The following is a 127,242-nucleotide window of genomic DNA, read 5'->3' as shown; positions in this document are numbered from 1 at the left end:
TAAAAATCCTCAATTTTGATGGAGCCAAAACGATAGATGCTACTGTGCAGGTGTGGCTGCATGCACAATTTTTATGAAAATATTTTTTTTTCTTCTACCCACAATATTATATAACTAAATAATAACTGAATATAGCCATATTATCCATTGCAACATGCTACAGCGCAGGCGCCTGTATGATGAATGTTATTTTTTTTTCCACACAATATTATATCTAGTATATAAAGTATATAAAATAGAGGGGAGGTCACTGAGGGATCAGTGACCTGTCATAAGCCATAAGGATGAATATGTGAGCAGAGCACCACATAAAGTCCCACCCACAGGCTGCCCCAAAATACGAGAATCTCATTAACTGAAAACTACAAATACAGATTAAACAACAACAAGACAAATTTAATCAACCAATGTACCATTTTAATCAGTATAATGCTGCCAACCTGACAGTGTATGTAGTGTATTGAGCACAATCCTGCTGACAGGTTAACTTTAAGTTAAAATAGCGTGGATTGTACTGATCCATAAAGCACAAGTCACTGACCCATGTGCAATTGGAGTTAACTACCAGCCGTAAGTGCATGAACACCTTCACATGAACACTTGCTGTAGACTGCAAATCTCGTTACCTGAGTATGTCTTCGACTCAGAAAGAGGGTAGGAAAGGTCCAATGGCTGGATGTTCTAAAGGACAGAAATGTCCAAGGAAGATGGGAGATTTTGCTAAATGAAATTCTCACCTCACGCTCGGTAACAATCCCGAAAAGAAGGAAGAATTGGAAGCATTTAAAGAGACCAGGGTGGATGAATACAGAACTTAGTCACTTGTTAAAAAGGGAAAGGAAATGTATTTCAAATGGAATGAGGGGGCATATCTAAAGAATATAATGTTGTTTGCAGGGAATGCAGGGCAAGTATTAGAAGAGCTAAAGCCAGTAATGAAGTAAAGCTTGGAAGGGAGACAAAAAGTAGCAAAAAAAAGGATGTTGGGGATATGTCAAAGCCAAAAGAAAAGTCAAAGATGCTATTGGATTTTTACAGGATGAAAAGGGTGAAGTTATCAAAAATGATGTTGAGAAGGCTGAACTTTTAAATTACTATTTTGCATCTGTGTTCTCTAAGAAAGCAAATGTAACATCAACTGATCTTCACGGTACTATCGAAGGAATAAAAGAATCCACACTATTTATAAACATAGAGATGGAGAGGGAACACTGAGCTAATTTAAATGAATTAAAATCTCCTGATCCAGATTAATTGCATCCCAGGGTACTGAAAGAGATAGCATAAGAAATTGCAGAATCACTAGTCAGAATCCTTGAAAATTCCTGTAGAACAGGAGAAGTCCCAGAAGATTGGAAAAGGGAAAGCATAGTCCCTATCTTCCAAAAAGGAAAGAAAATGGAGCCAGGAAATTACAGGCCAGTGAGCCTTACTTCTGTACTAGAAAAGATCTTTGAACAAATTATTAAACAGCATGTATGTAAGTACTTGGACATATCAGGATCAGGTCTCAGGCATCTAAAGGAGCTCCTAGTACCTGCGTGCTCCTGAGGGAATCGCTACAGGTGCTGAGCTGGGGCCTGGGCTGATGTATATACAGGGGCTGGCTGGGCTGATGTATATACAGGTCACGTGCTGGGGGCTGGGCTGTGTATGTATATACAGGGGCTGGCTTGGCAGATGTATATACAGGGGCTGGGGGCTGGCTGGGGCTGGGCTGGTGTGTATATATAGGGGCTGGGGACTGGCTGATCTGATGTATATACAGGTGCTGGGGGCTTGGGCTAATTTATACACAGGGGCTGGCTGTAGCTGGGCTGATGTATATACAGGGGCTGGCTGGTCTGATGTATATGCAGGTGCTGGAGGCTTGGGCTGATGTATACACAGGGGCTGGCTGTGGCTGGGCTGATGTATACACATGGGCTGGGGGTGGCTGTGGCTTGACTGATGTATTTACAGTCGCTGGCTGGGCTGATGTATATACTGGGGCTGGCTGTGGCTGGGCTGATGTACATACAGGTGGTGTTGGGCTCAGTGGGCTGGTGATGATATATGCAGGTGGTGCTGGGTTCAGTGGGCTGGGGCTGGTGATGAAGTATATACAGGTGCTGGGCTCAGTGGGCTGGGGCTGGTGATGTATATACAGGTATGGGCTCATTATACTATATGGAGTGTTATATGGGGCAAATTATACTGCATGGAGCAATATATGGGAATCATTATTCTGTATGGAGCAATATAAGGAGCAATATAACATCCCACTAGTCCTCAACCCTATCCTTCTCACACTAAGAGAAACTACCACAATCCCTCACACTTAAAGTCTGTGCCACTGACCCCCACCTCCTGCTTCCTCTTTCTGCCCTATCCTTCAAACCACACGTCCATACTCTTGCCACCTCCTCTCGCCTCCAACTCAAAAATATTGCCAGAATCCGTCCCTTCCTCAGCCCACCATCTACCAAAACTCTTGCGCATGCCCTCATCATCTCCTGCCTCGATTACTGCAACACCCTCCTCTGCTGCCTCCTCACTAACTCTAAGTAGGTAATAGCGATTGGATACCATAAAACTTGACTTTTAATAAATCATGTTAAAAATTCAAAAAGAAATTTGACAATGCCACCAAACAAGATATATACATGGGGGAAGGGAACCCTAGTGAGGAAAGTGCCCTATACCCTACACAGAAGGGAAGACTGGCACAAATACATATATAAGAAATACATATATAAAAAATGACAGTACTGATTGTTCCCTATACTGGTAATATACCAGCAAAAGAGATGATGCAAATCTTCACTTAATATGCAATCGGAAAAGCGTAATTTCTCTTATGCCCCCTGGAAAAATACAAGTTTCAGTCGAAAAATATTGTATTTCAAATAAATCTTCCATAAAGGACAAAATGATATGGACTGATGTCTTCCTATTGTCATCAATGCAAACTGGTACCAAACCTTTCAATGCACTTATACAACATTATCAGAACCAATCATGGAGAATTCTTGGTTGATATCAAATTTCAGCCTACAGTGTTATATCAGGAGTAGTGTTGAGCGATACCGTCCGATACTTGAAAGTATCGGTATCGGATAGTATCGGCCGATACCCGAAAAATATCGGATATCGCCGATACCGATATCCGATACCAATACAAGTCAATGGGACATCAAGTATCGGAAGGTATTCTCATGGTTCCCAGGGTCTGCAGGAGAGGAAACTCTCCTTCAGGCCCTGGGATCCATAGGGAGGTGTAAAATAAAGAATAAAAATAAAAAATATTGATATATTTACCTCTCCGGCGGCCCCTGGTGAGTCCGTGGGTAACCGGCAGGCTTCGTTGTTCAAAATCAGCGCTTTTAGGACCTGAGAAACACGTCCCGGCTTCTGATTGGTCGCGGGCCGCCCATGTGACCGCCATGCGACCAATCACAAGCCGCGACGTCACCGCAAGCTATTAGCGCGCTCATTTTTAAAAATGAGCGCGTTAATGGCTTTCAAAGACGTAGCGGGTTGTGATTGGTCGCGGCCGCGACCAATCACAAGCCGCGACGTCACCGCAAGCTATTGACGCGCTCATTTTTAAAAGTGAGCGCGTTAATGGCTTTGAAAGACATAGCGGCTTGTGATTGGTCGCGTGGCCGCGACCAATCACAAGCCGCGACGTCACCGCAAGCTATTGACGCGCTCATTTTTAAAAATGAGCGCGTTAATGGCTTTGAAAGACATAGCGGGTTGTGATTGGTCGCGTGGCCGCGACCAATCACAAGCCGCGACGTCACCGCAAGCTATTGACGCGCTCATTTTTAAAAATGAGCGCGTTAATGGCTTTGAAAGACATAGCGGCTTGTGATTGGTCGCGTGGCCGCGACCAATCTCAAGCCGCGACGTCACCGCAAGCTATTAGCGCGCTCATTTTTGAAAAATGAGCGCGTTAATGACTTTCAAAGACGTAGCGGTTTGTGATTGGTCGCGGCCACGCGACCAATCACAAGCCGCTATGTCTTTCAAAGCCATTAACGCGCTCATTTTTAAAAATGAGCGCGTCAATAGCTTGCGGTGACGTCGCGGCTTGTGATTGGTGCCCACAATACTGTGCTTTGCGGTGCCCACAATACTGTATGGAGGACTATGTGGTGCCCATAATACCGTAAGGTGCAATATATGGGGCTCATTACACTGTATGGAGCAATATATGGGGCTAATCATTATGTATGGAGCACTATGTGGTGCCCAGAATACTGTATGGAGGACTATACTGTCTGATTTATGACCTATTTTAGAATGTACAATAGTTATCACTCATGTAATGTATGAGGGGACTGTATTTGATATGGGAGCCCTATGGGTGGCTGTATATGTGTTTGTGGGGGGCGCCGTTTTGAAGTTCGCCTCAGGCAGCAGTGTGGCTAGGTTCACTCCTGGATGCGTTTAACAACTAGAAAAAACCCCCCATAAAAAGATATATACTTTATTAAATAACCAAAAAATAAGTATAAAAACCTACAAAAAGCCCCTTTCAAATATATATAGTCCTAAAAAGCGAGGACACAGATCCCCTACAGATAACCTTCATACACACTAGTAGAAAACAGATAAACTAATAAATGTGTAATGCAATCTGTGATATATTTAAAGAATCTACCAGGGTGACTGATATAGGTGAAAAATATCCCTACAAGCTACACAGGATATAATAAATACCTACACGCTGATCCTGCCTAGATGCGGAGGTTGGCACCCTAAGAAACAACGAGAATGGCGCCCCCGCTCGTACGATGACTCACCCTGAACTCCTATCTACTCCCTATAAGAGATAGGAATAGAAACAGAAGGCCAGATGGCTGTAGTTAACTTGTATAGATATGTGATCAAAAAAATACAGACCCTCCCCTCAAATGTGATGTGAGGTCAAGGGATAGAGCTATATATATATATCAAACGCACATACTATATACAAGAAACCAAATAAATCTACCAGTGGTTATGATACATAATACATAGCAAATGCTACAATATCAGATATACATTGAATATTCAGGACTGATAGAAACAATACATATAAACCATATAGATACATAAAACCGCGCTACCACATACATCCAGATATATAGCACCCAGATATTTCCAACAGTGTGAACAATGTGGCTGATGCACAACACAGCGATGAAAAAAATGATATACTCATCTGCTGCACTAAATAGTCCACAACTGAAGATCAGTCCAGATGTAGTGGCCAGCCAAATGATAACCGCGCAGATAACATCTCCAAAACACCTCTCGACGCGTTTCCCCCAAACAGAACTGGGTTCATCAGGAGAGACCAGATATGTACATGGCAGTGATGAATTGAAAAGATAGGGCTGCAATAAATTACCTGTGGGTCCCGCTTTTAAACAACCACTCACGCATGATGGTTTCCTGTTTCATGGTTTACCAAGATAGTAATACCACAAACAGTCAAGAAGGCCCCAAGCGCATGAGAACCTACATAGTGCCTCCATAAAAAAGGAGGACAGGGAGGTCCCCATATACCAGAGGACTAACTCACACGCTCTAGCCGCCGAATAAAGCGGAAGCTACGACAGGAGAACCGCCAGAAGCGGCGCATGCGCCGTGGGCTGAATAGTCAATGGGGCGGCAAGATACGCAAGCGTACGAGGTGAGGTAGAACACACCCCCATCTGACTCTGCGCACGCACCGAAAGCCAATGGCTATAGAGGCCGATAAGGAGCTAGTGCGCAGGTGCATACCATATAATAATGCTGACAAGCGGAGAACTAGTACGTACGCGCCGGCAAACATCAAGAGAGCAATGTGCGCAGGCGCAAAAACCTCAATGAACGCTATAGCGCCACAATATAGCCCAGATACAGCCGCTACAATAAACAAGCGCACAAGCTAATATGCCATATATAGATAGCAAAGCTCAAATAATGTCGCTCACATACGACAGCATATAACTAATAAAGCCCAAATAGAGACCCACCCAGGTACCACAGAAAAAATATATAAAAAACAGATTAATAAAGATAATGATAAATAGTGAATAAACATATTCACAAACAAAGACTGGCTAGTGATAATGGATCACTACATCATAGAAAGCAACAATAATTCTGCTGCTCATTTAGACCATCCGGTACAAGAGTACGCAGTTTGAATATCCATTGACACTCCTTTTGAAGGAGCAATTTATCAATATTACCACCACGAGGGTTACGACGCACAACCTCCAGGACACAGAACGAAATTGCCCTACTATCATTCGAATGGGCTAATCTGACATGTTTAGCTATTGGTGTATCCCGTCCATGCTTGATGTCACCAAGGTGCTCACCAATGCGTCTGCGCAGCTCTCTCCTGGTTTTCCCGATGTAATTAAGTGGACACAAGCAAGTGGCCATATATACCACTCCCTCAGATTTACAATTTGCAAAATCCCTCATATAATAAATTCTGGCTGATGTAGTGCTTTTAAAGACTTTATCCTTCCTGACCCATGGGCAGAATTTACAATCCCCACACTTAAATGTGCCGCAAGGCTTGCGATCCAACCAAGTGCCAGTTGGTTTGGGTCGATCATAAAAACTATGAACTAAACGATCCTTGATGGATCTGCCCTTCTTAAACGTAATTTGAGGGAAAGGTGGAACAAAGTCTTTCAGTTCAGGATCCGCTCTTAGGATCCCCCAATGTTTCCTTAGAATGTTCTGTACCACACTAGATTTATTATCAAACATGCCAATAATTCTCGGGATTTCGGGTGTGTCCACTTTGGGTGATGGATACAGTAGGTCATGACGAGCACAGCCCGCTGCATGCCTCCAAGCTCCGTCGAGCACATTCCCAGGGTACCCCCGCTGACCAAATCTACACCTCAGATCAAAAGCCTGTGTAGTAAAGTCATAGTTGTCAGAACAATTTCTCCTGATACGCAAGAATTGGCCCTTGGGGATACCTTTACGTAAAGCTCCAGGATGAAAACTATCCCACCTGAGGAGACTATTAGTGGATGTAGGTTTCCGAAACGTCCTGGTGGAAAGCCCACCTCTATGGTTCTTTACTATGCTGAGGTCAAGAAAATTGATAGACTCAACCTGTATTTCCGATGTGAACCTCATATTGATTGTATTGTTATTAATGCACAACATAAACTGGTTGAACTCATCAATTGTGCCAGTCCACAACACAAACACATCGTCGATAAATCTCGACCAAAACAAAATCTTGGGAAACCACCAGGCCTCTTCCAAAAAAATATAAGTCTCCTCCCACCAGCCCAGGAAGAGGTTTGCATACGATGGGGCACAGGGACTCCCCATCGCCGTCCCCCTGAGCTGGTGGTAGGTACCCCCAAAGAAAAGAAAGCAATTGTGGTTAAGAATGAATGACATAAGTTCCACCACAAAATTATTGTGTGGAACACATTGTGTAGACCGGGTATTAAGAAAAAATTCCATCCCCCTGATGCCTGCCTCATGCGGGATGTTACTGTATAATGCTTCAACATCAATAGATGCTAGGTAAGTATTGCTCCCAATATCAATATCCTCAAGTTTCGTAAGAAGATCCATAGTATCCCTCAAATACGAGGGTAATGCGATGACAAAAGGACGAAGAATCTTATCTACGTATATCCCCACATTCTGACACAGAGAATCAACACCAGACACTATGGGGCGACCTTTGAGGGGAGTTAATCCCTTGTGTATCTTAGGGAGACAATAAAAGGCAGGCACCAGAGGAAAGGAAGGGCAAAGAAAATCAAATTCATCCTTAGTAATCAATCTAAGGTCCAGACCTCTGACTAAGATATCCATCAAGGTGTTACTGTACTGAGGGGTAGGGTCCTTCTTTAATATTTCATACGTCTCTTTGTCATCAAGTAAAAGTTGGCACATAGACATGTATTGATTATGGCTCATTATAACCATATTGCCCCCCTTATCGGAGGGCTTGATAACAATTTCTTTATTACTTTCCAGTCCAGTAAGAGCCAACATTTCAGATCTAGAAAGGTTAGAATGAACATCATTCCCCTTATCATTAGGATTTATTCTCACCAACTCTTCCTCAACAACCTTCAAAAAGATATCCACGGAATCCAGTCCCCCCACCGGGGGTGCTCTAGTACTCTTCCGTTTAAGAGACGTAAAGGGACCCAAACCATCAGTACGTTCGTTATCCACCAATAAATTTGTCAGGATATCAACGGCTTCGAGGTCATCCGCTGTTATACCCAGACTCTCACATCTTTCTCTATCCTTGCCAAGGTAAAATTTGTGCCACTTAAGTTTACGCGCAAACAAATTAATATCTTTAACCCAGCCAAATGCATCGAACCTAGTTGTGGGGACAAAATTAAGACCTTTAAGTAACACATTATATTCATCATAGGATAGTCTGTAATCACTCAGGTTGACAATTTGATTCGACCCCACAAGGCCTATACCATCCTGTTTCTCAATGGGTAACCAAGTGGGGCCCTCTGTTCCAAAAAAAGACGAGGAAGGCACAGACAATGAGGGCAATGGGGCCACCCGGGGTTGCTCGTTGTTTATTTGAGGACCTCCCTGTATTTGCATATCCATAGTAGGTCCTCCATGGGCATTCATGAAAGTATTGTGGCCCTGCCATCTGCGTCTCTGTCCTCTACCCCGTGTTCTACCTCTCTGTCTCCACCTGTTTCTGGAGTTCGATCTATCCCTATCAGAGTTATCTGTTTCTGATGATGTAATGTGGTTGCGATTGTCACGCTGAGGATCCAAAAAATTGTACGCTCTATTCTCCTTAAATTCAGTATAATCTCTGGTAAATTGGAAATGTTTCCTGTCTTTAATACCAGCTTGGAACTTCTCCACAGAAGTCTGTAGCAAAGACTCCCTCCTTGTGAACTCAGGATCAGATTTAAACACCAGAGCTTTATCAATAAGTTCAGCTAATATTTTCCTCGTGCGTTCAAAATTAATTTTCTCCTCTTCAATCAAAATTCTCATAAACCTGCAGGAGGACTCTATTGATTCTCTTTGCCACACCTGCATAAACTGAGGATTAATCAATCTCGGTGATGGTAAGAGATTGATCCTCAACCCACTAGGGACGATGTTGTTTTTGAGATAATTCTCCAGAGCCTTAATTTCCCAAAACGATTTTATATTATTCTTATAACCCACAAAAAGCTGGTTAAACAAGTTCCTAATGGACATCGAACTGCTAACTCCTGACGGACCATTGTCAGTGGAGAAAGCTAAATTTGCATCCTCCACCCATTGCTCAGTATTGATAGGTCCAGATAAAAAGCCAGCCATAGAAACAAATAAACGGTTTACTAAATTAACAAATACTCCAAGGGAAAATAGCAACGTTTAACAACTAGAAAAAAAACCCCATAAAAAGATATATACTTTATTAAATAACCAAAAAATAAGTATAAAAACCTACAAAAAGCCCCTTTCAAATATATATAGTCCTAAAAAGCGAGGACACAGATCCCCTACAGATAACCTTCATACACACTAGTAGAAAACAGATAAACTAATAAATGTGTAATGCAATCTGTGATATATTTAAAGAATCTACCAGGGTGACTGATATAGGTGAAAAATATCCCTACAAGCTACACAGGATATAATAAATACCTACACGCTGATCCTGCCTAGATGCGGAGGTTGGCACCCTAAGAAACAACGAGAATGGCGCCCCCGCTCGTACGATGACTCACCCTGAACTCCTATCTACTCCCTATAAGAGATAGGAATAGAAACAGAAGGCCAGATGGCTGTAGTTAACTTGTATAGATATGTGATCAAAAAAATACAGACCCTCCCCTCAAATGTGATGTGAGGTCAAGGGATAGAGCTATATATATATATCAAACGCACATACTATATACAAGAAACCAAATAAATCTACCAGTGGTTATGATACATAATACATAGCAAATGCTACAATATCAGATATACATTGAATATTCAGGACTGATAGAAACAATACATATAAACCATATAGATACATAAAACCGCGCTACCACATACATCCAGATATATAGCACCCAGATATTTCCAACAGTGTGAACAATGTGGCTGATGCACAACACAGCGATGAAAAAAATGATATACTCATCTGCTGCACTAAATAGTCTACAACTGAAGATCAGTCCAGATGTAGTGGCCAGCCAAATGATAACCGCGCAGATAACATCTCCAAAACACCTCTCGACGCGTTTCCCCCAAACAGAACTGGGTTCATCAGGAGAGACCAGATATGTACATGGCAGTGATGAATTGAAAAGATAGGGCTGCAATAAATTACCTGTGGGTCCCGCTTTTAAACAACCACTCACGCATGATGGTTTCCTGTTTCATGGTTTACCAAGATAGTAATACCACAAACAGTCAAGAAGGCCCCAAGCGCATGAGAACCTACATAGTGCCTCCATAAAAAAGGAGGACAGGGAGGTCCCCATATACCAGAGGACTAACTCACACGCTCTAGCCGCCGAATAAAGCGGAAGCTACGACAGGAGAACCGCCAGAAGCGGCGCATGCGCCGTGGGCTGAATAGTCAATGGGGCGGCAAGATACGCAAGCGTACGAGGTGAGGTAGAACACACCCCCATCTGACTCTGCGCACGCACCGAAAGCCAATGGCTATAGAGGCCGATAAGGAGCTAGTGCGCAGGTGCATACCATATAATAATGCTGACAAGCGGAGAACTAGTACGTACGCGCCGGCAAACATCAAGAGAGCAATGTGCGCAGGCGCAAAAACCTCAATGAACGCTATAGCGCCACAATATAGCCCAGATACAGCCGCTACAATAAACAAGCGCACAAGCTAATATGCCATATATAGATAGCAAAGCTCAAATAATGTCGCTCACATACGACAGCATATAACTAATAAAGCCCAAATAGAGACCCACCCAGGTACCACAGAAAAAATATATAAAAAACAGATTAATAAAGATAATGATAAATAGTGAATAAACATATTCACAAACAAAGACTGGCTAGTGATAATGGATCACTACATCATAGAAAGCAACAATAATTCTGCTGCTCATTTAGACCATCCGGTACAAGAGTACGCAGTTTGAATATCCATTGACACTCCTTTTGAAGGAGCAATTTATCAATATTACCACCACGAGGGTTACGACGCACAACCTCCAGGACACAGAACGAAATTGCCCTACTATCATTCGAATGGGCTAATCTGACATGTTTAGCTATTGGTGTATCCCGTCCATGCTTGATGTCACCAAGGTGCTCACCAATGCGTCTGCGCAGCTCTCTCCTGGTTTTCCCGATGTAATTAAGTGGACACAAGCAAGTGGCCATATATACCACTCCCTCAGATTTACAATTTGCAAAATCCCTCATATAATAAATTCTGGCTGATGTAGTGCTTTTAAAGACTTTATCCTTCCTGACCCATGGGCAGAATTTACAATCCCCACACTTAAATGTGCCGCAAGGCTTGCGATCCAACCAAGTGCCAGTTGGTTTGGGTCGATCATAAAAACTATGAACTAAACGATCCTTGATGGATCTGCCCTTCTTAAACGGGATGCACACTATAAGTAAACGCTGCGTGTTGGACACTGTGTACTTGTGCAGCAGCCAGATGTTACAGCATAGAATGAAGATGTCACATGACTGCAAATTGTATACCTGCAGTCACATGACCGCAAGTTGTATACCTGCAGTCACATGACCGCCTGGTCACATCACCGATACTGGGGCCATTATTACTGTACTTGGGGGGACATTACTGTACATGGGGGACACGGGTACATTATTACTGTACATGGGGGGACGCAGGGGACATTATTATTGTACATGAGAGGACTCGTAGGACATTATTAAATGTTAATATAAGTAGAACTCAGCACTCAAAAGAGGTATGCAACAAGAATTACATTATATTCACAATCAAATTAGTTCAATGTGAATAAAATTTCATGGGGCCCTCATATAGTGTGGGGACGATTATACAGCGTGGGAGCTAATGAAGGGGCCATTATACAGTGTGAGGCCTACTGTTACATAGTAACATAGTTATTAAGGTTGAAGGAAGACTTTAAGTCCATCTAGTTTAACCCATAGCCTAACCTAACATGCCCTAACATGTTGATCCAGAGGAAGGCAAAGAGTAAGCTCCACACTGGGGAAAAAAATTCCTTCCCGACTCCACATCCGGCAATCAGACTAGTTCCCTGGATCAACGCCCTATCAAGGAATCTAATATATATACCCTGTAACATTGTACTTTTCAAGAAAGGCATCCAGTCCCCTCTTAAATTTAAGTAATGAATCACTCATTACAACATCATACGGCAGAGAGTTCCATAGTCTCACTGCTCTTACAGTAAAGAACCCGCATCTGTTATTATGCTTAAACCTTCTTTCCTCCAGACGTAGAGGATGCCCCTTTGTCCCTGTCTCAGGTCTATGATTAAAAAGATCATCAGAAAGGTCTTTGTACTGTCCCCTCATATATTTATACATTAAAATAAGATCACCCCTTAGCCTTCGTTTTTCCAAACTAAATAGCCCCAAGTATAATAACCTATCTTGGTATTGCAGACCCCCCAGTCCTCTAATAACCTTGGTCGCTCTTCTCTGCACCCGCTCTAGTTCAGCTATGTCTTTCTTATTCTAAGTGTGGTCGAACTAGTGACTTGTATAGAGATACAATTATGTTGTATCTGTAAATCTGACAGGGAGAAGGGCTTGGGGATCCTAGTTAATGATAAACTTACCTGGAGCAGCCAGTGCCAGGCAGCAGCTGCCAAGGCAAACAGGATCATGGGGTGCATTAAAAGAGGTCTGGATACACATGATGAGAGCATTATACTGCCTCTGTACAAATCCCTAGTTAGACCGCACATGGAGTACTGTGTCCAGTTTTGGGCACCGGTGCTCAGGAAGGATATAATGGAACTAGAGAGAGTACAAAGGAGGGCAACAAAATTAATAAAGGGGATGGGAGGTCTACAATACCCAGATAGATTAGCGAAATTAGGATTATTTAGTCTAGAAAAAAGTTGACTGAGGGGCGATCTAATAACCATGTATAAGTATATAAGGGGACAATACAAATATCTCGCTAAGGATCTGTTTATACCAAGGAAGGTGACGGGCACAAGGGGGCATTCTTTGCGTCTGTAGGAGAGAAGGTTCTTCCACCAACATAGTAGAGGATTCTTTACTGTTAGGGCAGTGAGAATCTGGAATTGCTTGCCTGAGGAGGTGGTGATGGCGAACTCAGTCGAGGGGTTCAAGAGAGGCCTGGATGTCTTCCTGGAGCAGAACAATATTGTATCATACAATTATTAGGTTCTGTAGAAGGACGTAGATCTGGGGATTTATTATGATGGAATATAGGCTGAACTGGATGAACAAATGTCTTTTTTCGGCCTTACTAACTATGTTACTATGTTACTATGTTCTCTTCATGAGCATCTATGCCTCTTTTAATGCATCCCATTATTTTATTTGCCTTTGTAGCAGCTGCCTGTCACTGGCCACTAAATGTGAGTTTGTCATCCACCCATAAATCCAGGTCTTTTTCATTGACGGTTTTGCCCAGAGTTTTAGAATTAAGCACATAGTTATACATCTTATTACTTCTCCCCAAGTGCATGACCTTACATTTATCCCCATTAAAGCTAATTTGCCATTTATCAGCCCAAGCTTCTAGTTTACATAAATCATCCTGTAATATAAAATTGTCCTCTGTATTGATTACCCTGCAGAGTTTAGTGTCATCTGCAAATATTGAAATTCTTCTCTGTATGCCCCCTCCAAGGTCATTAATAAATATGTTAATAAATATGTTAAATAGAAGAGAGCCCAATACTGACCCCTGTGGTACCCCACTGCTAACCGCGACCCAGTCTGAGTGTGCTCCATTAGTAACCACCCTTTGTTTCCTATCCCTGAGCCAGCTCTCAACCCACTTACACATATTTTCCCCTATCCCCATTATTCTCATTTTATGTATCAACCTTTTGTGTGGCACTGTATCAAAAGCTTTTGAAAAGTACATATACACTACGCCCACTGCGTTCCTTTGTTCCAGTCCGAAACTTACCTCTTCATAGAAATTGATCAGATTAGTCTGACAGGAACGGTCCCTAGTAAACCCGTGCTGATACTGGGTCATGAGGTTATTCCTCTTCAGATACTCCAGTATAGCATCCCTTAGAATGCCCTCCAGGATTTTACCCACAGTAGGGGTTAAGCTTACTGGCCTATAATTTCCGAGTTCAGTTTTTGTCCCCTTTTTGAATATTGGCACCACATTTGCTATACGCCAGTCCTGTGGCACAGACCCTGTTATTATGGAGTCTTTAAAGATGAAAAATAATGGTCTATCAATGACTGTACTTAATTCCTGCAGTACTCGGGGGTGTATCCCATCCGGGCCCGGAGAATTGTCAATTTTAGTGATTTTTAGAAGCCGCCGTACTTCCTGCTGGGTTAAGCAGGTGACATTTTATAGGGAATTTTTGTTATCACTGATCATATTGTTTGCTATGGAATTTTCTTGTGTAAATACTGACGGAAAAAAAAGTCATTTAGCATATTGGCTTTTTCCTCATCCTCATCCACCATTTCACCCAGACTATTTTTAAGGGGGTTAAACAAAACAAAAGTGTGGATAGAGATACGGTCACCAACATTATAGAATAAACCAACTAAGGGTATGTCTATATATATAATAGAATGGGACCAAAATAAGGACCATAATGGACAAACTGCACAAATATAGCTAAAAACAACAAGGAGAAAGAAGCAGCAAATAGTCCGGAATAATGAAAAGTATAAAGAGAACTTTATTAATAGTAATACCAGATAAAAACCATAACAGAGGGATATAACAAACTATGCAAGGATAGCCCAATGTAACTCAGTACACAGAGAACCATAAGGTACAAGGTATTATAGCACCCATACCCCTTGAGAAAGGCAGAAGCCGAAACGCACGTCGGGGGGGACAGGTGTGTGGTGCCTACTTATACGTGTGATCCTTGTATTCTACCCGGTATGTATATACTATGCTATGCATGGGTGCTATAAAACCTTGTACCTTATGGTTCTCTGTGTACTGAGTTACATTGGGCTATCCTTGCATAGTCTTTACTCCATATGAGCTGTGCTCTTAGGGTAGTAATGTTTATATCTTTTTATTGTGGACACCTATCACCTGCCCATTTTTGTACATGCATTGTGTAGTGCAGGGATTGTTATATCCCTCTGTTATGGTTTTTATCTGGTATTACTATTAATAAAGTTCTCTTTAAAGTAATAAATAATAAATTAAAGTAATAAATAAAGTACTTTTCATTATTCCGGACTATTTGCTGCTTCTTTCTCCTTGTTGTTTTTGGCTATTTTTAAGGGGGCCAACACTATCATTTGTTAGTTTCTTACTATTTACATAGTTAAAGATTTTTTCGGGGATTATTTTTACTCTCTCTGGCAATGAGTCTCTCTGTCTCAATTTTTGCTGCCTTGAGTTGCTTTTTACAGAATTTATTTAATTTTCTGTATTTATTTAATGCCTCATCACTACCTACTTTCTTTAATTATCTAAATGCTTTCTTTTTGTCCCTTATTGCGCCCCTTACAGCTCTATTTAGCCATATTGGTTTACTCCTATTTCTAGTATGTTTATTCCCATTTTTCATATATATTTAGTCTGGCTGGGATAGCATGCGCGCGGGGTCGCGTATGCAACAGATATTAAGTGCAACAGTATCAAGTGCTTGGCAGTTAGACAATGGAATTGAAACTGATGTTCCTCTCTTCTCTTCTTCACACAGGTATTTCATCCACCATCCTTTTGTGTGCTCTGTCTGACAAGTGTGAACGGAACCATATCTAGCAAGCTATTTTCATGGTACATCATCCATCACTCCAGTGGTGCTTTTGGTTTTTTTTTCTTTTCTCTCTTTTTGGTTTCTGCTTTAAAGTGTTCAAAGCTATTTTTTTTCTCTTTCCCCACTGTTTAATGGCCTTGTTCAGCATTGGTTGTTTACCCTGCATAGTAATGCCTGCTCTGGCCTTATGCTTATGCTAATTGCTGATTGTGGCCATTTGTTGCCTGATGCTAGCAGTCTTTTCATTTCATATATATTTAGTCTGGCTGGGATAGCACGTGCACGGGGTCGCGTGTGCACCAGATATTAAGTGTTTGGCAGTTAGACAATGGCAGTTGGACAGGGCAGGAGACAGGTAAGGTGCATAAGTTTTTCAAACACTCATGCTTCTTGGTCAGTCGGACTACATTATGCATTGATCATATCAATCTGCTTCTTTTTTGTTTTTACGTCTGCTTCCTCACAACTCGCCCGCCCTTTAGCACATTCTGTGCACTTTCTCCATATCCAGCTCTCCCTTCTCCCATGTATAACTCTGAGGCTCTACTGACATTTCTTACCCACTCCAAACCATCGAATACCTCCATGCAACACTCAAAACGCTCATACAAATCATCCCACCACGTGCTCTTTCAGTTTTTTCTCCTTTTACTAGTTGCAGGCGACATCTCCCCCAACCCTGGGCCTCCCTCCATCAGCTGACATTACTCTCCTCCAGCTGCATATAGAAACCTTGCTAATCTTATTAACATTCAGTGCATGCCTTCTCCTATCGCTTTCCACTGTGCTCTCTGGAATGCACGGTCTGTGTGTAACAAACTAACTTACATTCACGATTTCTTCCTCTCTAATTCCCTTAGCCTTCTGGCTATTACAGAAACCTGGATCCAGCATTCAGACACCACCGCCGCTCTCTCGTTTGGTGGGCTGAAATTTTCACATACTGCCAGAGCTGAGAACAGACAAGGGTGGAGGTGTTTGCTGGCTCCTTTCGTCACAATGTTCATTCCAGGTCATCCCTCCCGATTCCCTCACTTACATTTCCTTCCTTGAAGTCCACGCCGTCAGACTGTTTAAGCCCTTCTCCTTGTGAGTGGCAGTTGTTTATCGCCCTCCAGGCTCCTCCCGCCAGTTTCTAGACCACTTTGCCACCTTACTCACTTCCTATCCTGTGACATACCCGCCCTCATCATGGGAGACTTTAACATCCCCATCAATGATCCCTGTTATGAACAGGTGATTCAGAACCACAATGGACCTAGTGGTTAAGAGCACACAAAGTGACCTGATAGTTACTAACATAGGACGAGCTCTGAGACGTGGAAACTCTGCTGACCGCAATCCCTAATCCTATCATACCACACTAGAGGTAGCCGTGGATTGCGCCTAACGCTCCCTATGCAACTCGGCACAGCCTGAGAAACTAACTAGCCCTGAAGATAGAAAAATAAGCCTACCTTGCCTCAGAGAAATTCCCCAAAGGAAAAGGCAGCCCCCCACATATAATGACTGTGAGTTAAGATGAAAATACAAACACAGAGATGAAATAGATTTAGCAAAGTGAGGCCTGACTTACTGAATAGACCGAGGACAGGAAAGACAGCTCCGCGGTCAACACAAAAACCCACAAACAACCACGCAGAGGGGCAAAAAGACCCTCCGCACCGACTAACGGCACGGAGGTACTCCCTCTGCGTCCCAGAGCTTCCAGCAAGCAAGAAAAACCAATATAGCAAGCCGGACAGAAAACATAGCAAACAAAAGCAACACAAGCAGAACTTAGCCCATGCAGGGCAGACAGGCCACAAGAACGATTCAGGAGAGAGCCAGACCAATACTGGAACATTGACTGGAGGCCAGGAACAAAGAACTAGGTGGAGTTAAATAGAGCAGCACCTAACGACTTAACCTCGTCACCTGAGGAAGGAAACTCAGAAGCCGCAGCCCCACTCACATCCACCAGCGGAAGCTCATAGACAGAACCAGCCGAAGTACCACTCATGACCACAGGAGGGAGATTGACCACAGAATTCACAACAGATCCCCTCTCCCAATCTGCCTCTCATCTTCTTTCTCTAACTTCTTCATTCGGCCTCACAGTTTACTAATTCTCCTACGCATGAGGACGGGAATACTCTAGACCTGGTTTTCTCCCTTCCCGGCTCGCTGCACGACTTTACTAACTCCCCTCTCCCGCTCTCGGACCACAACCTTCTTTCCTTCTGTCAAGAATTGTCTGCTCACCTGGAACACCCCCACCTACCACACTTACAGTATCGGAATACACGTACCATTAATACCCAACAGCTTATGGACAATCTCCACACATCTTTAGCCCCCATCTCCTCCCTCTCCTGTCCAGACTTAGCATTGTCACACTTCAATAATACACTGACGAATGCCCTAGATGAAGCAGCACCTTCTACACGCAGAAAGACCCGACACAGACAACGGCAGCCCTGGCACACTATACGGCAGTGGAGAAAATCGCTCTTAGCAGAAGACTTCATCCACATCAGGATATCTCAGCCCAGTCTCCTCAGTGCCTTGAGCCCCTGCCCTGCCGCACCTCAAGCTCACTAGACATCTTTGAGCCTGCTTCAGAAGAAGAAGTTTCCAAGCTTCTAGCTTCTGCTCAGCCTATCACCTACAACAGTGACCCCATTCCTTCACATCTCCTGCAGTCTCTCTCACCAGTGGTCAGCACTCACCTGACTAAAATATTTAACCTCTCTCTTTCTTCAGGTATCTTTCCCTCCTCAGTTAAACATGCCATCATAACCCCTTTACTTAAAAAGCCATCCCTGGACCAGAACTGCACTACTAACTACAGACCTGTCTCTAACCTTTCCTTCATCTCTAAACTCCTGGAACGCTTGGTGTACTCCCATCTAATCCGCTATCTCTCGGATAACTCTCTTCTCGACCACTTACAATCTGGTTTCCGCTCTTTAGACCCCACTGAAACTGCCCTCACTAAAGTCTCTAATGATGTAATAACAGCTAAATCCAAAGTTAATTGTTCTCTGCTGATTCTCCTGGATCTCTCCGCAGCATTCAACACTGTGGATCATCAGCTCCTCCTCTCTATGCTTCGCTCTATAGGCCTCAAGGACACAGCCCTTTCCTGGTTCTCCTCCTACCTCTCTGACCGCCCCTTCACTGTATCTTTTGCCGGCTCCTCTTCCTCTCCTCGTCCCCTTACTATCGCGTTTACGCAGGGCTCAGTCCTAGGCCCCCTCCTCTTCTCTCTATACACTGCCCCTATTGGACAATCAGCAGATTTGGTTTCCAGTTCCATCTCTATGCTGGCAACACCCAATTATACACTTCGTCCCCTGACATCTCTCCCACCCTAATTCAAAATACCAAGGATTGTCTGTCTGCTGTCTCTAACATCATGTCCTCCCTCTATCTGAAACGAAATCTCTCCAAAACGGAACTTCTTGTGTTTCTCCCTTCTACTAACCTCACTCTACCCCACATCGAAATTACCCTGGAGGGATCAACCATAACTCCCAAGCAGCATGCCCCCTGTCTTGGGGTCACATTCGACACCGAACTTTCTTTTACTCCCTATATCCAATCACTTTCTCGCTCTTGTCACCTGCATCTTAAAAACATCTCCAGAATCTGACCTTTTCTCACCTTTGAAACTGCTAAGACTCTTACAGTCGCTCTTATTCATTCCCGTCTGGACTACTGCAACTCTCTTCTGATTGGTCTCCTTCTTACCAAACTTTCTCCTCTCCAATCCATCTTGAATGCGGCAGCCAGGGTCAAATTTCTGTCCAGCTGCTTTACCGATGCCTCCATCTTGTGCCAGTCATTGCACTGGCTACCTATTCGCTACAGGGTCCAGTATAAACTCATCTCTCTCACCCACAAAGCTCTCCACAGTTCTGCACCACCTTATATCTCCTCTCTCATCTGTCTATCGCCCTACACGTGCCCTCTGTTCTACAAATTACCTAAGACTAGCATCCCCCGTAATCCGAACCTTGCACCTCCATCTCCAAGACTTCTCTCGTGCTGTGCCAGCTCTCTGGAATGCACTTCCCCAGACGATCAGGCTGATACCTAGCCCCGACCTATTCAAGCGCGCTTTAAAAACCTATCTCTTCAAACAAGCCTTCCACATCAACTACTCAGTAAACTAACTTTCCCTGTTCCCTCCTTCCAAATATTATTCTGAATCTGCACCCTACTATTAATATGTCTCGACACCCTCCATGCACACGATAACTGCACTTGATACTTGACTATTGCACTTAAACACACGGGCTGATGACCGGATCATGCAGCTTTATATGAAAATCCCTATTTATTATAATTGCCAGACCTTAAAGCACTTTTCACCTATTGTGTCCCCCCATTGCCTTGTAGATTGTAAGCTTGCGAGCAGGGACCTTACTCCTAATGTCACTGTTTAAATTGTCTTAACTTGTATTGAATTTATTGTCTGTACATGTCCCCGCTTAATTGTAAAGTGCTGCGGAATATGTTGGCGCTATATAAATAAAAATTATTATTATTCCAATACGGTATATACTGTGCACATGTCCTATCCAGGATGCTAATAAACGTCTCACATTTTCTTTGTGTATTTTTATGTCTCAGGATATCGTCCCAGTTAATTGCACCAAGATCATCTCTCACCCATTGGAAATTTGCCCTCCTGAAGTTTAGTGTCCTTGTAACCCCTCTACTAGATATCTTATTAAAGGATACATGAAAACTTATTATTTTGTGATCACTATTCCCCAAGTGACCCCCAACCCTTATATTTGATATACGGTCTGGCCTGTTGGATAATATTAGGTCTAGCAGTACCCCCCTTCTTGTTGGGTCCTGGACCAGTTGTGAAAGGTAATTGTCTCTCATAGTTGTCAAAAACCGATTACCTTTGCTGGAACTGCGGATTTCTGTTCCCCAATCTATTTCAGGGTAGTTGAAGTCCCAAATAATAATGACTTCTCTTTGAGTCGCAGCTTCAACTATTTGCTTTAAGAGGATATTCTCCGTTGCTTCCATTATTTTTGGAGACTTATAACTAACCCCGATCAGTAATTTATTATTTTTCCCCCTCCCCTTATCTCCACCCACAGGGACTCTACATTTTCATTAGATTCACCTATATTATCACGCAGGATGGGTTTTCAGGATGATTTTACATATAGACACACCCTTCCCCCTCGCTTATCCGTTCGGTCATTTCTGAACAGACTATAGCCCTGCAAGTTAACAGCCCAGTCATGGCTCTCATCCAGCTATGTTTCAGATATACCCACCATGTCATAATTATCCAGTATCCATTGTTTCAGATGCTGCACATCTCGTATCTTCACAGCCCAGACAATTGCCTTCAGATGACCTCAAAGATAAAAGTCTAACTGGGTCAGATCAGGAGACCTTGGTGGCCATTCAACTGGCGCACGACGACCAATCCACTTTCCAGGAAACTGTTCATGTAGGAATGTTCGGACCTGACACCCATAATGTGGTGGTTTTTAATTCATCACAATCATTGAATCAATTACAAAACACTATTATTTCCATTTTGAAAAGTTTGAACAGCGTTTTAAATCTTTTAGATTCACAATAGTTCTCAAGGTAATCGCTCTTTTTTTTCCATAAAAAGAGAGAACTGTAGAATCCTCTCTCTTTTTCTGATTCCGGAACCTGAGTAAGTACCCCCTTCTGCACCAAGGTCAAGACTTCATGTTCTAAGGCCTGTTGCCTTATTTGAGGACTGGATTTCTGTGACTAAGAAGCTCTCTGGCGTCTGAGAAAATTCTAGCTTCAATCCCTGACCTATGCAATAAAAAATCCATTTCCTTCTTGAAATTTCTAACCAGTCGGAAGAAACCTTTTTAGCCTTAATCCTACAAGGTGGAGCCTGATGTCATTGTCCTGAGTCCCTTTGGGGTATCAGCAGGAAAGGAGTCATAATTAAATCTTTTCCCCTTAGTTCTTGGGGCCTTCCGTCTTAGATCTCTTGTCCTTGTGAACACAAACTGTCTCCTTACAGAAGTACGAAAGGATTTCACCAGAAAGGAATTAGCGGGAAAACCTTTGTTGGGATCTGCTGCTTTATTAAGGATCTCATCCAGGACCCGTCCATAAAAGAACTTTTCCTGACATAGAATACTGCAGAATACTGCATAGATTACATTTAGACTGAAGGTCTCTTGACCAATTCTTAAACCAAAGAGACGGAATTAGATATAGTGCACAAGCAGGCCGTGAGTCTTACTGCATCTATGGAGGCATCCGCTAAAAAAATCAGCTACTTTTTGAATGGCTGAAAAATTGGCTATGACCTGGTCCCATGGACATTTACACGGACAAGCAAAAAGGTAACAATGTTTTGAACTTTGACTTTCAGGATCCATTTCTCATCATCCACCACTGCTTCAAATGTGAGACTACCGTTATTTTATAGGCTAGCATCTTGGCTATTTTATATAGAAATTTGACTTGCAACTATTTAGCATTTAATTAGTTATGCAGATTCTTGTCATGTCACTGTTTTGCTAATGAAAAATTAAATTTAAATTTTTATTATTTTTATAGTGTACACTTTTGGCTTTTAAACATTGCCTGAATCCAAGCATGCTCTTGATCAGATTCAACCATGCCTCAACTGAAATCTAATACCAGGTCTCATCTATATGTTCCCAAAGTTGGTGCACACTGGTCCACTCACTTGGGTATGCATGCAGCTTTTTCTTCAACTCTACCCACAAATGTTTGATTGGTTTGAGGTCGGGGACTATGAGGGCCAATCCAGCATCTCTACTTGTCACTGAACCATTTTTTACCAATTGTGAAGTATGTCTTGAGTCGTTGCCCTGCTAGAACATTATGTCATCCTTTTCATACCCATAGTACTGGAGTGTATGAAGTAACTCGTCTTGTAGGATATTCATGTATGGCTCAGTATTTACACCATCAATCCTGGTCAAATATCCAACGCTTTTGGCTGTGAAAAAAACCCCATACCATCAGGCTTCCTCCACCGAATTTGACAGTTTGTTCAATTTCTCGATCCGTTAGCCCCTTTTCCCCTTGTTTCTTCCAGACCCAATTGCACCCATTAGAACCTATTAAATTGACTGTTGTCTCATTGCTCCAAATCACCCACTTCCGATCTTCTGCTGTCCACTTTTCTTAATTTTTTGCAAACTTGAGTCGACGCTTCTTATAACTATATTGAAGTCGAGGCTTTTTCACCTTTTTTCAGTCCATTAGTTCAGACTTGTGTAACGTGCCTCGCACGGTGCTGGCATGGACATCTGTGATCACACTATTACAAAGCATACAAACCACCTCCACTGCTGTGTGTCATGCCGTCAACCGTGGCCCCAGTCTCATGGACAGGGAGACCAGCGCTCCTCAAGCGGAGCTATGCACCTCTCTCACCCTGTCCATGGCTCCAGATGATCGGTGGCTCCGTTCCCGGCTAGGAACCTGCATCCCCTTGGCAGTTCTTCTGGAAATGCTCTTAGAAAGCATGCCCCGCTTCCTGCACATACTTAAAGCAGCAGGGCACCTGTACTCTGTTAGGGCTGTCTGTGCTGTGATGGTCTGTGCATACTTAAGGTCCTCACTGTCTTTCCGAGGTGCCTGGGCAACTTTGTGTTTAGTTCTTAGTTGCCATTCTCAGATCCCAGATCAACGCTTGCTTATTCTGTCTTGCCTGAACTAATATCCAGTGTTTTTTACCTAGTTCCATTGTCCCGAATACCTACAATCTACCTTCGGACACAGACGGTATCCTTAGACCCTGTTGGTTCTCATTCTCTGGTTTCCTGGACCTCTCAGTCCTCCTCTCCCAGTAAAACTGTCCCGTTTGGGTCTGATCCTCTGGTATCTGGAGCTGTTGCATGTAAGCTTCCTTGGCCGTGTCGGGTCTATCCCTGTATAAGGGTTTGCTCGCCAGAGCTCCCTCTTGAGTATTCTGTGTTTCATCCCAGGGGTTTCTCCCTTGTGGGTTCACCTCTTTTATTACCTGAATAAAGCTTTGCTGATTCATCTGACATCCTTGTCCAGCTGGTTCTTAGGGTTCAGCTTCCACAGAGTCCTCTGTGCTCTAGTGGGCTCACTAACCTTGCTCCGCCTGCCTTGGCATCACACTGTGTTTGACACCAGAACTGATTAGTCTCATGTTCGAAGCCGTAGTGTGAATGGTGAGATATTTGGCTTGTAAATCAAAAGTTCAGAACATTCTTACCCTTTTGCTCATCAGTTTATTTTTAATCTGAGAATTCAGACGATCTAACCATACAATTAAAGCTCTTGCTATGAATATTGCAGCAATGCTTGACTTAAATGCTGCTGACCCCGACTCCCAACACTTACAAATATCTGATTCAATGCGGTATTTTCTTTTAACCCCTTTCGGAATGAAGCCTGTTTTATTAGGCTTTTTCACTCCCTCCTTATCAGGGAAGATACATTTTATGCATTTCTGCTTTCTCACCTGCAAATATCACATCCTTTGTGGTTTTGGACTCCTCAACAGTCTCAATTTGCTTCAGTCTATTGGTGGTCTCAGAAACCCATGGAATCTCTTCCTGTCCTTTGAGGAAGGCAGGGGAACAAAAATTACAAAAGATGGGGGAAGTACCAAAAGACTCATTATGTCTGTTAAGGGAAAACTCCACCAATGGTAAGACCCCCATTTAAGTTGGTAATGACAGCAGATGCATCCGAGATAAATTTCCAATGCCTGGTTTGTCCTCTCAGAGAGACCATTAGACTGAGGATGTATTCAGAGAAAAACGACAACTACATGCCAATCCGACCACAAAAGGCCTTCCATAATCAGATAATAAACTGTGTACCCTGATCAGACACAATGTTAACAAGAACAATATGCAACCTTACCACATTATAAATATATTTACCACATCATAAGAATGAAGGCAACCATGGAATAGAGATAAGATGACACTTGCTGGTGAAACGGTCAATACCCAGATAACAGACATACCCTCAAAGGGTGGGAGATCCATAACAAAATCCATTGAGATGTGTGAATAGGGTAAGTCCGGGATAGGAAGAGAAAGGAGCTTACCAGCTTGAGCAGACCGCAGAAGAAATAAGAAATGGAAAAATAAAATTGTGAGAAAAAAACAAAGTCCCACCTAGTCTGCCTGAGATTAAGCCTCTTGGCATTTTTCAGGTAAATAAAATTTTTATAGTCTGTGAGAACTACAAACAGATGTTAGGCCCCCTGTAGAAAAATGTCTCCATTCCTCGAGGGCCCATTTAGTGGAAAACTACTCCTAGTTACCTACGTCATAATTTAATTCTTTGTAAGAGAATTTCCTACAAAAAAGGCACAAGGCCGAAGATGGGTGGAAGAAGACCCCTGGGATAATACCGCCACAACTCCCACCTCAGATGCATCCACCTCAACAACAAATGGTCTATCAAGATTAGGCTTAACCAGGACTAGGGCTGGAGAAAATGCTTCCTTATGAAAGGAAAATGCCTGGCAGTCTCATCCTCTCCCACCTAGAAACATCTGTTCCCTTGCAGGTGAGAGCAGCAAGAGGTTTGACAATTTTAGAAAACCACTTAATGAACCTTCTATACTAGTTTGTAAAACCCAAGAACCTTGAAAGAGCCTAAAGGTGGGTGGGGTAAATGTGGAAATAGGCAGGCGTCAAATTCACCCCCAGAATCCCAATCTCCACCTCAAATGAACCTTTGGATAAATTAACATACAAGGAATTATCCTTGAACCTACTGAGGACAATACGAACATGATTCATATGAAACTGCTAATCTTTAGAGAAAATCAAACTGTCATCATATACCCAATGATGAACAGCCCCAAAATATCCAGAAGATGTTATTAACTAAAGCCTAAAATACAGTGTGAACATTACAAAGACCAAATGGCATGACCACATACTCATAATCCCCTTCGGGTCTATTAATGGCCGTCTTCCACTCGTCCCCAGCCTGGATACAAAGGTTGTAAGCCCCTTTAAGATCTAGTTTAGAAAAGATCTTGGCTCCAATAAGATGGTTAAATGAGTTGTGCATGAGAGGAAGGAAATACAGTGATCGTATTCAAGTCCCAATAGTCAATACATGGCCTTAAACTCCCATCCTTTTAACACCATAAGTTCTCCCTTTTTGATTCTATTATTTTGTTTTATTAGCAATTTTTTCATTACACAAATCGTTCTATTATGCAATAATTTATTTATCCTTCACACATTTTTAGCATCCATCTCATTGATTCACTCATTCCTATATATATATATATATATATATATATATATATATATATATATATACAAACGCCTTATATTTTCCTATCATAATTGTATTTAGCATTTTTATTCCTTGGTTTCCATACACACTCTCATTTTTCACAGTTATACACTTTCTATAACCAGCACTTTCATTAATTTATCGTCTTCACTTCATGTTTACATTTAAACATCATGGAACACTTAGTTATTTGTCATCCTAGATACCTATACCCTTGGGTATTTGAACCTTTTAACTCTCTAGCTATGCCCTTTTGCACTCCACTTTCAATGAGTGATATCCATGGGGATTTTTTCATTGATGCTCAGTAGATACGTGTTATTTGCTACCCTCCCTGACTTCCTGTCCTGCACAAGGGAAACACTATGCGTTTCACACTCACACATCAGCGCGGCAAACAGGAAGTCATTATGAATGCAGACGCTTCATGCCACGACAAACCTGGACAACCGATGCTCCATCCAATCAGCCTGGAGCACGGGGTATTAAGAAGCACCTTAGCATTATCTGGTTAATGCCCCTTTTTAAAAGCTGAGGCGAAACGGCGGCGACGGGGCAGTAGCTCAGGTATGCACAGGTCTCTTCTACCATAACAGTAAGTCATAACATGGAATCACTTTGATTAATTTCTTTCAAGGTCTGATTTCTGTTTATTGGATAACGTAATTGGTGACAAGGAGGGGTTGAATTCCAATTAGAGTTCTGGCAATATGTAGGCACTTGCACTTTATATTTAGAAATGCAGAACTGTATCTGGGTCTCCCCCTTTCTTACCAGGATATAAAACCGCCACAAAACAAGCTCAATTTTTGTAACATTCTCAACACATGGCACTTTAGTTATGATACTATTTACTACTTAGTTGCCATTGTAAATTTATTAAGACGTGAATAATTTTGCAATAACTTTAGCACTTTATCAAATTATAGAATCCTATGCATCCGGACTTATAATATTGAGTACTCAGTGATCCTACTTCTATAACCTGCACATCTGTTCGCTACAAATTATTATACTTTTATGCTTGCTTTTTTATCTTTGTTGATATATTGTAATAATAAAATGTGAACAATTTTAATATTTCTTGTTGTTACCTTCATGTACAGAGGCCGAACATCTCTCTTTTTCCCCATCCTTTTTAGCCACAAAAAAAAAAACATCTCCCACAGATTTTGAGGGATGGATGAAACCTTTGGAGATGTTATCCTGAACATAATCCCTCATAGCAACCCGCTCAGATTCTGGAAGATTAAAAAATCTAACCTTAGGCAGGGGGGCAACCCACAATCAACTGTATATCACAATCATAAGGTCGATGTGGTGGTAATATCAAGATTCCTGCTTCAGGGGTTACCTCTGGGAACTCTTCAATGTACTAGGGGACCTGAGTAGCGAAACATCTAGCTTGATTGATTTCCTGGAAGCATTTATCCTGATATGGATGACTTTAGAGGTCTAAGGGGTATCTCCAGTGCTGTGGCCATAGATACGTCCAATAAAATTAACTTCTGCCCCACAATCAAAGGCACTACCCTGCACCACATTACCCTGAAAAGCCAATACAATAGGAAAAACCACTTTATATAAGGGTACCTGGGTACCTAATCGAGGAGCCCCCGCTTAAACTAGGAGCGGTTGTTTCCCAAATCCTCCAAAGCTATAGCCGACCTGCAGAGCAGGCACCATCTCTGTTCCCAATGTCAGCGTCTTTGATCATCCGAGGGGGCAGCTCTCCCCAACTACATAGGTTCCTCCCCTGAAAAAATGGGCAGCTCCTGAGCAGGCAACACTCCTCTACAGGGGCTATTGTTCCATAGGTGGTCTCATCAACACCTGTCAAGGTGCATGGTAAGGGTCATGCAGGTCTCCAGACTTTGATGCAAATGTAAATAAATTTATACAATGTGATTTTCTGGATTTTATTTTTGATATTCTAGCTCTCAATGTTAATATTAACCTACCCTTAAAATTATAGACTGTTCATGTCATTGTCAGTAGGCAAACTTACAAAATCAGCAAGGGATCAAATACTTATTTCCCCCACTGTATATATTTAGTAATTGCGTACTCGAAATGACATGGAAAAACATATTGACAGGTCAGTTGTAGCATTTAGTGAACATGGTAATTAAAAAAACTCAAAAAACTATTGTGAAAATGCACTTTTTTTTACAATTTCACGGCACTTGGAATTTGTTTCCTGTTTTCCAGTACACTATATTAAATAATCAGTGGTATAATTAAAAAGTACAACTCGTCCCGCAAAAAGCAAGCCCTCAAATGCCCATATTAGGAGAAAAATTTAAAAAAAAGTTATGGCTCTGGGAAGAAGGGGAGAAAAAAAACAGAAAATCGCCTGGGGAAGGGTTAGTGCTTCTTTTGTGACTCTTTTTTCTTACTAGTCTGTAATGAATAAGAAGATTGAAACCGGTCTTAAAGGATCAAATAATAGATCTTTGCTGTGAAGTGATGATGGTACAGTGCTACTCACCATTAGTGGAACCCCTTCATTGTATTTCATAGACCATACAATATATTCAGAAATAAATAGAAATATACCAAAGTTATACCCTTAGAATTTTTTTAATTAGCTGTCGAAAGAAATACAATAACAAAACATTGTTTTTCAACTAGCATGTAGCAATTTGAATAGACAGCATGTGCAGCAATAAAGGCACCCCTAATTAATACTTGGTTGCACACCGTTTGGCATTGATGACAGCCTCCAAACGTTTCTTGTAGCCATCTATAAGCTTCTTGCACTCCTCAGCTGGTATTTTCTCCCACTCTTTCTTTGAAGTTTGTTCAAGCTCTTCAATGTTTGCAGGGTTTTTTTTCCTCAATGGCAGATTTCAGCTCACACCAAAGATTTTCAATAGGATTGAGGTCAGAACTTATTTTAAAACACTCCATTTTTTTTCGTTTTCAACCATTCCTGTGTACTTTTGGATGTGTGCTTTGGGTCATTGTCTTGCTGGAGGACCCATGATCTTCAACTCAGACCAAGTTTTCTTACAATGGATAGGACATTTCACTCTAAAATCTCTTGATAATTCTGATTTCATGATTGCTGTGATACAGTCAAGGCCTCCAGTACCAGATGCAGCAAAGCAACCCCACAGCATTATGGATCCTCCACCATGCTTAACTCTTTCTTAAAGAGCTTAACGCTTTCTCTTCAATTGTATGCTCAGTGATCCCAAGGCCATCCGATTTAAAATTTCAGACATATGTTTTGCTCTGACTTTTTTGCATTAAAAGTGCGTCTTATAGTAGAAAAAAAAATACAGTAAGTTCTAAAGTAATTTCAGTCTCATTTAATTATACGACTGTGTTATGTTTTTTGTACAATTTGTCAAAAAAAATGTAGTTTCTCTCCGTGTGAGTTATTTTTGATGATCAACATAATATGATTTTCCAGTAATTTATTTAAATTGTAATTTTTGTTGAAATACATTTTTTTCATTTTTATAGGAAAAGAAAAAATAAATACATTTGAAATTTTTCACTATCGTTTATAGGTTGTCAACCAATCTTATTTTATAGTAACACTTTAGCATTCAGGTAAACATTTTCAAGTATATAAAGAGTAAAAGCTCACGAAAAACCACAGACTCAAACAAAAGAAAAGGGGGGATATGAGATGAATTGTTTTGACCTATTAATATCTATCTCATAGAGGTCATATATTTAACATGCCCCAAAAGGAATCCCAAGAAGACCAAAAATGGTTAAATCTCTCTAAAGTACTGTCATTAAAGGCTGCCCGGTACTCAAAATTCCTGATATCCTTATTAGAGAATATAGAACCCAGTAATGAATGTTTCACATTGTAGGAAGGATAATGACTTCTCACTGTGTGGGATTTTTGAAGTTTTCAGAAGGTACCATTTTTGGTTAAAACATTTTCCTCATTCTGAACATGAAAAAGGCTTGTAACCTGTGTGGGTTCTCTGGTGTGTAATAAGATTTGATTTCTGGTTAAAATATCTCCCACATTCTGAACAGAAAAAAGGCTTCTCCCCTGTGTGAGTTCTCTGGTGAGTAATAAGATTTGATTTCTGGTTAAAATATCTCCCACATTCTGTACAGAGAAAAGGCTTCTCCCCTGTGTGAGTTCTCTGGTGACAAACAAGGGCTGAATTTGCTGCAAAACAACTTCCACATTCTGAACATGAAAAAGGCTTCTTCCCTGTGCGAGTTTTCTGCTGTGTATCAAGATTGACTTTATGCAACATTTTTTTCCCAAATTCGGAATATGAATATGGCTTTCCCCCTTTGTGAAATATTTGATGTGCAACAAGAAATGATTTACGTGTAAAACATTTTCCACATTCTGAACACGAAAAAGGCTTCTCCCCTGTGTGAGTTCTCAGGTGTCTAACAAGGTGAGATTTCTCTACAAAACATTTTCCACATTCTGAACATGAAAAAGGCTTCTCGGAAGCATGTGTTCTCTGATGTACAATAAGCGATGTTTTCTGTCCAAAACATCTTCCACATTCTGAACATGAAAACGGCTTCTCCCCAGTGTGAGTTCTCTGATGTGCAGCAAGTGATGATTTATGTCCAAAACATTTTCCACATTCTGAACAAGAAAAAGGCTTTTCTCCTTTGTGAGTTCTCTGATGCGCAACAAGCGATGATCTATGTCCAAAACATTTTCCACATTCTGAGCATGAAAATGGCTTCTCCCCCGTGTGAGTTCTCTGGTGACCCACAAGATTTGATTTCACATTAAAACATTTCCCACAGTCTGAACATGAATATGGCTTCTCCCCTGTGTGAGTTCTCTGGTGAATAACAAGATCAGTTTTGAGGTAAAAAGATTTCCCACATTCTAAACATGAAAATGGCTTTTTCCCAGTATGAATTCTCTCATGCCTAACAAGTTTTGATTTCTGGTTAAAATCTCTTCCACATTTGATACAAGAAAATCTCTTCTCCTCTGTGTCAATTTTTGGATGTTTAACAAAAGATGTTTGAAAGGGAAAAGTATTTCCATGTTCAGGCTTCTTTGATTTAAGAGCAATAGATTTTTTAATGCCTCTTTTCTGACTTTTATTTTTATTAGGTGTCTGTAATGAATTAGAAGACAGGACCTGATAAGATGATTGATCTTTGCTGTGAAGGGATGATGGTATATGGGGAGCAACAGCATGCACTTCAGTTGTATTCTGTGTGATCTCAAGGTCATCTGATTTAAAAACTGAAAATGTCAGTTGTCCCTCTGATCTTCTGTCAGCATCATCTGCCAAGAGTAAAGCCAATTATTATTTTTGGATAAAAAATCCTTTATATTTATATGTTTGAACATTTCTACTCAAATTTTTGAACAAAATGCGAAGTTATGTAGCAAAATTTAATTATTCACTAGGACAATGACAGTTCACAGTCTAATAGAAGCTGTATGAACATGAACCAGTAGAACGCTGTGTTAAACTGTTTGTTCATTTTGCCTCCCAAATATAAAGTCACCAAAAATTGTTATGTAGTCGAAAATAATACTAAAACTTTTTCTCACCCCAGTAAAAAGCAATTTTTATTTTACAATTTTTATTTTACAATATTGCTAAATAAACTTGTAAGCCTTCTATCAAAAAAAATCTAAGAGAATACTGAAAAAATAAAATGGGATGTTGGAAAAAGTAGGGTAGAAATACGGTAATAACTATTTTGTCTGGTATCACGATCTGATTAAGGCACATAGAAATGTAAAGTTTGAAATTTACAAATATTTCTAAACTATTTGGAAAATTTCAGGTATTTTCCAAAATAAAAGTAAAATATAACCTAAAATTGACTGAAATGTAAAGTACAATGTGTCACAGAAAAAAATATTTCAGAAATCACTGGAATCAGAAGAAGCATCCAGAGTTGTCACCATGTAAAGTGATATGTCAGATTTGAAAAATGGGGCCTGGTTAGGAACAAAACACTGGCTGCGGGAAGTGGTTAAATCAGAGTACAGTATTTTGAGCACTAATTACTGTAGTCAAAAGCTGTGACTACAGGCAATAATAAATCTACTGAAATGATCAAACTCTACAGTCTTCATCAGAGAAAAAATGAGTACGGTAATTAGTGGTGAAACCTCTCTGGAGTAGTTATAGTATGTGGCTCGGTGGTTTTTGGCAATCTAAACTGTCTTAGAACCAATATTTTTGTGAAGAAATATTAGACATTTAAAAATACATTTTTAGAATAGTGCAGAGCTGAGGTGTCTTAAATTTAGATATCTGACATTTGGAAGAAGCAATGGAGACCTTTTTTAAAGACTACACGGGAGTTGCAGACTCACATAATTGAGGCAGGCCAATCCCACTAAAATCAAACATAATGAATGTCTCCCAAGACCTCAATCTGTGCCCACACTGCCTCCAATGGCCATTTTCCTGAAGCCCACCATCGTGAAGTCAATGGGAAGTACAGGGACTCCGCTCATCGCCGACATTTTCTGAAATCCCAGGGCCCACAGCATTGCCCCTCTCCTGCCTCTGCCAGATTCCTGCAGCAGCAACCTTGCTTCCTGTGAACCCGCTCCATCGTCGCTGCCCCAACCGTAAGCTACTGTAAGTTCGGACTATAACATGCATCACCATTTCCTATTTTCCTTTCCAAAATATGGGTTGCATTTTATGGCCAGGTGCCTCTTATAAGCCACAAAATATGGTACACTAGAGCCATCAACGACACACAGCTTACAGATATAACCAGAGGTGTAATGTTTTTTGTGTAGTTTATTGAAATACTCTTTGAAGTTAGTCAGTTTAAAAAGAAAAAGAAAAGTCAGGAAAAGGGAAACTATTGCAATTGTACAGAAATTCACACTTGGTCCTCACTGCACATTTAATGTTGACCTGGTCTTGTAGGGACCATATGAGCACATTCAGCAGCACAGAAGGGAGACAAGGTAGATCCTACAGTCATGGCCAAAAGTATTGACACCCCTGCAATTCTGTCAGATAATACTCATTTTCTTCCTGAAAATGATTGCAAACACAAATTATTTGGTATTATTATCTTCATTTAATTTGTCTTAAATGAAAAAACACAAAAGAGAATGAAGCAAAAAGCAAAACATTGATCATTTCACACAAAACTCCAAAAATGGGCCAGACAAAAGTATTGGCACCCTCAGCCTAATACTTGGTTGCACAACCTTTAGCCAAAATAACTGCGACCAACCGCTTCCGGCAACCATCAATGAGTTTCTTACAATGCTCTGCTGGAATTTTAGACCATTCTTCTTTGGCAAACTGCTCCAGGTCCCTGATATTTGAAGGGTGCCATCTCCAAACTGCCATTTTTAGATCTCTCCACAGGTGTTCTATGAGATTCAGGTCTGGACTCATTGCTGGCCACCTTAGAAGTCTCCAGTGCTTTCTCTCAAACCATTTTCTAGTGCTTTTTGAAGTGTGTTTTGGGTTATTGTCCTGCTGGAAGACCCATAACCTCTGTGGGAGACCCAGCTTTCTCACACTGGGCCCTACATTATGCTGCAAAATTTGTTGGTAGTCTTCAGACTTCATAATGCCATGCACACGGTCAAGCAGGCCAGTGCCAGAGGCAGCAAAGCAACCCCAAAACATCAGGGAACCTCCGCCATGTTTGACTGTAGGGACCGTGTTCTTTTCTTTGAATGCCTCTTTTTTTCTTCTGTAAACTCTATGTTGATGCCTTTGCCCAAAAAGCTCTACTTTTGTCTCATCTGACCAGAGAACATTCTTCCAAAATGTTTTAGGCTTTTTCAGGTAAGTTTTGGCAAACTCCAGCCTGGCTTTTTTATGTCTCGGGGTAAGAAGTAGGGTCTTCCTGGTCTCCTACCATACAGTCCTTTTTCATTGAGACACCGACGGATAGTACGGGTTGACACTGTTGTACCCTCGGACTGCAGGGAAGCTTGAACTTGTTTGGATGTTAGTCGAGGTTCTTTATCCAACATCTGCACAATCTTGCGTTGAAATCTCTTGTCAATTTTTCTTTTCCGTCCACATCTAGGGAGGTTAGCCACAGTGCCATGGGCTTTAAACTTCTTGATGACACTGCACACGGTAGACACAGGAACATTCAGGTCTTTTTTAGATGGACTTGTAGCCTTGAGATTGCTCATGCTTCCTCACAATTTGGTTTCTCAAGTCCTCAGACAGTTCTTTGGTCTTCTTTCTTTTCTCCATGCTCAATGTGGCACACACAAGGACACAGGAGAGAGGTTGAGTCAACTTTAATCCATGTCAACTGGCTGCAAGTGTGATTTAGTTATTGCCAACACCTGTTAGGTGCCACAGGTAAGTTACAGGTGCTGTTAATTACACAAATTAGAGAAGCATCACATGATTTTTCGAACAGTGCCAATACTTTTGTCCACCCCCTTTTTTATGTTTGGTGTGGAATTATATCCAATTTGGCTTTAGGACAATTCTTTTTGTGTTTTTCATTTAAGATAAATTAAATTAAGATAATAATTCCAAACAATTTGTGTTTGCAATCATTTTCAGGAAGAAACTGAGTATTATCTGACAGAATTGCAGGGGTTATTCAACACAGTCTTGAAAAAAATTCCTTGGAAAAAAACATCAGATACAATATATATACACACTACTACTTAAATAAAGAGTAGAAAAGACGATAAAGCAACATTAAAATATTATAAATTTTATTGAATATGATTAAAATGATGTAAAAAATACCAAACAAAGCTATAAGAGCCACACAAAAGAAGAACACACAGACAAGGAGACCTATTGCCAAATGAATGTCTATAAACCAGGTATGTTTTAAAAATTTATGCCACAATTCATGAAACTTTCATGTGCAACAAGATATATAGTCAGCCTGACATAATAATACTAAAAATGATGCGCCTTATGTGCAAAAAAATGCTACAAAGGTGACGGCTAGCAAATGCTACTTAAAGTGCCTGGAGCATCCTATAAACAAAAGAAACTGAATATATATGTATGAATGGTGCTAAACAAACTGTCAGATACAGCTAAATAAATAACAACTGAATAACAAAGAGGTTACAAAAATCATGTGTGCACAAAAGATGATAATAATCAGTCTGACAAGGCAGATCTTTTTTATAAATAAATAATGAAAGCGCTAATCATTTCATGAAAGGTCATATAATAAATGCTCTCCACATAATGAATAGCAAACCATGATCAAGTAAATCACAAAATGAATGTAACCAGCTGATGATTGTTAATATAAAGTGCTTAGTGCTCAGTGCAGCCACGTATTGCACATGTGTGCCAATACAAACGGTGAAGATAACCGGTCTAGAAATCCTTACACCAATGTTACAATACTGCAGATATGGTTGCTACATGGAGAACCAGCGGAAAAAAAAACAAAACGTGATCATACCTGAATGTGAGTGAGTGTGGAAGGTCCCAAACTGCACGTGTGCTCTCACCCCGACAGCGCTGTTTCGCTAATGCTTCCTCTATGGGGGCTGTATTTAGCTGTATCTGACAGTTTGTTTAGCACCATTCATACATATATATTCAATTTCTTTCATTTGTAGGATGCATAAATTCTTGTGGCATAAATTCTTAAAACATACCTGGTTTATAGACATCCATTTGGCATTGTCCATTGGTCTCCTTGTCTGTGTGTTCTTCTTTTGTGTGGCTCTTATAGCTTTGGTATTTTTTACATCATTTTAATCATATTCAATAAAATTTATAATATTTTAATATTGTTGCTTTATCGTCTTTTCTACTCTATATTTAAGTAGTAGTGTGTATTTATATTAGAATTGCAGGGGTGTCAATACTTCTGACCATGACTGTATATGATACCATGATTGTATTAAGACAACAGCATCATCAACCTCCACTTTTTCTTAGGGGAACAGCATAATATTTTTCTTCAAGCGATTTTCTATCTTGTCAGCAGATTCTACGTACGCTGGCATTTGGCTTATTAGTCAACACATCAGGGCAGGTAAGAGCAACTTCTAATTCCAGGGGATAGGTGGATCCTCCAGGTTGTAAGCTCTATAAAAAAAAGGACTTTTGATCCTCAAAGTAATTTGAAAAGTTCCGTTTGGAGGCAAAATGGTGACCCCATGATTTTGATATGGCCACACTACACCACTGATAAAGCAGCCACAGCCAGTGACTAAAGGTACCGTCACATTTAGCGACGCTGCAGCGATCTAGACAACAATGCCGATCGCTGCAGCGTCGCTGGAGAGCTGTCACACAGACAGCTCTCCAGCGACCAACGATGACGAAGTCCCCTGGTAACCAGGGTAAACATCGGGTTACTAAGCGCAGGGCCGCGCTTAGTAACCCGATGTTTACCCTGGTTACCAGTGTAAATGTGAAGAGAAAAAAAAACACTACATACTTACATTCCGGTGTATGTTGCGTCCCCCGGCGTTCTTCTTCCCTGCACTGTGTAAGCACTGGCCGTAAAGCACAGCGGTAACGTCACCGCTGTGCTCTGCTTTACGGCCGGGGCTCAAAGTCAGTGCAGGGAAGCAGAACGCCGGGGGATGCGACAGACACCGGAATGTAAGTATGTAGTGTTTGTTTTTTTTACATTTACCCTGGTAACCAGGGTAAACATCGGGTTACTAAGCGCGACCCTGCGCTTAGTAACCCGATGTTTACCCTGGTTACCAGTGAAGACATCGCTGAATCGGCGTCACACACACCGATTCAGCGATGTCTGCGGGAGTCCAGCGACGAAATAAAGTTCTGGCCTTTCTGCTCCGACCAACGATGTCACAGCAGGATCCTGATCGCTGCTGCGTGTCAAACACAACGATATCGCTATCCAGGACGCTGCAACGTCACGGATCGCTAGCGATATCGTTGTTAAGTTTTTCAGTGTGAAGGTACCTTAAGAAGAAACTGTGACTCTGTATTTACTGACTACTACTCACTTGGGTAGTTATATGTAGGAATTTCCTCTTCACACCGCTCAGCACCCATCATACATGTCTCTGTAGTATTAATATGGGTCAGATCTTTACCCTGAAACAAATATTGTAAAAGTCACAGAAAGATGGAGAAGTCACATCTATGATCAGCTCTAATCCTGCCATCTCCTCCGTTCTCATTACACAAGTATAAAACATATAATACTGGTGGATGAAACAAGACTGAACACAAGACCTTCACAACCATCTACACATCATAGGGGAGATCTCATTAAACCTTCTCTCCATCTACCTGATGATCCTGAGGAACACTGGGATTTTCTTGTTTACAGTCCTGTGGAAGAAGAGGACTAGGACATCTCTCTGGTGTTGTCTTCTTACTGGATAGAACTGGAGGAAACACATACAGGGACTGAATTCATTCTTTACATACAGATAATTATAGGCCGTGTGTATTAAGCCCTGTCTGTTACCTGGTGATGTGAGGGGCCGGGGAACCTCCACCATGACATCCTTGTACAGATCTTTGCATCCTTCTAAATACTCCCATTCTTCCATGGACAAATAGACGGCGACATCCTGACACCTTATAGGAACCTGACAGATACAATGACTCCGTCATACCCCCGATCCCTTCATAGCATTACTGTATAACGTCCCAACATTCCCTGCAATGTCACCTCTCCAGTCAGCAGCTCAATCATCTTGTAGTTGAGTTCTAGGATCTTCTGGTCATTGATGTCCTCATGTATCAGGGGGTGAGGTGGAGACCCCGTGATTGGGGTCAGGGGTCTTCTCGATTCCTCAGACACAGGGGCCTGACAGCGCTCACTAGAGGTCTTCTTCACCACTGTGTAGTCCTGGTTATGGAGAGACACATTAATAAATCTCACTACAGACATTTCCAGAGTCCTCACATCTCCAGTTCTGTCCGTCTGTTATTCCCATAGATAAGAATGATGTAATGTGACGTCATCAGAATCTCTCACCTCCCCAGTAAGTCGGAAGAGGATCTCTAGGGTGAGGTGTAATATCCTCTCCACCATCTTGTTTTTGTCCAACTGCATCCTTGATGGGTAAATCTGAAAAATTTTCTGAATATTGAAGATCTCCACTGAGAAGATCAGATATCATAGGGACCTGAATGAGAAGATGAACCAATATAACATCATAAAGAATCCTGTTTAATAATTAAATAACTGGAGATCATAAGGGAAACATGAGATTTATTATTTTAAAGTATTCATCTTTTTTTCTTCACATCTACTAATGACTCCTATATATTTTAGGCCACACACAACAAGCAGTTTCTTCCTCGGAGTCGGCAGCTGAATCAGTTTCTCATAGACTCATCTTCCATAACGCTAATTCTCGTCTCATTTACCGACACTGGAATCGGCATTAGCAATACTGCAGGAGATATTCATTACATGTGATAGGAGAAATAACTACTTCATGATGAGGACGACATCTTCATCTTCTACTACGGCTCTAGAAACATATCTGGCCACAGTCCGTCACTGACTCCATCACCACCGGCCGCCTGTATGAATGTTTCCCGGCTTTCCTGAGCTGTAATCTTGTATTGTGTTATATCTCATATCTAATACACACAGAAGCGTGAGACATTTATAAAAGCTGTTTCTAAGAACATCGCAGACAGGAGGGATACGATCCAAAATTTACATAGTGAGTTTTACAGTTAGGTCCATATATATTTGGACAGAGACAACATTTTTCTAATTTTGATTATAGACATTACCACAATGAATTTTAAACAAAACAATTCAGATGCAGTTGAAGTTCAGACTTTCAGCTTTCATTTGAGGGTATCCACATTAAAATTGGATGAAGGGTTTAGGAGTTTCAGCTCCTTAACATGTACCACCCTGTTTTTAAAGGGACCAAAAGTAATTGGACAGATGCAATAATTTTAAATAAAATGTTCATTTTTAGTACTTGCTTGAAAACCCTTTGTTGGCAATGACTGCCTGAAGTCTTGAACTTATGGACATCACCAGACGCTGTGTTTCCTCCTTTTTGATGCTCTGCCAGGCCTTCACGGCGGTGGTTTTCAGTTGCTGTTTGTTTGTGGGCCTTTCTGTCTGAAGTTTAGTCTTTAACAAGTGAAATGCATGCTCAATTGGGTTGAGATCAGGTGACTGACTTGGTCATTCAAGAATATTCCACTTCTTTGCTTTAATAAACTCCTGGGTTACTTTGGCTTTATGTTTTGGGTCATTGTCCATCTGTAGTATGAAACTACGACCAATCACTTTGGCTACATTTGGCTGGATCTGAGCACACAGTATGTCTCTGAATACCTCAGAATTCATTCGGCTGCTTCTGTCCTGTGTCACATCATCAATAAACACTAGTGAGGCAGTGCCACTGGCAGCCATGCATGCCCAAGCCATCACACTGCCTCCGCCGTGTTTTACAGATGATGTGGTATGCTTTGGATCATGAGCTGTACCACGCCTTCGCCATACTTTTCGCTTTCCATCATTCTGGTAGAGGTTGATCTTGGTTTCATCTGTCCAAAGAATGTTCTTCCAGAACTGTGCTGGCTTTTTTAGATGTTTTTTAGCAAAGTCCAGTCTAGCCTTTTTATTCTTGATGCTTATGAGTGGCTTGCACCGTGCAGTGAACCCCCTGTATTTACTTTCATGCAGTCTTGTCTTTATGGTAGATTTGGATATTGATACGCCAACCTCCTGGAGAGTGTTGTTCACTTGGTTGGCTGTTGTGAAGGGGTTTCTCTTCACCGTGGAGATTATTCTGCGATCACCGACCACTGTTGTCTTCCGTGGGTGCCCAGGTCTTTTTGGATTGATGAGTTCACCAGTGCTTTCTTTCTTTCTCAGGATGTACCAAACTGTAGATTTTGCCACTCTTAATATTGTAGCAATTTCTCGGTTGGGTTTTTTCTGTTTTCGCAGCTTAAGGATGGCTTGTTTCACCTGCATGGAGAGCTCCTTTGACCGCATGTTTATTTCACAGCAAAACCTTCCAAATGCAAGCACCACACCTCAAATCAACTCCAGGCCTTTTATCTGCTTAATTGAGAATGACATAACGAAGGGATTGCCCACACTTGTCCATAAAATAGCCTGGGAGTCAATTGTCCAATTACTTTTGGTCCCTTTAAAAACAGGGTGGCACATGTTAAGGAGCTTAAACTCCTAAACCCTTCATCCAATTTTAATGTGGATACCCTCAAATGAAAGCTGAAAGTCTGACCTTCAACTGCATCTGAATTGTTTTGTTTAAAATTCATTGTGGTAATGTCTATAACCAAAATTAGAAAAATGTTGTCTCTGTCCAAATATATATGGACCTAACTGTATGTTTCTGTTTTTTTATGCTGGAAATCGTGTTTTTCTGGTATTGTCTCCTTAGGTTTCCCTAATTTACATGAAAAATAGGTGTTAACATCTTACAAAATAGAATTGCCACGAACTTGTAAAACACCGTAAAAGTGTGAGACACATGATGCACCTTATATGCCGAATGGTAGACATTTTTATAGAGATCACAGGAAAGCTCGGCCGAGGAGAACAGTTCTGTGTGGGGGAGTCAGGAGAGATAGACATCAGCAGAACCCTGTTCACACAGGTTATATACAGATGATCAGGTTTTTAAATACATCAGATAGGGATTGCATACATTAGTTAGGACTGCTCTGATAAGGGTATACCGTGAAGATTGGTAGAGCAGCTTAGTATACATTTTTTGCAAAAAACGTATCAACCAAATACCCTGTTTTTTACATCTTTTACTAGCACTTGCGGATTACTGCAACATTTTTTCAAACTGAGTGTTTTTGGTTTTACTATTCTCTTTTGTGTCTTCAGGTTTCTTGGTGGTGTGTGAACATGATCATACAGACTTGTTCACTGTGCAAGTAGCCCATGTGTTCCTGTTTCCATAATTGTTCTCTTGTGTCTACAAGACTGGGGAGTTCCACCACTCCTCTTGGGCTATCTGCACAAAAGCTGTTCTACCCTGTATGCACACATGGATTTTTCCTCTCTGAACCCTGTTCACACAGGTTATATACAGATGATCAGGTTTTTAAATACATCAGATAGGGATTGCATACATTAGTTAGGACTGCTCTGATAAGGGTATACCGTGAAGATTGGTAGAGCAGCTTAGTATACATTTTTTGCAAAAAACGTATCAACCAAATACCCTGTTTTTTACATCTTTTACTAGCACTTGCGGATTACTGCAACATTTTTTCAAACTGAGTGTTTTTGGTTTTACTATTCTCTTTTGTGTCTTCGGGTTTCTTGGTGGTGTGTGAACATGATCATACAGACTTGTTCACTGTGCAAGTAGCCCATGTGTTCCTGTTTCCATAATTGTTCTCTTGTGTCTACAAGACTGGGGAGTTCCACCACTCCTCTTGGGCTATCTGCACAAAAGCTGTTCTACCCTGTATGCACACATGGATTTTTCCTCTCTGAACCCTGTTCACACAGGTTATATACAGATGATCAGGTTTTTAAATACATCAGATAGGGATTGCATACATTAGTTAGGACTGCTCTGATAAGGGTATACCGTGAAGATTGGTAGAGCAGCTTAGTATACATTTTTTGCAAAAAACGTATCAACCAAATACCCTGTTTTTTACATCTTTTACTAGCACTTGCGGATTACTGCAACATTTTTTCAAACTGAGTGTTTTTGGTTTTACTATTCTCTTTTGTGTCTTCAGGTTTCTTGGTGGTGTGTGAACATGATCATACAGACTTGTTCACTGTGCAAGTAGCCCATGTGTTCCTGTTTCCATAATTGTTCTCTTGTGTCTACAAGACTGGGGAGTTCCACCACTCCTCTTGGGCTATCTGCACAAAAGCTGTTCTACCCTGTATGCACACATGGATTTTTCCTCTCTGAACCCTGTTCACACAGGTTATATACAGATGATCAGGTTTTTAAATACATCAGGTAGGGATTGCATACATTAGTTAGGACTGCTCTGATAAGGGTATACCGTGAAGATTGGTAGAGCAGCTTAGTATACATTTTTTGCAAAAAACGTATCAACCAAATACCCTGTTTTTTACATCTTTTACTAGCACTTGCGGATTACTGCAACATTTTTTCAAACTGAGTGTCTTTGGTTTTACTATTCTCTTTTGTGTCATCAGCAGAATGATTGTCCGGCCAACAGTGATCTCATGTGTATGGGGCCATTAGTATCACACTGACAGGCAGGGATAATACCGCGCACTACAGTGGTACAGGGCATCACCGGAGCAATCAGAGGCTTGTATGTTGTATGATCGCACTAATGAGGGGTGTGGAGAAAAGCTGAAAAATGTTCAAAGAAATATAATTATCACAGTTTTAGCGAGAGAGAAAGAAAGAACATTCTCCATTCTTGACGAGGACAGGGAGAAGACATCTTCTATATATCTGAGGTATCTGAGGCAGAAAGATAGAGGCAGAGAGCCTCCTCATGTACAGCTCCCCCCGCAGATAACAGCCCCTCATACATCTATAGCACCGGCCCCGGGGCCACATCTCCAGCCCTGGGGAACTGATCCAGGAGGTCGGTGTTGTGTCCTGAGGTCATCTGTATCTGCACCAGGAGTTGGGGAAGGGAGGAGTTATTTATTAGGAGGTGGGTGGTGCCATATTGTGGGGGCAACTTGTACTATCATAGTGTGTGTGGGGGGGATGGCGGTACTGGGGGAACATTATACTGTGTGTGGGGGATGGCGGTACTGGAGGAACATTATACTGTGTGTGGGGGATGGCGGAACTGTGGGAACATTATACTGTGTGTGGGGGATGGCAGTACTGGGGGGAACATTATACTGTGTGTGGGGGGGGAAGAAAGGAGCATTGTACTATGGGAGCAATATGTGTTTCATAGTTGGTCATATGTATCAGAGAAAAAAACAACAAAAACATAATGATTCCTATAAAGTGGCAGCACCAAAACAATCTCAGCACTGAAGGGGTTATTGCACCCTCGCCCAGTAATGAGGAACCTCCAGCACCTACCTCCACCTGCAGAGCCGCACACCACATATATGGCTGCTCTCTGTGCACAGGACCTGTGATGAGGTCACAGGAGGGGAGGAGTCAGGGGTCACATGATCAGGGGCCTCAGTGTATGCAGGACTCTGCTGTGCTGGTTGTCATGGTGCTGGATGAGGGGAAGTTTATGTGTGGGGTCAGGAGGGGTTTACAGGGTGGATGTAGCAGAGCCGTGTGTGTACGAGGTGTACGGAGCGGAGCCGCGTGTGTACAAGGTGTACGGAGCGGAGCCGTGTGTGTACGAGGTGTACGGAGCAGAGCCGTGTGTGTACGAGGTGTACGGAGTGGAGCTGTGTGTGTACGAGGTGTACAGAGCGGAGCTGTGTGTGTGCGAGGTCTACGGAGCGGAGCCGTGTGTGTACGAGATGTACGGAGCGGAGCGGTGTGTGTGCAAGGTGTACGGAGCGGAGCCATGTGTGTACGAGGTGTACGGAGCGGAGCCGTGTGTGTACGAGGTGTACGGAGCAGAGCCGTGTGTGTACGAGGTGTACGGAGCGGAGCCGTGTGTGTACGAGGGGTACGGAGCGGAGCCGTGTGTGTACGAGGTGTACGGCGCAGAGCTGCGTGTGTATGAGGTGTACGGAGCGGAGCCGTGTGTGTACGAGGGGTACGGAGCGGAGCCGTGTGTGTACGAGGTGTACGGAGCAGAGCTGCGTGTGTACGGAGCTGAGCCGTGTGTGCGAGGTGTCCGGAGCCTAGCCGTGTGTGTGCAAGGTGTGCAGAGCAGAGCCGTGTGTATACGAGGTGTACGGAGAGGAGCCACACGTGTATGAGGTTTTTCGGGGCACAGCCGTGTGTATATGAGGGGTACAGAGAGGAGCCGCGGGTGTACGGATTGGAGCCATGCGTGTATGAGGTGTACGGGGCAGAGCCGTGTGTGTCACACTGAGTTTTCCCCTTACGGCCTCATTTCTCTGCCTTGAGTTCAGTTCTGGGGGTCCTGCACTCTCTGTGTTACAGATTTGGGGCATCGTTGTAGAAGTTTCTCCCGGTCTCTTAGGCCGCCGTCACACTATCAGTATTTGGTCAGTATTTTACATCAGTATTTGTAAGCCAAAACCAGGAGTGGGTGATAAAAGCAGAAGTGGTGCATATGTTTCTATTATACTTTTCCTCTATTTGTTCTGCTCCTGGTTTTGGCTACAAATACTGAGGTAAAATACTGACCAAATACTGAATGTGTGAATGTGACCTACCACTGACTCATGGTCACGTTTACAGCATTATTTGCTCCTAACTAGTGATGAAAGAGTGTGCTTGCCGTGCTCGATACTGGATCAAGCGTCAAGGTGCTCTGGTACGCTCAGTACTTGATTGATGGTTCTTGAGCGCAATGCTTGGGTTCCCACATGTTTTGTGACTGTTAGTGAATAAACATGCAGGATTGCCTGTTATACACAGTAATACCGTAGTCATGTTGGATACTGGAATCACTGTGATTGGTCAGCTGCATGGCATCATTGCGTCTTATTTAAGACCCGGTGATGTGATGCTTGACACACTCTCTTCTGGAAGCAGTCCAGGGAGAGTTGAACTAGGAGGGATAGGATATATTATTATTATTATTATTATTATACATTTATATAGCACCATTTATTCCATGGCGCTTTACCTATGAAAAGGGGCAAATATAGGCAAACATAATAATAAACATGAGCAATACAAGGCACACACAAGTACAGAAGGAGTGAGGTCCCTGCCTGCGAGGGCTCACAGTCTGTAGGGGATGGGTGAGGATACACTAGGAGAGGGTAGAACTGGTTGTGCGGCGGTTCAGTAGGTTGAGGATCACAGCAGGTTGTAGGCTTGTCAGAAGAGGTGGGTCTTCAGGTTCTTTTTGAAGGTTTCTATGGTAGGCGACAGTCTGATGTGTTGAGGTAGAGAGTTCCAGAGTATGGGGGAAGCACGGGAGAAGTCTTGTATGCGGTTGTGGCAAGAAGAGATGAGATGGGAGTACAGAAGATCTTGAGAGGATCGGAGGTTGTTACACCCGGTCTGTTTACTGTACCTCCAGGGGGTCTCCGTCAGGACTCTCACTCTGTGCTGGCTTCACGCTGTCTGGACACGGCCCCCACCCCTCCTCCCTCTCCTGCTTCCTGCCGTGCGGCCAGCAGGTTCCCTGGCAGGGTTCTTAGGCCGCACGCGCCTCACATGCAGTCACGCCCCCTTCGGAGCCCCCCGGACTGTGGTCTATTGGTTCCACATCAAACTTTAATAAATACGAATGTGAACTTCTACATCTGTGCCTCCATTTCCATTTGTTAGATTGCTCCGGCCATGGAACCCGCTGGATCCCAGAAATCACCAGTCATGGAGTTACGTCAGGAGATCTCCCAGCTGAAGGAGCAACAGGATAAGATCATGCCTTTCCTGCAAAATGTATCTGCTCGCCTGGATAGTCTGGCTTTTTCGATTGCACCGACTCCTGCCACCTGTGTTCAGGTATCAAACTGTACAGCAAGTAAGGATTTTCGCTTAGCGGCTCCCACACGCTTCTGAGGCGACCCCGTTCTGTGTCGAGGGTTTATAAATCAGTGCACCCTGCACTTCGAACTATTGGGGCATAGATTCGCTTCTGATCTGGCCAAAGTTGGATTCATCATGTCCCACCTTGATGGAGAGGCGCTCGCCTGGATGAATCCGCTGTGGGAGAGGGTGGACCCGTTGGTTACTAATCTCCAGAGGCATTTCGCAAGACCTTTGATGAACCTGGTCATACTACGTCGACAGCCTATGCTGTTCTTCGACTACAACAGGAGGCTCTTACGGTGGCTCAGTATGCGGTGCAGTTCCGTACTCTTTCGTCTGAACTTTCTTGGAACAATGAGGCATTGGTGGCTACCTTCTGGCAGGGACTCTCTGGACGAGTTAAGGATGACTTGGCGGGACGTGACTTGCCTACTGTTCTGGATGACCTGATTTCTCTGGCAGTCCGGGTTGATCTACGGTTTCAGGAACGCTCCAACGAGATCAGACGTGAAAAAGAATCCAATCACCAGGTTGCTTGTGCTCCTAAATCTGCGAACTCTCCAACTTTGTCTCCCGCTCCTGTGGCTATGGAGGTGGACCGTGTAAATCTGGTCAACCGTCGCCAGGAGGCGCGTCGCCTGGAGGGGAGTTGTTTCTTCTGTGGCAGTGCCAAGCATTATATCCGCTCTTGTCCTAAGAGACCGGGAAACTCCAGTGCCTAGGGTCTGTAGAAGAGGCTACCCTAGGTAAGGATCATCCCTCTCTGGCTTTACAGATAACAGTCTCTGTGGTCTTCGGCAAAACAAGATTTTCAGAGTTCTGTCACCTGGATTCTGGTGCCGCTGGGAACCTTATTTGGCAGGCGGTAGTGGATCGTTATCAGATTCCAGTCCAGCGTTTATTGGAACCGTTGCAAGTGACATCTGTGGATTGCAGACCACTGTCGGAGTCCATATGGTTCCAGACTGTGTCTTTGGAACTCCGGGTAGGTCTAACCCATTCTGAAAGTATCCGTTTTTCTGTGTTGCCAGATTTGTCTCACCCCTTGCTTCTAGGTCTACCCTGGTTTCGGATGCATGAACCTGTTCTAAATTGGAGGACGGGAGAGATCCTGCGCTGGGGAGATTCTTGCTTTGATCGATGTATCATTCCGGTTCATCCTGCTCTTCCTCCGGTACAACCCAAAGCCTAAAGCTTTGCTGATGTCTTTGGGAAAAAAGAGGCAGAGAGATTACCTCCACACAGGTCGTATGATTGCCCCATAGATCTGCTTCTTGGAGCGTCTCCTCCACGTGGACTCTTTCTCAAGCAGAGACTCAGTCTATGTCTGAGTACATTCAGGAGAACCTGGACAGAGGATTCATCCGGAAGTCTTCCTCGCCTGCTGGAGCTAGAATCTTCTTTGTGAAGAAAAAGGATGGATCTCTATGACCCTGTATCGATTATAGGGGTCTGAACCAGATTACGGTAAATAACAGGTATCCGTTGCCATTAATTTCAGAATTGTTTGATCGTCTTAGGGGGTCTAAGATTTTCCCAAACTGGATCTCAGAGGGGCTTACAATCTAATACGCATTCGTAAAGGAGACGAATGGAAGACCGCTTTTAACACCCGGGATGGACACTACGAATACCTGGTAATGCCATTTGGGCTAAGTAATGCACCAGCAGTGTTTCAGGAATTTGTAAATGACATTTTCAGAGATCTGCTTTATTCTTGTGTTGTTTACCTGGACGACATTCTGATCTTCTCTGCTGAATTAGCTTCCCACCGGAGACAAGTACGCTGTGAGCGTCGGTCAGCCGGAAAGCAGAGCGGTGACGTCACCACTCTGCTTTCCGGCCGCTGTGCTCACAGACAGTGCAGGAGGAGTGCAGAGAAGCAGAGCGCCGGGGACAGACAGCGGTAGGTATGTAATGTTTGTTTTTTTTACTTTTACGCTGGTAACCAGGGTAAACATCGGGTTACTAAGCGCGGCCCTGCGCTTAGTAACCCGATGTTTACCCTGGTTACCCGGGGACTTCGGGATCGTTGGTCGCTGGAGAGCTGTCTGTGTGACAGCTCTCCAGCGACCAAACAGCGACGCTCCCATTTCACCCGATCTGCAGGGACAGGGGGAGTGGTAGCTTAGCCCAGGGGGGGTGGCTTCACCCCCCGTGGCTACGATCGCTCTGATTGGCTGTTGAAAGTGAAACTGCCAATCAGAGCGATTTGTAATATTTCACCTAAAAAACTGGTGAAATATTACAATCCAGCCATGGCCGATGCTGCAATATCATCGGACATGGCTGGAAACACTTATGTGCACCCACCCCACCGATCGCCCCCCCAGCCCCCCGATCTGTGGTCCGCTCCCTCCGTCCTGTGCTCTGCTCCTCCGTCCTCCTGTCCGCTCCCCCCGTGCTCCAATCACACCCCCCGTGCTCCAATCAAACCCCCCCGCACTCCGATCCCCCCCGCACAGCGATCCCCCCCGTGCTCCGATCCACCCCCCCGCACAGCGATCCCCCACCCCGTGCTCCAATCCACCCCCGTGTTACGATCCACCCCCCCATGCTCCGATCCACACCCCCCGTGCTCCGACGCCCCCCCCGTGCCCTGATCTCCCCCCCCCTTATACTTACCTAGCCTCTCGGGGTCCGTCCGTCTTCTTTCCTGGGCGCCGCCATCTTCCAAAATGGCGGGCGCATGTACAGTGCGCCCGCCGAATCTGCCGGCCGGCAGATTCGTTCCAGAGTGCATTTTGATCACTGAGATATAACCTCTCAGTGATCAAAATAAAAAAAATAGTAAATGACCCCCCCCCCCCCCTTTGTCACCTCCATAGGTAGGGACAATAAAAAAAATAAAGAATTTTTTTTTTCCACTAAGGTTGGGGTAAGAACTAGGGGTAGGGTTAGGGGTAGGGTTAGGGTTAGGGGTAGGGTTAGGGGTCGGGATGTGCACACGTATTCTGGTCCTCTGCGGATTTTTCCGCAGAGGATTTGATAAATCCGCAGTGCTAAACCGCTGTGGATTTATCGCGAATTTACCGCGGTTTTTCTGCGCATTTCACTGCGGTTTTACAACTGCGATTTTCTATTGGAGCAGTTGTAAAACCGCTGCGGAATCCGCAGAAAGAAGTGACATGCTGCGGAATGTAAACCGCTGCGTTTCCGTGCAGTTTTTCTGCAGCATGTGTACAGTGATTTTTGGTTCCCATAGGTTTACATTGAACTGTAAACTCATGGGAAACTGCTGCGTTTTCCGCAGCGTGTGCACATACCTTTAGAATTAGGCTATGTGCACACGGTGCGGATTTGGCTGCGGATCCGCAGCGGATTGGCCACTGCGGATTCGCAGCAGTGCTCCATCAGGTTTACAGTACCATGTAAACATATGGAAAACCAAATCCGCTGTGCCCATGGTGCGGAAAATACCGCGCGGGAACGCGGGAATTCTTTGTGCGGATTCTGCAGCGTTTTACGCCTGTTCCTCAATAGGAATCCGCAGGTGAAATCCGCACAAAAAACACTGGCAATCCTCGGTAAATCCGCAGGTAAAACGCAGTGCCTTTTACCCGCGGATTTTTCAAAAATGGTGCTGAAAAATCTCATACGAATCCGCAACGTTGGCACATAGCCTTAGGGTTAGGGTTGTGGTTAGGGGTGTGTTGGGGTTAGGGGTGTGTTGGGGTTAGGGTTGTGATTAGGGTTACGGCTACAGTTGGGATAAGGTTTAGGGGTGTGTTGGAGTTAGAATTGAGGGGTTTCCACTGTTTAGGCACATCAGGGGGTCTCCAAACGCAACATGGCGCCACCATTGATTCCAGCCAATCTTGTATTCAAAAAGTCAAATGGTGCTCCCTCACTTCCGAGCCCCGACGTGTGCCCAAACAGTGGTTTACCCCCACATATGGGGTACCAGCATACTCAGGACAAACTGCGCAACAATTACTGGCGTCCAATTTCTCCTGTTACCCTTGAGAAAATAAAAAATTGCTTGCTAAAACATCATTTTTGAGGAAAGAAAAATGATTTTTTATTTTCACGGCTCTGCGTTGTAAACGTCTGTGAAGCACTTGGGGGTTCAAAGTGCTCACCACATATCTAGATAAGTTCCTTTGGGGGTCTAGTTTCCAAAATGGTGTCACTTGTGGGGGGGTTTCTACTGTTTAGGCACACCAGGGGCTCTGCAAACGCAACGTGACGTCCGCAGACCATTCCATCAAAGTCTGCATTTCAAAAGTCACTACTTCCCTTCTGAGCCCCGACGTGTGCCCAAACAGTGGTTTACCCCCACACATTGGGTATCAGCGTACTCAGGAGAAACTGGACAACAACTTTTGGGGTCCAATTTCTCCTGTAACCCTTGGGAAAATAAAAAATTCTGGGCTAAAAAATAATTTTTGAGGAAAGAAAATGTATTTATTATTTTTACGGCTCTGCGTTATAAACTTCTGTAAAGCACTTGGGGGTTGAAAGTGCTCACCACATATCTAGATAAGTTCCTTTGGGGGTCTAGTTTCCAAAATGGGGTCACTTGTGGGGGGTTTCTACTGTTTAGCCACATCAGGGGCTCTGCAAACGCAACGTGACGCCCGCAGAGCATTCCATCAAAGTCTGCATTTCAAAACGTCACTACTTCACTTCCGAGCCCCAGCATGTGCCTAAACAATGGTTTACCCCCACATATGGGGTATCAGCATACTCAGGAGAAACTGGACAACAACTTTTGGGGTCAAATTTCTCCTGTTACCCTTGGGAAAATAAAAAATTGCGGGCTAAAAAATCATTTTTGAGAAAAGAAATTTTTTTTTTCATGGCTCTGCATTATAAACTTCTGTGAAGCACTTGAGGGTTCAAAGTGCTCACCACACATCTAGATTAGTTCCTTTGGGGGTCTAGTTTCCAAAATGGGGTCATTTGTGGGGGATCTCCAATGTTTAGGCACACAGGGGCTCTCCAAACGCGACATGGTGTCCGCTAATGATTGGAGCTAATTGTCCATTTAAAAAGCCATATGGCGTGCCTTCCCTTCTGAGCCCTGCCGTGCGCCTAAACAGTGGTTTACCCCCACATATGGGGTATCTGCGTACTCAGGACGAACTGGACAACAACATTTGTGGTCCAATTTCTCCTATTACCATTGGCAAAATAGGAAATTCCAGGCTAAAAAATCATTTTTGAGAAAAGAAAAATTATTTTGAATTTTCATGGCTCTGCATTATAAACTTCTGTGAAGCACCTGGGGGTTTAAAGTGCTCAGTATGCATCTAGATAAGTTCCTTGGGTGGTCTAGTTTCCAAAATGGGGTCACTTGTGGGGGAACTCCATTGCATAGGCACACAGGGGCGCTCCAAATACGACATGGTGTCCGCTAACAATTGGAGCTAATTTTCCATTCAAAAAGTCAAAAGGCGCGCCTTCCCTTCCGAGCCCTGCCTTGTGCCCAAACAGTGGTTTACCCCCACATATGAGGTATCGGCGTACTCGGGAGAAATTGCTCAACAAATTTTAGGATCCATTTTATCTTATTGCCCATGTGAAAATGAAAAAATTGAGGCGAAAAGAAATTTTTTGTGAAAAAAAAGTACTTTTTCATTTTTACGGATCAATTTGTGAAGCACCTGAGGGTTTAAAGTGCTCACTAGGCATCTAGATTAGTTCCTTGGGGGGTCCAGTTTCCAAAATGGGGTCACTTGTGGGGGAGCTCCAATGTTTAGGCACACAGGGTCTCTCCAAACGCGACATGGTGTCCGCTAACGATGGAGATAATTTTCCATTCAAAAAGTCAAATGGCGCTCCTTCCCTTCCGAGCCTTACCATGTGCCCATACAGTGGTTTACCCCCACATGTGAGGTATCGGTGTACTCAGGAGAAATTGCCAAACAAATTTTAGGATCCATTTTATCCTGTTGTCCATGTGAAAATGAAGAAAATTGAGGCCAAAATAATTTTTTTGTGAAAAAAAAGTACTTTTTCATTTTTACGGATCAATTTGTGAAGCACCTGAGGGTTTAAAGTGCTCACTAGGCATCTAGATTAGTTCCTTGGGGGGTCTAGTTTCCAAAATGGGGTCACTTGTGGGGGAGCTCCAATTTTTAGGCACACGGGGGCTCTCCAAACGTGACATGGTGTCCGCTAAAGAGTGCAGCCAATTTTTCATTCAAAAAGTCAAATGGCGCTCCTTCCCTTCCAAGCCCTGCCGTGCGCCCAAACAGTGGTTTACCCCCACATATGAGGTATCAGCGTACTCAGGACAAATTGGACAACAACATTCGTGGTTCAGTTTCTCTTTCTACCATTGGGAAAATAAAAAAATTGTTGCTGAAAGATCATTTTTGTGACTAAAAAGTTAAATGTTCATTTTTTCCTTCCATGTTGCTTTTGCTGCTGTGAAGCACCTGAAGGGTTAATAAACTTCTGGAATGTGGTTTTGTGCACCTTGAGGGGTGCAGTTTTTAGAATGGTGTCACTTTTGGGTATTTTCAGCCATATAGACCCCTCAAACTGACTTCAAATGTGAGGTGGTCCCTAAAAAAAATGGTTTTGTAAATTTCGTTGTAAAAATGAGAAATCGCTGGTCAAATTTTAACCCTTATAACTTCCTAGCAAAAAAAAAATTTGTTTCCAAAATTGTGCTGATGTAAAGTAGACGTGTGGGAAATGTTATTTATTAACTATTTTGTGTCACGTAACTCTCTGGTTTAACAGAATAAAAATTCAAAATGTGAAAATTGCGAAATTTTCAAAATTTTCGCCAAATTTCCGTTTTTATCACAAATAATCACAGAATTTATTGACCTAAATTTACCACTAACATGAAGCCCAATATGTCACGAAAAAAACAATCTCATAACCGCTAGGATCCGTTGAAGCGTTCCCGAGTTATTACCTCATAAAGGGACACTGGTCAGAATTGCAAAAAACGGCAAGGTCTTTAAGGTCAAAATAGGCTGGGTCATGAAGGGGTTAAAGATCCTGGTTCCACTCCGGATCCCGTCAGTGAGGAGGATGTTTTTGAGGTACAGAATATCTTAGCCACTAAAAAGATAAGGGGTAAGAACTATTTTTTGGTGGATTGGAGGGGCTTTGGTCCTGAGGAGAGGTCATGGGAGCCTTGGGAGAATATCCGTGCTCCTCTTCTTCTGAAAGAATTCTACGCAGGCTTAAAAAAGAGGGGGCGTAAAGAGGGGGATACTGTTACACCCGGTCTGTTTACTATACTTCCAGGGGGGTCTCCGTCAGGACTCTCGCTCTGTGCTGGCTTAATGCTGTCTGGATACGGCCCCCACCCCTCCTCCCTCTCCTGCTTCCTGGCGTGCGGCCAGCAGGTTCCCTGGCAGGGTTCTTAGGCCGCATGCGCGGTCACTCCCGGTCTCTTAAAGAGACAATGTGCATTTTCCAAATGCTGCCTCTAACCAATGGCGTGTGTTTAGCTATTATTTCTAGCCCTTCCTCCATAGGGAGGGCGCCGGAGCAACAAGTATCTACTCTTGCTAACTTCTGGTTCCTGTTATCTTGCACTTCTGTTTCTGAAGTATCTGCAAGGAACTTCGCTTATTCTGTCTGTCTCCACAGATCTTCTGCTACCAGTTACCCGGATATGCAGGACGGCATCCGCAGTATCTACACTGGACCCGTCTAGTCCTGCCAGTCCGCCAGCCTCACTTCCGGACAACGCCAGTACCCTCAGTGCCAGCTTCTACACCCGGTATTCTCCAGTCGGCTCTGCAATACCCGCTAACCTTGCTGGTCCGTCTGTTCTGCTGGGACAGCCGCCACGAGTACGGGGTCTGTTATGAATAGGTAATTCAGAACCACAATGGACCTTGAAGTTCAGAGCACACAAAGTGACCTGACAATAAGCAAAAAACATAGGACGAGCTCTGAGACGTGGGAACTCTGCTGACCGCAATCCCTAATCCTATCACACCACACTAGAGGTAGCCGTGGATTGCGCCTAACGCTCCCTATGAAACCCGGCACAGCCTGAGAAACTAGCTAGGCCTGAAGATAGAAAAATAAGCCTACCTTGCCTCAGAGAAATTCCCCAAAGGAAAAGGCAGCCCCCCACATATAATGACTGTGAGTTAAGATGAAAGTACAAACACAGAGATGAAATAGATTAAGCAAAGCGAGGCCCGACTTACTGAATAGACCGAGGATAGGAAAGATAGCTTTGCGGTCAACACAAAAACCTACAAACAACCACGCAGAGGGGCAAAAAGACCCTCCGCACCGACTAACGGTACGGAGGTGCTCCCTCTGTGTCTCAGAGCTTCCAGCAAGCAAGAAAAACAAATAAAAGCAAGCTGGACAGAAAATATAGCAACAAAAGTAACACAAGCAGAACTTAGCTTATGCTGAGCAGACAGGCCACAGGAACGATCCAGGAGGAAGCAAGACCAATACTAGAACATTGACTGGAGGCCAGGATCAAAGCACTAGGTGGAGTTAAATAGAGCAGCACCTAACGACTTAACCTCATCACCTGAGGAAGGAAACTCAGAAGCCGCAGTACCACTTGTGACCACAGGAGGGAGCTTGATCACAGAATTCACAACAGTACCCCCCCTTGAGGAGGGGTCACCGAACCCTCACCAGAGCCCCCAGGCCGACCAGGATGAGCCATATGAAAGGCACGAACAAGATCGGCAGCATGGACATCAGAGGCAAAGACCCAGGAATTATCTTCCTGACCATAACCCTTCCACTTAACCAGATACTGGAGTTTCCGTCTCGAAACACGAGAATCCAAAATCTTCTCCACTATATACTCCAGCTCCCCCTCCACCAAAACCGGGGCAGGAGGATCAACAGATGGAACCATCTCCGCAACAATGACCTATGGAATACGTTATGGATGGAAAAAGAATCTGGAAGGGTCAAACGAAAAGACACAGGATTAAGAACCTCAGAAATCCTATACGGACCAATGAAACGAGGCTTAAATTTAGGAGAGGAAACCTTCATAGGAATATAACGAGATGACAACCAAACCAAATCCCCAACACGAAGTCGGGGACCCACACAGTGTCTGCGATTAGCGAAACGTTGAGCCTTCTGGGACAAGTTCAAATTGTCCACTACATGAGTCCAAATCCGCTGCAACCTGTCCACCACAGTATCCACACCAGGACAGTCCGAAGACTCAACCTGCCCTGAAGAGAAACGAGGATGGAACCCAGAATTGCAGAAAAACGGCGAAACCAAGGTAGCCGAGCTGGCCCGATTATTAAGAGCGAACTCAGCCAACGGCAGAAAGGACACCCAATCATCCTGATCAGCAGAAACAAAACATCTCAGATATGTTTCCAAGGTCTGATTGGTTCGTTCAGTTTGGCCATTTGTCTGAGGATGGAAAGCCGAGGAAAAAGACAAATCAATGCCCATCCTAGCACAAAACCTCGAAACAAACTGGGAACCTCTGTCAGAAACGATGTTCTCTGGAATGCCATGTAAACGAACCACATGCTGGAAGAACAACGGCACCAAATCAGAGGAGGAAGGCAATTTAGACAAGGGTACCAAATGGACCATCTTAGAGAAGCGATCACAAACTACCCAAATGACCGACATTTTTTGAGAGACGGGGAGATCCGAAATAAAATCCATAGAGATGTGTGTCCAAGGCCTCTTCGGGACCGGCAAGGGCAAAAGCAACCCACTGGCACGAGAACAGCAGGGCTTAGCCCGAGCACAAATCCCACAGGACTGCACAAAAGAAACGCACATCCCGCGACAGAGACGGCCACCAAAAGGATCTAGCCACTAAATCTCTGGTACCAAAGATTCCAGGATGACCAGCCAACACCGAACAATGAACCTAAGAGATAACTTTATTCGTCCACCTATCAGGGACAAACAGTTTCTCCGCTGGGCAACGATCAGGTTTATTAGCCTGAAATTTTTGCAGCACCCGCCGCAAATCAGGGGAGATGGCAGACACAATTACTCCCTCTTTGAGAATACCCGCCGGCTCAGGCAAACCCGGAGAGTCGGGCACAAAACTCCTAGACAGGGCATCCGCCTTCACATTTTTAGAGCCCGGAAGGTACGAAACCACAAAGTCAAAACGGGAGAAAAACAGCGACCAACGAGCCTGTCTAGGATTCAACCGTTTGGCAGACTCGAGATAAGACAAGTTCTTGTGATCAGTCAAGACCACCACAGGGTCCATCTCGATAGTAGAAGGGGAAAAAATGAACCCCAAAAATGAAACCTTCTGAACACCAAAGAGACACTTTGATCCCTTCACAAACAAAGAATTAGCATGCAGGACCTGGAACACAATTCTGACCTGCTTCACATGAGACTCCCAATCATCCGAGAAGACCAAAATATCATCCAAGTATACAATCAGGAATTTATCCAGGTACTCTCGGAAGATGTCATGCATAAAGGACTGAAATACTGATGGAGCATTGGCAAGTCCGAATGGCATAACTAGGTACTCAAAATGGCCCTCGGGCGTATTAAATGCAGTTTTCCATTCATCGCCCCATTTAATACGCACAAGATTATATGCACCACAAAGATCTATCTTGGTGAACCAACTAGCCCCCTTAATCCGAGCAAACAAATCAGATAGCAGCGGCAAGGGGTACTGAAATTTGACCGTGATTTTATTTAGAAGGCGGTAATCAATACAAGGTCTCAGCGAACCATCCTTCTTGGCCACAAAAAAGAACCCTGCTCCCAATGGCGATGAGGACGGGCGAATATGACCCTTCTCTAAAGATTCTTTTACATAACTCCGCATAGCGGTGTCCTCAGGTACAGATAAATTAAACAGTCGACCCTTAGGAAACTTACTACCAGGAATCAACTCGATAGCACAATCACAATCCCTATGCGGAGGTAGGGCATTGGACTTGGGCTCATCGAATACATCCCGGTAATCAGACAAGAACTCTGGGACCTCAGAAGGGGTGGATGATGAGATAGACAGAAATGGAACCATGTACCCCCTGACAACCCCAGCTGGACACAGACATTGATTTCCAATCTAATACTGGGTTATGGACTTGTAGCCATGGCAACCCCAACACGACCACATCATGCAGATTTTGCAACACCAGAAAGCGAATATCCTCCTGGTGCGCAGGAGCCATGCACATGGTCAGCTGGGTCCAATACTGAGGCTTATTCTTGGCCAAAGGCGTAGCATCAATTCCTCTCAATGGAATAGGACACTACAAGGGCTCCAAGACAAACCCACAGCGCCTAGCAAACTCCAAGTCCATCAAATTCAGGGCAGCGCCTGAATCCACAAATGCCATGACAGAATAGGAAGACAAAGAGCAGATCAAAGTAACGGACAAAAGAAATTTCGACTGTACCGTACCAATGGTGGCAGACTTAGCGAACCGCTTAGTGCGCTTAGGACAATCGGAGATAGCATGAGTGGAATCACCACAGTAGAAACACAGCCCATTCTGACGTCTGTGTTCTTGCCTTTCAGCTCTGGTCAAAGTCCTATCGCACTGTATAGGCTCAGGTTTATGCTCAGATAATACCGCCAAATGGTGCACAGATTTACGCTCACGCAAGCGTCGACCGATCTGAATGGCCAAAGACATAGACTCATTCAGACCAGCAGGCATAGGAAATCCCAGCATGACATCCTTAAGGGCTTCAGAGAGACCCTTTCTGAAGATTGCTGCCAAAGCACATTCATTCCATTGAGTGAGCACAGACCACTTTCTAAACTTCTGACAATAAATCTCTATCTCATCCTGACCCTGACACAGAGCCAGCAAATTTTTCTCTGCCTGATCCACTGAATTAGGTTCATCGTACAGTAATCCGAGCGCCAGAAAAAACGCATCAATATTACATAATGCAGGATCTCCTGGCGCAAGGGAAAATGCCCAGTCTTGAGGGTCGCCACGTAATAAAGAAATAATGATCTTAACTTGTTGAACTGGGTCACCAGAGGAGCGAGGTTTCAACGCCAGAAACAGTTTGCAATTATTTTTGAAACTCAGAAATTTAGCTCTATCTCCAGAAAACAAATCAGGAATAGGAATTCTTGGTTCTAACATAGAATTCTGAGCCACAAAGTCTTGAATATTTTGTACTCTTGCAGTGAGAAGATCCACACATGAAGACAGACCTTTAATGTCCATCACCACACCTGTGTCCTGAACCACCCAAATGTCTAGGGGAAAAAAAGGCAAAACACAGTGCAAAGAAAAAAAAATGGTCTCAGAACTTCTTTTTTCCCTCTATTGAGAAGCATAGTACTTTGGGCCTCCAGTACTGTTATGAATAGGTAATTCAGAACCACAATGGACCTTGAAGTTCAGAGCACACAAAGTGACCTGACAATAAGCAAAAAACATAGGACGAGCTCTGAGACGTGGGAACTCTGCTGACCGCAATCCCTAATCCTATCACACCACACTAGAGGTAGCCGTGGATTGCGCCTAACGCTCCCTATGCAACTCGGCACAGCCTGAGAAACTAGCTAGGCCTGAAGATAGAAAAATAAGCCTACCTTGCCTCAGAGAAATTCCCCAAAGGAAAAGGCAGCCCCCCACATATAATGACTGTGAGTTAAGATGAAAGTACAAACACAGAGATGAAATAGATTAAGCAAAGCGAGGCCCGACTTACTGACTAGACCGAGGATAGGAAAGATAGCTTTGCGGTCAACACAAAAACCTACAAACAACCACGCAGAGGGGCAAAAAGACCCTCCGCACCGACTAACGGTACGGAGGTGCTCCCTCTGTGTCTCAGAGCTTCCAGCAAGCAAGAAAAACAAATAAAAGCAAGCTGGACAGAAAATATAGCAACAAAAGTAACACAAGCAGAACTTAGCTTATGCTGAGCAGACAGGCCACAGGAACGATCCAGGAGGAAGCAAGACCAATACTAGAACATTGACTGGAGGCCAGGATCAAAGCACTAGGTGGAGTTAAATAGAGCAGCACCTAACGACTTAACCTCATCACCTGAGGAAGGAAACTCAGAAGCCGCAGTACCACTTGTGACCACAGGAGGGAGCTTGATCACAGAATTCACAACAGGGGTCTAAGTGAAGGTAGCACCCGTGTCCTCCAGGCATTCCATTCTGTCCCTGTTCGAGGGGACTTACTACGGGTGTCTGGGGCTCATGCAGTAACGCCCCCTTCGGAGCCCCCCGGACTGTGGTCTAGTGGTTCCACATCAAACTTTAATAAATACGAATGTGAACTTCTACATCTGTGCCTCCGTTTCCATTCATTACAGAGGTTGCGTGTAGGAAGGTACCGAGAGACCATGTCGCAGATGTATGGAGGAGACAGGCTGTGGATGGCTTTGTATGTCATAGTAAGGATTTTGAACTGGAGCCTCTGGACAATAGGAAGCCAGTGAAGGGCTTGGTAAAGAAGAGAGACTGGGGAATAACGGGGAGACAGGTGGATTAGTTGGGCAGCAGCATTTAGGATGGATTGGAGTGGTGCCAGAGTTCTGGAGGGGAGGCCAGAGAGTAGGAGGTTGCAGTAATCAAGGCGGGAAATGATAAGAGTGCGCACTAGCGTTTTTGTGGTTTCATGGTCAAGGAATGCACGGGAAATATTTGTGAGTCAGCAGGAGGCAAGGGCTTGGATATGAGGCTTGAAAGAGAGGGCAGAGCCAAGGATCACCCCGAGGCACTGAGCATGCGGGACTGGGAAAAGTGAGCAGCCATTGAGATTAGAGCAGACATATAGGCAGTGGTTAATTGCTATTGCAGTACTTGTATACTGCTGTGGCACCATTAAAGCATAAGTACTTTTCAGGGCTACATACTGTCTTTTGTCTAGTAAAACCACTGTTACCTGCATTCATTGTAGGGATAGCTGGTTGAGGAGGGATAGGTTCTGGATTAGAGGCATATAGGCAGAGTTTATTGCTTTACATTCCTACTATAGGTATACCACATGACCCAAAAACTGAATCTGCTGCACCTTAAACTGACAATTTTCTAGTTTGGCAAACAAATGATTGTCCCAAAGAACCTGAAGCATCTGTCAAACATGCTCCTGATGCTCCTCAAGAGAACGTGAGTAAATCAAGATATCCAAGTATATCACCACAAACCTACCCACCAGAGAAGAAAAAATATAATTTATGAAGTTCTAAAATACTGCTGGAGCATTGGTCAAAACAAATGGCATCACCAAATTTTCTAAGTGACCCTCGGGAGTATTGAAAGCAGTCTTCCATTCATCACCTTGGCCAACACGTATAAGGTTACATGTTCCTCTCAGATCCAGTTTAGAAAACCACTTGGCCCCCTCAAATCGATTAAACAAATCCAGAATAAACCCGGGTTCACACTGCGTTAACAGCAGACCGTTCAGCACATATGCTAACGGGCTGCTGTTAACGCAAGTGCTGACGTTCCATCGCGCTAGCACAGATAGAGCATCTGCTAGCTCCATCTGCGCTAGCAGTGACGGACCTGGAAACGCTGCAGCCCGTGTTATGAACAGGTGATTCAGAACCACAATGGACCTAGTGGTTAAGAGCACACAAAGTGACCTGATAGTTACTAACATAGGACGAGCTCTGAGACGTGGAAACTCTGCTGACCGCAATCCCTAATCCTATCATACCACACTAGAGGTAGCCGTGGATTGCGCCTAACGCTCCCTATGCAACTCGGCACAGCCTGAGAAACTAGCTAGCCCTAAAGACAGAAAAATAAGCCTACCTTGCCTCAGAGAAATTCCCCAAAGGAAAAGGCAGCCCCCCACATATAATGACTGTGAGTTAAGATGAAAATACAAACACAGAGATGAAATAGATTTTAGCAAAGTGAGGCCCGACTTACTGAATAGACCGAGGATAGGAAAGATAGCTTTGCGGTCAACACAAAAACCTACAAACAACCACGCAGAGGGGGCAAAAAGACCCTCCACACCGACTAACGGTACGGAGGTGCTCCCTCTGCGTCTCAGAGCTTCCAGCAGGCAAGAAAAACCAATATAGCAAGCTGGACAGAAAATATAGGAAACAAAAGTAACACAAGCAAAACTTAGCTTATGCAGGGCAGACAGGCCACAAAAACGATCCAGGAGAAAGCAAGACCAATACTGGAACATTGACTGGAGGCCAGGAACAAAGAACTAGGTGGAGTTAAATAGAGCAGCACCTAACGACTTAACCTCGTCACCTGAGGAAGGAAACTCAGAAACCGCAGCCCCACTCACATCTACCAGAGGAAGCTCATAGACAGAACCAGCCGAAGTACCACTCATGACCACAGGAGGGAGCTTGACCACAGAATTCACAACAAGCCCGCGTCTCAGGGTCCGTCACTCAATGACGGCACATCGCTAGCACACACCCATTGTGGGCATGCGCTAGCGATGCGTCCGACATTGCATTCAATGGCGGCGTTAATGGACTACGTTACACCGCGTTATGCCACGGTGTAACGTAGTCCGTTTAACTTAGTCACTGAACGCAATGTGAACCCAGCCTTAGACGTAACGGAAAGGACTAAGTACATTTTAATATCTCTAAAGGCCAAACAAGGAAGCAAACCTCCACATTTATTCTTAACAAACAAAAATCCCATGGCGACTTTTTTGAATATATTTCTTCAAAGCATCTCTTTCAGGAAGAGAGATATTAAACAGATGAGATTTAGGCAATTTAGACCCTGGGACAAATTCAATAATACAATCATGTGACCTATGAGGTCCCAGAGATCCCATAGATGCCTGGAGTTTAGATTAACAACTGGAATAACAAAAACTCCCCCATAATTTAACTCGTGAGTCTCCCAATCAATGGTAGGATTGTGTTTTACAACCTGGGCATACGCAACACAACTTTATTTATTTTGTGTGTAAGGCTGGAGTCACACTAAATGTATGAGAAATTGGTCCAAGTCTCACTGCCGAGAGTCGCACGAGTGTTCTCAGTTTCCATTGTGTAATGTGTTTACAATGAGATGATGTGATTTTCTTTCAGCCACTTATTCATATGACATCCATATGACATGCATATGGCTTTACATTTCTCACTGATTTTCCCTATGTACCGTCCCATTAAATTAACTGGCTCAGTGCTTGTAAATGAAAACCTAATCAAGGATGCCATATATTGGCTCCACAAGAGGATCCCTCCTCCAACCTTTCAAATAGAGTCCCTGCTGATATCTTTTTATTGCTGGTTTGTGACAAACATGTGTGACAGCCTAACCTTAAACACAACTGAGCGGGTTCTTTTCCTTTGGGTCTTGTCTCAATGTTTTGGGGAGCCTTACTCAGTGATTGATGATCCGAGGTGGCAGAGACGAAGTTGGGTACATCCGCTTTTGAGGCAACGGCTCAATAATGGACATTTTCACCGACTGTATGGTTCTCTTTGCAGCCATCCTGACAAGTTTTATGACTGTCGGATAAGCATCTCTACATTTGACCTTCTTTTTGAGGCAGTGTGACCTGGCATAACCTTCAAGGACACAGAGAGGCATAAATGTATTTCGGCAGAGGAGCGTCTTTTACTTGTCTTTTACTTACTTGATAATGTGTGCAAAATGTGAAGCGCTGCGGAATATGTTAGCGCTATATAAAAATAAAAGATTATTATTATTATTACTTACACTATGGTATGTATTCATCATTTATTTGTGGTATATTATATGTAGTTATCATTTCCAAACCCGCCACAGCTATACGTTTTATTCAAAATAGTGTGTGAATGTTTACGACATCTTTACTTCAATTACTTAACCACATTTTGTCATTATCACTCCCTGATGCTCGACAAAATGAAATGTTCGTTAGCATGTAATAGTGTTGTCTTCTGTTGAATCTATATTTATTGTGCATTTTTTGGTATGTAGACTTATCATATATTTGTGAGCGCCTCCTTTCTATTGGATTGCCGGCCCCTGCCAGTTTGTATCATCATTCTGTAGACCTGTCCAGTTTTGTTTGTTTTCTTTGTTTTTATGTTTGGTACTTGTGTGTTTGGCTTTAATATTTGTACTTTAATAAAGTTATATATTTTTATACACCCCTTTTTTGCCTTACACTAGTTTTTTTTTTTTTTTTGTAGCATTTTTGGTTATGTTTTGGAATTTAAAAGCTCTGGTTTTTTCATATGTTTTCTTATACACATGCTGCAGAATTATAAATACTTTTTTAAAGTGAAGTTATTACAATTGTAATTTTGTTTTGTTTTTGTGGGACAAGGTATTTTATTAGGGAACGTAGAAGAACTGACACAGGACACACGGTAAAACTGCGGACGTTTATTGATACTTGCACATAAATTAATAACATTTAGATGGATTCAGATGAACATTCCTACAAAATGTGAATAACAAAGTCATTACTACAGGACTGTATGAGAAAGTGATTTATTCTAAAATTAACGCTACAGCCAAAAATGAGAGAATCTGGGTCCCGAGGCTGGATACTCTGGGCCTGGCCTTCAACGTGTGAGGACCAGATAGGGTCTTTGTCCCTGGAGCTTCTCCAAATATACAGAGCATATGAGAATAATAGAAACTGCCTGAAAATGAGGACCTTGTCTGATCTATATGTCCTTATGTAAAGAACTATGTGAGATAGCACTATTCTTCTGTATAAAATATATGATGCTGTTGTAGCCCTAAAATTTCTTTACAGGTGTCTCTGTATAGATAATCTCATCCCAGCATTTGGATAAGGAGATGGGAAAGGGGTATGGGGACATTTTCTTGTAATTTCCTTTTTTTAAAAAAATTCTACCGTATATACTCATGTATAAGCCGAATTTTTCAGCACTTTCTTTGTGCTGAAAACACCCCCCTCGGATTATACATGAGTCAATTGTCCCAGAAAGATGGAGGGGGAGCAGCGGGTCACAGAGGCAGGAGCCAGCGGCTGTGGCTAAGGCCTGTGCCACTGCTAAAGAGAAATGAATATTCATTTCTCTTATAGCACGCACAGCAGCACGCAGGCTTCCAGAAGACATCCTACTCACCCTCCAGCGTGCCCTCACAGCATCTCGTTGGTCCCGGTGCCCTCGCAGCATCTCGTTGGTTCCGGCTTCCAGCAGCTCTTCCCGTGCTCAGCGATCACGTGGCACCACTCATTAAGGTATTAATATGCACGTGTCTCCACTCCTATAGACGTGGACGAAATATTCATTACCTTCATGAGCGGTGCCATGTGATCGCTCAGCATAGGAAGAACTGCTGGTGCCGGAACAAGGTGCTGCGAGGGCATGCCGGAGGGTGAGTAGGATTTTTTTTTGCAATAGGAAGCATGCATACAAGAACAGGAGGGGGAGCCACGCATACCAGGACAGCTATGGGGGGAGCCACGTATACCAGGACAGCTATGGGGGAAGCCACGCATTCTAGGACAGCTACGGGGGGAGCTACGCGAACCAGGACAGGATGGGGGGAGCCATACATACCAGCACAGTGATGGGGGGAGCCATGCATATCAGGACAGGAAGGGGGGAACCACGCATAACAGGACAGGGATGAGGGGACAATGCATACCCGGCTAAGGCTAGTTTCAGACTAGCGTTTTGAGGAGCTGCGGAGGGCTGCGGACTTCCTCTGTGAAGCCCCGCCCTCGGCCACACCTCCGCCTCTAGCTCCGCCTACTTCTGCATGCGGCCTGCGTACCCATATACATTAGGTACGCAGGTCGTGCGGCTGTATGCGGATGCTTCCGCATGGGTCGTTTTGACGATGCGGCGGCCAGCGTAGGACGCAGCTGGTAGCAATTTCTTTTTTTGCCGCATCATCAAAACGATGCATGCGGTAGCATCCGCATAGAGCCGCATGACCTGCGTACCTAATGTTAAAGATAGGTACGCAGGCCGTATTCAGGCCGCATGCAGAAGTAGGCGGAGCTAGCGGTGGAGGTGCAACCGAGGGTGGGGCTTCACGGAGGAAGTCCGCAGCACTCCTCAGCTCCTCAAAATGCTAGTGTGAAACTAGCCTTATACTCAAGTCGATAAGCTTACCCAGTTTTCCGTGGCAAAATTAGGCGGCTCCACTTATACTCGGGTCGGCTTATACTCAAGAATATACGGTAATTGAAAAAAAATAGTGGTCTATTGTGTCATAATTTTGTTTGTGCTCTATAATGAATGGCAGACTGCTGAGATTAGGAGTCAGGAAGAAGAAAGAAGAGGCAGGAAAACGTTTGGGGTATTTTGTTTTTTTACAGGGTGGGGGTAAGGGTTGCTGTATTATTTGTCCACACAGTGTGTGCGTATGTATAAACACAATGTGAAATATTCAATGCACATAGAATATTACTTATTTGCTTATTACTAGTGATGAGCGAGTATACTCGTTGCTCGGGTTTTCCAGAGCACGCTCGGGTGATCTCCGAGTATTTGTTAGTGTTCGGAGATTTAGTTTTCATCGCCCCAGCTGAATGATTTAGAGCTACTAGCCAACTTGATTACATGTGGGGATTCCCTAGCAACCAGGCAACCCCCACATGTACTCAGGCTGGATAGTAGCTGTAAATCATTCAGCTGCGGCGATGAAAACTAAGTCTCCGAACACTAACAAATACTCGGAGATCACCCGAGCGTGCTCAGGAAAACCCGAGCAACGAGTACACCCGCTTATCACTACTTAATACATGAAAGATCTTAGTAACTGTAGATATTTTTTATTCTAATTATATAATTCTATATTTTTCAGACTATAAGATGCATCTTACCATAAGACGCACCCAAGGATTAGAAAACAGAAAATAGGAAAAACATTTGTCTTACTAATTAACCCTTCCCTACTGTAAAGTGAAGGGGTCAATATCACTAATTGTAATGCACTGGGGTGGAATATGGAAGTAATAAATTGTTAGTGTTTCTCTGCACCATGTGTTATATTTACATGTAGATCACAGCACAGACATTAATGAGAACTCTGCAGAGCACATATACACACAACACTGCTGGACAATGAATGCACACTCAGCTCTGTTACAGCTACACATTTACATACACACATAGCTCTGCAACATCTACATATTTATATACACAAATCAATATCCAGTAACATGTTAATCTATGAGAGTAGGCAGCAATCAAATGCCAAATAGTCACATATATGAAACCACTTCAAAAGCATAGCTTTAAATAGGTTACAATTTCCTCCTTAGGGATTTATTGTGTGACGTATCACTGGTGGATACATTTAAAATCTCTTCTTGACCAATGACTACCTTGTTTTTCTGGTGTGTGAATATCTTATAATCGGAGATAACTTTCTGATTATTATACTTGTTTGCTTGCCTTGTTTGTATATTTTTATAAAATTTTGGCTACTTTGTCCACTAATAAAAATTTGCACTTTAACCATTATACTCAGTATTTCTCCTATTTAAAACATTTACAGTTGTCCTCAAAAGTTTACATATTGGAAGTTTTTTCAGCTGCCCACTCAGGACGTGAAGGTCCCGGTAACTTCCTTCTGTAGTGAAGCGATCACATAGATCAGTGTGGGGCAGGAGGAGAGCAGTTCCCTCAGTGATCGGGAAGGACACTGTCTCAGCATCATCATCCATCACAGGAAGCTGCCGCCAGACTATAAGGAGGCTAAGCACTTATTAACAAGATTTTTTTGTGTTAAAAGTGCGTCTTATAATCCAAAAAATACAGTACCGTATTTTTCGGACTATAAGACGCACCGGACCATAAGACGCACCCCAAATTTGGGGTGAAAATTGCAGAAAAAAAGATTTTTTATAACATGGGGGTCCGTCTTATTGTCTGAATTTACAGTATCTTATGGCGGTGGCAGAGCAGGGTCACAGGAGGCAAGGTGGGGTGATGCTGGGATGAGGAGGTGCTGGGATGAGAAGGTGCTGGGATGAGAAGGTGCTGGGATGAGAAGGTGCTGGGATGAGAAGGTGCTGGGATCAGGAGGTGCTGGGATCAGGAGGTGCTGGGATCAGGAGGTGCTGGGATCAGGAGGTGCTGGGATCAGGAGGTGCTGGGATGAGAAGGTGCTGGGATCAGGAGGTGCTGGGATCAGGAGGTGCAGTGAGGTATGGCGTGAGAGGGGTCCCTGGCGTACCATGCAGGCTTACCTAGGTGGCAGAGGTGCGGTGGCAGAGGTCCGGTGGCAGAGGTGCGGTGGCGGGGGTGTGGCAGCAGAGGAGGCGCAGGAAGCGGGGTCCCTTTCCCCGGTATGGTGATGCAGCAGGCCCGGTATGCAGCAGAGCCGGGTGAATCCTCTTGTTATCGGTGGGCGCGGCCATCTTCCTGAGGCCGCGCGTGTGCAGATGAAGCGCTCTGCTCCCGGGGCTTCAGGAAAATGGCCGCGGGAGGCCGCGCGTGCGCAGATGGAGATCGCGGCGGCCATTTTCCTGAAGCCCCGGGAAGCAGAGCGCTCCATCTGCGCACGCGCGGCCTCCGGAAAATGGCCGCCACCACCGATAACAAGAGGATTCACCCGGCTCTGCTGCATACCGGGCCTGCTGCATCACCATACCGGGGAAAGAGACCCCGCTTACTGCGCCTCCTCTGCCGCCACACCCCCGCAACCGCACCTCTGCCACCGGACCTCTGCCACCGCACCTCTGCCACCTAGGTAAGCCTGCATTGCGACTATTAGACGCACCCCCCATTTTCCCCCCTTTTTTGGGGGGGAAAAAGTGCGTCTTTTAGTCCGAAAAATACGGTAAGTTCTAAAGTAATCTCTTTTTTGTTTAATGTGATTTTTGTACAATTTGTCAATAAAATATAAACATAGTTTCTCGTTGTGTGCAATATTTTTTATGTTTACCAATATGTTTTTCTAGGAATTCATTATTCAAATTCTAGGTATGATAATGGCTTCAGAGAGGAGGAAAATCTGGCACCAAAAAACATGTGAGTTTCCGTACGTATGAAATGCGAGCAAAGCAATCACACCGAAAGGAATCAGGAGCTCACTAGAAACAGTCCATGTGAAACTTGAAACGAAGAGAAGGCGACACTCCTGGGCCTTTTAACCCCTTGATGACCAAAGGTATTTTTGGTTTTGCATTTTCATCTTTTGCGCCTCTTCTTCCCAGAGCCATACATTTTTTTATTTTTCCATCAATATGGCCATGTAATGGCTTGTTTTTTTGTGGGACGAGTTGTACTTTTGAGTGACACCATTGGTTTTAACATATCGTGTCGTGGAAAATGGGGAAAAAATTTCAAAGTGCGGTGAAATTGCCAAAAAAGTTAAACCCCACACTTGTTTTTTTGTTTTGCTTTTTTCACTAAATGCTACAACTGACCTGCCATTATGATTCTCCGGGTAGTTACGAGTTCATAGACACCAAATATGTCTAGGTTCTTTTTTATCTAAGTGGTGAAAAAAAATCCAAACTTTGCTAAAAAAAATTTAAAAAAATTTGCGCAATTTTCCAATACCCATAGCATCTCCATTTTTTGTGATATGGGGTTGGGTGAGGGCTTATATTTTGCGCACCGAGCTGACGTTTTTAATGATCCAATTTTGTTGCAGATACAATCTTTTGATCGTAAAAAGACGTAATTCTGGCGTTTTGACTTTTTTTCTCTTAACGCTGTTTAGCAATCAGGTTAATCCTTTTTTTGATAGATCGGGCAATTCTGAACGCAGTGATACAAAACATGTGTATGTTTGATTTTTTTTTAAATTTTGAATGAGGCGGAGACTTGAACATTTATATCTTTTTTATTTTTTTAATATTTTTAGAAACATTTTTTTTACTTTTGCCATGCTTCAATAGTCTTCATGGGCGACTAGAAGCTGCCACAACCCGATCAGCTCTGCTATATAGAGGCGATGATCAGATCACCTGCATGTAGCAGAATACCTCACTTGATATCAGCGTCGACCACCAAGTGGAGCTCATAGCAAGCTGGCAGTGACAACCAAGAGACCTCTGGCTGTCATTCCAACTCATCAGTGACCCGCGATCACGTGACGAGAGTCAGTGATTGGTGGATTTTTCCGATGCGAAAGCCGGAAATGCATGTTAAATGCGCTGTCAGCGTTTGACAGCAGCATTTAAGGGGTTAACTGCTGCGGGAGGATCACGATTCCTATTGTGGCTGTTAACGGCACATGTCAGCTGATCAGATCAATTGTCATGTGCCGGAAAAGGTGCAAGCTCATCGCCAGAGCCCGCAATAAACAGACGGAGGCATCCAATGACGGAGAGATCAGTCATTGGTCCTTAAGGGGTTAAATCAAAAGTTTTATTCAAAACGTAACATTAAAACTTTTTCAGCAGTGAAGAGTGTGGAACATAGGACCGCCGTTTCATGCATGTCTGTGCTTCAACAGGTCATGGAATGGAGGTTGGAATGGACAACTCACTTTATTAAGAACTCACCTCCCACACAGTTGTGTCCTAATATTCATAGAACTTTAAAAAAAAAGTAATAGACTTCAACAACATACCATGTATTAAAAACAGAAAATTCATAAAATGTCAAGTTTGTCATTAAAGCAAGTTGGACCCTGTACTTGTATGCGTATAATCCATATTGACTCTCTTCTGACAAGTAATTTATGAGGGTTACCTCCCTGTTTTGGAGTTTTTATTCTCTCAGTATCTGCAAAAATACAACACATTGGGGTCTGAACAATGCACAATGGACTTGTTGGATTAATCTACGTGAACCTTCCCTGAGGTAATTGAGTTATAATGCTCTCTGAAACGTACATAAAGAAGTCTTATTTTCTTACCTTTACAGAAAAAAAGCACACACAAAAAATGTGTTTTACAAGAAATAAAATCCCGAACCTGTTGAATGATGTCTCCTATTGGGATGTGATTAAAAGTTACGTGAAGATTGCAAAAAGGGCTATCTCCCACATCTATGCTTTCCCTTCGGGTGGCAGTCTCTTAACCAATTATTAGCGTTTGAATATATTCGTTTCTGTACTAACATAAATAGCAGAACAGATAGATCTGTTCATGGGACCATACCTAAATTGAAAACAAATCTCTTATCACAAATTTTTCTATCATGCCCTTTATTGTTCCTCAGCAAATCCCTCTGTGAAAAGAGCTAGCTTTCGAGAGCCGTATTCAGTATCCCTTTGACTGAAACGATTTTTTAATTTTTTAATTTCTCCATCTGCTCAAAAACATCCCTCATTGTTGTCTATTTTTTTTTCAATCTGAGGAACTGGCTACATGGTAATGCTTCTTTTGTGAGCTGGGAATGAGCACAGTTATAGTGCAAAAGGGAGGTTGGTGGATGTGGGCTTCCTATAGGCCTCTTTTAATCTTTTATCTCTAACCTCTATCCTTACATCTAAAAATTCCAATTGTTGATCTCCAAAATTGAAAGTAAAATGCATGTTCATATTATTGGACTCATTCAAGTAAGTGACAAAAGATTGCAATTGTTCTTGTGAACCAGACCACGCGATAAAAATATCATCTACATACCTTATAAACATCCCAATACATTTAGTGCATGGATTGTTACCTGTAAAGACATGTCCAACATAGCCAAAAACATGTTTTCAAAGGAGAAAGCTGCAGACATACCCATTGCCGTGGCAGTACACTGCAGATACCACTGATCTAAGAATCTGAAATCATTGTATTTGAAAATGAATCCTAATGCTTCACAAGAAAAAAATAAGAAATTTTTCATATTTGTTAGTATTTTGTATAAGGAATCATATAGCCTCAATCCCTTTTTCTTGTGGTATGTGTGTGCACAGTCTTTCTATATCAATAGGTGCTAATGAAAAATCTCACAGAGCATTCAAAAAATTCCCTGTATCCTTGATGTATGAAGGAATCTCTTTTAATAAGGATCTGAGAAGTCAATTTACAAACTTGGACAATGGTTCATTTAGGGAGCCCACCCCGATACAATGGGGCGGCCTGGTGGTTTTAATAGACGTTTATGCAATTTAGGTATGTAATACCAATAGGGCTTTTGAGGGAAATCAGGATAAAAGTTTTTTTGCTCTTTTCTTTGGACAAAATAATCATATTATATTATTTTTTCTGACCGCCTTGAACATATCAATCTTGAAATCAACAACATTAAACTTATCAAGTATGCAAAAACCCTAAACCTTTAGAAAGAATAGAAATTGAGTCATTATCAAGTGTATGTTCTGTTAAGTTCACTATTATCCGAGATTCATTGGTCTCATTTAGTGTTATTTGAAGGCGCTTCAAACTGAGGTAGATATTTTCTCCTCCGGCCACCCCTCAGGGTAAGGTTTTTAAAGTGATAGCATCTGAACTCATGGGAGTTGTGCGTGTGTGTAGATCACGATTCCTGTTGGGGCCTCTATCATCGGAAGCAATGGAGTCGGAATCTGTTGTCCAAAAGTCTCTGTAGTTTTTTGTGTTCTTTCTATGTTTGCGGAAATTGGATCTCATAGAATTAGATTTATTCCAGGAGAAACTCTGCACAGAGTCAAAGCTTGCCTAGTTCGGTATAAAGGTATCATACTTTCTCTGTTTCAATTGGATTGAGATTCAATTTTTATCAATTTTTTTGTTGAAACCCAGCCATTGACTCTCCGTGAGGTGAGTTCATAATTCCATTTTGGCTTTATCCAAATCAGTACAGACCTCCTCATAATCCTTTCTGTTACATTTCAAGATCAAATCAAGCAACCCATATGAGCTTTGTAAATGTAACTGTTCCCATTCTGTGACAATTCTTTGTTTTCTTGATAATAGGAAATTTCTTTGAATCCTCGTAGACTTCTTGGGATCCTTTCACTGTGCACATAAGATTTCAACAAATGAATGGTACGAACACATGAACCTCTTTCTCTATGAAACTGATTAATTTAAATTCTAAGGTTTTGGTTCTTATCACCTGTAGAGTGTCTTTCTGATTGAAGTCCATGAAAAAGTGTTTACATTTTTTTCCCTGCTTGTGCGCCATTTTTGGACAGTGGCTGATCGGGATCCAAATTATTTGTATCTATGTCCATAATAGGAAACCACTAGCATTTAGTTTTGTGCCTGGCAACAAAAGACAATTGTGGCAAACAAAAAGGAAAAGCAGGCCCCAAAAACATGTGAGTTTCCATGCGTATTGCCCTTTCTGCAATTTTCACTTAACTTCTAATCAGATAACAATGGGAGACATCATTCATCAGGTCAGGATTTAATTTTTTGTAAAACATGTATTGTTGTGTATATTATTCCTATATTCCTATAGATTGTAAATTTGCGAGAAGGGCCCTCACTCCTCATGGTATCTATTTTGAACTGTGATTTTGTCTATTGTCTGTACAAATCCCCTCTATAATTTGTAAAGCGGTGCGGAATATGTTGGCGCTATATAAATAAAATTATTATTATTATTATATTATTTTTGGACTGTGCATTTCCTTCAATATAGTTAAGACAATAGGACCGCTTTATGTATATTTCAGGATGCATTTTAAACCAATGACCTCAGGTAAAGGTTCACATAGATTAATCCAACACTATTTAGACCTCAATGTATTGTACTTTGCAGATATTGAGAGTAAAAGCTCCCAAACAGGGAGGCAACCATCATAAATTACTTCTCAGAAGGGAGTCGATATGGATTATGTGCACATGAGCAAAAGGTCCAGTTGGCTTTAATGACAAATTTGACATGTCTGTGTTTTTATTAATGGGTATGTTTTTAATACATGGTATGTTGTTGAGGTCTATTACTTTTGTTTGTAAGTTCTATAGATACTTGGACACTGTTGTGTGGGAGGTGGGTTCTTTAACCCCTTCACCCCGCAGTCCATTTTTTTTTTTTCGTTTCTGTTTTTTCCATCCCCTTCTGTTGTGAATTCTGTGGTCAAGCTCCCTCCTGTGGTCATGAGTGGTACTTCGGCTGGTTCTGTCCATGAGCTTCCTCTGGTGGATGTGAGTGGGGCTGCGGCTTCTGAGTTTCCTTCCTCAGGTGACGAGGTTAAATCGTTAGGTGCTGCTCTATTTAACTCCACCTAGTTCTTTGTTACTTGCCTCCAGTCAATGTTCCAGTATTGGTCTTGCTCTCTCCTGGATCGTTCTTGTGGCCTGTCTTCACTGCATAAGCTAAGTTCTGCTGGTGTTACTTTTGTTTGCTATTTTTTCTGTCCAGCTTGCTATATTGGTTTTTCTTGCTTGCTGGAAGCTCTGGGACGCAGAGGGAGCACCTCCGTACCGTTAGTCGGTGCGGAGGGTCTTTTTGCGCCCTCTGCGTGGTTGTTTGTAGGTTTTTGTGCTGACCGCAAAGCTATCTTTCCTATCCTCGGTCTATTCAGTAAGTCGGGCCTCACTTTGCTAAATCTATTTCATCTCTGTGTTTGTATTTTCATCTTTACTCACAGTCATTATATGTGGGGGGCTGCCTTTTCCTTTGGGGAATTTCTCTGAGGCAAGGTAGGCTTATTTTTCTATCTTCAGGGCTAGTTAGTTTCTCAGGCTGTGCCCGAGGCGCCTAGGTCTGGTCAGGAGCGCTCCACGGCTACCTCTAGTGTGGTGTGATAGGATTAGGGATTGCGGTCAGCAGAGTTCCCACGTCTCAGAGCTCGTCCTATGTTATTAGTAGCTATCAGGTCACTTTGTGTGCTCTTAACCACCAGGTCCATTGTGGTTCTGAATCACCAGTTCATAACAGTACTGGAGGCCAAAAGTACTAATGCTTCTCGATAGAGGGAAAAGAGAAGTTCTGAGACCATTTTTTTTTCTCTGCACTGTGTTTTGTCTTTCTTTTCCCCTAGACATTTGGGTGGTTCAGGACACAGGTGTAGTGATGGACATTAAAGGTCTGTCTTCTTGTGTGGATAATCTCACTGCAAGAGTACAAAAAATTCAAGACATTATGGTTCAGAAATCTATGTTAGAACCTAGAATTCCTATTCCTGATTTATTTTCTGGAGATAGAGCTAAGTTTCTGAATTTCAAAAATGATTGCAAACTGTTTCTGGCTTTGAAACCCCGCTCCTCTGGTGACCCAGTTCAACAAGTTAAGATCATTATTTCTTTATTACGTGGTGACCCTCAAGACTGGGCATTTTCCCTTGCGCCAGGAGATCCTGCATTATGTAATATTGATGCGTTTTTTCTGGCGCTCGGATTGCTTTATGATGAACCTAATTCAGTGGATCAGGCAGAGAAAAATTTGCTGGCTCTGTGTCAGGGTCAGGATGAGGTAGAGATATACTGTCAGAAGTTTAGGAAGTGGTCTGTGCTCACTCAATGGAATGAATGTGCGCTGGCAGCAATTTTCAGAAAGGGTCTCTCTGAAGCCCTTAAGGATGTCATGGTGGGATTTCCTATGCCTGCTGGTCTGAATGAGTCTATGTCTTTGGCCATTCAGAGCGATCGACGCTTACGTGAGCGTAAAACTGTGCACCATTTGGCGGTATTATCTGAGTATAAACCTGAACCTATGCAATGTGATAGGACTTTGACCAGAGCTGAACGGCAAGAACACAGATGTCGGAATTGGCTGTGTTTTTACTGTGGTGATTCCACTCATGCTATTTCCGATTGTCCTAAGCGCACTAAGCGGTTCGCTAGGTTTGCCTCCATTGGTACGGTATAGTCGAAATTTCTTTTGATCTGCTCCTTGTCATCCTATTCTGTCATGCATTTGTGGATTCAGGCGCTGCCCTGAATTTGATGGACTTGGAGTTTGCTAGGCGCTGTGGTTTTTTCTTGGAGCCCTTGCAGTATCCTATTCCATTGAGAGGAATTGATGCTACGCCTTTGGCCAAGAATAAGCCTCAATACTGGACCCAACTGACCATGTGCATGGCTCCTGCGCATCAGGAGGATATTCGCTTTTTGGTGTTGCAGAATCTGCATGATGTGGTCGTGTTGGGGTTGCCATGGCTACAAGTCCATAACCCAGTATTGGATTGGAAATCTATGTCTGTGTCCAGCTGGGGTTGTCAGGGGGTACATGGTGATGTTCCATTTCTGTCTATTTCATCATCCACCCCTTCTGAGGTCCCAGAGTTCTTGTCGGATTACCGGGATGTATTTGATGAGCCCAAGTCCAGTGCCCTACCTCCGCATAGGGATTGCGATTGTGCTATCGATTTGATTCCTGGTAGTAAGTTTCCTAAAGGTCGACTGTTTAATTTGTCTGTGCCTGAGCACGCCGCTATGCGGAGTTACGTAAAGGAATCCTTGGAGAAGGGTCATATTCGCCCGTCGTCGTCGCCATTGGGAGCAGGGTTCTTTTTTGTGGCCAAGAAGGATGGTTCGTTGAGACCTTGTATTGATTACCGCCTTCTAAATAAAATCACGGTCAAATTTCAGTACCCCTTGCCGCTGCTGTCTGATTTGTTTGCTCGGATTAAGGGGGCTAGTTGGTTCACCAAGATAGATCTTCGTGGTGCGTATAATCTTGTGCGTATTAAACATGGCGATGAATGGAAAACAGCATTTAATACGCCCGAGGACCATTTTGAGTACCTGGTTATGCCATTTGGGCTTTCCAATGCTCCATCAGTATTCCAGTCGTTTATGCATGACATCTTCCGAGAATACCTGGATAAATTCCTGATTGTATACTTGGATGATATTTTGGTCTTCTCGGATGATCGGGAGTCTCACGTGAAGCAGGTTAGAATGGTGTTCCAGGTCCTGCGTGCGAATTCTTTGTTTGTGAAGGGGTCAAAGTGTCTCTTTGGTGTTCAGAAGGTTTCATTTTTGGGTTTCATTTTTTCCCCTTCTACTATCGAGATGGACCCTGTTAAAGTTCAGGCCATTTATGATTGGACTCAGCCGACATCTCTGAAGAGTCTGCAAAAGTTCCTGGGCTTTGCTAATTTTTTATCGTCGCTTCATCAATAATTTTTCTAGTATTGCCAAACCGTTGACTGATTTAACCAAGAAGGGTGCTGATGTGGTCAATTGGTCTTCTGCTGCTGTGGAAGCTTTTCAGGAGTTGAAGCGTCATTTTTCTTCTGCCCCTGTGTTGTGCCAGCCAGATGTTTCGCTCCCGTTCCAGGTCGAGGTTGATGCTTCTGAGATTGGAGCAGGGGCTGTTTTGTCGCAAAGAAGTTCTGATGGCTCGGTGATGAAACCATGTGCCTTCTTTTCCAGGAAGTTCTCGCCTGCTGAGCGTAATTATGATGTTGGCAATCGAGAGTTGCTGGCCATGAAGTGGGCATTCGAGGAGTGGCGTCATTGGCTTGAAGGAGCTAAGCATCGCGTGGTGGTCTTGACTGATCACAAGAACTTGACTTATCTCGAGTCTGCCAAACGGTTGAATCCTAGACAGGCTTGTTGGTCGCTGTTTTTCTCCCGTTTTGACTTTGTGGTTTCGTACCTTCCGGGCTCTAAGAATGTGAAGGCGGATGCCCTGTCTAGGAGTTTTGTGCCCGACTCTCCGGGTTTGCCTGAGCCGGCGGGTATTCTCAAAGAGGGGGTAATTTTGTCTGCCATCTCCCCTGATTTGCGGCGGGTGCTGCAAGAATTTCAGGCTAATAAACCTGACCGTTGCCCAGCGGAGAAACTGTTTGTCCCTGATAAATGGACGAGTAGAGTCATCTCTGAGGTTCATTGTTCGGTGTTGGCTGGTCATCCTGGAATCTTTGGTACCAGAGATTTGGTGGCTAGATCCTTTTGGTGGCCGTCTCTGTCGCGGGATGTGCGTTCGTTTGTGCAGTCCTGTGGGATTTGTGCTCGGGCTAAGCCCTGCTGTTCTCGTGCCAGTGGGTTGCTTTTGCCCTTGCCGGTCCCAAAGAGGCCCTGGACACATATCTCTATGGATTTTATTTCGGATCTCCCCGTCTCTCAAAAGATGTCGGTCATTTGGGTGGTCTGTGATCGCTTCTCTAAGATGGTCCATTTGGTACCCTTGTCTAAATTGCCTTCCTCCTCTGATTTGGTGCCATTGTTTTTCCAGCATGTGGTTCGTTTACATGGCATTCCGGAGAACATCGTTTCTGACAGAGGTTCCCAGTTTGTTTTGAGGTTTTGGCGAGCCTTTTGTGCTAGGATGGGCATTGATTTGTCTTTTTCCTCGGCTTTCCATCCTCAGACAAATGGCCAAACTGAACGAACCAATCAGACCTTGGAAACATATCTGAGATGTTTTGTTTCTGCTGATCAGGATGATTGGGTGTCCTTTTTGCCTTTGGCGGCGTTCGCCCTTAATAATCGGGCCAGCTCGGCTACTTTGGTTTCGCCGTTTTTCTGCAATTCTGGTTTCCATCCTCGTTTCTCTTCAGGGCAGGTTGAGTCTTCGGACTGTCCTGGTGTGGATACTGTGGTGGATAGGTTGCAGCAGATTTGGACTCATGTAGTGGACAATTTGACATTGTCCCAGGAGAAGGCTCAACGTTTCGCTAACCGCAGGCGCTGTGTGGGTCCCCGACTTCGTGTTGGGGATTTGGTTTGGTTGTCGTCTCGTTATATTCCTATGAAAGTTTCCTCTCCTAAGTTTAAGCCTCGTTTCATTGGTCCGTATAGGATTTCTGAGGTTCTTAATCCTGTGTCTTTTCGTTTGACCCTTCCAGCTTCTTTTTCCATCCATAATGTATTCCATAGGTCATTGTTGCGGAGATACGTGGCACCTGTGGTTCCATCCGTTGACCCTCCTGCCCCGATTTTGGTTGAGGGGGAGTTGGAGTATATAGTGGAGAAGATTTTGGATTCTCGTATTTCGAGACGGAAACTCCAGTACCTGGTTAAGTGGAAGGGTTATGGTCAGGAAGATAATTCCTGGGTCTTTGCCTCTGATGTTCATGCTGCCGATCTGGTTCGTGCCTTTCATTTGGCTCATCCTGGTCGGCCTGGGGGCTCTGGTGAGGGTTCGGTGACCCCTCCTCAAGGGTGGGGTACTGTTGTGAATTCTGTGGTCAAGCTCCCTCCTGTGGTCATGAGTGGTACTTCGGCTGGTTCTGTCCATGAGCTTCCTCTGGTGGATGTGAGTGGGGCTGCGGCTTCTGAGTTTCCTTCCTCAGGTGACGAGGTTAAGTCGTTAGGTGCTGCTCTATTTAACTCCACCTAGTTCTTTGTTACTTGCCTCCAGTCAATGTTCCAGTATTGGTCTTGCTCTCTCCTGGATCGTTCTTGTGGCCTGTCTTCACTGCATAAGCTAAGTTCTGCTGGTGTTACTTTTGTTTGCTATTTTTTCTGTCCAGCTTGCTATATTGGTTTTTCTTGCTTGCTGGAAGCTCTGGGACGCAAAGGGAGCACCTCCGTACCGTTAGTCGGTGCGGAGGGTCTTTTTGCGCCCTCTGCGTGGTTGTTTGTAGGTTTTTGTGCTGACCGCAAAGCTATCTTTCCTATCCTCGGTCTATTCAGTAAGTCGGGCCTCACTTTGCTAAATCTATTTCATCTCTGTGTTTGTATTTTCATCTTTACTCACAGTCATTATATGTGGGGGGCTGCCTTTTCCTTTGGGGAATTTCTCTGAGGCAAGGTAGGCTTATTTTTCTATCTTCAGGGCTAGCTAGTTTCTCAGGCTGTGCCCGAGGCGCCTAGGTCTGGTCAGGAGCGCTCCACGGCTACCTCTAGTGTGGTGTGATAGGATTAGGGATTGCGGTCAGCAGAGTTCCCACGTCTCAGAGCTCGTCCTATGTTATTAGTAGCTATCAGGTCACTTTGTGTGCTCTTAACCACCAGGTCCATTGTGGTTCTGAATCACCAGTTCATAACACCCTTCTTCCCAAAGTCATAGGGTGCACACAATCCGGAAGTGGCAGCGCTTTGGACGCAGCACATGTTTTCTGTGTCTAAAGCCCTGCTGTCTACTCAATGTAGGTGAATCCGTATGTGTTCACTGAACCGTGCGGATTCACTGCGTCCAATAGATTCTATGGGTGAAAGAAGATAAATTGATATGCTTCGTTCTTGAGAGACGCGCCACATGTCCATTTCCGCGGGTGACCCACGGGCGTCTGTGGACGCATATTGGGCATGGGATTTCTTGAAATCTCATCCACTATGCTGTAACATCTGGACGCAGCATCCAACCCACAGTGGTTACTGATCATGTGCATACTCCAACTTTTATTTTTCTGTCCACCTAGACATATGAGGGCTTGTTTTTGCGGGACGTCATACTTTTGCATGACACCAGTCATTTTACCAAACAGTGTACTCCAAAACGGGGAAAAAATTCCAAGTGCGGTGAAATTGTGAAAAAAAAATTCTGAAATTGTTTTTTGGGAATAGTTTTTACGGTGTACATTTTGTGGTAAAAATTACCACGCAATAATGATTCTCCTCATCAATATGTGTCCAGTTTTTTAAATTATTTTAGTGGTGAAAAAAAATCTGAAGTTTGCAAGAATACATTTTTGGGAGTTGTGTCGACATTTTCAGAGACGCGTAACATTTGATTTTTCATCCGATGGAGCTGAGTAATGTCTTGATTTTTGCAGGGCGAGACTACGTTTTTATTAGTTCCATTTTGGGATAGATGTAATATTTTTTAAAAATTGTCACAGCTTTTTTTGTGGAATTGTGGTGGCCAAAAAAAGATAATTTTGGCCTTCTTGAATTCCATTTACCAATTGGGTTACCGTATATACTCGAGTATAAGCCGACCCGAGTATAAGCCGACCCCCCTAATTTTGCCACAAAAAACTGGGAAAACTTATTGACTAGAGTATAAGCCTAGGGTGGAAATGCAGCAGCTACCGGTGAATTTCAAAAATAAAAATAGATCATTATTTCCCCATAGCTGTGCCATACAGTGCTCTGCACCGTTCATATTTCCCCATAGCTGTGCCCCATATACAGTGCTCTGCACCGTTCATTGTGCCCCATAGCTGTGCCATATACGGTGCTCTGCACCGTTCATTGTGCCCCATAGCTGTGCCCCATATACGGTGCTCTGCACCGTTCACTGTGCCCCATAGATGTGCCATATACGGTGCTCTGCACCGTTCATTGTGCCCCATAGATGTGCCATATACGGTGCTCTGCACCGTTCACTGTGCCCCATAGATGTGCCATATACGGTGCTCTGCACCGTTCACTGTGCCCCATAGATGTGCCATATACGGTGCTCTGCACCGTTCATTGTGCCCCATAGATGTGCCATATACGGTGCTCTGCACCGTTCACTGTGCCCCATAGATGTGCCATATACGGTGCTCTGCACCGTTCACTGTGCCCCATAGATGTGCCATATACGGTGCTCTGCACCGTTCATTGTGCCCCATAGATGTGCCATATACGGTGCTCTGCACCGTTCACTGTGCCCCATAGATGTGCCATATACGGTGCTCTGCACCGTTCACTGTGCCCCATAGATGTGCCATATACGGTGCTCTGCACCGTTCACTGTGCCCCATAGATGTGCCATATACGGTGCTCCGCACCGTTCACTGTGCCCCATAGATGTGCCATATACGGTGCTCTGCACCGTTCACTGTGCCCCATAGATGTGCCATATACGGTGCTCTGCACCGTTCACTGTGCCCCATAGATGTGCCATATACGGTGCTCTGCACCGTTCACTGTGCCCCATAGATGTGCCATATACGGTGCTCTGCACCGTTCATTGTGCCCCATAGATGTGCCATATACGGTGCTCTGCACCGTTCACTGTGCCCCATAGATGTGCCATATACGGTGCTCTGCACCGTTCACTGTGCCCCATAGATGTGCCATATACGGTGCTCTGCACCGTTCACTGTGCCCCATAGATGTGCCATATATGGTGCTCCGCACCGTTCACTGTGCCCCATAGCTGTGCCATATACGGTGCTCTGCACCGTTCACTGTGCCCCATAGATGCTCCACATAAATCTCTGCCGCCGCTGCTGCTGCTGCAATAAAAAAAAAAAACACATACTCACCTCCCTTGATTGCAGCTCCCGGCGTCTCGTTTCGGCGCCTCCATCTTCCCGGCGTCTCTGTTCTGACTGATCAGGCAGAGGGCGCCGCGCACACTATATGCGTCATCGCGCCCCCTGCCTGAACAGTCAGAGCGCAGACGCCGGGAAGATGGAGGCGCCGGCCGGGAAGATGGAGCGACGCTCGGCGGCTGGAACGAGGACAGGTGAATATGCTATACTTACCTAGTCCTGGCGATCCTCGCGCTGTCCCTCTGCCTGTCACAGCTGGTCTTCGGTGCCGCAGCTTCTTTCTCTATCAGCGGTCACCGGCACCGCTGATTAGAGGAATGAATAGGCGGCTCCGCCCCTATGGGAGGTGGAGCCGCTTATTCATTTCTGTAATGAGCGGTCCCACGTGACTGCTGAAGAGGGGGAGAAGCTGCAGCACAGAACACCGTGGGACGGCAGGGACAGCGCGAGGATCGCTGGGACTAGGTAAGTATACCTCAGCGCCCTCACCCCCTCACCCGCCGACCCTGCCACCCACCTTGACTCGAGTATAAGCCGAGAGGGGCACTTTCAGCCCAAAATTTTGGGCTGAAAATCTCGGCTTATACTCGAGTATATACGGTAATTGTTTTTATAGTTTGATAGATCAGGCTTTTCTTATTTTTTTTAACTGATTTTGTTAGGCTTGAAGATGTGATAATTCGATTACTTGTGCTATATGCAGCGATGCCACAGCATCAGAAATCAATGTCTCCTTTGAAGCCCGGCCACAGGCAGGATTTCAAAGGAGTTGCGTAATGACAAGTACAGGGGTGATATAGAAGGGTTAATAGTTTGCCTTTAAGTGCCTTTTTCCTTTAATTGTTAGAATTTCTAGAATCTGTTGTTGAAGTAGTCTGCTAGTCTCCTTTCCACTTCTTATCATGTATGTTCTCAATAGTCAGCCACAACATGCTCTGAGTACGTGAGAGAATAAAGGTTAGTATGACCCTGGGTGATGGTGGGGGTTACATGAATTGCATTGAGAGTTACATTTGTTGTAAATGGTATAAAATACTGCCTTTTGCTGCATTATATCAGATAAAAGTGAATTTCACACAGAACAACGTGTGCGATTCTTTTGTCTCCAAAGCACTTGTCAATTAAGGGCGTAATTCCACAATTTGGCCTCACTGGTGATCTGTCATCTGACATTGGGTCAGAACGAAAACAGCTACAACAGGGATCATCAGCTCACTTCCAGCTGTCATGACAACCCATCCGCGACCCGCAACCATGTCATGGGTGTGCCGGTGGGAGGATGGAATCACATGTGTGCACGTTGGCGCGTGTTATATTGTCTGCCCGTAATTGCTAGAGGCAGATCCAGGCTGTAATACACAGCCATCTCCTGCTCAGCATGGGGCTTACTCGCTATGGGAGCCCGCTCCATAGACCCGTTTCCAACGTGCAACGTATATATATATGGTGCATTTTGTGAAGGGGTTAAAAAGTAGATTGCCCATTTCAGGACCCGTTGATGTGCAGACAGGTACGAAACGGCTGTCATCCATCCTATGTACCACATTCTTTGCTGCCAGATTTAAACAGGGCTGTGGAGCTGGTCTTCTGGTCTTCATTTTGATGGAATTGGAGTTAGTATAAAATGGACTGAGTCCAACTCCTAAAATATATAATAAATTGGTACAGCAGTCCAATGCATTATGTGCTGTAAACATTTTTAAAATAATTTGTAAAGTTATGAAATGTCCTATAAATATATTTTCTGCTCCTGATCTAAAGATCTAGGCTTTAAGTTGACATGAATCTGTTCTACACTCTATGTACATGCTCAGTAGTGAGCCAGCGCTGTGGAGTCAGAGTCGGAGTCAGAATCAGGGAAATTGAGGAGTTAGAGTCAGAAGTTTGGCATACCAACTCCACAGCCCATAGGTTTTAATGTGACGTTTTGAATAAAACTTTGGATTTAAAAGAACCAGTGAGTGCCGTCTTCTCTTTGTTTCACAATAATGGCTTCTCTCCATGTGGGATTTTAGATGTTTAATAAAATCGAATTATTTTTCTAAAAATTTCTCACATTCTTCATATGATTTTTGCTTCTCCCTTGTGTGAATTCTCTCGTGCTTATCAAGGCTTGATTTATCTGAATAACATTTCCCACAGTCTAAACATGAATATGGCTTCTCCCCTGTGTGAGTTCTCTGGTGTCTAAGAAAATTTGATTTCTCTATAAAACATTTTCCACATTCTGAACATGAAAATGGCTTTTCACCAGTGTGATTTCTCTGGTGTATAACAAGATACGATTTCTGGTTAAAATATTTCCCACATTCTGAACAGGAAAAAGGCTTCTCCCCTGTGTGAGTTCTCTGGTGTATAACAAGTTGTGATTTACATTTAAAATATTTCCCACATTCTAAACAGGAAAAAGGCTGCTCTCCTGTGTGAATTCTCTGGTGTGTAAGAAGCGATGATTTCTGTACAAAACATTTCCCACATTCTGAACATGACAAAGGCATTTCCCCTTTGTGAGTTATTTGGTGTGTAAGAAGATATGATTTATGTCCAAAACATATTCCACATTCTGAACATGAATATGGCTTCTCCCCTGTGTGAGTTCTCTGGTGACTAATAAGAATTGATTTCTGTACAAAACATTTTCCACATTCTGAACATGAATATGGCTTCTCCCCTGTGTGGGTTCTCTGGTGTCTAACTAGGTGTGATTTCCCTACAAAACATTTCCCACATTCTGAACAAGAAAAAGGCCTCTCCCCTGTGTGAGTTCTCTGGTGTTTATCAAGGTGTGATTTCTCTACAAAACATTTCCCACATTCTGAACATGAAAAAGGCTTCTCCCCTGTGTGAGTTCTCTGATGTGAAACAAGAGATGATTTCTGTACAAAACTTTTCCCACATTCTGAACAAGAAAAAGGCCTCTCCCCTGTGTGAGTTCTCTGATGTGCGACAAGCAATGATTTCTGTACAAAACATTTCCCACATTCTGAACACGAAAAAGGCCTTTCCCCTGTGTGAGTTCTCTGGTGAACAACAAGAATCCATTTCTGGTTAAAACATTTCCCACATTCTGAACATGAATATGGTTTCTCCCCAGTGTGGATTCTCTCATGCCTAACAAGATCTGATTTCTGGTTAAAATATTTCCCACATTTGGAACAAGAAAATCTCTTCTCCTCTGTGTGAATTTTTTGAGGCTTAACAAAAGATGTTTTGTTGGGACAACTATTTCCATATTCTGAATGTGTAATTGGCTTCTTTGATTTCAGAGCAGTTTGATTGTTAATGCCTATTTTTTTACTTTTAGTTTTCTTAGAAGTCTGTACTAAATCAGAAGACAAGACCTGTTTCGAAAGATCAGATGATAGATCTTTGCAGTGAAGAGATGATGGTATGTCTGCAGTAATGACATTCACTTCAGTTGTCTCCTGTGTGATCTCAAGGTCATCTGATTTAAAAATTGAAGATGCTAGTTGTCCCCCTGATGATCTGTCACCGTCATCTGCCAAAAAATAAAACTAATTATTATTTTTTAACAAAATATCTTTGAAATTTATATTTTTAAACATTTCTACTCAAAGTGCCAATATAAATGAGAAGATGTGTAGCAAAATTGAATTATTCACTAAGACAATGACAGTTCAGTCTAATACAAGACTTCAAATGATGAACCAGTAGACCATGGTGCTTAACTGTTTGTTCATTCTGCCTCCAAAATATTGTAATAAAAAGCCAACAAAAATTTTATGCAAGTGAAAATAATACTAATAAAAACTTCTACTCATCCTGTAAGAATTAAGCCCCCATTCACCTGTAAAAATAGGTACTACTCCTATAGATTAATTCACTGATGGCTGTAATTCACAAAATGGAGTCACTTTATGGGGTTTTCTTCTGCTCTAGTTTTCTGCCATTCTGCAACTTTGGGGTTTCTGTAAATGGTGAGTCACATCTCCTCTGGGATCTGTTCCTGCGATATTTGTTTCTATCACCAGTCGCCACCATCATTCATTGACTTGAGCAAGCCCAATATTCCTTTCAACCTCCTTCCAAACATCCCCAAGATTCTTTATAGTGACCTCTACCTCCGGACCCTCAGAATTTATTCTAGAAAACTCACCAAAATGGGGATGAAAGTAGGGATTAGTCCTACCGGTAATAGGTTTTCAAAGAGTCCATCGTGACAGCACTATCAGGAGGTCGTCCTTCATATCCTTGATACGGACAGGAACACACAAGAGGTTAAGAAGCCACTCCCTCCACCAACCACCAGTGATTGTGATAATGTGGCTACCGCTCTAGTAGAATGGGCTCTGATGTTGTCTGGAGATCTTTATTATGCTCTGCCCTTCACCTTGCCAAACAGACCTATTTTACCACCCTGATCTCCTCACTATCCAACAACCCCAAGAAACTTTTTGAGACCTTTCACTCCCTCCTCAGGCCAAAAGCACAAGCCCCTATCACAGACATTTGTGCTGATGAACTGGCTGCCCACTTTACAGAGAAAATAGATAATATCCATCAGGAAATCTGCTCCCAGACAGCAAGTGCAGTGACTCCCATCCCTCCCTGCAGGTCTCCTGGCTCACTCTTCACATTCGATCTCATCATAGAAGAAGTCTCCAAGCTCCTCTCTTCTTCTTGTCCGATGACATGCACTACTGACCCCATTCTCTCACATCTCCTCCAGTCTCTCTCTCCAGTCGTCACAACTCACCTAACAACAATCTTTAATCTCTCCCTCTCCTCTGGCATTTTCCCCTTCTCCTTCAAACACTCTATCATTACTCCATTACTAACGAAACCCGCCCTCGACCCATCCTGCACAAACAATTACAGACCAGTCTCCAATCTCCCCTTCATCTCTAAACTCTTGGGAGTGCCTGATCTACTCCTGCCTTACCCGTTACCTCTCCACTCATTCCCTCCTAGACCCTTCACAGTCTGGTTTCCGCCCCCTACATTCGACTGAAACTGCACTCATCAAATTGACAAACGACCTTCTGACAGTAAAATATAACGGTGATGACTTTCTGCTCATTCTTCTAGACCTTTTGGCAGGTTTCAACACTGTTGACCACCATCTCCTACTCTCTAGGCTCCAGTCACTAGTCATTAAGGACACTGCTCTCTCCTGGTTCTCTTCCTATCTTTTTGACCGCTCTTTCAGTGTTGTGTTCACTAGCTCCACTTCATCTACTCTTCCTCTCACAGTTGGGGTACCTCAGGGCCCAGTCCTTGGCCCCCTTCTCTTCTCCCTCTACATGGCCCCGATTGGACAGACCTTCAGTTTATTTTGCTTTCAGTACCATCTTTATGCTGATAACACACAACTATACAAGTCATCCCCTGACCTTACCCTTCCTACAGAACGCCAGTGACTGTCTGTCCGCAGTCTCCAACATCATGTCCGCTCTCTATCTAAAACTCAACTTCTCTAAAACTGAACTTCTTCTGCTCCCGCCATCTACTAACCTCCCTAAATCTGACATTTTCCTCTCCGTGGGTGGCACCATAATAACACCCCGGCAGCAGGTGCACTGTCTGAGTGTTATGTTTGACTCCGATCTCTCCTTCACCTCCCATATACAATCTCTTACCCGCACTTGCCACTTACACCAAAAGAACATCTCTAGAATCCGCTCTTTTCTCACCATGGAAACAACAAAAACCCTCACTGTCGCCTTGATCCACTCCCGCCTGGAATACTGCAATGCTCTATTAATTCTCACCCACAAAGCACTCCACAGTGCGGCACCCCCTTACATCTCTTCCCTCATTTCTGTCTATCAGCCTAATCGACCACAGCGCTCTGCAAATGACTTTCGACTAACCTCTGCACTAATCCGTACCTCCCACTCCCAACTCCAAGGCTTCTCCCGTGCTGCACCAATCCTCTGGACTGCTCTACCCCAAGATTTTAGGACCATCCACAATTTGCATAGTTTTGGCGCTCCCTCAAAACACATTTGTTCAGAGCGGCCTATCACGTTCCCTAGTCAATGTCATTTTATGTTGGTGTGTGTGTGTAACCCATTCACTACTTCCATCTATTCCCTAGCCCCAGAAGATGGCTGGACCACCATTGTAAATACATCATTGTAAATACACACCTGTACTTTGAATCTCCCCCACCTCATTGTAAATTGAAAGCTCTCATGAGTAGGGTTGTCTTATTTTGCTTTAATTATTGAATTGCTAATGTTGTTATTTATGACTGTTTGAAACTGTTAAACTGTAAAGACCATGATTTTGAATTTATCACAGGCCAAGATAAATATAGAAAAATCTGAAGCATTATTTATTAACACTCCATAAGATGTTCAAACCAATATTAATTCCCAATTTAATTTCACGAAAAAGGAACATTATTTGACCTATTTAGGTATTAACCTTTCAACCAATAAGTCATCACTGTTCAAACGGAACTATACTCTTCTACTACAAAATCTTCAGGCTGCCTTAACCAGGTGGACCCCTTCGAATCTATCATGGTTGGGTAGATTACATGCAGCAAAAATAATCTCATACTTATTTCAATCCCTCCCAATCCCAATACTGACCAAAACATTCCTTAATATTCACAATATAATTTCCAAGTTTGTGTGGCAGGGAAAGAGGCCCAGAATTATGTTTCATCACCGGAGACTAGGAGGAATTTCCTTGCCTAACTTCACATTATATTTTAAGACTGCCCAGATCGCTCAACTAACAACCACATGTACTATCACTGGGAAACCTAGATGGGTTCATTTAGAATCATTTCTCACAAAACCATTTTCATTACCAGGTCTCATATGGTCTATAGAAAAAATATCACAAATGATAACTACTACAGCACCCTTTACAGCACATTCCTTAATAATCTGAAGGAAAACTAGGTTTAAATTTCATCTGCAGTCCAACCCCTCTCAATTGACCTCATTATTTAATAATCCAATGTTTGAGCCCGGTCTTGCTCCCCATTCATTTTCGTGGTGGAAGTTAAAGGGGATTTCCATTTTAAAGCACTTGTGTTCTCCTTTCAATACGTTAATTGATAGACAAGACTTTATCCAAAAATACAACCCTCATATTCATATGAATCAGATTTTCCACTTTGCCAAACAAATTATTCCAAATAAATCCCTTTTTAGCCCTATGAGTTTTGAACAAGTGTGTCTTAATGACTCAATGAGTATAAAGCAATGCAAAATAATTATTTTTTTATTGTGCAAAAGCGGAAAACATAGAAAAAAATATAAATGAGGTATTGATGCAATTGCACTGACCAGAATAATAAAGTTGCCTTATCAATTTTACCATACATGGTACGGCATATAAAAAATTTAAATAATTCCTGAATTGTTGTTTTTGTTTATTCTGCCTTCCAAAAATCGGAATAGAAAGAGATCAAAAAACGCCATGAGCCTGAAAATGGTACTAATAAAAATGTCAAATCGTCCCGCAAAAAACAAGCCCTCACATTACTTTGTCGGCAGATGGCAATAAAAAGCATTTTTTAGTGTGTGACAGCAGTCAAACAGGTAAAAAAGATAAAAATCTGGTATCGTTGTAATAGCACCAACTCGAAGAATAAAATCGTCTAATCATTTATTCAACACGAGGAACAGAGTAAAAAGAATAATAGAACCAATTCCTCACCTGCTGTTGATTTTTTCATTCTGCCTCCCGAAGGTTGCAGTAGGGCTCGGCTCACATTTATACTGCTCTCTGCGCTGAGAACTTACACCAGTGTTTCTGTGTAAATCTCTGAAATACGTGATTCAAACAAAAGCCCCAACGGAAGATTCCCTATTATGAGGCAGATGGAGACACTGTGGACGCCATAGGACTAGAGATGGGAAGACACCTGGGTGTTCGGGTCCAGCAGGTTCGGTCGAACAGTTACAAAAAGTTCGGGTACCAGAACAGTACCCAGATCCGAACTCGGATCCCATTCACTTGACTGGGGGGGCCAAACATCCAGTGTTTGCCAAGCTGTCATGTGCATGACAGTGCGGCAAACACCGCTTCTGATCGGCGGTGAAATCATACCAGCCGGTTGGAGAGTTGCAGTTCCCATGCTTTCAAAAGACAGCGTGAGCGCTCAGCTGTGATCGGAGGTACAGTATAAAGTTTACCTCCAGTCACTGGTGTCAGCTGATGGGACTACAGCTCCCATCCTCCGACACCCACTGTCTCTAATAACAGCGAAAGCAGGAGCGGCTGATGGGTGTATTCATCAGCCGGCTCCTGCGCTGTGAATAAATAATTTAAAAAAAACTGGCTTGGGTTCACCCCTATTTTCATTAACTAGCCAGGCAAAACACACAGCTGGGGGGTTGAAAGCCTAAGCTGTCAGCTTCAGCAAGGCTGGTTATCAAGAATAGAGGGGTCCCCACGTTTTTTTAAAAAATTATTTAAATAATTTTAAAAAAAAAACGGCATGGGGTCCCCCCCTTTTAGACAACCAGCCTTGCTAAAGCACACTGCTGGGGGCTGGTATTCTCAAGCTGGCAAGGGGCCATGGATACTGCCCCCCCAGCCTAAAAATAGCAGCCCACAGCTGCCCAGAAAAGGCACATCTATTAGATGCGCCAATTTTGGCGCTTTGCCCAGCTCTTCCCACTTGGCATGCAACGGGGACAAGTGGGGTTGATGTCACCTTTGTAGTGTCAGGTGACATCACTCCCACAGCTTAGTAATGGAGAGGAGTCTATAAGACACCTATCCATTACTAATCCTATAGTTATATGGTAAATAAAGAAACAGCAAGAAGAAAGTCCTTTATTAGAAATAAGACTAAACACAGTTTTCCATTTTATTTAAAAATAACAAACACAGTTTTACTCACCTAACACCTAATTCCCCCAAAAATCTGCAGTACTAAAACAAAAATTAAAAAAAAAACAACAATATCCCTCACCTGTTGGTTGTTCTTTCCCACGCCGTAATTCATGTGTGGGGGGGATGAATAGTTTTCAACCTGGACGGTGCCAAGATGCGACCATACAGGCTGAGAACCACTGGTGACTGAACTGCTGCGAGTGCAGTGTCAGTGACCAGCGGTTACATCATCGAGGTTACCTTTAATAGTAGGCATAGTAGTCGCAGTCACCGGCTTCCAGCAGCAACCAGGCGATCACGTGTACTGCTAGTTAGGGGAATGAATATTCACTGCGAGCACAGTGAATGTTCATTTCTCTTTAGCAGCAGGCACACATGATCACCCACAGCTGCTAGCATCGGAACAAGACGCTGCGAGGGAGAGCAGGGACGGCAAGTAGGATGGTTTATTTTCTTTAATGTTTTACAGCTGGGGGCCATGCATACCAAGAAACGAATGAGGAGCCATGCATACCAGCATGCATAGGGATGAGGAGCCATGTATACCAGGATAGGGATGAGGAGCCAGGCAGACCAGGATAGCGATGAAGAGTCATGCATACCTGGATGAGGATGAGGAGCGATGCACACCATGATATGGATGAGGAGACCATGAATACCAGGATAGGGATGAGGAGACCATGCATACCAGGATAGGGATGAGGAGACCATGCATACCAGGATAGGGATGAGGAGCCAGGCAGACCTGGATGAGGATGAGGAGCGATGCACACCATGATATGGATGAGGAGACCATGAATACCAGGATAGGGATGAGGAGATCATGCATACTAGGATAAGGATTACGAGACCATGCAAACCAGGATAGGGATGAGGAAACCATGCATACCAGGATAGGGATGAGGAGCCATACATACCAGGATAGGGATGAGGAGCCATGCATGTCAGGATAGGGATGAGGAGCCATGCATACCAGGATAGAGATGAGGGGGGCATGCATTCTAGGATAGGGATGAGGGGGGCATGAGTTCCAGGATAGGGATGAGTGGGCCATGCATTCCAGGATATGGATGAGGGGGCCATGCATGTCAGGATAGGGATGTGGAGCCATACATACCAGGATAGTGATGAGGAGCCATGTATACCAGGATAGGGATGAGAATCCATGAATGCCAGGATAGGGATGAGGATAAATGCATACCAGAATAAGGATGAGGAGCCATGCACACCAGAATAAGGATGAGGAGCCATGCATGTCAGGATAGGGATGTGGAGCCATGCATACCGGGATAGAGATGAGGGGGCCATGCATTCCAGGATAGGGATGAGGGGGGCCATGAAAACTAGGATGGGGGATGAGGAGGCTGTGCATTCCAGGATGGGGATGAGAGGACAATGGATACCAGGCTTATACTCGAGTCAATAAGTTTTCCCAGTTTTCTGTGGTAAAATTAGGTGCCTCGGTTTATACTCGGGCCGAGTTATACTCGAGTACATACGGCATGTAAAATGTTCCAAATAAAAGCTCAACTAAATCCACAAAAAAAGCAAGTCCCCACTCAGGTCCATCATCTGTTAACAGAAAAATAGGGGGCCTCCACGTAAGGCTTCTTTCACACTTCCGTCGGTACGGGGCCGTCGCCAGGTGTCAGCGTGACGTACCGAAGGAAGTGTGACAAATTTTGAGTGATGTGGGCAGCGGACACAGTGCTTCAACGCGTGCGCTGCCCAATGTAAAGTCCCGGTGAGATTTCCGGGTGGGCCGGCCGCGCATGCGCAGAAAGATCCACTGGATGCGACGTACGAAAAAACGTTCCCTTGAACGTTTTTTCGCTGCGACTGTCCGCCAAATACCGACGCATCCAGTGCACGACGAACGCGACGTGTGGCCATACGTCGCAATCCGTCGGCAATACAAGTCTATGGGAAAAAAAACGCATCCTGCTGGCACATTTGCAGGATGCGTTTTGTTCCCAAAACGACGCATTGTGACGGATCTAAAAAGAAGGAAGTGTGAAAGTAGCCTTACTCGTAGCACAAAGGCTCTGGAAAAGTGAAATGGTCCTCGCCCCCAAAAAGAAATTCAGCAAATTATGTGCTTTCAAATCCAAACTCCTCCCTCCCTTCTGAACCCCACTGTGCCTAAACTACAGTTAGTGTCGACATGTTTGACATTTCTGTAGCAATGAGAGTCTGCCTAATTTAGGAGTGCATGAGCTGGGCACAATGTACTGGTGACTGCAACGTACTGGTCACTACAACGGCAGTTTGCAATTTTTACTCAGCAACATCCATTGCTGCTTGTTTCTGGAAAACACCCATGGAGTCAAAATCGTCACTACACCTGTAGACATTTACCTTGTACATAGGGGTTTACTACCCGGTGGGGCAGTTGTATTGTGCATTTGTATCTCCATTTTTTAATTTGTTGAAATTTCTTTTCTTGTGTACTATTATTAATAAAGTGATTGAAATTTTAATATATGCTCCCATTTTTTCTGCTTGGTTTGTGTATTGGTGTGGGAAGCGCCACAGTTTAGGCCTTTTTTTGTATATGGGTGTATTTTTTTTCCTCATTGCCCAATGGTATAAAATTCTGTGACCAACCTTTGGTGTCAATATGATCATTGCACCCCTAGCTGAATTCATTGAGAGGTGCAGTTTGTAAAATAGGGTCTCTTATAGGGGGTTTCTGCTGTTCTGGCACCTCAGGGTCTCTGCCAATGTGACATGGCACCCACAAACCAGTCCATCAAAATGTGAACTTCAATATGGCGCTTTTCTCTTCTGAGCTTTACACTGTGCCTAAAAAGATGTTTTCGACCACATGTGTGGGCATCAATGTACTCAGTAGAAATTGCCCAACAAATTTTTGGGGTTCATTTTCTCCTGCTATCCTTGTGAAAATAAAAAATGAGGATCTAGAATAATATTTTTCTGGGCAAAATATGATTATTTTTTATTTTCACGGTTCTACTTTATAATCTTCTGTGAAAACGCTGTGTGTTCAAGGTGATCACCACACATCTAGATAAGTTCCGTGATGGGTCTAGTTTCCAAAATGGTGTCATTTGTGACAAGTTTCCACTGTTTAGGCACTTCAAGGGCTCTCCAAATACAACATGGTGTCCACAAATTATTCCAGTGTGCCCAAACAGTGGTTATTCCGTGTGCTCAATCAGTGGTTCTCCCCCACATATGGGGTATCAGCATGCTTAGGATAAATTGCACAACAAATTTTGTAGTCCATTAACTACAAGAAAAAAAATTGGGGTCTAAAGTAAAATTTTTGTGACAAAAAGTTAAATGTTCATTTTTTCCTTCAATATTCCAAAAATTCCTGTGAAGCACCTGAAGGGTTAATAAACTTTTTGAATGTGGTTTTGAGCACCTTGAGGGGTTCCGTTTTTAGAATAGTGTTAGTTTGGGGTATTTTCTGTCATATAGCCCCCTCTAAGTCACTTTAAATGTGGTGTGGTCCCTAAAACAATGGGTTTCTAAATTTTGTTGAAAAAAAATGAAAAATTGCTGGTCAACTTTAAACCCTTATAACTTCCTAACAAAGAGAAATGATGCTTTGACAATTTTGCCGATGTAAAATCGACACGTGGGAAATGTTATGTTATTATGTTGTGTATTAACTATTTTGTGTGCTATTACTCTCTGATATAAGAACATTAAAAATAAAAAGTTTTAAAATTGCAAAATTTTCAAAATTTTCGTGAAAATTTCTGTTTCTTTTTCACAAATAAATGCAAGTCATTGTTGCCACTACCATGAAGTATAATATGTCACGAAAAAACGACGATCTCAGTATCAGTGGGATACGTTGAAGCATTCCTGAGTTAGCATTTCATAAAGTGAAAGTGGTAAAAAAATTTAAATTTAGCCTGGTCATGAATGTGCAAACAGCCTTGGGGATTGAAGGGGTTAAATTGTAAGCCCCTCTAACATCAAGTTTAGAAAGCCATTTAGCCCCAGTAAGCTGATTATAAATGTTAGGGAAGAGTGGAAGTGGGTATGTATTCTTACACATGGTCTTGTTCAGTTCTCTGAAATTGAGGCAAGGAGGGACACCCTCATCTTTCATTTTTACAAAGAAGAAACCAGCAGCTACAGGGGAGGAGGAAGGATGGATATGACCTTTCCGTAAACTTTTGCTCACATAACCTTTCATGGCAGTACGTTCAGGCTCAGATAAATTATACGGGTGAGCTTTATTTTAGCACCAAGCACAAGATCAATGGCACAGCAGGTAACTTATCCAAGAGAAAACAGGAAATTAATTCTGAGTGTAGTGTTCCTATTCGAAGCGTGAATTCCACCTGTTAGGGCTAGCGGAACGCACCGAGTAAAATAGATGTTTATTATGAATAGTGCGTGTGCAACCTGGGGTCCACCGTGCAGGAGGAACCTGCTACTAGTGAATGGTGGCACTGTTTGGCGGTATAGGCTAGCTCTGTTACCTCACAGAGCAGCCGCGAGAGGAAAGCACTGCGCCCTGTTAGCCTCACAGGAGCACAAGATTACTGCTGAACTGATAGCAGTCAGTGGTTATGCATACACGCAATCTCCTCACCGGAGGTGCCGGTATTCTAGGGGCTTATTTCAGCCGGGTCCCTGAATCACGTTCACACAATCTCCTCGCCGGAGGTGCCAGCATTCTAGGGGCTTATTTCAGCCGGGTCCCTGAACACATACATGCATAACCACACTGGCGCAAAGCACATATTAGAATTGATACTAGCGAATGGCCGTGCGGCCATGCGAGCCTTAAATAGCTGCAGCACGTTTAGGACCTTCCAAAGAAGGACCAATGGAGTTGCCGCAGTACCTGAGCATGTGACCCCAGATCTCCACTGAGAGATCCTGCCCTGGGCATGCTCAGAGTGCAAAGCAGGATTTAGTCCTAGCACCTACAAGGACCTTAGCTGCAGTATCTGATCATGTGACCCTCGATCTCCACTGAGAGATCTTACTCTGGGCATGCTCAGAACGTGAAAAGCAGGACTCAGTCCCAGAAGCGTCTGCTCGCCGCTGCCCAGCACTGACTTCAATGGCAGAAGCAGGAAATGCAGCAGTAACTCTCAGCACAGAGTCAGACTGAGCGAGACGCTGGGATCGACGTCTCCACTGAGCAGGCTCCACTGCGGCAGGAGAAGAATGGGAGACCGCAGTAGAGATGGCCAGAGATTCCCCCTGTGCAGAGGCAGGAACTCGACCCCTAACACCACCATTACAAATTTGATACAGTTCTGAAGTAGCGGCGTTTTATCAATCGCAAACATTTGAATAGGTTTTGCCAGACTAACTGTCCCTGATCTTAATTTACGAACCAGTTCAGAATCAAGTTCGCTGCAGACCCGAAGTCAATGAAAGCCAATGCTGGCAATGCCTGATTCTTGAAAGACAACACTATTTTCCGCAGGACTTAATCTGAAGAAAGAAATTTGGACGGATACCTGGAAGTCTGGGTGACCTCTTTGACTATCACCCAAACTTAAATGGTTTCTAAACGGCTTACTTGCTTGAGGGAAACCTGAACAGTTCATTTAAAAACTGTACTGCAAGACCACAGTAGAAACAGATTCCAATATCCTGTCTACAATTTATCTCGACAGCACAAAACCTGGCAGCTCCAACCTCCATTGGCCCTACTGTGAATAAACGGGCTTGCTCCGGGCCAGAAAACAAAGTATCGCTCTGAACACATTGCCTCTCACAAATTCTGCAGTCCATCCGAAAGGCCTGGGATAGGACTTCTGCCAAAGAACAAGGAGTATCATGCAGAACCATTGCATCTATCAGGGATTCATACAGACCTCTATGAAATTGGCACCTATGGGCCGCATCATTCCACTGAACCTCAGTGTACCATTGTCGGAATTCAGTACAGTAGTCCTCAGCAGTGCAACTCCCTTGTGTCAGGTTCGTGATCCTAGCCTCAGTGAGCTGGATTCTGTTGAGTTTTTCATAGATACCCCTAAGGTATTAAAAAAAGCATAGCCTAGAACTTTCCCTGAACACTCTAAACTGATTTCTCTCAACTAGCCCCCTTACCACACTCCCTAATCTATTCTCTCTCCTTCATAATTTTGAATTAATATCTGGTCTTAAGATAAATGTAGAAAAAATCCAAAGCATTATTCATAAATACCCCTAAAGAGATGCAAACTAATATAGTCTCCCAATTTGGGTTTACGAGAAAAGAGCGTTTTTTTTACTTATCTTGGGATTAACCTCACGTCTAATAAGTCAACCCTTTTCAAATGGAACTATAACCCTTTAATACAGAACTTCCAAGCTGACTTAACTAGATGGTCTTCTATGACACTGTCCTGGCTAGGAAGATTACATGCCATTAAGATGATATCTCTACCTCGTTTTTTATATTTATTCTGCTCACTCCCCATTGCGATTCCATCCAAGGTATTTCATAATATTCATACTTTAATTTTTAAGTTTCTTTGGCAGGGTAAGAAACCTAGAATCTCACAAAAAAATTATGTTTCTCCATAGAAAGCTAGGGGGGCTAACATTACCTAATTTTGCGCTATATTTTAAATCTGCTCAGATAGCCCAATTGACTAATATTTGCTCTTACAATAATAAACCCAGATGGGTTACCCTGGAGTCGTTTCTTATAAGACCATTTTCATTATCGGGTCTCTTATGGACCACAGAGAGACTTCCACAAGGCCTCTCTATCTCAGGCCCTTTTACTGCTCACTCTCTAATTCTTTGGAGGAAGGAGAGATTTCAATTTGGTCTGCAATCTAAACCTTCCCCGCTGATTTCCTTATTTCATAATCCAATGTTCATTCCTGGTCTCGAATCTCACCACTTTTCCTGGTGGATTTTAAAAGGAATCACTAAACTAAAACACCTCTGCTCTCCATTTAACATATTACTTACTAGACAGGAATTCATTCAGAAGCATGAACCACCAGCCAGAGAGGCCTTACGTTTGAACCAGATTCTCCATTTCGCTAGACTCGTTTTACCACATAAGACTCATTTTTATACCTCCTTCTTTGAGCAAAAATGTCTAAATGATCCCCTGGGAAGAGGAACAATTTCTTTACTATATTCATCTATTAACACCCAGCATGGAGAAGAAAAATTAAAATATCTGCTGCAGTGGGAGGAACATTTAGGGTTTACTTTGTCTGTGGATGACTGGCTGCGAAGTGGAGATCTCCTTCACTCTCCATATCTCTAGTTCGAGATAGGATGAATGCAATTTTATTATATGAGTGCATATAAGCCACTAGAGATGATACATGGAACACCTTCTTTCAAACGTGGAACCCTTGGCTAGATTTGGACCATCACGCTCAACTGAATCAGGCCCTCACTCTATCTCTATGATAGTCCCTGTCATGAAGACTTTCAGGTAGAAGATCGCCTGAGCAATAAGGAAAGCTGGACTCTGTGCCTCTAATGAACCTGACTGGTTCGCGATATATGAATAATTCTTTCTATTCATGTTATTTCTTCTTTGTTAATCCTTATGCTTGACTTCCTACAAAAGACTTATGAAGTCTTTTTTGCAGATGTGGATGAATAATTTTATTTTATCAATGTCAAAACTATCAAAAACTGTGGATTTCCTATTTGTTTCCTTCAATGTTATTGATCCCTTGTTATTGTCCTGTCTCCCCACATGTAGATCTGGTATTATGTGTTCATTGTTTCTTTATGTAAAAATTTTTTATCTCCCCTGCGAGGGAGGTCATTTCTGAACAGTTATACATTGTTTAACATTAAGCACTTAAATAAAATTTATTGATACTAGACTGATTTTTCTCCCCCAAAAAAGTATCAGCAAAGGCCACAACTGGGTTGTGGTAGACCAACTGAAAGTCATATGGGATAGACAGCGCAGTCTCTGCTAGCAGGGAAAGGCTAGAGGAAGTTTTCATAAGATTAATAATCTCACCCTGCCAACTGGTGGATGATCCCAGACTCCAGCATTCCTTAGCCAGATCCTGCATTATCTGAGGCAAATTAGCTACCTGGTTACAGAGTGGATGAACAGGCTCCATAGTGTTGAAAGGAAAAAAACTGTGACACTGAATCACTATTCACGGGCAATCTGCAAGAGGGCAGTCAGGAGGTACGAAGTCAGATACTACGAGGGCTTGTACAGAGAGGCAAGTCAATGGCATGGTAAGGAAACAGTCCGGGGTAAAATGCCGTAAGGGCACGTCAAAACCAGGGAGTACAACAAACTGATATAGTTACATAGTTACATAGTTATTAAGGTTGAAGGAAGACTTTAAGTCCATCTAGTTCAACCCATAGCCTAACCTAACTTGCCCTAACATGTTGATCCAGAGGAAGGCAAAAAAAACCCATGTGGCAAAGAGTAAGCTCCACCTTGGGGAAAAAAATTCCTTCCCGACTCCACATACGGCAATCAGACTAGTTCCCTGGATCAACGCCCTATCAAGGAATCTAGTGTATATACCCTGTAACATTATACTTTTCCAGAAATGTATCCAGTCCCCTCTTAAATTTAAGTAATGAATCACTCATTACAACATCATATGGCAGAGAGTTCCATAGTCTCACTGCTCTTACAGTAAAGAATCTGCGTCTGTTATTATGCTTAAACCTTTTTTCCTCCAAACGTAGAGGATGCCCCCTTGTCCCTGTTTCAGGTCTATGATTAAAAAGATCATCAGAAAGGTCTTTGTACTGTCCCCTCATATATTTATACATTAACACAAGATCACCCCTTAGTCTTCGTTTTTCCAAACTAAATAGCCCCAAGTGTAATAACCTATCTTGGTATTGCAGACCCCCCAGTCCTCTAATAACCTTGGTCGCTCTTCTCTGCACCCGCTCCAGTTCAGCTATGTCTTTCTTATACACCAGAGACCAGAACTGTGCACAGTATTCTAAGTGTGGTCGAACAAGTGACTTGTATAGAGGTAAAATTATGTTCTCCTCATGAGCATCTATGCCTCTTTTAATGCATCCCATTATTTTATTTGCCTTTGTAGCAGCTGCCTGACACTGGCCACTGAATATGAGTTTGTCATCCACCCATACACCCAGGTCTTTTTCATTGACGGTTTTGCCCAGAGTTTTAGAATTAAGCACATAATTATACATCTTATTACTTCCACCCAAGTGCATGACCTTACATTTATCCCCATTAAAGCTCATTTGCCATTTATCAGCCCAAGCTTCTAGTTTACATAATTCATGCTGTAATATAAAATTGTCCTCCTCTATATTGATTACCCTGCAGAGTTTAGTGTCATCTGCAAATATTGAAATTCTACTCTGAATGCCCCCTACAAGGTCATTAATAAATATGTTAAAAAGAAGAGGGCCCAATACTGACCCCTGTGGTACCCCACTGCTAACCGCTACCCAGTCCGAGTGTGTTCCATTAATAACCACCCTTTGTTTCCTATCCCTGAGCCAGCTCTCAACCCACTTACACATATTTTCCCCTATCCCCATTATTCTCATTTTATGTATCAACCTTTTGTGTGGCACCGTATCAAAAGCTTTTGAAAAGTCCATATACACTACGTCCACTGGGTTCCTTTGGTCCAGTCCGGAACTTACCTCTTCATAGAAACTGATCAAATTAGTCTGACATGAACGGTCCCTAGTAAACCCGTGCTGATACTGGGTCATGAGGTTATTCCGCTTCAGATAATAATAATCTTTATTTTTATATAGCGCTAACATATTCCGCAGCGCTTTACATTTTGCACACATTATCATCACTGTCCCCGATGGGGCTCACAATCTAAATTCCCTATCAGTATGTCTTTGGAATGTGGGAGGAAACCGGAGTGCCCGGAGGAAACCCACGCAAACACGGAGAGAACATACAAACTCTTTGCAGATGTTGTCCTTGGTGGGGTTTGAACCCAGGACCCCAGCGCTGCAAGGCTGCAGTGCTAACCACTGCGCCACCGCTATACTCCAGTATAGCATCCCTTAGAATGCCCTACAGGATTTTACCCACAGTAGAGGTTAAGCTTACTGGCCTATAATTTCCGAGTTCAGTTTTTGTCCCCTTTTTGAATATTGGCACCACATTTGCTATACGCCAGTCCTGTGGTACAGACCCTGTTATTATGGAGTCTTTAAAGATTAAAAATAATGGTCTATCAATGACTGTACTTAATTCCTGCAGTACTCGAGGGTGTATCCCATCCGGGCCTGGAGATTTGTCAATTTTAGTGATTTTTAGACGCCGCCGCACTTCCTGCTGGGTTAAGCCAGTGACATTTAATGGGGAATTTTTATCACTAGTCATTTTGTCTGCCATGGGATTTTCTTGTGTAAATACTGATGAAAAAAAGTCATTTAGCATATTGGCTTTTTCCTCAACCTCATCCACCATTTCACCCAGACTATTTTTAAGGGGGCCAACACTATCATTTTTTAGTTTCTTACTATTTATGTAGTTAAAGAATATTTTGGGATTATTTTTACTCTCTCTGGCAATGAGTCTCTCTGTCTCAATCTTTGCTGCCTTGATTTGCTTTTTACAGAATTTATTTAATTTTTTGTATTTATTTAATGCCTCCTCACTACCTACTTCCTTTAATTCTCTAAATGCTTTCTTTTTGTCACTTATTGCGCCCCTTACAGCTCTATTTAGCCATATTGGTTTCCTCCTATTCCTAGTATGTTTATTCCCATACGGTATATACTGTGCACAGGTCCTATCCAGGATGCTAATAAACGTCTCCCATTTTCTTTGTGTATTTTTATGTCTCAGGATATCGTCCCATTTAATTGCACCAAGATCCTCTCTCAACCGTTGGAAATTTGCCCTCCTGAAGTTTAGTGACCTTGTAACCCCTCTACTACAAATCTTATTAAAGGGTACATGAAAACTTATTATTTTGTGATCACTATTACCCAAGTGACCCCCAACCCTTATATTTGCTATGCGGTCTGGCCTGTTGGTTAATATTAGGTCTAGCAGTGCCCCCCTTCTTGTTGGGTCCTGAACCAGTTGTGAAAGGTAATTGTCTCTCATAGTTGTCAAAAAACGATTACCTTTGCTGGAACTGCAGGTTTCTGTTCCCCAATCTATTTCAGGGTAGTTGAAGTCCCCCATAATAATGACTTCTCCTTGAGTCGCAGCTTCATCTATTTGCTTTACGAGGATATTCTCCATTGCTTCCATTATTTTTGGAGATTTATAACAAACCCCTATCAGTAATTTATTATTTTTTCCCCCTCCCCTTATCTCCACCCACAGGGATTCTACATTTTCATTAAATTCACCTATATTATCACGCCGGATGGGTTTTAAGGACGATTTTACATATAGACACACCCCACCCCCTCGCTTATCTGTACGGTCATTTCTGAACAGACTATAGCCCTGCAAGTTAACAGCCCAGTCATGGCTCTCATCCAGCCACGTTCCAGATATCCCCACCATGTCAAAATTATGCTCCAACAACATTAGTTCTAATTTGTCCATTTTGTTGGCGAGGCTTCTGGCATTAGTATACATGCACTTGATGTTCCTCTCTGTACCTCTACTCTTTCTTAAATTATTAACTGTTCTAACCCCACCCCCCATGCCACCGCCACCCCCAACTTCCTTATTTGTGCCCAGGTCTCTGTCTGCACTATCTTCCCCTCCTATAAATTGAATACCCTCCCCCCCAATCCCTAGTTTAAACAATCCTCCAACCTTCTAGCCATTTTCTCCCCCAGCACAGCTGCACCCCCCATTGAGGTGCAGCCCGTCCCTAGCGTAGAGCCTGTAGCCAACTGAGAAGTCGGCTCAGTTCTGCAGGAACCCAAACCCCTCCTTCCTACACCAATTCTTGAGCCACTTATTAACCTCCCTAATCTCCCGTTGCCTCTCTGGCGTGGCACGTGGTACAGGCAGTATTTCGGAGAATACCATGTTGGAGGTCCTTGCTTTCAGCTTGCAACCTAATTCCCTGAAATCATCTTTAAGGACCTTCCACCTACCTCTAACTTTGTCATTTGTGCCTATGTGCACCATGACCGCTGGGTCCTCACCAGCCCCTCCCAGTAATCTGTCCACCCGATCAGCGATGTGTCGGACTCGAGCGCCAGGTAGGCAGCACACCGTTCGACGATCCCTGTCTTTGTGACAGATTGCCCTATCTGTTCCCCTAATAATTGAGTCCCCCACTACCAGCACCTGTCTGGCCTGCCCTGCTCTCCTATTTCCCTCCTTACTGGAGCAGTCACTCCCCCGGCTTTCAGAGGACATGCCTGGCTGCAGCAGTGCTACCCCTGTACTGGCACCCCCTCATCTGCCAACTTAGCAAACTTATTGGGGTGTTCCAGATCAGGACTAGCCTCCCTGGCACTCTTCCCTCTACCCCGCTTCCTAACTGTCACCCAGCTTGCTACTTCACCGTCCTGCAGCTCCATCCTACCATCCCCCCCCTCATCTGTCCCATTGAGCGTCTGCTCCGTGAGCAGAAGACTCCTCTCCATATTGTCAATGGATCTCAGTGTTGCCAGCTGCACATTTAGAGTCAGAATCTGGGTTTCCAAATGCACAACGTGCTCACATCTCGCACAGCAGTATGCACCCTCGATCGGCTGCTCAAGGACTGCATACATGTGGCAAGATGTGCACTGGATGGCATTAACAATCGTGGAGCACATTTCCTAATGGGGATTGCACCAGACAGAAAAGTTAAATAATAAAAAAATAAATAAATAAATACAAAGTATTAATACAAAATAGACAGACAGCAATTCAGTAATTCCTCCCTTGGAAACTCCCTGAATCCAAAGTCACTGAATCACAAGTCACACTTACCGCCGTCCACACTTACACTCAGGTCACACTCAGCTCGCTCACACTCGCTTTGCTGAAGATTTATAGATTTTTTTTTTCTCTAGTTCCCCTCAACAGCAATCCACCTTGCTGTTCAAATGCACTTCCAAAAAGGACTTGAGCCCCAAACAGCTGCCCCTTATAAACCCTTAACTATGAGCCCCCACCCTAAGTTAACCCCTTATGAATATAGCTACTCCCAATTCAGCAACTCACACCAATTCACACAGGTATTTGTTAAAGGCTTTCCAAATACCTCTTCACTGAATCACAAGTCACACTTACCGCCGTCCACACTTACGCTCTGGTCACACTCAGCTCGCTCACACTCGCTATGCTGAAGATTTATAGATTTTATTTTTTTTTTTTCTCTAGTTCCCCTCAACAGCAATCCACCTTGCTGTTCAAATGCACCGATAGTCAGAGGCCAAGTCCAGAATCAGATACCTAAAGTCAGAGAGCATCAAAGGTAGAAAGGATAATCCACGAGAATTGTCACAACTCATCTTAGGTCATAAACAAAATCAGAAGACAGACACAGAGCAGAGTTGCAGACTAATATAAGTGAGGTAGGCCAATCCCACCACAATCAAACATCATACAGAATGAACTAGTAAAAAAAGGAGACAAAGAATAAAAAAGATGTTACATTTACAAATAAGAAAATATGTTCCGTGAGAGAACTATAACACTAAATCAGAGTTGCTCTCATTTATGGTGAACCATTGGAGCTATTATGAGTCTTGACCAGAACACTAGCGAAGGTATCAGTGTTCCATGTTACAGGAGCAATTGTGCAGTAATCCAACTATTTAATATCGAAAACATATGGTAATTTATGACGTGGAGTGATGCCATGAAACCAGGGCAGGAGCCTTGCCAACACATCTACTGCAAATGTGAATAAATGTTCAGTACAGACCAAAAGTTTGGACACACCTTCTTATTTAAAGATTTTTCTGTATTTTCATGACTATGAAAATTGTACATTCACACTGAAGGCATCAAACCTATGAATCAACACATGTGGAATTATATACTTAAAAATGTGTGAAACAACTCAAATTATGTCTTATATTCTAGGTTCTTCAAAGTAGCCACCTTTTGCTTTCATGACTGCTTTGCATACTCTTAGCTTTCTCTTGATGAGCTTCAAGAGGTAGTCACCGGGAATGGTCTTTCAACAATCTTGAAGGAGTTCCCAGAGATGCTTAGCACTTGTTGGCCCTTCTGCCTTCACTCTGCGATCCAGCTCACCCCAAACCATCTCGATTGGGTTCAGGTCTGGTGACTGGAGGCCAGGTCATCTGGCGTAGCACCCCATCACTCTCCTTCTTGGTCAAATAGCCCTTACACAGCCTGGAGGTGTGTTTGGGGTCATTGTCCTGTTGAAAAATAAATGATGGTCCAACTAAACTCAAACCGGATGGAATAGCATGCTGCTGCAAGATGCTGTGGTAGCCATGCTGGTTTAGTATGCCTTCAATTTTTAATAAAGCCCCAACAGTGTCACCAGCAAAGCACCCCCACACCATCACACCTCCTCCTCCATGGTTCACGATGGGAACCAGGCATGTAGAGTACATCCGTTCACCTTCTCTGCATTGCACAAAGACATGGTAGTTGGAACCAAAGATCTCAAATTTGGACTCATCAGACCAAAGCACAGATTTCCATTGGTCTAATGTCCATTCCTTGTTCTTTAGCCCAAACAAGTCTCTTCTGCTTGTTGCCTGTCCTTAGCAGTGGTTTCCTAGCAGCTATTTTACCATGAAGGCCTGCTGCACAAAGTCTCCTCTTAACAGTTGTTGTAGAGATGTGTCTGCTGCTAGAACTCTGTGTGGCATTGACCTGGTCTTTAATCTGAGCTCTGTTAACCTGCGATTTCTGAGGCTGGTGACTCGGATAAACTTATCCTCAGAAGCAGAGGTGACTCTTGGTCTTCCTTTCCTGGGGCGGTCCTTATGTGAGCCAGTTTCTTTGTAGCGCTTTATGGTTTTTGCCACTGCACTTGGAGACACTTTCAAAGTTTTCCCAATTTTTCGGACTGACTGACCTTCATTTCTTAAAGTAATGATGGCCACTCGATTACTTTACTAAGCTATCAGCTGTGTATCCACCAGACTTTGGCACAACACAACTGATGGTCTCAACCCCATTTATAAGGCAAGAAATCCCACTTATTAAACCTGACAGGGCACACCTGTGAAGTCAAAACCATTTCCGGTGACTACCTCTTGAAGCTCATCAAGAGAATGCCAAGACTGAGCAAAGCAGTCATCAAAGCAAAAGGTGGTTACTTTGAAGAACCTAGAATATAAGACATACCGTATATACTCGAGTATAAGCCGACCCGAGTATAAGCCGACCCCCCTAATTTTGCCACAAAAAACTGGGAAAACTTATTGACTCGAGTATAAGCCTAGGGTGGAAATGCAGCATTTACCGGTGAATTTCAAAAATAAAAATAGATCATTATTTCCCTATAGCTGTGCCATACAGTGCTCTGCACCGTTCATATTTCCCCATAGCTGTGCCATATACGGTGCTCTGCACCGTTCACTGTGCCCCATAGATGTGCCATATACGGTGCTCTGCACCGTTCACTGTGCCCCATAGATGTGCCATATACGGTGCTCTGCACCGTTCATTGTGCCCCATAGATGTGCCATATACGGTGCTCTGCACCGTTCACTGTGCCCCATAGATGTGCCATATACGGTGCTCTGCACCGTTCACTGTGCCCCATAGATGTGCCATATACGGTGCTCTGCACCGTTCACTGTGCCCCATAGATGTGCCATATACGGTGCTCTGCACCGTTCACTGTGCCCCATAGATGTGCCATCTACGGTGCTCTGCACCGTTCACTGTGCCCCATAGATGTGCCATATACGGTGCCCTGCACCGTTCATTGTGCCCCATAGATGTGCCATATACGGTGCTCTGCACCGTTCACTGTGCCCCATAGATGTGCCATATACGGTGCTCTGCACCGTTCACTGTGCCCCATAGATGCGCCACATAAATCTCTTTCGCCGCCGCCGCTGCTGCTGCTGCAATAAAAAAAAAAAACACATACTCACCTCCCTTGATTGCAGCTCCCGGCGTCTCGTTCCGGCGCCTCCATCTTCCCGGCGTCTCTGCTCTGACTGATCAGGCAGAGGGCGCCGCGCACACTATATGCGTCATCGCGCCCTCTGCCTGAACAGTCAGAGCGCAGACGCCGGGAAGATGGAGGCGCCGGCCGGGAAGATGGAGCGACGCTCGGCGGCTGGAACGAGGACAGGTGAATATGCTATACTTACCTAGTCCTGGCGATCCTCGCGCTGTCCCTCTGCCTGGTCTTCGGTGCCGCAGCTTCTTTCTCTATCAGCGGTCACCGGCACCGCTGATTAGAGGAATGAATAGGCGGCTCCACCCCTATGGGAGGTGGAGCCGCTTATTCATTTCTGTAATGAGCGGTCCCACGTGACTGCTGAAGAGGGGAAGAAGCTGCAGCACAGAAGACCGTGGGACGGCAGGGACAGCGCGAGGATCGCTGGGACTAGGTAAGTATGCCTCAGCGCCCTCACCCCTCACCCGCCGACCCTGCCACCCACCTTGACTCGAGTATAAGCCGAGAGGGGCACTTTCAGCCCAAAATTTTGAGCTGAAAATCTCGGCTTATACTCGAGTATATACGGTACTTTCATTTGTTTCACACTTTTTTTGTTAAGTATATAATTCAACATGTGTTAATTCATAGTTTTGATGCCTTCAGTGTGAATGTACAATTTTCATAGTCATGAAAATACAGAAAAATCTTTAAATGAGAAGGTGTGTCCAAACTTTTGGTCTGTACTGTATATTACAGCCATCAGCCACGCTCGGCTTAAGAGATACAGTGGGTACGGAAAGTATTCAGACCCCTTTTAATTTTTCACTTTGTTTCATTGCAGCCATTTGGCAATGTCAAAAAAGATAATTTTTTCTCATTAATGTACACTCTGCACCCTATCTTGACTGAAGAAAACAGATATCTAGAAATTTTTGCAAATTTATTAAAAAGAAAAACTGAAATATCACATGATCATTATTGATGAGCGAATATACCGTATTTTTCTGACCATAAGACGCACTTTTTTTCCTCCAAATTTGGGAGGAAAGTGTGGGTGCATCTTATGGTAGGGATGTAGCATGTGTGGAGGGGGGCAGCAGCGAGTGGGATCACACTGTTATCCAACTTCAGGAGGCAGAAAAATGTCCCCACTGCCCAGAATCAGAGCTGAGGAAACCACATGGTCCCGATGATTAAGTGCAGTGAATATTCATTAGCTGCTTCTCCTCCCACCTATCAGCTGAGCAGTGAGCCAGGAGCAGCAAATGAATACTCCATTTGCAGCGACACACATGGTTTCATCAGCGCTGGATTCCTGCAGCAGCTGGGGAGATCTGTGTGTCCAGGGGAGGAGGAGGCAGCAGCAGGGGCCGGAGGAGATGCTGCATACCTGCCTGGGCTGTGCTGGATGCTGAGTGCTGCTGTGCACAAGGAGGACCTGTGTGATGTCAGAAGTGGGTGGGCTGGAGCATCACATGGCAGCACAGAGCCCTCCCTCTTCTTGACATCATCACAGGTCCTTCAGACTCCCCACTAGAATCTGCTGGCTTCCTCTTATAACCTGTGCTGTGGAAAGGCAACAAGAGGGAGGGCTCTGTGTGTGCAGTCATGGGATGCTTTTACCTCACCACAGTGTGGCTGGCTGCCACAATTAAGAGGTTAGTCTTTACAAAACACAATAAAGCACTCTGCCACTCCTTTGGTGAACTATAACTCCCAGCATGCCATAGGATCTGCAGGACATGCTGGGAGTTATAGTTCTTCCATGGGATTTTAAAGCAGCACTCCAGTGTTATTTTTCAGTGCTGGAGTGGTGCTTTCAATATAAGCCCTGTGCACCCATTCTTATACTCACCCTCCAGCATCTTCATATAGTACTTCACAGACACCACACTGGTCCCGCAGCTTCCAACATAATAACATACTATTATATATAAAAGCACCACATATAATAGTATGTTATTATGTTATTAAATATTTTACCACATTTTTTGGCTTCAAATATTTTTTCCCTATTTTCCACCTCTAAAACCTGGGTGCGCCTTATAGTCCGGTGCATCTTATAATCCGAAAAATAAGGGTACTCGTTACTCGAGATTTCTCGAGCACGCTTGGGTGTCCTCTGAGTATTTTTTAGTGCTCGGAGATTTCGTTTTCATCACCACAGCTGAATGATTTACATCTGTTAGACAGCATAAGTACATGTGGGGGTTGCCTGGTTGCTAGGCAAACCCCACATGTAATCAAGCTGGCTAAGAGATGTAAATCATTCAGTTGAGGTGGGGAAATCTAAATCTGCGAGCACTAAAAATTACTCGGAGGTCACCAGGATACTCGGGAAATCTCGAGTAACGAGTATATTCGCTCATCACTAATGGTCATAAGTATTCAGAAGCTTTGCTCAGTATTGAGTAGAAGCACCCTTTTGAGCTAGTACACCCATGAGTCTTCTTGTGAATAATGCAACAAGTTACACACCTGAATTTGGGGATCTTCTGCCATTCTTTCTTGCAGATCCTCTCCAGTTCCGTCAGGTTGGATGGTGAACGTTGGAGGACAGCCATTTTCAGGTCTCTCCACAGATGCTCATTTGGGTTTAGGTCAGGGCTCTGGCTGGGCCAGTCAAGAATGGTCACAGAGTTGTTCTGAAGCCACTCCTTTGTTATCTTAGCTGTGTGCTTAGGGTCATTGTCTTGTTGGAAGGTGAACCTTCGGCCAAATATGAGGTCCAGAGCACTCTGGAAGAGGTTTTCACCCAGGATATCTTTGTACTTGGCCGCATTCATGTTTACTTCAATGGCAACCAGTCATCCTGTCCCTGCAGCTCGAAAACATCCCCATACAAAGATGTTGCCACCACCATGTTTCACTGTTGGGATTGTATTGGGCAGTATTGTATTGTATTCATCAGACCAGAGAATCTCATCTCTCATAATCTGGGAGTCCTTTATGTGTGTTTTAGCAAACTCTATGCGGGCTTTCATATCTCTTGCACTGACAAGAGACTTCCGTTGGGCAACTCTGCCATAAAGGCCCGACTGGTGGAGGGCTGCAGTGATAGTTGATTTTGTGGACCTTTTTCCCATCTCCCTACCGCATCTCTGAAACTCAGCCACAGTGATCTTGTGGTTCTTCTTTACCTCTCTCACCAAGGCTCTTCTCCCACAATTGCTCAGTTTGGCTGGACAGCTAGGTCTAGGAAGACTTCTGGTGGTCCCAAACTTCTTCCGTTTAAGGATTATGGAGGCCTCTGTTCTCTTAGGAACCTTGAGTACTACAGAAATTCTTTTGTAACCTTGGCCAGATCTGTGCCTTGCCACAGTACTGTCTCTGTGCTCCTTGGCCAGTTCTTTTGACCTCATAATTCTTATTTGGTATGACATGCACTGTGAGCTGTGAGGTCTTATATAGACAGGTGTGCGCCTTTCAAAATCAAGTCCTATCAGTTTAATTAAACACAACTGGACTCCAATGAAGAAGTAGAACCATCTCAAGGAGGATAACAAGGAAATGAACAGCATGTGACTTAAATATGTGGGTCTGAATACTTATGATCATTAGTGATGAGCGAATATACTCGTTAATCGAGATTTCTCGAGCATGCTTGGGGGTCCTCTGAGTATTAGTACTCAGAGCTTTAGTTTTTCTTGCCGTAGCTGAATGATTTACATCTGATAGCCAGCGTAAGTACATGTGGGGATTCCCTAGCAACCAGGCAACCCCCACATGTCTGGTCTTGTAGGGACCATATGAGCTCTGAAAGGAGAGAAGGTAGACTCATCCAATAAGATACCAGGATTCTAGGAAGGTAACAGCATCATTACCCTTTTCTTTCTCTTAGAGGTCCATCATAATATTTTTCTTCAAGTGATTTTCTAATTTGTCAGCACATTCTACATATGCAGTCATTTGTCTTTGTAGTTTACAGATCTGGGCAGGTAAGAGTCAGTATCTTCTGATTCTAGGAGGTAGGTGGAACCTCCAGGTTTTAACCTCTATAGAAGGGCTTTCAAAGCCCAAAGTAACTTGAACAGTTTTGCGTGGAGAAACATGCAGGGATCTAAAGGCCGAATGATGACATGACTGTGATATGTCTGGACTACACCGCTGATAAAGCAGTGAAAGCTGATGACTAAGAAGAGTCTGTGACTGTTAGGGCTAGCAGAACGCACCGAGTAAATATAGAGGTTTTATTATAATTGATGTGTTCGCAGCCCGGGGTCCACCGTGCAGGAGAACCTGCTGCTAGCAAACGGCGGAACTATATGGTGGTATGAACTAACTCTGTTACTTCACAGAGTAGCCGTGAACTCAAAGCACTGCGCCCTGTTTGACTTCACAGTGGCACAGGCTAACTGCCCAACTGAGAGCAGTCAGTGGTCATGCATGCACACAAAAACTCCTCGCCGGAGGTGCCAGCATTCTAGGGGCTTATTTCAGCCAGGTCCTTGAATACATTCACACAAAATCTCCTCGCCGGAGGTGCCAGCATTCTAGGGGCTTATTTCAGCCGGGTCCCTGAACACAAACTCACATGACCACACTGGCGCAAAGCACATAACATAGAACAATACTAGCGCATGGCCGTGCGGCCATGCGAGCCTTAAATAGTTGAAGCACGTACAGGACCTTCCTAGAAGGACCAATGAGAGACTGCCACTGAGCGTGAGCACCTACAGGACCTTCCTGAAGGACCAATGGCTTTAGCTGCAGTATCTGATCATGTGACCCTCGATCTCCACTGAGAGATCTTACTCTGGACATGCTCAGGACGAGAAAAGCAGGACTTAGTCCTAGAAGCGTCTGCTCGCCGCTGCCCAGAACTGACTTCAGTGGCAGAAGCAGGAAAAGCAGCAGTAACTCTTTGTATAGAGTCAGACTGAGCGAGACGCTGGGACCGACGTCTCCGCTGAGCAGGCTCCACTGTGGCAGGAGAAGAATGGGAGACCGCAGCGGAGATGGCCCGAGATTCCCCCTGTGCAGAGGCTGGAACTCGACCCCTAACAGTGACTTCTCTGTATTTAGTGGCTACTCACCTGGGCAGTAATCTGTAGGAATCTCCTCTTTATAACACTCATCACAACTCACATGTGTCTCTGAAGTATTAATATAGGACAAATCTTCACCCTGAAACAAGTATTGCACAAGTTACAGACATATGGAGAAGCCACATCTATGATCAGCTCTAATCCTGCCATCTCCACAGTTCTCAATACACAAGTATAAAACATAAGACTAGTTGTTCTGCCCATCTTAATGTGCAGAAAGTTAATTATCATGTTATTCAAGTTGTGGCCACTGGAGGTCATCAGTTGCCTACTTGTCATGTTGTTTACCAACCTTTCCCTTCGAGAGCAATGTCTTATGGGTTAGTTCCGCCCACATTCTTCTTGTGAAGACAAGCTTCAGTAGCCATTTTTCCTCAGATCTGCAGAGAGGCACACGTGCTCCTGTCTCGCTTACTTTCTTACCCCTGTCCTAACGGATCTCGGTACGTTTATAAAGGTTTAATGCATCTTATGTTTGTGTTAGTATTTAAGCCTTATGCAGCTCCTATAGTCAGATATAGTTAGGCAGATGTGCTTTGCAGCTTGCAGTTAGGTTAATGTGTACTCTGCATTTAGATAGATGCATTCTTGTATAGAATAGGGCAGTGCTGTTAGAATTACTGTGTAATGCACTCTGTATAATTCTTGCTGTAAGGTCCCAGTTATTTATGTGATTGCACCCTGTATGTGCATATACTGAAATGCTGTTATTCTTTACAGTTTTTCACCAGTCATCCACTATGATCAGTCATCCACTATGATCAGTCATCCACTATGATCAGTCATCCACTATGATTATTCACTGAACATCCTCTTTGTACATCAACATCATTCACTATTCGATCATCTACTATGAATACTGTCCACCATTGTTGTTCAACGTTATAGTTTTGGTTATCATCACCCTAATAAATAAGACTTAAGCATCAACACAGTCTGTTTACTGGGATGTGGATGAAGGTTTAGCCGTATGTTGGAATCCACACAGCATCCTACGTGGAGGAAGACAGAACACTAGTGGATAAAACAAGACTGAACAAAAGAGCCTCACATCCATCTACACATCATAAAAATACCTGATAATCCTGAGGAACATTGGAATCTTCTTGTTTGCAGTCCTGTGGAAGAAGAAGATGGGGACATCTGTCTGGTGTTGTCCTCTTACTGAACAGAACTGGAGGAAACACATACAGAGACTGAATTAATTCTTTACATACAGATGAATGTAGGCCATCTGTATTTAGTACTCTCTATTACCTTGTGTTTTACAGGACATGACATCCTTGTATAGATCTTGGTGTCTTTCTAAATACTCCCACTCCTCCATGGTGAAGTAAACTGTGACATCCTGACACCTTATAGGAACCTAACACATACAATGATACCGTCATCCCCCCGAACTTTTCACAGCATTACTGTATAATGTCCCCGCCTTCCCAGCAGTGTCACCTCTCCAGTCAGCAGCTCAATCATCTTGTAGGTGAGTTCTAGGATCTTCATTTCATTGATGTCCTCATGTTTCATGGGGTGAGGTCGAGGTTCCATAATTGGGCTCAGGGGTCTTCCCCATACCTCAGACAAAGCGGTCTGACAGCCTTCACTAAAGATCTTCTTCACTACTGTATAATCCTGGTTATGGAGAGACACATTAATACATTTCACTACAGAGTCCTCACCTCTCCAGTTCTGTTCATCTGTTATTCACATAGACAAGAATGATGTAATGTGACGTCATCAGAATTTCTCACCTCTCCAGTAAGACTGAACAGAATCTCTAGGGAGAGTTGTAATAGCCTCTCCGCCATTTTGTTCTTGTCCATATCCATATTTGATGGGTAAAATCAGAAAAATTATTTAAATATAGAAGATCTCCACTGAGAAGATCCAATATCATAGGGACCTGAATGTAAAGAAGATGAGAACAATGTAACATCCGAAAAAATTCTGTGTAATAACACAATTATTTTGAATAATAAGGGGAAACATGAGGACATATAATTTGTAGATGTTCTATACTCTATTATCTCGTACGTACTGGAGCATCAGTTGAATTACTGACCAAGTCATCTCCTCCATGCTCCCAATCACTGGCTATGATGGTCATTGTTTCAGAAACTAATTGGCCAAAGGGATCACAAGTTTGTTGGGACTGACCAGGAAACACAGAGACTGGTGGAGGACTCAAGCAGTGGCGGCACAGGAGTAGTGTGGAATCATTAGTGTGTTTCTATCTTTACTATTTAACTACATTCTCTTTATTTCCTGCAGTCTACAATAAAACCCATATACTGTAAATCACACATCAAACAAAAAAAAGAAAAAGAAATGGTCATGAGCCCGCAGCTATGTAGAAAATAATAAAACTCTATTAGGTAAAAGAAGTCTAGGTCCAAAAGATGAACATAGCAGTTTAAACGGCGTCATCCTCAGCAATGCAGACTAAAGTGAATATAGGTCTTGGACATGCTGGTTGTCCAAGGCAGATTTAGGGAAAACGTGCACAGGGCTTTTGTGTATTGGAACAGACTGCAGGACGGTAGTTGCAGTCCGTTTCATTCCTGGCTGGGTTTTCCATGTGGCTGAAGTTAAAAACCCTGCAATATGGGGTTTGGCAGTGTCAGGTTCAGTGTCAATCTGGTGTTTGGAGTAGTACAGAGCAGTCGACTCTGCAGCACTCTACCTGTGTGCGGCAACACAGGCCAGCGGAGCCAAGCAGCCAGGGGAGCTGAGAAATCTGGTACCCGCAGTTTACACAGCGGTGCAGTCACCCATGGCAACTGGTTTCAGGACGTGGACTGGCATGTTTATTTGTATTGATATGGATTCTAGCTGCGATCTGGAGGATATCGTGTGCTATGCATTATTTGTGAGTTAAACATTAAAGAGACTTTTTTCTTTGAACTTTGCTGTGTCACTGCCTCATCACTGAATAGTATGCTACCACTGACCACTGCACTACAATATATATATACCCTGCTCAAAAAAATAAAGGAAACACTAACATCCCACATCCTAGATATCACTGTATGAAATATTCCAGTTGTAAATCTTTATTCATTACATAGTGGAATGTGTTGAGAACAATAAAACCTAAAAATGATCAACGCAAATCACAACTAATATCCCACGGAGGTCTGCAGTTGGAATTATGCTCAAAATCAAAGTGGAAAATGAAGTTACAGGCTGATCCAACTTCAGTGGAAATGCCTCAAGACAAGGAAATGATGCTCAGTAGTGTGTGTGGCCTCCACGTGCCTGTATGACCTCCTTACAGCGCCTGGGCATGCTCCTGATGAGGCGGCAGATGGTCTCCTGAGGGATCTTTTCCCAGACCTGGACTAAAGCATCCGCCAACTCCTGGACAGTCTGTGGTGCAACGTGACGTTGGTGGATGGTGTGAGACATGATATCCCAGATGTGTTCAATCGGATTCAGGTCTGGGGAACGAGCGGGCCAGTCCATAGCTTTAATGCCTTCATCTTGCAGGAACTGCTGACACACTCCAGCCACATGAGGTCTGGCATTGTCCTGCATTAGGAGGAACCCAAGGCCAACCACACCAGCATATTGTCTCACAATGGGTCTGAGGATCTCATCTCGGTACCTAATGGCAGTCAGGCTACCTCTGGCGAGCACATGGAGGGCTGTGTGGCCCTCCAAAAAAATGCCACCCCACACCTTTACTGACCCACTGCTAAACGGTCATGCTGAAGGATGTTGCAGGCAGCAGATCGCTCACCTCGGCATCTCTAGACTCTGTCACGTCTATCACATGTGCTCAGTGTGAACCTGCTGTTATGTTATGAAAGGCAATTCAGTACCACAATGGACATAGCGGTCAGAGCACATACAGTGATCTGACAATAACCCAAAATCATAGAACGAGCTCTGAGACGTGGGAACTCTGCAGACCGCAATCCCTAATCCTCTCCAAACAACACTAGAGGCAGCCGTGGATTGCGCCTAACTCTACCTATGCAACTCGGCACAGCCTGAGAAACTAACTAGCCTGAAGATAGAAAATAAGCCTACCTTGCCTCAGAGAAATACCCCAAAGGAAAAGGCAGCCCCCCACATATAATGACTGTGAGTTAAGATGAAAAGACAAACGTAGAGATGAAATAGATTCAGCAAAGTGAGGCCCGAAATTCTTAACAGAGCGAGGATAGAAAAGGTAACTTTGCGGTCTACACAAAACCCTAAAGAAAACCATGCAAAGGGGACAAAAAGACCCTTCGTACCGAACTAACGGCACGGAGGTACACCCTTTGCGTCCCAGAGCTTCCAGCAACAAATTAGACAAGCTGGACAGAAAAAATAGCAAACAAATAGCAAAGAAGAACTTAGCTATGCAGAGCAGCAGGCCACAGGAATGATCCAGGGAAAAGCAAGTCCAACACTGGAACATTGTCAGGAAGCCAGGATCAAAGCATTAGGTGGAGTTAAGTAGAGAAGCACCTAACGACCTCACCAGATCACCTGAGGGAGGAAACTCAGAAGCCGCAGTACCACTTCCCTCCACCAACAGAAGCTCACAGAGAGAATCAGCCGAAGTACCACTTGTGACCACAGGAGGGAGCTCTGCCACAGAATTCACAACAGTACCCGCCCTTGAGGAGGGGTCACCGAACCCTCACCAGAGCCCCCAGGCCGACCAGGATGAGCCACATGAAAGGCACGAACAAGATCGGGAGCATGGATATCAGAGGCAAAAACCCAGGAATTATCTTCCTGAGCATAACCCTTCCATTTAACCAGATACTGGAGTTTCCGTCTAGAAACACGAGAATCCAAAATCTTCTCCACAATATACTCCAATTCCCCCTCCACCAAAACCGGGGCAGGAGGATCAACGGATGGAACCATAGGTGCCACGTATCTCCGCAACAATGACCTATGGAATACGTTATGTATGGAAAAAGAATCTGGAAGGGTAAGACGAAAAGACACAGGATTAAGAACCTCAGAAATCCTATACGGACCAATGAAACGAGGTTTAAACTTAGGAGAGGAAACCTTCATAGGAATATGACGAGAAGATAACCAAACCAGATCCCCAACACGAAGTCGGGGACCCACACGGCGTCTGCGATTAGCGAAATTTTGAGCCTTCTCCTGGAACAAGGTCAAATTGTCCACTACATGAGTCCAAATCTGCTGCAACCTGTCCACCACAGTATCCACACCAGGACAGTCCGAAGACTCAACCTGTCCTGAAGAGAAATGAGGATGGAACCCAGAATTGCAGAAAAATGGCGAAACCAAGGTAGCCGAGCTGGCCCGATTATTAAGGGCGAACTCAGCCAAAGGCAAAAAGGACACCCAGTCATCCTGATCGGCAGAAACAAAGCATCTCAGATATGTTTCCAATGTCTGATTGGTTCGTTCGGTCTGGCCATTAGTCTGAGGATGGAAAGCCGAGGAAAAAGACAAGTCAATGCCCATCCTACCACAAAAAGCTCGCCAAAACCTTGAAACAAACTGGGAACCTCTGTCAGAAACGATATTCTCTGGAATGCCATGTAAACGAACCACATGCTGGAAGAACAATGGCACCAAATCAGAGGAGGAAGGCAATTTAGACAAGGGTACCAGATGGACCATCTTAGAAAAGCGATCACAGACCACCCAAATGACTGACATCTTTTGAGAAACGGGAAGATCAGAAATAAAATCCATAGAGATATGTGTCCAAGGCCTCTTTGGGACCGGCAAGGGCAAAAGCAACCCACTGGCACGAGAACAGCAGGGCCTAGCCCGAGCACAAATCCCACAGGACTGCACAAAAGCACACACATCCCGCGACAGAGACAGCCACCAAAAGGATCTAGCCACTAACTCTCTGGTACCAAAGATTCCAGGATGACCAGCCAACACCGAACAATGAACCTCAGAGATAACTTTATTGGTCCACCTATCAGGGACAAACAGTCTCTCCGCTGGACAACGATCAGGTTTATTAGCCTGAAATTTTTGCAGCACCCGCCGCAAATCAGGGGAGATGGCAGACACAATTACTCCATCCTTGAGGATACCCGCCGGCTCAGACAAACCCGGAGAGTCGGGCACAAAACTCCCAGACAGAGCATCCGCCTTCACATTTTTAGAGCCCGGAAGGTACGAAATCACAAAGTCAAAACGGGCAAAAAACAGCGACCAACGAGCCTGTCTAGGATTCAAACGCTTAGCAGACTCAAGATAAGTCAAGTTCTTATGATCAGTCAATACCACCACGCGATGCTTAGCTCCTTCAAGCCAATGACGCCACTCCTCGAATGCCCACTTCATGGCCAGCAACTCTCGGTTGCCCACATCATAATTTCGCTCAGCAGGCGAAAACTTCCTGGAAAAAAAAGCGCATGGTTTCATCACTGAGCAATCAGAACCTCTCTGCGACAAAACAGCCCCTGCTCCAATCTCAGAAGCATCAACCTCGACCTGGAACGGAAGAGAAACATCTGGTTGACACAACACAGGGGCAGAAGAAAAACGACGCTTCAACTCTTGAAAAGCTTCCACAGCAGCAGAAGACCAATTGACCAAATCAGCACCCTTCTTGGTCAAATCGGTCAATGGTTTGGCAATACTAGAAAAATTGCAGATGAAGCGACGATAAAAATTAGCAAAGCCCAGGAACTTTTGCAGACTTTTCAGAGATGTCAGCTGAGTCCAATCATGGATGGCTTGGACCTTAACAGGATCCATCTCGATAGTAGAAGGGGAAAAAATGAACCCCAAAAATGAAACCTTCTGCACACCAAAGAGACACTTTGATCCCTTCACAAACAAAGAATTAGCACGCAGGACCTGAAAAACTGTTCTGACCTGCTTCACATGAGACTCCCAATCATCCGAGAAGATCAAAATGTCATCCAAGTACACAATCAGGAATTTATCCAGGTACTCTCGGAAGATGTCATGCATAAAGGACTGAAACACTGATGGAGCATTGGCAAGTCCGAATGGCATCACTAGATACTCAAAATGACCCTCGGGCGTATTAAATGCAGTTTTCCATTCATCTCCTCGCCTGATTCGCACCAGATTATACGCACCACGAAGATCTATCTTGGTGAACCAACTAGCCCCCTTAATCCGAGCAAACAAATCAGATAACAATGGCAAGGGGTACTGAAATTTAACCGTGATCTTATTTAGAAGGCGGTAATCTATACAAGGTCTCAGCGAACCATCCTTCTTGGCCACAAAAAAGAACCCTGCTCCCAATGGTGACGACGACGGGCGAATATGCCCCTTCTCCAGGGATTCCTTCACATAACTGCGCATAGCGGCGTGCTCAGGCACGGATAAATTAAACAGTCGACCTTTTGGGAATTTACTACCAGGAATCAAATTGATAGCACAATCACAATCCCTATGCGGAGGTAGGGCATCGGACTTGGGCTCATCAAATACATCCCGGTAATCAGACAAGAACTCTGGAACCTCAGAAGGGGTGGATGACGAAATTGACAGAAATGGAACATCACCATGTACCCCCTGACAACCCCAGCTGGACACCGACATGGATTTCCAATCTAATACTGGATTATGGGCTTGTAGCCATGGCAACCCCAACACGACCACATCATGCAGATTATGCAACACCAGAAAGCGAATAACCTCCTGATGTGCAGGAGCCATGCACATGGTCAGCTGGGTCCAGTATTGAGGCTTATTCTTGGCCAAAGGCGTGGCATCAATTCCTCTCAATGGAATAGGACACTGCAAGGGCTCTAAGAGAAACCCACAAAGCTTAGCATACTCCAAGTCCATCAAATTCAGGGCAGCGCCTGAATCCACAAATGCCATGACAGAATACGATGACAAAGAACAGATCAAGGTAACGGACAGAAGAAATTTTGACTGTACCGTACCAATGGTGGCAGACCTAGCGAACCGCTTAGTGCGCTTAGGACAATCAGAGATAGCATGAGTGGAATCACCACAGTAGAAACACAGCCCATTCAGACGTCTGTGTTCTTGCCGTTCAACTCTGGTCAAAGTCCTATCGCACTGCATAGGCTCAGGTTTAAGCTCAGGTAATACCGCCAAATGGTGCACAGATTTACGCTCACGCAAGCGTCGACCGATCTGAATGGCCAAAGACAGACTCATTCAAACCAGCAGGCATAGGAAATCCCACCATGACATCCTTAAGGGCTTCAGAGAGACCCTTTCTGAACATAGCTGCCAGCGCAGATTCATTCCATTGAGTGAGCACGGACCACTTTCTAAATTTCTGACAATATACCTCTATCTCATCCTGACCCTGACAAAGAGCCAGCAAATTTTTCTCTGCCTGATCCACTGAATTAAGTTCATCGTACAGCAATCCGAGCGCCAGGAAAAACGCATCGATATTACTCAATGCAGGATCTCCTGGCGCAAGAGAAAATGCCCAGTCCTGAGGGTCGCCACGCAAAAAAGAAATAATAATCAAAACCTGTTGAACTGGATCACCAGAGGAGCGAGGTTTCAAGGCCAGAAAAAATTTACAATTATTTTTGAAACTCAGAAACTTAGTTCTATCTCCAAAAAACAAATCAGGAATAGGAATTTTTGGTTCTAACATAGATTTCTGATCAATAGTGTCTTGAATCTTTTGTACTCTTGCCGAGAGCTGATCCACAAATGAAGACAGACTTCCAATGTCCATCGCTACACCTGTGTACTGAACCACCCAAATGTCTAGGGGAAAAAAAAGGCAAAACACAGTGCAAAGAAAAAAAAATGGTCTCAGAACTTCTTTTTTCCCTCTATTGAGAATCATTAGTACTTTTGGCTCCCTGTACTGTTATGAAAGGCAATTCAGTACCACAATGGACATAGCGGTCAGAGCACATACAGTGATCTGACAATAACCCAAAATCATAGAACGAGCTCTGAGACGTGGGAACTCTGCAGACCGCAATCCCTAATCCTCTCCAAACAACACTAGAGGCAGCCGTGGATTGCGCCTAACTCTACCTATGCAACTCGGCACAGCCTGAGAAACTAACTAGCCTGAAGATAGAAAATAAGCCTACCTTGCCTCAGAGAAATACCCCAAAGGAAAAGGCAGCCCCCCACATATAATGACTGTGAGTTAAGATGAAAAGACAAACGTAGAGATGAAATAGATTCAGCAAAGTGAGGCCCGACTTTCTTAACAGAGCGAGGATAGAAAAGGTAACTTTGCGGTCTACACAAAACCCTAAAGAAAACCACTCAAAGGGGACAAAAAGACCCTCCGTACCGAACTAATGGCACGGAGGTACACCCTTTGCGTCCCAGAGCTTCCAGCAACAAATTAGACAAGCTGGACAGAAAAAATAGCAAAGAACTTAGCTATGCAGAGCAGCAGGCCACAGGAATGATCCAGGGAAAAGCAAGTCCAACACTGGAACATTGTCAGGGAGCCAGGATCAAAGCATTAGGTGGAGTTAAGTAGAGAAGCACCTAACGACCTCACCAGATCACCTGAGGGAGGAAACTCAGAAGCCGCAGTACCACTTCCCTCCACCAACAGAAGCTCACAGAGAGAATCAGCCGAAGTACCACTTGTGACCACAGGAGGGAGCTCTGCCACAGAATTCACAACACTGTTATCTGTGAAGAGCACAGGGCGCCAGTGGCGAATTTGCCAATCCTGGTGTTCTGTGGCAAATGCCAAGCGTCCTGCACGGTGTTGGGCTGTGAGTACAACCCCATCTGTGGACGTCGGGCACTCAGACCATCCTCATGGAGTCGGTTTCTAACCGTTTGTGCAGACACATGCACATTTGTGGCCTGCTGGAGGTGTATTTGCAGGGCTCTGGCAGTGCTCCTCCTGTTCCTCCTTGCACAAAGGCTGAGGTAGAGGTCCTGCTGCTGGGTTGTTGCCCTCCTACGGCCCCCTCCACGTCTCCTGGTGTTCTGGCCTGTCTCCCGGTAGCGCCTCCAGCCTCTGGACACTACGCTGACAGACACAGCAAACCTTCTTGCCAAAGCTCACATTGATGTGTTATCCTGGATGAGCTGCACTACCTGAGCCACTTGTGTGGGTTGTAGAGTCCGTCTCATGCTACCACGAGTGTGAAAGCACAGCCAACATTCAAAAGTGACCAAAACATCAACCAGAAAGCATTGGTACTGAGATGTGGTCTGTGGTCCCCACCTGCAGAACCACTCCTTTATTGAGTGTGTCTTGATAATTGCCAATAATTTCCATCTGTTGTCTATTCCATTTGCAGAACACCATGTGAAATTGATTGTCAAACAGTGTGTCTTCCTAAGTGGACCATTTGATTTCACAGAAGTTTGATTTACTTGGAGTTAGATTCTGTTGTTTAAGTGTTCCTTTTATTTTTTTGAGCAGTGTATTTTTTTGTCGCCATTTTCTGACAGCTGTAACTTTTTTATTTTTTGGTGAACAGAGCTATATAAAGGCCTATTTTTGCGGGACGAGTTGCAGATTTTTTTGGTACTGTTTTGGGGTATATAATTTTTTATTCAGTTGTTTTTCTTTTGTTTGCGCCGTTTACCGTGCAGTAAAAGTGATAAAACCCATTTATTTGTTGGGTCGGTACGATTACAGCGATCCCATATTTATATTTTTTTCTGCTGTGCAATTGTTACACACTAAAAACATTATTTTACAAAAAATTTTGCCAAATGATCCATATTAGCTTTTTATTTTTTTTCGGGACGGTTCGATGTTTTCATTTATACTATTATTTTTTACATATGACTTTTTGATCACTTTTTATTACCTTTTTTTTGAGTCACTCTAATGAAAAAGTGATATTTTTGGCATGTTTTTCTATTTTTATGGTGTCTGCCAAACAGAATAAATAACATGACAGTTTTATAGAGCAGGTCGTTCAGGAAGCAGTGATACTAATTATGTGTAAGCTTTTTGTTTAAGGCCGGACTCAGATGGGAAGAGAAACTGGCTTTTGGAGCAGTAATGTGTCAGTCCCAGATTGTGGTGGCCAACTGCAGAGACCCCTGAGGTGTGTGACCAGCAGAAGACCCCAAATGTGACGCCATATCTGACACTATCCCGTCAATGATCATCTAAGGCAGTAATGGGCATTTCTATCCCACAGATGTTTCACTGCTGTCTTTACATTTGGCTGTGAGAGAATGATATATTCCATCTGTTACAGGAAGGAGTAGCGTCACGGCCTCCCTCGCTTACCCCGGTGTGACTGGGGGGATCCACTACAAGACCACCGAGTCTGTCTGAGGAGATTACACCCCAATGTACATCTCACACTCCTGAGTCACTGCCCAACCTGCCCTCACTAAGGTTTGGTCCTGGAGCTGCACTCTTCCCCCTCCGCCGCCATTTTACCTGTAAGGGGTTACTGCCCCGCCCAATAATGGGGAATCTCCAGCACCTACCTCCACCTGCAGAGCCGCACATCACATATATGGCTGTTCTGTGCACACAGGACCTGTGATGAGGTCATAGGAGGGGAGGAGTCAGGGGTCACATGATCAGGGGCCTCATTGAATGATATCTGGAGTGCAGAGGCTACATGGAAACAGTTAGTGACATTTCTGCCATTATTTGCTCCTCACTACTGGCACAATTACCCCATGACCCTATTCTAAACAGTGTTATGTGGTGTGGAATGTAACGTGTGATTTCTCTCAATGCCCTCAATGTCTGTCCGCTATTTCATCCTTCTTCTCCGCTAGATTTCTAAAACTTAACATGGACAAAACAGAATTCATCATCTTTCCCCCATCTCACGCTACCCCCCAACGGACCTATCCATTATAGTAAATGGCTGCCCACTCTCCCCAGTCCCACAAGCTCGCTGTCTCGGGGTAATCCTTGACGCTGATCTCTCCTTCAAACCGCATATCCAAGCCCTTTCCACTTCCTGACGACTTCAACTCAAAAAATATTTCCCAGATCTGTACATTCCTCAACCAAGAATCTACAAAAACCTTAGTACATGCCCTCATCATCTCCTGCCTTGACTACTGTAACCTCCTGCTGTGTGGCCTCCCCTCTAACACTCTCGCACCCCTCCAATCTATTCTAAACTCTGCTGCCCGACTAATCCACCTGTCCCCCCGCTATTCCCCGACCTCTCCCCTCTGTCAATCCCTTCACTGGCTCCCCATTGCCCAGAGACTTCAGTTCAAAACCCTAACCATGACGTACAAAGCCATCCACAACCTGTCTCCTCCATATATCAGTGACCTCGTCTCCCAGTACTTTCCTGCACACAACCTCCGATCCTCACAAGATCTCCTTCTCTACTCCCCTATTATCTCCTCTTCACACAATCGTATACAAGATTTCTCCCGCACACCCCTACTCTGGAACTCTACCACAACATCAGACTCTCGCCTACCATCGAAACCTTCAAAAAGAACCTGAAGACCTACATCTTTCGACAAGCCTACAACCTGCAGTAACCATCGATCCACCAAACCGCTGCACGACCAGCTCTACCCTCGCCTACTGTATCCTCACCCATCCCTTGTAGATTGTGAGCTCTCGCGGGCAGGGTCCTCTCTCCTCCTGTACCAGTTGTGACTTGTATTGTTTAAGATTATTGTATTTGTTTTTAATATGTATACCCCTCCTCACATGTAAAGCGCCATGGAATAAATGGCCCTATAATAAGAAATAATAATAATTTCTCTGTTCGGAGACAAATAGACACCACACATGAGGCAATTATCACCATTCACTATACGGCGGCATTAAAGGGAATCTGTCACCTCATTTCTCACATATAAGCTGAAGAAACCGCCAAAAGGGGCTTATCTACAGCATTACAGAATGCTGTAGATAAGCCCCCGATGTAATCCGAAAGGTAAGTAAAACAAGTTAGATTATACTCACCCAGGGGCGTTCCGGTGCGGTCCGGGTCTGATGGGCTAGCAAGAAAAAGTGAGCGGGCACCACTAAAGGTAATTTATAGGGGTGCTACCATAGCATCTTACAAATGCATGCTGGAGAAGAAAAAGTAGATGCCAATAGAGGTGCACACACCTGATATATATGTGAAAAAAAACAGCTTTATTGAAGCAACAACAGGTGCACACACAAATATAAAACACATTTAAAAACATTTAAAACACATTCAAATCATGGCTCAAAGGGGTCATAATGGCTAGGTATAAACAAAGGTCGATGAATAATGCTGTAGGTGTTAATGGCTTGCTAATATCATAGCTGTTAAAACTAGGAGTAGTATGCAAGCTATATCTAGAAAAGTTGCTGTATCAGAGGCATAATAATAAATAATGTAAGACTAAAATGTAGCCCATATATTTGATATAATAAAATATGTGCAAATTCACTGGTACAGCAAAGTTCCACTTGATAAGCATACATGTGATCCAATAAAAAGCAATGTCTAAATACAATCATGAGGACCAAATACATAACAGATAGTCAAAATATAGCCATATGAAACAACCCATATCACATAAGTGAGCTTGCATATAAGCAACAATGCATACTTGCCAAAAGATCAATGTATAGCCATGCAGGGCGTCCCTACGCGTATCGCTACCATGTGTAGCTTCGTCAGGGGAAGATGGAAAATACACCGCCCATCCACTTACTCTTGTTGCCCAGATCGCCAATACCTGTGTTTGGCAGTCAGGGAACAAATCAACTAAATCCTATGAGGGGGGTGCGCTATGAATAGGTGTGCGTGTCACCTTGCGCTCCATAGGGCGGATGTGCCGTTGCCGCGCTCGCGCAGTATGACCAACCATGGAATCTGAATGCAAACCTCTCTGTCAGTAAGCTCAACGTCACTGCGCGTGCGCAGTGTAAGCAGCCAAAGGATCCAATGAGGATCTCGCTGTAGATAAGCGTACATGTCACCGTGCGCTTCATTGCACAAAGAAAATATAAGGATAGCATCATCGCACCAGCACTGCTTATCTAGAAAAAAAAGCACAAGAAAAAAAGCACACACAAAAAAATAAAAAATAAAGAAACAAAAAAAAAAAAAGATAAGGTATCCTCGCATAAGCACAAAGATTAACAAGAGAGAAAACTACCCCTCCCTTTCCGTGTACCTCCTTATAAATTGCTATAAGGTTACTGAGATTATGATTAGGCTTGCACTTGAATGTGGCTACCAGTAAAAATATAAAGGTGATCTTTACCATTACGCTATAATTTCCAATGCATGCCACTAAAGATTGCTGCCCTAGATGTTTAAAAGGAGAGCCTGATGAATAGGTTATATCTTATCTGTATAAACCGATGGAGCTTGTTAGGCCATGATGAACCCACTGTCAAGAGGGAAAAAAAAAAAAAGGTATTTTAAAGCCCATGCCTCATGGCATCAAAAATCTTGTATACAATAAATCTTCATTGATACCCTTAGGGGCCACCGTATCCAGCTTGTAAATCCGTCTATATTTCAATCTTAGTACCCCTTGTCTGTCCAATTTACGAATATTATTGGGCAATTTCTGAAAGCCAATGACCTGTAAACCTCGTGTACTCCCTGAATGCACCTGCAAAAAATGATTAGCCACTGTGGATAAATGTGTACCCTTAATCTGATCCTGTTTCGCCAGATTAATATTGGAAATATGCTGATGTGTGCGCCTACGCAGCTCCTTACTTCTATTTAAAGTGGATGGGCGGTGTATTTTCCATCTTCCACTGACGAAGCTACACATGGTAGCGATACGCGTAGGGACGCCCTGCATGGCTATGCATTGATCTTGTGACAAGTATGCATTGTTGCTTATATGCAAGCTCACTTATGTGATATGGGTTGTTTCATATGGCTATATATTGACTATCTGTTATGTATTTGGTCCTCATGATTGTATTTAGACATTGCTTTTTATTGGATCACATGTATGCTTATCAAGCGGAACTTTTTTTGTACCAGTGAATTTGCACATATTTAATTATATCAAATATATGGGCTACATTTTAGTCTTACATTATTTATTATTATGCCTATGATCAGTAGTGTAGCTACCGGGGGGGCAGAGGGGGCCATCGCCCCAGGCCCCGAGCTCTGAGGAGGCCCACCCTGAGCTACGCTACTGTAACTGCATACAGTTACATTCTGCGGCAGAGCAAGGAGAATAAATCTCCTGGCTCTTCCGCTATGGGGCCACTGAGCAGGCGGGGGGACTCGGTGCCAGCAGTGGGCCCCCCACCATCACCGCAAGGTGAGCTGTATCGGCATCTAGCCGATACAGCTGACCGCGGTTGTAAGGAGGTTGCTTTCCCTGCTCCTTGCCTGGAACCACTTAGTCAGACAGCTGGGTTGTTGGGGGGAAGACTTTCCGCCCTGGACAGAGGGGACCAGGTGACTGCTGGGAAGAGAGAAGGGTGTGGTCAGAAAAAGAGCGGGAGAGCAGAGAGAGGGCAGCGCGCCAAAGAGAGGGCAGGCTGCAGCATAGGCATCACAGTGTAATAGAGTGTAAAGGTAGTGCTCCCCGTGAGGGCACTGAGGCTGAGAAACCCACCATAGTGAAGGCTGTATGTGAGGGTGTAGACTCGGAAGCCTCCTGAATCAGAGAAGACTCTTCCCCTGACAGCTCAGAGACAGTGACTCGGGCGCAGCCCCGGTGACCGCAGTGACAAGCAAAGATCCCTGAGTGTGATAAGTAACTGCCCAGTGTGTGTGTGACATCGTTACTACAGAGAAACTGCCAAGCTAACATACAGAGACTCCTGCAGCAGTGACTGAGACTGTGCTACTTCCTGATTTCAGTTTCACTTTGAGGATAAAAGGCTGCAGAGGCTTAACCCTGGAGTCTCCAGTTCCCAGGAGACAGAGAAGAGACTTCAGGATCTTCAAGTGCTGCTGGTGACTGTATCCACGTTGGAATAAGGACCCTCAAGTCAGGACCTCCCTGGATTGATAAGTTACCAGAACATTCGTAAACCGTTTGCGATTCCGCTTAGCTGTTTACTGTTTGCTTTATCTCTTTTAACCCCCTGTTTACTCCCTGTGAGGAGAATCTTACTCCTGTTAATAAATTCCCCTCAACAGTCGGTCTGTCTGTTCCGTGGTGATATACTCAACCCTGCACTCTATTACACTGTGATGAGGGAAGGAGCGCTGCGCTGCGCTCCTCCCATCATCCCCCACATCGTCTGACAGCGGGCGTGATTACATCACCGCCCGGCGCCCGCTGTCAGGAAATGAGCGGGAGCAGGGAGCGCCGCTGGAACAAGGAGGAAGAGAGGTGAGTATTTATTGTGTTTTTTATGGGGGTGCTGTCTTATATACTGGATCTGCCTATTTATTATTATGCCTATGATACAGCAACTTTTCTAGATATAGCTTGCATACTACTCCTAGTTTTAACAGCTATGATATTAGCAAGCTATTAACACCTACAGCATTATTCGTCAACCTTTGTTTATATCTAGCCATTATGACCCCATTGAGCCATGATTTGTATATGTTTTAAATGTTTTTAAATGTGTTTTATATTTGTATGTGCACCTGTTGTTGCTTCAATAAAGCTATTTTTTTCCCACATATATATCAGGTGTGTGCACCTCTATTGCCGTCTCCTTTTACCTTTTTCTTCTCCGGGTCCGATGGGCATCGCAGGTCCGGGTCCAGCACCTCACATCTTCATGCGATGACATCCTCTTCCTTGCTTCTGTCACGGTTCATGCGCAGGCGTAATTCTCTGCCCTGTTGAGGGCAGATTGAAGTACTGCAGTGCGCCGGGGCCGAGAAAGATCAGAGAGGCCCAGCGCCTGCGCACTGCAGTACTTTACTCTGCCCTCAACAGGGCAAATCACTGCGCCTGCACAGGAGCCACAACACGAAGCAAGGAGGATGATGACATCATATGAAGATGGGTGGACCCGGACCTGCGACGCCCATCGGACCCGGACTGCCCCTGGGTGAGTATAATATAACTTGTTTTTCTTATCTTTCAAGTTACATCGGGGGCTTATCTACAGCATTACAGACTGCTGTAGATAAACCCCTAATGGCGGTAGCCGCAGCGTAGATGTAAAAAATTAGGTAACAGCCTCTCTTTAATACATAGATAATCACGCCCCCGGAAGAAGCAGGAGGCGAAACGCGCGTCGGGCTGAGGGGACGCCATTCTAGCAAGGTAAATATACTTTTTCCGCCTGACATGTTTA

At 43.7% G+C, this 127,242-nt stretch overlaps 1 protein-coding gene across 1 annotated transcript; it reads right to left on the bottom strand.

Moving 5' to 3' along the window:
* Positions 1-28,773: 28,773 nt before the first annotated feature.
* LOC138663803 (zinc finger protein 585A-like) lies at positions 28,774-112,035 on the bottom strand. Its single transcript, XM_069750146.1, has 7 exons — positions 111,890-112,035; positions 111,591-111,770; positions 111,399-111,507; positions 111,218-111,315; positions 110,130-110,220; positions 82,470-83,837; positions 28,774-31,110 (listed from the first exon to the last, which is right to left on the bottom strand). Exons 1-7 carry the CDS (start codon positions 111,965-111,967, stop codon positions 30,110-30,112), a joined length of 2,925 nt encoding a protein of 974 aa, XP_069606247.1. The 5' UTR covers positions 111,968-112,035; the 3' UTR covers positions 28,774-30,109.
* Between the last annotated feature and the right edge of the window lie 15,207 nt (positions 112,036-127,242).

Source organism: Ranitomeya imitator, chromosome 2 (genome assembly GCF_032444005.1).
Source record: "Ranitomeya imitator isolate aRanImi1 chromosome 2, aRanImi1.pri, whole genome shotgun sequence".
Classification (NCBI taxonomy): domain Eukaryota; kingdom Metazoa; phylum Chordata; class Amphibia; order Anura; family Dendrobatidae; genus Ranitomeya; species Ranitomeya imitator.
Note: the sequence above shows the minus strand (reverse complement) of the source record. Positions and strands in the feature narration are given on the sequence as shown.

Excerpts from the sequence above, each read along its gene's own strand:
- LOC138663803 (XM_069750146.1), bottom strand. The coding sequence starts at position 111,967 with ATGGATATGGACAAGAACAAAATGGCGGAGAGGCTATTACAACTCTCC. Across the intron at positions 111,771-111,889 it reads TGTTCAGTCTTACTGGAGAG|GATTATACAGTAGTGAAGAA; the intron begins GTGAGAAATTCT and ends CTCCATAACCAG. Across the intron at positions 110,221-111,217 it reads ATGTTCCTCAGGATTATCAG|GGTGAAGATTTGTCCTATAT; the intron begins GTATTTTTATGA and ends TACTTGTTTCAG.